The sequence below is a fragment of the Euleptes europaea genome, chromosome 9 (assembly GCF_029931775.1).
Source record: "Euleptes europaea isolate rEulEur1 chromosome 9, rEulEur1.hap1, whole genome shotgun sequence".
In the NCBI taxonomy this organism is placed as follows: Eukaryota; Metazoa; Chordata; class Lepidosauria; order Squamata; family Sphaerodactylidae; genus Euleptes; species Euleptes europaea.
In genome coordinates, this window is record NC_079320.1 from 25,111,846 (window position 1) to 25,256,024 (window position 144,179).

A 144,179-nucleotide genomic window follows, 5' to 3' on the forward strand; every position below is an offset into this window, starting at 1 on the left:
GAGATACCTTCAAGGGAAGTTCCACATACACTCTATTGTAGTAATCCAACTGTGAGGTTACAAAAGCATCAATTCACCTGCAAAGTCAGCACAGTCTAAAAGGGGGAACAACTCATACACCATATATGTGTCAAAAGGCACATCTTACAAACATCTCAACCTGCCTCTCCAGGAACAGAGCTGGATCATGAAGTATCTTAAGCTCTTTACAATACCTCATGCATGATATGTTACCCTCTTCATTGTAGTGGATATCATTCCACTAAGGAACTCTGTCTTCCCTACCAGTATCATCTCCATCTTGCCTGGGTTCAGTTTTCAGCATGTTTGCCCTCACCCACTAGACAACAACATCCAGACACTGGCCCAGGCCAGAGTCTGCAGTACTTGGAGGTTTTGTTAAAGAGGCATAGAGCTAGATGTCATCAGTATATTGGTGATATCCCATTCCCAAACTGTAGATTATCATATCAGGGATGCTTCTAGACAGAAGTGGCTTATTCTTCTGTGACAACTTTCTACAGCGATGGTGAGGGGGGAGAGACTAAAACAAATGCAGATCTGTATCTGAGATTCCAAATCCCCTCTTCCTATTGATCTGTAAGATCTTGTTGAAAGCTGCAGAAAGATCTAGTAGGGTTAACACAGAGGCATTACCTTTAAGATGTATATCACTAGAGTGCTATTAATGGGCCATCTATCTCTGGGGCCAGGACTGAAAAAAAGTTAAAGCAGGATATGTCAGTCAGGTATGCCAGAAGTTGTTCTGTCAATATATGTTCAGTTATCTTTCCCAGATAAGGGATATGTTAAACTAGTCTATAATTAGCCAGGATTCTTTTTTTTAAATCAAAGAAGGCCTCTTTAGTAAAGATAGAAAAACTCCTCTTGGTGCTTTTGGAAAACTCCCCCTCCCAAGGACGTGTTAACAATCCCGATCAACGGAACTGTCACCTTATCTTGGCGAGATATAATTAGCTGGGAAGAACATGGATCTAAGTGGCACAGTGGTGGCTTTCACCACAACCAGGAATTGTATCAACATCAGATGGGGGAACATGCTGAAATTACACAGGCAACTTGGATGAGCAAGTGCATCTAACACCTCTGGAAGTGAATCAGCTGTCATCTGGCATCTAAGTCAGAATAGATAAGAAAAGCTTCCTTTGGGAAAAAAAATCTAGCAGTATGTCACAGTGGGCCAAAGGAGCTAGCATTAAGTTTTAACAAGACTCTGACAGTTTTAAAAAGCTTTGAGGCATGAGAATCAGCAGAAGCAACTCCGTCCCTTCATCTGTATAGGCACTTGATGGATTCTCTTTTTTGTCACAGCAGAGTGGAACAGAACGATTGGAAGTGACTTTGGATCAGTTCTTCTGTATCCAATAGCTGAATTCCCAGAAGAGTTTGTCTGGGAACAAAACTGTTTTTTGAAATCCACACATTCACTCTTTACTCCTGGAAATGTAGGGTTGCTGTGATTTTTACTTTGTAGAATCCATGAAATTTGCAGCACGGCTATGTTGAGAGATGTTGTTGTTGTTTATTTTATATCTAACATTTCAAGGTATATATTTGTCTATTTTTAAAAAATATATGCCAGTTCCCTTCCTCTTTCTCAGCCTTCTCTGGAGCACAGTCCATAATAAACTGGCACACAATTACCTTTGGGTGCTTTGCAGATTGGACATGATCCAGCACAAGTTAGTTGCTTCATTGAAAGCAATAGAATGGGATATTCATATGTGGCCTGATCCTATCGTTGTTATTCAACAAATCCCACTTATATCAGTGAAACTTTCTTCTCAGTTCGAGTGCATATGACTGTAAGCCTTATAAGGATTTGTCTATATACATTAGGTTTCAGTGGGGGCTGATAATGCTATCCTTTGTACCCATGTTTAGGAGAAGCTTGGTTGCTCACAGTAGGATATATGTGCATTTAGTATTTGTTTACTTTATTTATGCCCTTTCTTTGTTCCCAGTAGGGGCCTAAAGCAGCTTACATCGTTTTCCTCTTCTCCATTTCATCCTTATGTGCATAGGACTAAGCTATCCAACTTAGATATATAGCAAAAACAAGATTGGCTGCGTAAGTGATTAAAAGCATGCCTTTCAGGTAGTGGCTTAGGGCCAGTTCACACATTACAAAAATAATCTAGGAAGTTGCACAAATCCCCCATGTATATCATCATGTTTTACATGTTTGTAAATCACATTGTGTACATGAAGCAATTTACATATGTGTATGATTGTCACATGTGTTGATCTACATGGGGGATTTGTGCAATTTCCGACATGGAAATGACTTTTCACATAGGGTTTTTGTAATGTGTGGGGCGGCTGTTATTCACAAAGCACTTAGTGTTTGGATAGAAAATATATTAATCACCAGGGGGTTAACAGTCTGTTGTAATGATTGAAGGAACCCAAAGCCTCTATTTTCTCTGCAGTAAGGTTATAAGTTCAAATGTTCACGTTAAGCTAAATTCATTTTAAAGGCGTTTGATGGGTTAACTTTCAGGACAAGAGCAAAGAGATGGAAGTAAGATACCTCTCCTGCCTGTTCAATGTAATTGATCTGATATAGACTGAAGCCAAACCCATTTTGTGACAAAAACACAAATGTAGCAGACATCACAACCATAAAACTAATGGAAATGTATGGTTGAAAAAATGTAAACATGCCCATCATGACAACTGAAGCACAGTTACTCCCTTCTAACTCTATTGCAGTCAAGGGCCTTAGAAAGGTGTAAGTCTGCTTAGGATGTCACTTTGGATGACACTGCCATTGAAGACTGCCCAGAAGCTACAGTTGGTGCAAAATGAAAACTAGGATCATGCATTCAGGAAAGCTGAGCTGGAAAAAATAGCCAAAAAAAACAAAACAAAAAAATGTACCAGTATTTTTATCTATTTTGGGGGCCCCCAAAATGGCATCTTAAACTGTAGCCAGCAATCCCCACAAAAACAGAAAGTAATCCACAGGGCTTTAAAGTTTAAACCTCACCCCCTTTGGCTCCCTTATAGCCTATGGGGTATCTTTCCGGGGGGGCTGTTTTTTTAAGGTAGAGGTTTTTAAGGTAAATTTGCAGCATAGCTGCTGGTGACTCTTCTTAAAAGAACCCCCATGTTTGGAAAAGATTGGGTTAGGAGGTCCAGTTTTATAGGTTCCCAAAGAGGGTGCCCCATTTATCCTTCATTGTTTCCAATGGAGAGGGTGGGGAACAGCCTTTTTTTCCTCCAGGGGAAAAGCTAAGAGCCATGCTCATGAGCAGCCACAGGCCAATGCCTCCCACCCCAAGAACCAACACAAGCCCAACAGGTCCAAACCAGAGCCCATCAATCCAGCAGAACCACAAGCCAATGTGGTGAAGCCTAACAGAACCCACGTCAAACCAAAGAATCACTGCACACACACACAAAAATTAAGCGGGGGAGGATGACGACCTTTGCTAGCCTAGATTAAACAAATGCAGTGAGCAGGTACCCACCAGAACCCAGGCCCACTCTGGAAGTGAAAGCCTAACAGAACCATTGTCAAACCACAGAATGCCAGCATTTTTAATATTTTGGGGAGTTTTAAAATATTTTTTTTCACAATCAAGGGCAAGAAGCCCTGCAGCAGCAATCTTAAATGCAGGTGGGGTGGTGGTGTAAATTTTTGCTATCCCAGCAGCACCAGCCCATTGCAGTGTGAAGATGCTCATGAGAACCCAGACAGACTCAGGCACTTCTGTCTACTGTATGTTTTCAGGTGCAGTGTTCCCCTCCACACATTATAGTGCCTACCACAAAGGCAAGTGGTGAATCAAAGAATCATAGAGTTGGAAGGGACCACCAGGGTCATCTAGTCCAACCTCCTGCACACTGCAGGAAATTCACAACTACCTCCCCCCCACACCCCCAGTGACCCCTACTCCATGGCCAGAAAATGGCCAAGATGCCCTCCCTCTCACGAGCTGCCTAAGGTCATAGAATCGGCATTGCTGACAGATGGCCATCTAGCCTCTGCTAAAAAACCTCCAGGGAAGGAGAGCTTACTACCTCCCGAGGAAGCCTGTTCCACTGAGGTGTGCACGAGAGAACTCATCTTTCATATAACATGTGAACTAGTCATCAGGTAACCAATTTCTAAGAACTACTGAAGGTATCAGCAGTACAGGAAGGGACTAAGAAAGCCTGTAGGGTTGTGCATATTGATATACCCGAACCATTCCTATTGGGAATGGGGGCAACCCCTTTAGGACCCCATAAAATTGGACCCTCTGATCAATCTTCACCAAACATCAGTGTTCATGCAAGGAGAGTCCCTTCAAGCTACCCTGAAAATTTGGGAACTCTACCTCCAAAAATGACCCCACAGGAGCTTCAAAAAGAATTTTCCATAGACTATAATGGGCCTGGATTTTTTCAGTAAACCGGGAAATAAGCTGAATACCCCTATTTACTGGTATGGGTATTCAGCTTATTTCAGGTTTACCAAAAAAATTGGCCCCAATAAACCTGAACCTGGAATTTACCAATATTTTTTGCACAATCCTAAAAGCCACTGCTCCATTTCCCATCACTGCTCCACCTATAGAGGTCAGCATGCAGCACAGGGATTTATTTATTTGAATTTTTTTAAGCCCAATTTTCTCCCAGCTAACTGGGACCCAGGGTAAGGAGCAACAATAAAATCAGCACAAACTAACATAATTCTAAAACCAATGGAATTGAAACAATTAGCTGGGGAAACGCTTTTTTAAAAGTCCAACAGAGAGTGCTGTGACTGTCATTCAAGACACCCTCAGACTAACCATCTTGAGAGAACAAATGCTTTTCTACGAGGGCAAAACACTGCTGGTGCAGTGTTTCTATTACTGCTGGTGCCACTGTGATATTTTAAAGCTAGTAGTGCACAAGAGAAACACCAAATTCCCTCTTCCAGTTTTTCAGCAAGAATAATATTTTATTTGATGGACTAATATCTTGGAATAGTCTATAAGAATTGGAAGCAAAACCTTTTACTCAAATTGAAATGATGGCTCTGAAAAACATGGTATATTATGTTACTGCACACTTCAAGTATTAGTGGCAAAGGTGCACAAAGTTGAATCAGAAGTTTATGGTACAATGAAGGGGGCGGCTTGTGAAGAAAACTTGGGGGAGGGGAAATCCCACTGAACTTACTGGTGCCCAGTTTGTCTCATCTTGCTCATTCCCACCCTCCTGCTGCTGCCATCTCCTCCTTCCCTTCTCCCACTGCTGCTGTCTCTCCATCAACCATCAGATGACATCTCCTTCATCCCAGGTAGACTTTCTTCACTGAAGGAAGTTCATTTTTCCTTCACAGGAAGAGGAAGGTACTCATAGGATCCAACCCAATGTCCATTGTTTCCCAAGCCCATTGTTCACCAAACAGCTGCCAGACAGTATGGTCTAATGGTTAAGAGCAGTGGACTCTTAATCTGGAGAACCAGGTTTGATTCCCCACTCCACCACATAAAGCCTACTGGGTGACCTTCGGCTCTCTCCAAACTCTCTCGGCCCCACCTACCTCACAAGGTTTCTGTTGTGGGGAGAGGAAGGGAAAGTGATTGCAAGCCACTATGAGACACCTTACAGGTAGAGAAAAGCAGGGTATAAATACCAACTTCTTCTTCTGACACAACCAAACTACTTGTGTTGGAAGCATATGTTTTGCCTATTCATATGTAAAATCAGAGGGACCTTTGTTCTTTTGCAGAAAATGGAGTGTGCAGATATCTGCCCTACCTTATCATCTTGCTACACTCTGCAGCATTTGCGCTTTTCTTTTTGCACAGTATCAATACCAGAAGTGAGGCAGCATGGAAGAAGAATGCTTAAAACAATGGAAAGTACTGAGATAGGTTGAGAGATAATAATTTCTCTAAAAAAAAGAAAAGATCCCCTCTCCCACCCCAGCTTCGTACATGAAGGGCCAGAGAAATGAATGAATCCAGATGGAAACCACTGTTGTGTCTAGAATAGTCCTTATGTACCCTTTGTTCCCATCTCATAGTAACTGGGGGAAGACCCAAAATCAACATTTCTTGGGGAAAACAACTCTGGTACTCTTCTGCTCTTTGCCCATGACACATTACAAGAGCTTTTTGAAGAATCTATTATTTTTACTTGGGCTCAGTACAGGGGATAGAGGAAGAGACTTATATATTTAAACATTTGTTTAAGGATCTATTAAAGAATTTCTGTCTTGCTTTTCTTCCCACTGGGGACTCCAAGCAGCTTACAAAGAAATATAAAAATACAGATGTATTCAAACAAAGAAAAAAATTAAATCCAACTCTTAGGCTGGACCAGAATCCCCTGGAGTGGTTCACTGATGGTCACAGGCTAGGAGGCAAGGCCTAAGAGCCAAGGGCAAAGACCCCTTTTGACTCTTATCCTTCAGCTCATGCTGAAGTTTTGCAAAACAGGCATATATAGGATGAACCTGACACCGCTGTGTCTCAAATCCAGGTCTCATAGTCTTTGCTATATAGTAAGTAAGCAAGAATGTTGATGGGTGATTGAGACAGATACATATGTCCTAGAATCACTTTCAAAAACATATCTACCATGAAACCTTTTGAAATAAATCAGGTTAAAAATGCAGAAAGATAGAAAAATAAATTGTGTGTGTGTGTATGTGTGTTGTGTGTGTGTGTGTGTTTGACCGTCAAGTCACAACTGACAGATGAAACCCTGTTCACTGATAGGACAACTGCAATGGATTTTTGTGTGATGAAAGTCTCTGATTCATTTATGAGATCTGAAGAAGTAGGGTTAAGAAAATGCTTCAGATTAATTTAAAAGGAAATACTTAGGTGAAATACCATTAGCCATTTTCCCCCTCTGGTGAAGAGTGTCAGTTGTGAATTTCCTGCAGTGTGCAGGGGGTTGGACTAGATGACCCTGGTGGTCCCTTCCAACTGAAACCTCATCAGTTCTCACTCAGCTTGTGGTTTTTGCAATGGACTGTGGATAGCTATAGACTAATTGCTAGTGTTTTCAAATGATTTTGGATGTCCATAGTGTCCATAGAGGAAACTCTTGGTGTTTCTAAAGAGGTTTGGATGAGATTAAGAGTTCTCCTTGTGTAGCTCATATATTGCGTGCTACCTTTGTCCTATGCTCTGACCTGGATGGCCCAAATTAGCCTGATTTCATAAGACATCAAAAGCTAAGCAGGGCCAGCCCTAGTTAGTAGTGACCACAAATGAACTCCAGGGTTGCTATGCAGCGACAGGCAACGTAAAACCACCTCTGTTTGGCTCATGCCTCGAAAGCCCTATAAGGTCACGGCTTTGACAGCCCTTTCCACCACCACCTTTGATCTGTAAGGAATCAGGCAAGCATACAAAAACAAATGTGAAAAGGGTCACTTCATATATTTAATCTTATTATACATTTCTTTCTAAATTACAAAGTCAACAAGTTGCAAGTATGGTTTGCTACAAAGCTTTCTGTACGAAATATCTTCTATAAGAAAATACATCTCATTAAACATTTCCTGTAAATAAATTATTTCAAATACTAGATCTTGCAGGAAAATAAGGGAAGGGCATGCAGAAGCCATCCGATAACTTTTAAACGAGTGGGACTTCTTACTTTGCCACTGCTGGATGCACCAAAGGACTCCGTCCTGTCATCTCACAGAGGCAAAAGGGTAAGGGATATATGGATACCATCCCTTTTCAGTTAAAGGTAAAATGTCTCATCAAAATGACACACTTAATAACCTTGTTCCTGCTTTCATTGCACTTGCATAAACCGGGCACAGCTCCTACATCAATCCGAAATAAGGCTCGGTGGGATGTGGTGTCGAACCTTTGCATTTTAAACTATAAATAATTTGTATAATCGTTTTTTTAAAAAAAGAAATGATGAAACAAAAACCTACGCTCTGAGCTGGTGTGCAGTATTACATGCAGATGCTCATACAGGAGCTCTCACAAAACCACCCTGAGAGGCTACCATTTTGGATGGAAGAGTGGCAGCTGTGTGGCTTAAAGGAGGGTTTGTCCCTTTCTACACTAGCCATTTTCTGCTCCAAATACCCACCCTCCCCGGAAGCGGCTTATCCCTCCCATTTGTATAGTTTCAAGGGTAGCTTCATTTCTGGACCTCTGCTGGAGAAAAGCAATTTTTTTTTGGGGGGGGGACAAATTCTAAGTGGAGGAAACAGCCTACAGAGAAAGGATGGAGCGATTCCTCTCGCCATTCCTCTGCTACGTCTTTCAGCCTTCTGAAGGTGGTTTTCATTTACAAAATATCTGTTTGGGCTTTGTTACAAGCTCTTGTAGGTTATCCGGGCTGTGTGACCGTGGTCTTGGTATTTTCTTTCCTGACGTTTCGCCAGCAGCTGTGGCAGGCATCTTCAGAGGAGTAACTCCTCTGAAGATGCCTGCCACAGCTGCTGGCGAAACGTCAGGAAAGGAAATACCAAGACCACGGTCACACAGCCCGGATAACCTACAAGAACCAATGAACTCTGACCGTGAAAGCCTTCGACAATATTTTGTTACAAGCATTTGTATATCTCCTTCATCTCTGGATGACGCAAGATATTCAGGACTTTAAGAGCAATGGAGGTGACTGGGTATTGGTACGTAGGTCAAAGTGTAGCACCAATTGTGTACATCCACTCTGCCCTGAACACTGTTTAACTTTTCTGGCTTTCTTTACATTCCATCAAGGAGTGTTAAGGCAGAGAGAAGAGGGTTGAAAATGGACAATATCCTCACCAAATTAGTTTCTAGGATTCCTGGAGAGGATGCCATGGCAACTGAACTGGCTCAGAACCAGTTTTCATTTGTAATGTAGAAATGCCCCAACTCTGTGGGCCCTCAATGGTATGATAACTCATTCTTGTTAATGCAAAATAAGGAAATATATATAGTGAGCTATTTTGGTTTCCAGGTTTGAGCCATAATTTGCAGGACAAACAAGCCATATTTGCACATAATGGGCACATAATTTGCACAAACAAGCCACAATTGGCAGAACACGTGGACATAAAGTAGAAACAGAAAACTTCGAAGAATGGGTTGTGGGAAGCATAGTGGCCACAGATCCCATTCATTTTCGACTCTTTTAGGATGGCTCATTTCAACATGGATTTAATCACACAGGGTGGCAGGAAAACCTGATCATCTGATCACCCTAGATATGGCACAAGGTAAAACAAAGAAAGGAACTGATACACACTTTCTTTCAGCCAGTCAACCATATTGCCTGGAGTAATCCTACCCCTCCATTTTTTTCCCAGCCTCTTCTGCTTACACAAATAACACATTTGAAAAATAAGTTGAGTATAGTAAGAGAAAATGCAGGGGTGCTAGGAGAGAAATAAATCAGATAGTGTAAGTCATTCATTTGTATCATTCCATTAATACTGCTGCGGTGATTGAGAAATCATTGATGTCCACTACAATCAATGGAAGCAGTTGATCCTATCCACACGATTAACATGAATTTGAAATAAGAACATGCTCTTTTGCCAGTCTGAGCTGTCATATTTCATCATGTGACGTCATTTATGAATAACTGATCATGTGTCCATGTTCATGATAGCTTGTGTAGGTTTTCTCAAGCACACTGATGCTTCCATTTTTAGTGCCTCCAAGTTGATGTGTGCTGAACAGCCCTCTTGGCACAGTCATTAAATAGTTTACAGGCAATCAACTAGGCTGTCTCCCTTTGAGGCAAAAGTCCACAAGAATTTACCAGGCAATTCTCCGCATCCTGGATTTCAAAACTAGCAGCTCAACACCCCATTCTACTCTGGAAGCATCCAGGAACAGCTTGGTTTATCTCTCAGCCCAAAATTTGCTAGCAGTAAACTGAGATGCATAGAAAACATTTGGTATGTTATATGAAGAGGTCACCCTTCTGATCAAAACACTCAATCAATCTGTGAAGCTAAGCAACATAGACTACTGTACTATCCCTGCCTATCTTCAAGGTTAACATCTTTCTTGGAAAAGATTGTTCATATCCCCCACCATCTACTCAGCAGCTTACAAAATTTAGCAATCCTTCTTTGGCAGGGCACTGTTTCTGATTGACATGACAGCCTTGAATTGTTAAGCAGGTAAAGTTAACAGGTTACGACATTCACAATAACTTTTTCCCTCCAGATATCTTTTGCTTGTTATGGAGTCCTCATTTAATATCCAAGAATGGGTTGATTGAAATGTCCATCAGCAAAGCACTGCTTTGTGTTGTACACCACATAGTACATATCATTTATTTTACAATCATATGGGGGAACCTACCCACCACTGATGCAGACAACTTGTTGAGAAGTCACAGGTCATACATCTAGCAGGGTCAATTTCAAACGTCATTGGCGTTGTGCTTTCCACAAAGATTTGGCACCACTGGCAGAATGACACTGAATAATTAAGACATCCCAGCTGCCTTGGCATTCCTCTCCAGGGCAGACTTGTCATTTAGTCTAAGATGATGCTTATTCCTGCCACAGTTGTCATTTCCGTCATTCTGCTCCTATTTGCTATCCTTATGTTCCACAATGCTGCAATGCACTCAGTACATAGGGTCCATGGCCTTGGTTGGTTACAGGATCTGCATCATCAGATCTTCTGGCACACGTGAAGTCTGGCTTTTGAAGAGTAGGTGGCATCTTTCCAGATTTTGCAAGACAGCCCTTTGGCACAGTCACATCGCTGGAAAATCTCCAAGCCGTGGGATCCTTTCTTGCGCTGTTTGGTGCACACCTCCCCCTGGTGCAAGACAGGCTTACAGATTTTGGTCCAGAAATGACGGGCACAGCAGAACCCCTCGGTGCAATCGGAGGACCTTAAGCAGGGGTCTCCTTCATGACCTAAAAATAAAAGAGGAAACCACAGTAATACCACAGATTTAAAAAAGCAATGGATTAAACAGATCTACCAAAAACACACACAACAACAACAACAACCCAGTGCCACAGCACAATCGTGAAAACAACTACAAGCATGTGTGTGTGTTAAGTGCTGTCAAGTCGCTTCCGACTCATGGTGACCCTATGAATGAAAGTCCTCCAAAATGTCCTGTCTTTGACAGCCTTGCTCAGATCTTGCAAATTGAAGGCTGTGGCTTCCTTTATTGAGTCAGTCCATCTCTTGTTGGATCTTCCTCTTTTCCTGCTGCCCTCAACTTTTCCTAGCATTCTGGTCTTTTCCAGTGACTCTTGTCGTCTCATGGAGTGACCAAAATACGATAGCCTCAGTTTAGTCATTTTAGCTTCTAGGGTCAGTTCAGGCTTGATTTGATCTATAACCCACTGATTTGTTTTTTTGGCAGTCCACGGAATCCGTAAGACTCTCCTCCAACACCACATTTCAAAGGAATCTATTTTCTTCCTATCAGCTTTCTTCACTGTCCAGCTTTCACACCCATACATAGTAATAGGGAATACGATGGCATGAATTAATCTAGTCTTGGTGGCCAGTGACACATCCTTACACTTCAAAAACTACAAGCATACCTCGGAGATATTCCGGGTTCAGATCCAGACCACCGCAATAAAGCAAGTCTTCAGTGTGAAATAGCATTATGTCTATAAAAATATACTGTAATAATAATGGGAAAGTTTGGAATATCATGAGGATTACCAAAATGTGACACAGAGACACAAAGTGAGCACATGCTGTTGGGAAAGTGATGTTGATAGACTTGCTTGAAAACGCAATATTTGCAAAGCACGATAAAATGAGGTATGCCTGTACCTGCCACCCATGAAAAATATATACCAAGGGAGGAGGGGGTTCCCTTTGGCCTCTCAAAAAGGCTATGTTGGAAATCATGGGATATGCATGTACAAAAGCCATGTCGGGTGGGGGCTGGATAAGGAGGAGGACTGGATGTAACTGAATGAAAATGCTTGCTGGATCCAACCCATTCCTTTCTATTTACCTCCCTTAAGCCAGAGTGGGTCATTTCAGCCAGGTTTTGGAATTCCCTATCCAGGAAGCCTTGACATCCCCCTCTGCTGCCATTCTAAAGACTGGTTCTCTTTCTGGAGAACCTTTTAAAAGCGCTCAACCCAGTTTTGTAATTTTATTGTATAGTGAGGAGGGGAAGGTGATTGTAAGCTGCTTTGAGACTCCTTAAAGTTAGAGAAAAGCGGTGTATAAAAGCCATCTCTTCTTCTACTACTACTTTATCTGCTACTTTACTTACTGCACTTACAAGTGTTTTTGATGCATTTGGAATACAATCTCTTATATTGCAAGCTGGTTTTAATATATTTATATTGAAGGTTTTGAAATATTTTAGACTAGGGCTGCCAGCTCTGAATTGGTAAGTACCTGGAGATTTTGGAAGTGGGGCCTGAGGAGGGTGGGGTTTGGGGAGCGGAGGGACTTTAGTGGGGTATAATGCCTTAGAATCCTCCTTCCAAAGTGGTCATTTTCTCCACGTGGTCATTTTCTCTCTGTCGCCTGAAGACCTGTTGTAATAGTGGATCTCCAGCCACCACCTGGAGGCTGGCAACCCTATTTTAGACTGCTGTGGACATTTGAAAAAAATTGCTTATGTCTGGTTTATACTATTGTTTCTAAGTCACCCTGAGCACTCTGGTTAAGAGTGGGACACAGACAGAAAGAAGGAATGAATTAACTGACTTTCTAAAAGCATTGTTATACACTTTGCAGAGAAACGCACTCTCTTTTCAGAAGACAATCATAGTACATGAGACTGATAATCCGGTCCTACCTTTGATGTGGGTCAACTTGGACTGCCCTTTCCCTAGATTTTGCCAGCCCAAGTCCTTGCTGGGATAATGATTATTTTTCTTGTTGCGGGGTACTTCCAGGGCTGGGATATGTGGCGTGAGAATGCTTTCGGTCACTGGTATGCAGATACCTAGGATGATAAGTAAAATAAGAAAAGATAGAAAGAACAGTGTGGTGGTGGGCATATTATCCACTAAGAAGGAGTCTGCTGAAAGGAAACAAACAGTTAGGAGACCATTCCATATTTGATTTCAATAAATCTTAATGCCAGGTTTAAGCTGGGCCAATGTTACTATTCCTGGGTTGTAAAGGGGAAGGGGAAATGAGACTGAGACAGATGTCTGCAGCCACCTAGTCAACAAGTGGCTGAAAAGAAGTTTGAACCGGGTACTTGCAGGCTCATAGCTCATAGTTATAGTACCATCCTAAGCACAGTGGTCTCAGGAAAATGTAACTCTGCTGAAGACTGCACAGTTAGATATGTAGTTCTCACTGAGGGGGTATTGTTTCTGGGTTGTACCATTTCAGACTGCAGGTGGGGACCTCACATTATTGAATGGTCCTCCACATAAAACAACCTCCCACCTTCACAGAAACTAAAAAGAAGCCTAGCCTTCTCCTTGACATGTAGTGGAATATATGTACAGAGTTAAATAGAGTGGTGAAGAATTACGTTGGGTCCAGCTAATTTTTTCACTCAATCTCACAGAATTCTCCTCCATACTACATCCCCTGTACCACATGGTTTTTGTCCATGCAGATCTTGTAATCCCCAACATAGCCCTTTGGGTGCTCAAAGGGCACCCTTCTTCTTTTTCACAAACAGAAAAGCTGATTGGATCCAACTGATTGAATCATGTGGGTCCTCCACGTGCAGGCTGTTCAACCAGTGCAGCCCAGATTCAGGTTTCTAACCTCACTGAGAAATAGGCATTATTAGGGTTGCCAGGTCCCTCTTTGCCACCGGCAGGAAGTTTTTGGGGCAGAGCCTGAGGAGGGTGAGGTTTGGGGAGGGGAGGGACTTCAATGCCGTAGAGTCCAGTTGCCAAAGCGGCCATTTTCTCCAGGCGAACTGATCTCTATCGGCTAGAGATCAGTTGTAATAGCAGGAGATCTCCAGCTAGTACCTGGAGGCTGGCAGCCCTAAGGCATTAGTCACTGTGAAATACCAACTAGTTTGGGAAATTCCTGGAGATTTGGGAGTAGAAGCTGAGGAGGGCGAGGTTTGGTGTGAGCAGCAGCTGGTGTGACATCATTTCTGGGGGACACCCATAAGTGATGTCAGTCCTCTCTAGGTTTTACCATAAAGTTTATGGCGATTCCTAGAGAGGCAAAAAAGTGATGCTGCCATGCCATCACCAACCGCTGTCATCCATGTCCCTGCCCTCCCCTATGTCTTCTGCTGGTTGCCAGGCCATGCCTATGAAGGCAGGAGAAGGCAGATGCAATTCCAGGAGATCTCCAGTCCCTACATGAAGGCTGGCATCCCTAACAGCAAGCAGCTTTATGATACACAAAAGGTTAATGACTGGCTCAGCATGAAATCCAGAATGGGAAGGCCTTAATCTCCACTTGTTCATTTTCAACCCAGCAAACGGTCACTGTTAAATCCTATTCACTAAATTAAGCAAAAGAACCCCCCCTCCTTTTTTTTGCTCTATGCTGCAGCAGCCTGAGTGTTGATTATTACATGTAAAATAAATGAACCATTTCAGATGTTTCTAGCAATTAGGGCTGCTACTTGTATATCAAATTTCAGCATTCTAGCTAGTGTGAAGAAAGCATAACCATTCACAAGTGTGCTTTATGTCCTCTCCCTCAACTGGTGAGACAGATGTACAAATGCTTTCCCTTGAGACTTTTTTTTTTAACCAATCAGGATGTCTGGGATTACATGCATGTCCATTTTAACTTTCTGGATTATGAGAAAGTATTTTGATGTATGCTTTATACTCGCCTTTTGAGTGAGTAATATAACACTCTCCCATCAGACGACTGCTTGGATTCCTAAAATATTTTCACCTGATCTCCCCTCCTGCAGCAGACCTACAACTCCTCCCAGCTATTCCTGGTAGGGTTGCACGCTCCAGGTTGGGAATTACCTAGAGATTTTGGGGGTGGAGCCTGAGGAGGGCAGGGTTTGGAGAGGGGAGGGACTTCAATGCCATAGAGTCCAATTGCCAAGGCAGCTGTTTTCTCCAGGGGAACTAATCTCTGTCACCTGGATATCAGTTGTAATAGTGAGAGATATCCAGCCTACAGGTGGAAACCAGGTGGAAACCCTAATTCCTGGTGTCCCTCATTCCCAGGAGCAGCATTTTGGATTGCAGTGGGAGAGGAGACACCAGGAAATTGTCCTTTGAAGAGAGACCTCTTCTGTTTCTGGAATATTTAGCTTGGGTCCAATCCTACAGGTGTAGCAGATTTCAACTTTCTGAGTGGTGTGGAATTACCTTAATAGTTTTGGAATACATTTTTAATTCTCTGTTTTGTAGGACAGTCACAAAGTTCCTATCCCGTTTTGAGGGAAAGACATATTGTCATGTTCCCTCATTTATGTAGTGATCAGGATGTCTCATACTTTCTTGTCACTATTGTGAGAGTCCCCCTGAATGAACCAGCCAGTGGGTAATGCCAAAATGTGTTGTTGTTGTTGTTTTTTAAAAAATGATATAATAAAATGCCTCTCCTCCTCTGATCTAGGTTTGATTAAGTTGATGCCTTGATTCCTCGTATTTTTCTTCTTCTGACTGGGCAATTCGGAATAAGTACTTAATGAAATGAAATGCCACTGAAATGCAGTTTGCCATTTATGTATGTGTGTTTTTTAAAGCAAGGCAGCAACTCACATACCATTGTTGCAACGGTTTCCAGGGCAGCACATGCCATCTCTGTGACAACGCCTCTTTTTCCTCCTACAAATCATGCAGGCAGAAGTAGCTTGATGGGGACTATGGCAGTATTTCCCCACTTCACATTCCTTGTCATTGGTGCAAGGGTAAGCCTAGAGGAAAAGAAAGGGGAAATGTTATTAGCTAATACCTTGCCAATTACAAAAAAAAAAAAGGAAAGGAAAGGGGGAAAAAGGTACAGTCAAGCGGATCTGTCAGACTTTTCAGATAGGAAATGTTTGACACTCCAAATCCTGGATTTAGTAGGCAGTTACTGCCTCTAACAGCACAATCCTATACACAGTTACAGCAATCTAAACCCATTGAAATGAATGCACTTAGACTGGAGTAATTCTGCATAGGATTGCATTGTTAGCACTGGTGAATTTTATTAAAAGGTAAAGTAAAGGTCCCCTGTGCAAGCACCGGGTCATTCCTGACCCATGGGGTGTCGTCACATCCCAACGCTTTCTAGGGAGACCTTGTTCTCGGGGTGGTTTGCCAGTGTCTTCCCCACTCATCTTCCCTTTACCCCCAGCAAGCTGGGTACTCCTTTTACTGACCTCGGAAGGATGGAAGGCTGAGTCAACCTTGAGCCGGCTACCTGAAACCGACTTCCGTTGGGATCGAACTCAGGTCGTGAGCAGAGCTTTTGACTGCAGTACTGCAGTTTACCACTCTGCACCACGGGGCTCTTGGTGAATTTTATTAGTGCTTATTAAATTACCCTTTCAATTGTTTAGCAAATATATGTTATAATCCTATTAATTCATTCAAGACTTTCACCACACACATTTTAAAATTATGAGTTAATCCTTATAATTTTAAACTGAAGAAGTTAGTAAAACACTCAGAAAGACCATTGCATGAAACAAAACATTTTCTGGGGGGAAATGTTGACATTTTGAAGCTATTTTCCCGAAAGGTCTATATTTAGTTGCCATTTTAAGTGCTTTTTTTGAAAGGGTTTTGTATACCAATAGCCTGAGGTTCAGAGGATATAAAATAAACATCAAAATATTATGCTGGTCATGCTCCAAAGAACGTGTTGTACATTCTTACATGCTGAATAGCTATCAGTCACAAGCAGCATATGTAAGATCATTGCATGAGGCAAAAACAAACGATATGGCGGTCCCAGCAAGAGGTTTTCAAGTTAAATGAGGAGCAGAGATGGTTTGGCATTGCCTGCCTCTGCAGTCTTCCTTCGTGGCCTCCCATCCATGTGCCGATTCTGCTTAACTTCCAGGATCTGATAAGATTGGGATATACCATGCTGCCTTCCCTCCCGAGAATTGTATAGGCCTTTTTACAAATTCACTCACAGTGTTCTGGGTCATGGCCTTGGACCACCTTTCATAAAGCATAATTTTGACAACATTTTTATTTGACTGTCTCAAGGGTTTCCAGCAGGTGACCTATGAGCTGCTGTTGTAGAATGTGCATCCCCTAAAAAACCCAGAAAAAACATCAAGAAAAGATCTGCTCAAGGCCTCTGGAAATCAAAACAGTCCCCCGCAAACCCCCCCCCCAGGATTGCTCTCTGTGCTGCTTAGCCGATAACTTCATTTCTGGTGCTCTTCCTACTCCATGTTCTTTGTGTTTTTTTGCAGGGATGGCGACAAAACAAAGCTAAACAATATGTCAGGATGGTGGGGGGTGTATCTTGGGTTATTTTTCCATTACTCAGAAATAACTCTCATTAAAAAAAAAAAAAAAGTTTGGTGACCTGAAATCTATGTGCTGCATTTCACCCCACTCCCCCCCCGCCCCCCAAGGAGCTCACAGTGACAAACATGATTTTCCCTTCCCCATTTTATCCTCACAACAACCCTGTGAGGTAGGCTGGACTAAGAGAGTATGACTGGTCTGTGAGCTTCATGATTCTGTTCAAGTAGGGATGGGGGTGGGGGTGGCGGCAGCAGAGAGATAAGAGATGAGGTCTATCACTGTGATCCAGCTACTCCACTGTTTTGTGTTCACTCCATTGATTATCTGAACACCTTGAATGACTTGTGGGATCCTTCCTAGAAAGTAAATTGAGAACAGGGAAAGCAAACGTTTCCTATGACAATTTAAAAGAATGTTTCCATCCATAGCTGGATGTTTAAAACAATGCTGAACACAAATAGACTTCTCTGTTAATAATCAGTTAAGCTCCAGAGTTTCTGCTCCTCGGAATCTGGAGATAGCAATGTCTTTTGCCTTTAAAAAAAGAAATCCTCTTAATATTCTCACATAAATCTTTCCTCCAGCTGAAGACCCATGGTTTGGCAAAACATTATAAAGTTGAAACACTTCTCTGAATTTATAGCAACCCCTTTGATCTCACAAACTTGGCACAAGAGAACCCTCTAGCTTGTGAGAATCCTGGTGGGGCGCTTCTTAGTTTTAGTAGAGCAGGAAACCCTACTGGGGTGTGTAGACAACGTTCGGAACAATCTTCTCAAAACGTACACAAGGAAGGGCTTTCATGTATTATCTAAACATTGTTGCTTTCCTCACTTTAATATTTGCAGCTTCTTTAAGATTCTCTTTTTGAGAGAAAGAGAGGAAAAGAAAGACTTCTGCTTTCCATTCCAGGCTTTTATCAGTATGCGCTGTTCTGTGGCCTTATCATTTCTTTTTACAGGGTGGAGTTTGGTCAATATTCCAACAATCTGCCTGGAGAGATTGAATATAAGGGAACCAGCTGTTCTTTGGTTCTGCCTTGAACTACTGGGAATAACTTCATCTCTGAGATACAGTTTTCCTGTGTCTTATGAAGTGTCTTGGTATTAGCATGCAGCAGAAGAAACCAGTCCATAAATCATGGTAAAGCCATCCAAATATATAAATCATACCAAAGTTATTCTTTCCCCCCACATAGCTATAAATTAGCGAGCTGCCCTGTTGTCCTCTACTGATCACGTAATCAATATTAATCTGTGTAAGCACAGGAAAAGAGGCTCTTCTTGAAACAAATCACAATTTGAATTAACAGCTGGATTTTGTACAAAGACATGCTGCGCAGAGTCCAGAAAATGGCAGCACCTGCCCAACAATCCTCTGATCCAGTGGTTTTTTAAGACTCCAATAACACAGAGAGAAGGGTCACAAGATGTGCAAATTTCTGTACACAGGTGGATTTGCTGCACTAGGTAAGGAGGTGTTCACAGTACCTGGCCACACTTTATAAGATCTTACACCTTGAAGGTAGTTTCAGAAGGTTGTTATGTTGGTCTGTTTGCCAGTAGGTCAGTACTGTTAGTCAACCAAATGGCTATATTTGAGTCCAGCAGCACCTTAGAGATGAATAAAGATTTTTGGTGTATGAGCTTTCAAGAGTCAAAGCTTCCTTCATGGTATCTGACAAAGGGAGGTTTGACTCTTGAAAGTACATAACCCCAAATCTTGTAAGTCTTTAAGGTGCTACTGGACTCGAATCTAGCTGCTACACCTTGAAAAAGCCCTAAAGCCCAAGCAAACCTTTCCAACACTACTGTGTTTTATTCACCACATGGCTTCAGTAGGTGAGGATAAATTAATGTGATGTTTGTGTGACTATGTAACTGTCCTGGAGCCTCAGGCTGAGGTGCCATTAAACAAGGAACCAATTAAATCATAGTACTATCATTTGCACAGAGAGTTGGCATGGCACAATGGCACAATGGTTAGAATCAGGACTGAAGCCTGAAAAAACTGGGTTCAAATTTCCATTCAGTCATGCAGGGGAGGGGAAAAATGACCACCCCCTGGCCTTCCCCAGCTGTGCTCCCTCAAAGGAGTCTGCCTGCCCCAGAGGGTTGCCAGGTCCCTCTTTGTCACTGGTGGGAGGTTTTGTGGAGCAGAGCCTGAGGAGAGTGGGGTTTGGGGAGGGACTTCAGTGCTATAGAGTCCAATTGCCAAAGCAGCCATTTTCTCTAGGGGAGCTGATCTCTATTGGCTGGAGATCAGTTGCACTAGCAGGAGATCTCCAGCTAGTACCTAGAGGTTGGCAACCCTACTGCCCCACCACCTGGCCCACTCCAGCCCTCCTCCCTTAAAGGAGGGACGGAGAGGCAACCTGCCTGTCCAGCAGGCCAGGCATAGCCTCCCCACTCACTGTGTGAGGCAAGGCCGGGGTTCATATGGCCCTTCTACAGATTCTCTTTGCTGGTACAGTCCAAATAGGGGATGGAGGCCTTCAACCTAACCCACCTCACAGACATGTTGTTGTGGAGGGAGAACTACGCAATAAGTCACTTTGGGTCTTCATTAGGGGGGAAAGCGGGATATAAATAAAATACATACAACAAACATAGAATTTCCTGCTCTGCCCCCGCCTCCCACTCCCATTCAGCCAACCATGTTTATCTCCTGTCAAGTCAAAAACTGTGCCATTTCAAGAATCTCTTGGGATTGATATTAATGCTTACTTGCTGAGATTTTGATTCCCCATGATTTTGGCCAGCCTCAGATCTCAAGTTTGCCTAAGTAGAGATGATAAACATTTGATCCATGAAAAGCCTTTCCTACCCCCAACACGTATTTACTGCACTGTCTTTCTGGCCAGAGGGATAAAATGTAGCATGATGTATGAATTCACCCTGAATCCACTTTTATGTGGATATGTCTTGTTTCACTAAAACTATTTATGGTTTGAAGTATGTTGCAAGCACTCTGTGTGTTAGAGCAAGGGAGAAAGGGCTACAACATCTGATTGTTTTAAAATAGAGTAAGATGCAAAGTAAAAGCTCTCAGGAAGTCTCTGGGGAGTGTTTCTCTCATTCTGTGCCATGGCATGTGGAGTTCTTGATTTTTTTTTCTGCAAGGAACACACAGTGTGCCAGCCAAGTCATAAAGAAGCCTGAATGTTCGACGTACAAAGAGCCTCCCAAAATAGTGCCTTCGTTGTAATACCAAGAGCTCTGAATGAATCATAAGTATGCTCAAGGGAGATTATAAAGTCAGAAGGAAAAGCCAGAAGTTTTGGATTCAACCAACAGTCAGCCTGCAGTAAAATTAACCAACCTATTTCCTATTTTCAGATACTAGCAATAACATCACTAGGATTTGTTGGAGAAGCTCTTCGTACAACTGAAAAGCTTTTATATTACCCAATCTTGTAACCCTCAACTATAGAACCTGCTTTCCCTCTCACAAATATCTTTTTACCCTCCAAAATTTGGTCTTCCACATATATTTCCAAAATGTGCATGCCATGTGACCTGAATGGAAAAGGAAAATCAGCTATTGAGAGCATTTTTGTAATGTCAAGTATATCCTGGGTACAATCGTAAGGGCGCTATCCTGGGAATAAGCCACATTGAGTAACATGAGACTTTCTTCTGAGTAGACCAGCTTAAAATTTCTCCTCAGGCCATCTATGTAATTCTAAAATTACATCATCACTCTCTTGCCATCCCATACTACTCTTTCACCGCCATTGTCAATTTTCATTTATAAAAGGTCACCTTTCTCAGAGAAGCAAAATGGGTTAGGGGCACTAACTATGGGTTGGGAAATACCTGGAGCCTGAGGAGGGCAGGGTTTGGGGAGGGTCTTCAGTGGGGTACAATGCCATAGAGTCCACCTTCCAAAGCGGCCATTTTCTCCAGGTAAATGATCTCTGTCCAGTGTCCACTGGAGATCAGTTGTAATTCCAGGATATCTCCAGCAACCACATGGAGGTTGGCATCCCTAAAAATGGATTGTAGGGCAGGAGTGACCATAAGGACTGATATCACTGACGAGTGTATTTGATCTCTGATCAGAAGATATGATTTGGAACCTGGTAGCATTTTAAATGTGCCTGTGGAGAGACCCAGCATGGTGCCGTGGCTAGAATGTTAGATTAAAGTTCGAATTTCCACTCTGCCATGGAAGCTCATTGGGTGGACCTGGTCCAGTCACACATTCTCAGTCTACTCTACCTCACAAGATTGTTGTTAGGATAAAATGGAAGAATGGGGAACCATGTAAGCAGCTTTGGTTCTCCGTTGAGGAGAAAGGCGGGATAAATGAATTAATAAAATAAGATGGATTCCTTGGATGAAGATGCCCAGAGCTTATGTACTATGTAACAGTAATGGGATTCTGGGATTTTGTTTGCTGCGATATCAGGATGTTGGGAATGGACAGTGAGAGGGAAGGCAGGAGGAAACAGTTTAGGGTTAAATGGGAAGGAAAGTCATCCTCATTTCAAAGCTCTTCTTCTCATTTCAGGGGTCTTTGGAAGAGGTGGGCCCAGAAATGTATTATTAAAGAAGTTCACTTACAGTTAACATGTTTAATATAAACCAAACCTGTGATTTAATTTTTTAAAATTTGCAACATGTGTTTCATTTACAATAATATAGGGTTTAAGTATCTTATATGTAAACATTGGTAAAAAAAATTAAGTTCATTTAAATTGTGGCTAAAAGTTGTAGGTATCTGTGGTCCTCTTTTCAGATAATTAAAGGTTTGATGAAGAGCCACTGGGTATTGTTTACGATGGAATTCAAAATCAATCCGTCTGTTGTGTGCAGCACTGGGATTCTGTGACCATACATTAGCCCAATGTCAATAATACCTCTGCTTCAAAGATCATACAAACCAATCCTACAACATATGGGCATATTTCAGAGACCTTAATATGCCTGAGGGAGGGAAGGCAGCATGGTGTAGCCCAAATTCATCAGAACTCAGAAGCTAAGAAGAGTCACTTCTTGGTTGTTGACCACCAAGAAATACTGTTGAGGAAGGCAATGGCAAAGCACCTCTGCTTCTCACTTGCCTTGAAATCCCCTTTCTGGAGTTGCCATGAGTTGGTTGCCACATGATGGGACATGCCTACGTAATATGCCTGAGGCGAGTACCATGCATACTTTGCCTCTATCAGGCAATCCAGTGAATGTGTATACTAGGGCTGCCAGGACCCTCCTGGCCACCGGCTGGGAATGCGGGGTTGAGTTGCCAGATCCAAGTTGGGAAACTCCTGGAGATGTGGGGATGGAGCCTGGGGAGGACAGGGACCTCAGTGGGGTGCAATGTCATAAAGTCCACCCTCCAGTGTATCCATTTTCTCCAGGGGAACTGATCTATGTGATTTGGAGATGAGCTATAATCCTTCAGGGGTGGGTCCTCAGGTCCCACCTCGAGGCTGGCATCCCTAGCATATACTGGTCTTTCAAAGTTCAAGGGGGAACGGAACAGGACTGGCAATTATGATTATCCAGATCTTTAGAGCATTTTATAGTTCCTTACCACTCCCAATGTCTAGTGGTATCAAAATTAGCAAATGTTCATGATTTTCATCGTTCATACAGATTGCTGAATTGGGCCTCCACATGCTCTTGTAGCTCATGTGGTACATCTTTGGGCAGTTCTGCTATTTCGGTTTAGTCTGTGAGATAGTCCATTTTCAGGTTATTCCTTCTGCATCTCTTTAGCAGGATCTAAATCCTATTGTGTTGATTTCAACATAACAGTTCGCCTAAAGCGATAAAAGAAAAGTAATACTGAATTAGCATCTTATTCATAAAAAAAAGAAGAGCAGGTGGTGCTTAAAGGACTCTGGAGACCTGAGTTAAAATGTTGATTAAGTAACAGGCGAGAATGAGTCTGATGATCTCAGCTTTGTCCCTAGTGGACATTTATTCCCCCCATAAGACAACGCTGTTTCTGATATACTGCAGCTATTTCCTGTTTTGGATATAGGGAAATAACATACTTCTGTTGTGGGTCAGTAACTGAAAGAAAACCGCTGTGGTTAGTTTAACTTTTATTAGCATTATGCGATAATTACTTGAATGCCTATATCTATCACTGTGACCTAATTCCAAAGGACAAGAAGAAAAGCCAAATGGAGATGGATTTATTCAGCAGGCGGCTGGAAATTAACAAACGCCATCAAACACTAAAGCTTGCATTATGCACACTATAAAAATGAATACTCATTGCTAGGTTGTCAACTTGCTTCCACCTCTAGAAGAAGAAAATAAAGGGCTATTGAGAAGCTTAACAGCCTTATGATGCAATGAAGTTGAGGGACTCAGTTCAAGTCAGTGTCATCCCACATTATAAGGGACTGTCTTTGCCCCTATGCCCATATAGATATAGTGGCTATCTATAAGGCCCAGTTGCTTATTTTTAAGGGGGAACGGGAATATATGGTTACAGTGAGGCTATCACCACTCAGCCATTTGATCCTTTCAAAATTTCACAACACATTATCCTTGGGTTCATCCCTAGGACCAGTGGACAGACATGGTCTGGGAATTCCATGCTTCCCAGCTGTGTATGGGTACAATTGGGATTGTGTACAAGTTCTCCAACCCAAAACAGCCTTGAGGAACCCTGCTTTCCCCAATGGGGCTAATTCAATATGTAAGGGATTAGGGTTTCCATCTCTGGGTTGGGAAATACCTGGAGATTTTTGGGGCAGAGCCTGAGGAGGGCAGGGTTTGGGGAGAGGAGGGACTTCAATGCCATAGTGTCCAACTGCCAAAGTGGCTGAGCTATGAGAGAATTGGTTAAAAACATCATCACTTTTCACACTGGGGAAGGATATCACCCCTTGTCTCTGTTTTGCTTTACTCAGAACAGTATCAGAACTGCTGAGTGCTTCAATCCTTTACACTCAGATTTAAAAACTGTTGACTAGGAAAGTACACCATATTCACCATCAAATGATGCAGCTTTAATTTAAAAACAAAGACCTTCTGAGAACCAGGCTTGTGTAGTGGTCAGAGGATTGGAAAAGGATTTGTGAGGGGGACAGGTCTCCCACTATAGTGGGAAACCACCCACCACCAGGCTTCTACTGCTCTGGATTCCCACTGCTGCTTGGTGAGAGAAAAAATAATGAAAAAAGCAGCATCGCAGTGATACTCTAAGAATTCCTAGAGCATCATTGCAACATCATCCATGTCTCACCCACAAAAGCTCCCAGGGGTTGCCAGTAGACAGTTGGAAATCTTCAGTCTGGGAGACCCTAGGTTCAAATCTCTACTTCGCCATAGAAGCTCATGGGGTTGTAAAGTTGCCAGCTCTGGGTTGGAAAATCCAGGAGTGATTGTTTTCCATGAGGTAGACAGAAGGCAGGCCCCTGTATGTTTTCCTCCATGGGTCAAACAGCAGCTGAGGGGAATAAACTATGGTTATGAAAATGGTGTAGGGAAAGGGTTAAATTCCACAGCCCCAATTCAAATCTCCCCAGCTGCTTTGAAGGAAACTGACATGTAGACCCATTCACAGCCTCATGTTGGTCCCGATCTTTCTTGCATTGTCAGTGGCTGTCGAAGTGATTCATGTTGGCAGAAGAATTACCACCACTGCATGGTCACAGGGGGCTAGACAGCAACAGTATGCAATGTTTTGACAGCCATGATAAATGTCCCCTGTGACAAGAAGACTTTATCACTCGATTTGATGTCCCGTCTGAGAGCCTCACCAAAGACCACTTGACAGACAAAGATTGTTAATGCACTTTGTTCCCCATCCAGCTTTTTCAAAAGAATCTCACTTGACTTTCATGTTTGCTCTCTCCTTCCCACCCTCTGTCTGCTAGTTTGCTTTTTAGTTTCATCTCTGCCTAGCTATTTATCATCTGTCCCAGACTTAAATCCTTCTGGCTTTTTCAGCAGTCTGTTTACTGCTATGGTGAACGATGGCTTTCCAAAAACTACAACAATAATGAAACCACAAAATACTTCTGGTAGGTCTTTATATCTTTTGGGGAAAGCTGAGTGAATTCCCTACACTGAAAGGATGTAGGTGATAGTCTAAGTCCCATATGAAGTCCATCACATGTGAGAAACATGTAAGCAACTAGAAGATACTGTTTATAGCCCCAGTGTCAGACTTGAAGAAGGACTTAGCTGTCTTGGACAAGGAGGAGTACTTCGCTGTCATGCTAAATGCCAACTGGGCAAGATCCCAGCCAAACTGGGACCTCTGTTGTGTTCTGTTACCTATCATGTGTCCAATACTTCAAACACTTGTCACATGAAAGAGGGCAAATACTAGCAGAGGGCAAGATTAAACGGCCTTAAGTTACAGGAGGGTAGATTTTGGAAGAACATTAGGAGAAACCTCTGGTAACAGTGGCTTGACAATCTGACAAGAATAGGGCTGCCAACAGACCGAGAGAAAAACTCCTGTCCCTTTTAAAGAGACTTAATATATGGAAATGGGTAGCTGAAGCTTTTCATGGGATGGAGATAAATAACATCACCTGGTAAATAATAGCTGGCTAACAATACATTCCTAAAGAGAGTTACTCCAGTCTAAGCCCATTGAAATGACGAAGATGCATCCATCCCCTAAGGGATCAATGGCCACATCCGCAGAAGAGAACAGGCAGTTCCAATGGGGATGGGGGCAGAGGAATCCCTGAAGGTTAGCTACTGGGCAGAAGCAATAGTGGAAGGTGACACTGGCGGAGGATCTTTCGTAGTCAATGGCAGTGCCACTACGGTTAACCCTGGTTAGTACTGTGCAAAAGAAGGCATTGGTAAACCACTTCTGACCAACCTTTACCTTGAAAACCCTATGATGAGACAATCCAAAATGAAAAAAGATATAGTGCTGGAAGATGGGACCCCCAGGTCAGATGGCACTCAATCTGCTACTGGGGTAGAGCAGAGGACAAGTACGAGTAGTGCTGTTCTTAATGATGCGATTGGACTAAAGCCGAAAGGACGTTCAGTGGTTGACATGAATAGATGCAAAAGGAAAGTCCGAAGCTGTTCAACGCATATAATAGGAACATGGAATGTGAGAAGCATGAATCAGGGTAAGCTTGAAATTGTTAAACAGGAAATGGAACATATGGACATTTCAGTCCTGGGGGTAAGTGAATTAAAGTGGACTGGATTAGGAAATTTTCAATCAGAAAATTACACAGTGTTTTATTCAGGGAATGACAAAAAGAGAAGAAACAGAGTTGCTTTAATAGTGAGGCAAGATGTAGCAAAGGCAGTCAGGAGCTATAATGCAAAGTCTGACCGAATAATATCAACCAGACTTCAGGGAAAGCCTATCAACATAAGCATCATTCAAGTTTATGCCCCAACTACATATGCTGATGAGGAAGAAATTGAAAGTTTTTATGCCAGTGTTCAGGAAGAAATTGATCACACACCTAAACAAGATATGCTGATAATCATAGGTGATTGGAATGCAAAAGTAGGAAACAAAGCAGAATCAAATGTTGTTGGCAGATTTGGGCTAGGAGCATGGAATGAAGCAGGAGAACGCCTCGTAGAATTCTGTGAAGACAACAATCTGTTCATTGCAAACACATGTTTCAGGCAACCAAATAGACAATTGTATACATGAACATCACCAGACGGCCAGTATAGAAATCAAATAGATTATATAATTGGAAGCAAAAGATGGAGAAGCTCTATTCTCTCGGCTAAAACAAGATCAGGAACCGACTGCGGTACAGAACTATTGGTGGAAACTAGAGATATTATCAAGGAAGAATGTGCAAAGACTATTCCTGTAGCCAAAAGAAATGAAAAACCATGCTGGATGTCTGAGGAAACTTAAAATTGCCAAAGATAGACGAGAAGCAAAAGTAGAAGGTGACAGAAACAGAATCAAAAGTCTAAGTGCAACGTTCCAGCGACTCGCACCTAGAGACAAAGAGACCTATTATAATAACCAGTGTAAAGAAATAGAAGAGAACAACAAAAAAGGAAGAACAAGAGATCTGTTCCACAAGATCCAAGAAATCAAAGTGAAATTTAAAGCACGGTTAGGCATGCTGAAAGATCAGCATGGAAATACATTAACTGAACAGGACAAAATAAAGAAAAGGTGGGAACAATACACTGCAGAACTATACAGAATAGATGAAATGATAAAAGATTCTTTCCAAGAAGAATCTTTTGAAGAAGAACCTACAGTTTTAGAAAGTGAAGTGAAAGCTGCATTGAGAGCAATTGGGAGAAACAAATCACCAGGAGCAGATGGGATATCAATAGAGCTATTCCAAGCTACAGAAACAGAGTCCATCAAATTCTTGACAAGAATATGCCAACAGATATGAAAAACAAAACAATGGCCAACAGACTGGAAACGATCCATTTACATTCCAATTCCCAAGAAAGGAAACATCAAAGATTGCAGCAACTATCGGACCATCACATTACTTTCTCATGCAAGTAAAGTGATGCTCAAAATCTTACAGCAAAGGCTGTTACCATATATGGAATGAGAAATGCCTGATGTTCAAGCTGGTTTCAGAAAAGGAAGAGGCACTAGAGATCATATTGCAAATATACGCTGGTTACTGGAGCATACAAGAGAATTTCAGAAGAAAATCAGCTTTTGTTTCATAGATTATAGCAAAGCTTTTGACTATGTGGATCATGAAAAGCTATAGCTGGTTTTAAAGGAAATGGGTGTGCCACTACATCTGATCGTTTTGATGCGCAACCTGTACTCTAGACAAGAGGCCACAGTTAGAACAGAATATGGAGAAACGGAATGGTTTCCAATTGGCAAAGGTGTCAGACAAGGATGTATTTTATCTCCCTATCTCTTCAATCTATATGCAGAACATATAATTAGGAAAGCTGGATTAGATTTAGATGAAGGTGGAGTGAAAATTGGAGGGAGGAACATTAATAATTTGAGATATGCCGATGACACTACATTATTGGCAGAAAATAGTGAAGATTTGAAATGACTACTGCTGAAAGTAAAAAGAGAAAGTGCCAAAGCAGGACTACAGCTGAACATCAAGAAAACAAAAGTAATGACTACAGGAGAATTACACAACTTTAAGGTTGACGATGAGGAAACTGAAATTGTTGAAGAATTTCTATTCCTTGGCTCCACAGGAGAATTACACAACTTTAAGGTTGACAATGAGGAAACTGAAATTGTTGAAGAATTTCTATTCCTTGGCTCCACCATCAACCAAAAGGGAGACTGCAGCCAAGAAATCAGAAGGAGATTGACACTGGGAAGGGCAGCCATGAAGGAGCTAGAAAATATTTTGAAGTGTAAGGATGTGTCACTGGCCACCAAGACTAGATTAATTCATGCCATCGTATTCCCTATTACTATGTATGGGTGTGAAAGCTGGACAGTGAAGAAAGCTGATAGGAAGAAAATAGATTCCTTTGAAATGTGGTGTTGGAGGAGAGTGTTACGGATTCCGTAGACTGCCAAAAAAAAAAGAAAATCCGTGGGTTATCGATCAAATCAAGCCTGAACTGACCCTACAAGCTAATATGACTAAACTGAGGCTATCGTATTTTGGTCACGTCATGAGACTGTCACTGGAAAAGACAGTCATGCTAGGAAAAGTTGAGGGCAGCAGAAAAAGAGGAAGACCCAACAAGAGATGGACTGACTCAATAAAGGAAGCCACAGCCTTCAATTTGCAAGATCTGAGCAAGGCTGTCAAAGATAGGACATTTTGGAGGACTTTCATTCATAGGGTCGCCATGAGTCGGAAGCGACTTGATGGCACTTTAACAGACACGCACACACCAGGTTGTTCTTTCACCTCAGTTTACAAAGTCATGTGTAAATTAGTTGTGTCACTACTCTAGAGCAGGGGTCATATATAAAGAAAAAAATATCTATATAATATATGGAGGGGCATCATTTTGTCCTCTTGCCCCCCTTAAAAAAATGTAACTGCATATTATACCTATTATGATCCATCCACCTTGGCTCTCAATCCCTTTTCAGGTGTCATTTAAAGTGTTAGTTTTAAAGGGTTAAATAGTTTGAGCCAAGATAACTGAATAACTGCTTTCTCCGAGGTGTTGAGACTGGCTGGTTAAGCCCTGTTTTACATACCTCAAGAGGCGACAGGTTAACATTATCTTTTACATCTCTCTTATCAAAAAATCTTTGGCTTGGGCGAGAACAAAAGCATGGTATTAAGTTCAGGAGTTGTTAATGAAGAGTAAATAAGTGCAAAAATTAGCCCTTGGACAGCAGTGATTTACTGACACATCAGTCTCTGCATCTGGGAACATTTAGCTCTCCTGGTAATGGAATCCATGTCATTCATTAAGGAACAATCAATTATCTCCATTAATGAGGAGCCCAAGCATTCAACAAGCTTCTTTCACAGGAATACAGTGGGCCACAAGGATGCTTTATAGGATTGTGTTGGTACTGTTTGTACTGTTCCAGTCTGTCATTAACAAACCAACACTTCATTTCCCAACACTTTGAAGGCTTTTCTCTGACACTTTTATTTACTTTGGAAGAGATGATGAGGGAGGCAAGTAGAAGAATGGAATCATAATTACGCAACACACTGTGGTCCTGTTTCACTACACATTAGGAGCTCACAAAATGAATTCCAGCTTAGAGAGCCAATCTGATATGCGTTTATGTGTGTGAGTGTAGTGTATATATGTGATGGGTTGCACCGTCTCTCTCACAGGAAGAAGGCCATAGCATGGGGAAAACCACTGGCTAGAGAAGAATCAGACTCTGGGAGCTTGCTTCCCCTCACCCGGCCTGAAAAGAGTGGACTGTGCTTCAAGTGCCAGTTACCCAAAGTGAAACACAGAGGGGCCTCTATAGGGTTGCCAACTTCCAGGTACTAGCTGGAGATCTCCTGCTATTACAACTGATCTCCAGCCAGTAGAGATCAGTTCACCTGGAGAAAATGGCCGCTTTGGCACTTGGACTCTATGGCATTGAAGTCCCTCCCCAAACCCCGCCCTCCTCAGGCTCCACGCCAAAAACCTCCCGCTGGTGCCGAAGAGGGACCTGGCAACCCTAGGCCTCTGGCAGCAGCCCAGGGTTGCCAGATCTGGGTTGGGAATTTCACAGATATTTAAGGGGGGCAGGGATGGGCAGAATTTGGAGTGGGAGCTCAGCAGAGATGTGATGCCATACAGTCTGCCCTCTAAAGCTGCTATTTTGTCCAGGACAACTGATCTCTGCTGTCTGAAACTCCAGGCACCATCTGGAAGATGGCAACCCTACTACACTGGAGAAGAGACTGTGCCCCCTGAAGTCCTCGTAGGGTCATTAAATTGGCCAACCTGTATCATAAAACATGGAATCATGTGCAGCTGATCCCTTCTTTGTGACTGGGCAGTTGGACACAACCTTTAAATGTCCAACATTGGATAGAATACATTGCCTGCTTTTGTGCCTTTGTAGTAAACAGCACCTATTTGACAAGTGATTGTAAGACCTGAAATCAAGATTATATGGAATTGTGGGCAGACACCCAAGGTACGTAGAGACACCTAAATGGTAACTCAAAAAACTCAAACTACTTTCCCCCCACGATGTGCCTTTTAGATATTGGAAATGACAGCAGATGAGTTCAGTGGTACTGTGAAAAAACCATCTAATCATGCAAGAAAGCACAAATCAGATGCATCCAAATTTGCTTGACTACCTCTGAACATCACACTGAAGAATTAGCTCCTTACTCATAAACAGCAAGCAGGATATGAACCTAACTAGTACGTGCTGGAGTGTAACTAATTTCAATGGCCATTTTCTTCATTTTATTATTTCAGGTTTTTTGGGGTTTTTTAGTATTATTACCCATCCTTCGGATTCTGGGTGGTGAGGTTTAGCCATGTAACTAAATGAAACATATTAAAATGTGCAAATGCAGAAAGGTTTGCCTGTAGCAACTTAATAAGACAATATGAACCCCACGGCAATGGTTCCCCCCACATCATGCTCTGCTCCTGACATCTTAGTCTTTCCCCCACTCTGTTTCACAATGGCCTTTTGATCTGTTTTAACATCCTGGCTCTCTTGAAACAATATTGTTTGAACATTTCATTCAGAACCTCATCTTTCCTCTTGGATTTCTTGGAAACCAATCTACACTAAGTCATTAAAAAAAACCCAACAACAACGCAAAACATGCTAACTCCTCTGGGCTTGGCACAACATCTGACTAGTCTTTTTCTTTGTAGAATAAATATCCATTAAGGATTTGCTCCTTTTTCACACTGGTCACCCTTATTGTCAAGTGGGTGGCCCAATTGTCATTCATCCCATTGTGCACATTTTCCACTCCTGAAACAAAGCTGCTTGTCAGAACTCAGCAATGCTGCTGTTATCCTTTATCCAGCGAAACGTTATTGTAATTGATTTCATTCAAATGTAATAAATGCTGAAGCAGCAGGGAAACAATAACTGCGGTCATATTGTACCAACTCCCTTAATTTCTTTTTTTGAAAACATGCAACAACTTCTCTAATACAACACAAAGCATACCTGATATTACAACCAGCAATGTTTCAAATTAGGCATGTGCTGCTAGGCCCTGTGTGAGCTCTGCTGGCTGAAACAGCCCCACTCCAGGGTGGCTTTGTGACTTATCTCCTGCTTCGAGGGTGTACTCAGCACTAGATGGCTATATATCTTTATTTAAATGGTATTTTAATTGTATTTTTGCATATAGTAATTAGGATTGCCAGGTCCCTCTTCGCCACTGGCAGGAGGTTTTGGGGGTGGAGCCTGAGGAAGGCAGGGTTTGGGGAGGGGAGGGACTTCAATGCCACAGAGTCCAATTGCCAAAGCGACCATTTTCTCCAGGTGAACTGATCTCTATTAGCTGGAGATCAGTTGTAATAGCAGGAGATCTCCAACCAGTACCTGGAAGTTGGCAACCCTAATGTATTCCAAGCCAACTGAAGTTTGCTATTTAAACATTCACTCTCTATCTCTACACACACATATACACACACAGGCATGCATGATCCATGCTGGAGATTTTATCAATCACAAAATCACAGTTAAAGGAAGGACACTGCCAGCGATATGGTGATATTACTTTTGGTGTAACCAGGGTTGCACATGCTACAGAATAATCACATACTTCTCTTATGGTGGCCATACCATTAACAGGTTATCAATTAGGGTTGCCAACATCCAGGTACTAGCTGGAGATTTCCTGCTATTACAACTGATCTCCGGCCAATAGAGATCAGTTCGCCTGGATAAAATCGCCACTTTGCCAACTGGACTCTATGGCATTGAATTTCCTCCCCTCCCCAAACCCCACCCTCCTCAGGCTCCGGCCCAAAAACCTCCTGTCAGTGGCGAAGAAGGACCTAGCAACCCTACTATCAATACTAGTATTAATCAAAGAGATTATAGATAGGCCTGTACATGTCAAAAAGTTCCACAGGGGTGGAGGGTGGAAGCCTCAGTGAGGTTAATGCAATGCTAATGTACATTAAAACGGTTGGAGCATGCTACTCAGCATGCTCTACATCACTCTAAGTGTGCACAAGTGTTATCTTCTTGAATGGGATGTCTCTCTCTTTGTCTTAACCAGGAAGCTGCCCTCTGACCTCTCCTTTCTTTCTTTGTCCTTTGTTCTCCCCATTCTCCACATGGCTTTTCAAAGAGTCACACATCTCTACAGGTCTTTCCTGGAGGAACAATGTCTCATACTTCCAGACACACGCTGGATCAGCTGGCCACTCTCGATAGGGAAAGGACTCTTAAGACTATGCTTCCCTCTCTCCTTTCAGCTTCAACCTGAATGTGAACTGAGTATACTTGAATAAATGTAAGCTTTACTATTTTGCAATATACTTCTCGGGATATTTAGTTACTGCTCTCAATATCACATTTCTATGATTGGACAACCTCTGCTATATTAATCAAATAGCCCAATAAAAATATGCCCCTCCATTTTTCAGTATTAAACAGACAAGCATATTCACACCCTCCAGACCTAGACAGTAAAGATGAAGGATGATGGTCATTAATAAAATCATTTAAATGAATAGGATCAGCAAAATTACTGAGCTGGAACCCACTAGGCTTATCTAAATTTGCAGGCAAGAATGTTATTTCAATGCAATTATAATCCTGACTGATGCCATCTTGGAGGTGGAGAAGAGTTAGTATCAAATTCCAGACTCTTTCCAAACCTACCTCCAATGAATAATTACCCTGCATCATGAAAGGTCATAAAAGTTGATGCAACTGATTATTAAATCCTTGCCAATTCTGAATATTGTCAAGGAACATAAACCCCAGAGAAACACGCACTTCTCACTTGCAGCGCCCCAGGCTTAAGTGCAGTTGATAGCTTCCTTCCCAACTCAACTAATTCCAAATTTTACACCCTTGGGATGGTGGAATGAAAGGGAATGGCTGCTACGAAGTCAAGACTTCCTAATACAGGAAGCTGCTGCTGGGAAACACACCCATAAATCCTTCTTCAGCACTGAGTGTCAGATATCATGATTCATTAGCAACAATTTGCTGCATTCTATAATGTCTGCCTTACTTTGTCCGTGTTACACGTTGAATGAAATACTGATTTCTTTGAAGTCAGTGGCAGAATTCACGTGAACTTTGTTGATACTTTTATTAATGTATTTAAAGGGGTTTTTTTACCCTCCTTTCCATTAAAACATCCCAGGCAGCTCACAGTCACAAAATATAAGACAATACAAATACCTCTCATAAAACCTGAATTTAAGACAAGAGGCAGCCATATAAATAAACTATAATTAAAACAGTAGTAAAAACACTGTAATAAAACACAGCAAACCCTCAATAAAAATGCAATAAAACTGCAGGAGTTGCAAAACTGTAGCAATTCTCTTAGCACCTTCCCCTCCATCATAGCAACAGCAAACTGTAACTAGTCAAATACAGCATAAAAGCATCAACCAGAATTTACTGGAATGTCACCATCTAGCACTGAAATGATAGCAAGGATTGTTGCTAGATGCTCCTGGTGAAGGCTATTCCAGTATCATGGTGACACCACCACCAAGAAGGCCCTCTCCTGCGTGACCACCCACCTTCATTGAGCAGGCAGGAGCAGCCAGAGTAAAGCCTCTGTCCAAACTATTTCTAAAGAGGCAGTACTATATAGGAGCAGGTGGTCTATCATGAGTTCCCTTCAGATTGGGGAGAGGGATGGGATTACAGTTCTCTCCTCATCTCTTTTGTTTCTTTTAAGGTCTAATAAAAACTTGGGGAGAAGTAAAGTTTAATTAGCAAAATCACATGGAGGGGAGTTAACCCCAATTTCTTATTCAAATCAGTCCTGTGTGGCTTCTGTTCACAGGGGTAAGCAGCTTGGAATGGAGCCGTAAATATTCCCTCTCACACTGTTTTGTTTTTTGCAATTACAACCCAAGTGTCTACATTCAGCAAAATGAAAGCAGAATGTTAAATGGCTCACAGAACTATCAGTGTGGTGTAGTGGTTCAAATGTTAGATTAGTATCTGTGAGTCCTGGGTTCAGTTTCCCCAGTCTTGCCATGAAGAGTGTTAGGTGGGGTTGCTAGGTCCCTCTTCTCCACCAGCAGATGGTTTTTGGGGTGAAGCCTGAGGAGGGTGGGGTTTGGGGAGGGGAGGGACTTCAATGCCATAGAGTCCAATTGCCAAAGTGGCCATTTTCTCCAGGTGAACTGATCTCTATTGGCTGGAGATCAGTTGTAATAGCAGGAGATTTCCAGCTATTACCTGGAGGCTGGCAAGTGGCAACCCTAGTGTTAGGTGACCTAGAGCCAGCCACCTTCTCTCAACCTAACCTAACTCACAATAGGGACAACACATATTTACCATGCATATAAAGCTTCAGTGCACACAAATGCATACCCTGAAAAATCCAGGGATCTGTTTGTGCAAAACAAAACTGTACACATATGATATATATGCACATCACCCCTATTCAACACAGCGACCAGGCACATCAAGAGGATTGTGGGCAATGCTTGTTCCCGCTCTGTACAGTCGGTAGCTCCTGGATGGATGGAAAGGTCTATGCATTCCAGGGAAAGTTATGCATTCCCCTTTACAAAAGTGTGTCCCTGGTGGAAGACTACAACCCTACATTTAGAACGCAATCGATTCCAACAAATAAATGCCTGCTTGACATTTTCACTTTTGCTGGACAGTGTTTTATTCCCATGCACTCACTGAAATGCACACATTAATGGAGGAATGCACAGTGATGTCTTTATCAGTTATATCAAATGTACTTTAAGAACGTCTTTGGAAATGCTCGAAACAAGAGCAATGAACAATGATTTTAATGAGAATGCATTAGGCTCACTTTTCTTTTTTGCTTGTTTCTGAATAACGGTAATGCTATTCACAGTTATTGGATACAGAAACTCGGGGAAATAATGTAGTGTACAAGCATTTCTGCTCTCTGTCCAGTTGGGAAAGAAATGATGTCAATGAATGGAAATGACCAACAAAGGACCTCCCCATGCCAAAATGTAAACTATGATATTAACTTACTTTGAACTGGAAAAGGCTAAGATGTCACGATCCATTCCTAATGAGACCAGTCCCATTGGCTTCCATGGGATAGTTAATGGGTTTGCAATGATTTACATTAAAGGCTATTCACATGAATAACAGATTACACAGTGGGCCCTGAAACTATTGCCTAGTGCTAATGCCAAATACAGCAAGGCTGACTTACTTGAAAGTGGCAGATAACAATGACTCAAGAAGTCTGAAAATATGCAGTTCAGAAGCTCATTGAGGGCTAGATTCAAATCAATCAATTTTAATAATTTTAAATAACTGTTGACTGGATTGACCGGTTATGTTTTTATTCTGTTTTTCTAATTTGCTAATGGGAATTTTAAAAAATTAATGTACTTTATAATTAAAGTTGAACACATGAAACTGCCTTATACCAGATCAGATCATGTGTCTATCAAGGCCAGTGTTGTCTTCTATGCCTAGCAGCAGTTCTCCAAGGTATCAGGTAGAGATCTTTTACATCAGCCTTTTAGATAGAGATAGCAGAGGCTGGCACCTTCTGCACACAAAGCAGCTTTTAACCAGTGAATCATAGCTCCTCTCCTGAAGTTCACTATACATTGTCCTAGGAGAGGGTATTCTTTAGCACCTATGCAGGAAAACCATTAAATCCTTTAGAACAGCATATCAGGCAGTATCTTCTTACAGAAATTAATGATTGAAAGTATAAACCAGGACAATAGTTTCTGGTAGATGCAGTGGGAGAGAGAGCTGTTGACTTCATGCCCCACTTGTAGACTTATTAGAAGCATCTGACTGGCGTTTATGGGAGACAGGATGCTGGACTGGATGGACCTTTGGTTTAAGTAAGTACTCAAGTGAAAGAAAGGACAATTGTATTGTGGTTTGGATGCAGAGACTGCCTTGAATTGCATCACAGCAACAGTCTGTCCAAGCCTTTATCATCTACTCTGCATGGCAGTTGACTCTGGGTGCTTTCTGAGTCCTCTGCTTAGGATCTGTATAAGTGGTGATGTTAGGGATTGAATAATTGCAAAGTACATTTTATGAGCCACTGAGCTACAGCCCTTCCCCCTTGTGGTCTATACTTGAATAGAGTCATGCAATGTTTTCTTCTATCATGAAGTTATGTCTTGCAGACAACTTGTAGGGGAGCTCCACCTTTCATCTTCCTTATGGCTGATATCTGGTAGCCCTGTGACCTGAGAACAGTTCTAGATAAGAAAATTTCATACCACATAGAAAACCAGGAAGAATGATCTTTGACTGCTACCTTTCTCTTTGGGATTGCTCTGCAAATATCCAGAACTGGTTTTTGCTGACCGGCATAGGGAAGAAGAGGGGGGCTCACTTGTATTTTAGACTCTGCAATCCTATCCATGTTTACCAAGATGAAAGTCCCATTGAGTTAAATGGGATTTACTCCCAGATAAGAGTGTTGAGGATTGCATCCAAAATCAGCAATGGAATACATTCTCCCATCCCTGTTCTACATATTAAATGCAGATTATTTGATTTCACTGTAGTCCACAGACCATATTCTCCTTAGTTATCTCCTGGGGACTCCAATAGGACTTACTTCCAAGTAAACTGTGATGAGGATCACAGCCTTAGGAGAATTTTCATTTCATTTCCTCTCCTCCGTTCTGAGCCATTTTCTATGTATTTTTTCTTTTTACGAGCTACCAAATTACATATGACCAAATGTACCTATTTAGTGAAAATGGGTTCCATTAGTTTGTAACTTTAGCCAAACATTGTTTTCTTTTGAAGGAAGATAATGGAGAACAGGTGGGGATGTTTAGCATCAGGCTGCTGTTTCTAGAATTACATATCTTCTGGGACTCACCAGCGATCTCTGAAAGCTGTCAGGAGTGCTCAAGAACAAGTATGATCCAGAGCACATTTTGTACATAAAAAACCCTTTTTTGAAAATTTAAGTAGGTGAGACGGGAGAAAACTAGTTGGCTGGCAAAAGGATTTTAAAGTGTCCTTGTTAAAGGTCAGGACTTCCTTCTGGACCCCACATTAACTGAAACTGGCCCCAGTTCCCCAGGAGAAGCATCGCGTTCCCAACATCCTTTCAAAGGCACACTCTGAGCTATTCCTGTTTGAATTTTCAAACATTAGCAACATTCATACAACCTCTTTGCAGCTAGGTTCATTCATGAGGAACAAAAAGAAGTGTCTTTGTTCATGTCCTGGTAAAATGTCTGCCCAGTTCAAAAGTAGCTGCTCACAAAACTATCTCCCTGAATGGTTACTTTAAAATAGGGTTGCAAACCTCCAGGTAGTAGCTGGAGATCTCCTGCTATTACAACTGATCTCCAGGTGACAGAGATCAGTTCACCTAGAGAAAATGGCTGCTTTGGTAGGTGTACTCTATGGCTTCATACCTCATTTAAGTCCTTTCCCTCCCTAATCCCCACCTTCCTAGGCTCCACCCGCAAAATCTCCAGGTATTTCCCAACCCAGAGCTGGCAACCTGATGTATTATGACTTAGCATGATCTAGCAAAACGTATCACTATGGCCTGCAATCCAAATATGTAGCTGATTATTTCAAATCAAGATGGGAGCACTCTTCCACACCACTGAAATTCCTATGCACATCTCCTGTCTGTCAATTCCCCTTCTAAGTCTTTGTCGTTTCTTCACATTCCACCCTCTAGCCTTCTCTTCCCTTTTGGCCTAGCCTCTGCTTGTTTTTCTTGTCTGGCTACTTTCTAGAGTTTCCTTCTCCTTCTGTCCTCTTGCTCTTCTTCCTTTTCTTGCCTTTCTACTTTTCTGATGCTTCTCTGGGACCTGAGCAATTCAGCCAATGACAGCCAGCAACCATTTTGCCTGCTTCTCTCCTCTATGTTATCAGGGCAACTCAGCCAGTTGCTATCAGAACCAGCCTGCTCAAAGGCATTCCATTTACATATTTAAAAATCTTTTTAAAAATCCTTATAGTCCTTATAGGCAGATACAATGTAAGTTGTTTGCAAAGGCAGTTCCTAGGACAGCATGTTCACCACCTTCTTAGTCGTCAGTGGCCACACCCACATAAGCATTTCCATCTTTATAGAGTATTCCAGCTTCCAGAGGTCATTCAGTGATGACTCTAATTCACTTTGTTCCAAGAGAAAGCAGAAAGAGTTCAATCCAAATTCCCAGTAATTAGGGTCGCCTGGAGATCTTCTGGAATTACAACTGATCTCCAGAAAACAAAGATCAGTTCCCCTGGAGAAAATGGCTGCCTTGGAGGGTGGTCACTATGGCATTATACCCTGCTGAGGTCGATTCCTTCCCCAAACCTTGCCTCCCAAGGCTCTATCCCCAAATCTCCAGGAATTTCCCAACCCAGAACTGGCAACCCTACATCTCATAATGATCTGGGATCTAGGTTGATCTCAGTGGGAAAGTTTATTTATTTTATACCTTGCTTTTCTCCCCAGAGGGAACCCAAAGTGGCTTACAACATTATCCTCCCCTCTTTCATTTTAACCTCACAACATGGCAAATGCGAATTTGAACCTGGGTCTCCCAGATCCTAGTTGAACACTCTAACCACTGCATGTGCTTAACTCTCCCACTGAAATAACAAAATGGAAAGTGCTAAATTTAACTGGATTTTGAACTACGCCATCAATAGTGGGCTCCTCTTATCTATGAGAAAATAAGAACTGTTTCCTTCCTTTCACCATCGTTATCATCTTCTTCATGGTTATCTTTATCATCTTCTTCTAGAGAGAAGTTTTTTTTTAATTTAGTCTTATGCACCTGGATTACATTGTCTGTTGATCAGCATGTATCTTAGCAGATATCGACTTATTCCAGAGTTGGAATGCACAATATGCAGAGACATAATTCCACTGACCAATTTCATTTTTTAGGTTTTAAGGGACTGATTTCTGCAGATGAATTAATTCATTTCTCTTCCCTGTTTGTGGCCAACCCTTGGGGTCCCCCCCAATTGATCAGTTTAATTTAGGCTTGAAATGTTGTGCATAAACATTCTGATTCAAGTCACACTGTACCATGGGGTTTTTAGTTGTAAAGTTATTTTCTTCTTGCAGTGGAACAGAAGAGAGCTGCAGTGTAAACATTCAAACTATGAAATGACTCTCCTAGGTGTGAAAGGATAATCTTACAGGATGTGAGATTACAACAGTTGTCTGATGTGAAAGAGTTATAGCATCAGGAGAATCCAGATACTAAAACAATGTAGAATTCTGTTACTGTGGTAATGACAAAACACAAAACTAACAAAAACTTTTTGAATACAGCAACTTGGAAAACCAAGTCGCTATCTAGTAAGGCTTCCTAAATTTTAAGAATATGAAAAACTGGCAGAACTGCAACATCTACCCAACTGATGCATTTGGGTGAAAATTGTATCTCCAAATCTTTTTTGAATAGAAGCCACTATTTTATCAGAGAAATCGGCTGCCAGTTCTGTTGTGGATTCTGAAGTAAGAGTTTTAATTGTCATTTTCTACCTTCCCACTGAGTCTCCCTCTGATTCCTGTCCTGTTATTTACAATGCACTTTTTTTTTTGCTGTCAAATCGCAGCCGACTTATGGAGACCTCCAATGGTTTTCAAGGCAAGTGACATCCAGAGTTGATTTGCCATTGCCTGCCTCTCTGTAGCAACCCTGGACTTCCTTGGTAGTCTCCCATCCAAGCACTAGCCAGGGTTAACCCTGCTGAGCTTCCAAGATCTGACAAGATTGGGCTAGCCTGAGCCATCCAGGTCAGGGCGTGCTGTCCAATACAAAATATGGCAGCCAGCATTCCAGAGCTGGCAGGAATATAAGAAGCAGAACAGACAATGTCCCTTGGATGCTTTTCGCTGCTGTAGCAGCCAGAGGAGGATCTACTGTGAAACTAATGAAGCTTAAGCTTCAGGGCCCCTAATCCAGGAGGGGCCCCCTGAAGCAACTTTTTTTAATGAGTGAATTTCTCAACAAAATCGATGGAGTTTTTAAGTGATAGAATCATAAGCCAATGGGTTGAAGTACTTAATATTGACTTTAGATTATGCTCTAATACCCATTTCATATGGCCTCAAAATGTCCCTGTCATTGGTCAAATTTCACAATTTTCTCGGGGGCTTGCTGTGCTCCAACCCCCAGCTGTAAGGGCTCACTGAGCTCCCCAGGATCTATTCACAGCCTACATTTTGGCAGCTGAATTGTCAGATCCTTTGTTGGTGCGTGGCTTAATAGTTCTGTAGTTTTATTTCATCACTGGACTCCACTCCACCACCCCATCAAGGACTCCACCCCACCACCCTGTTCACCACCATTTGAGCCTTGAGGTCCTTGCAAGGGCAGCAAGGCCCTTTGGACCTTGTTGGATGTTGCCCTATTGTTGCCAGTTGCGAAGGGCCCCCCATAATAGTTCAAGCTTCAGGGCCCCAAAAATGTAGGTCCGCCACTGGTAGCAGCAGTTCTTCCCTGTGATGTAGCAACAGTTCCTCCCTGTGCAAAACAAGTGGTACAACCCATCACTTGCAATGCAGTGGTGAAAGACTGCTATCAGGCCATAAGGACACATATATACAAAAATATATATCAATTTTATAGCAGTTTAACTGACATGGGTTAATCTCCACTGGTTGGGGTTGCCAACCTCCAGGTGGTAGCTGGAGATATCCTGGGATTACAACTGATCTCCGGGCAACAGAGATCAGTTCATCTGGAGAAAATGGCTGCTTTGGAAAGTGGACACTATGGAATTATACCCCATGGAAGTCCCTCCTCTCCCCTAAACCCCTCCCTCCACAGCCTCCACCTCCCAAATCTCCTGGTATTTCTCAACCTGGAGCTAGCAGTCTTACCACTGGAACTTGTAATTTCACAGTGCATAGAAAGCTCCCCAGGAAGAGGGTTAGGGATGAATAGGGCTGCCTGCATCTTCCCCAGTTCAATCCACACAACACTTGTATAGAGTACCACAATGCCACATTTGGCTGTGGTGCCTGTTGCCGGGAGGGGCCATGGCTGAGTGGTAGAGCATCTGCTTGGCATGCAGAAGATCCCAGGTTCAATCCCCGGCATCTCCAGTTAAAGGGACCTGGCAAGTAGGTGATGTGAAAGACCTCCTGCCTGAGACCCTGGAGAGCAGCTGCCAGTCTGAGTATACAATACTGACTTTGATGGACCAAGGGTCTGATTCAGTATAAGGCAGCTTCATGTGTCCATGTGTACCATGTATTATAGGAGCTTTATGCTAGTGAGATGTCCTGGGTCAATTTGTAAAGCTAGCACAAAGTCAAATATTGTGATGTTGTGCTGATGCAGTAGTTGTTGTATTCCATTATAAACATGGCAATGCTGGTTCAACATCTCCTCTGATGTACCCATTTTCATGAAAAGCTATAACTTAATCTTGCAGTAATGGACAGAACTAACACTTGATATTTACTAGAACATCAATGGAGTCCTTATTCGTTTTAAATGATAAGATCCACTAGGCGTAGTAAGATAAACAAAATGGGCTTATTTATGTTACCCTGAGTATATGATAAGGAATTGATTATCTTGAATGGCAGAATAGGAATAGATGCATGTGGTGACTATACCATTATTTCTCAAAATGAATATAGTTTAATTGATTATTTTTAGTCTGTTTTAATTTGGTCTCAGTGGTTAGAAGATTATGGGCTGAGTCTTTTTTTCATGACTGATCATTAGAGTTGTGCATATCGATAAACCCATACCAAAAATAAACCCAAAAAAGGCCTTTTTGACTTCTTTCAGGTTTAATTTATGCCAAATACTAAAACTGGGAATCAAGCCTAACCCAAATAGCTGATAATTGAAAAAGCTGAATGGGTATTTGGCTTTTTTCGGCTTCAGCTTTCCCCAGGCTCTTCCCTATGGGGATTTTTTAATGAGCTTGGGGGGGGCATTTTTCGAGGTAGAGACATCAAATTCTCAGTGTAGCTGCAAAGGACTCTCCTTGCAGGAACCCCAACGTTTTGTAAAGTTTAGGACATGGGGACCAATTCTATGGACCCCCGAAGGGGGTTGCCCCCATTCTCCTTGGGAAAGCATGGGAAAGTTTGCAATGCTTTTCTATAGGGGAGGGGGTCGACCCCCTGTGGACCACATAAAATTGGACCCCCATCCCCATCCCAAACAGTTCCAAACTTATTAAAAAAATATACATCACCCTCTAAAGGATCAATCTATTTGCCTTTATGGATTTAGAAATGGCATTTGAATCAGTCCCAAGAAATAGACTATGACAGAAACTTAGCAGAATGTCAATGAGTTTTTTTAATGGTTTTTAAAATAAAGACACACATTTAGGCCATTTCCCCCCAGTTTATAGCCCCACATCCTTTTATGAGGACATTTTTCTATGTTGGTGTTATAAACTGCAAAGCCACAATTTGAACAAATGTTTGAGTGTTGGTAAATAAGAACCCTGAAGTTTAAGATGCAGACCATTACATTATCCCAACGGGATCATGAATGCCTGGAGTGATTATAGCTCTTCAGCCTACATCCTCTATAAAGTTTTTGTCCAGATAGTTTTGTTAAACATTCCACATGATCAATGATTATAAAACAGCCAAAAGACAACTAGCATAGACATTGCTTCTCTTTTCTCACATTGCCCATAGCTCAGCAAGTACTAGCCATAGGCAGGGCTAGGAAAATTATTCCAAGTTTAGAAACCAGCACAAATACGTGCCTTACTATGTCGAATTACAAGGACATTTGGCAAAAATCTTACATCAATCATTCTCCAGCTGTGTTCTGGGACATACCTAACCTGCCATCAGAAGGAGTGAAGTGTGCCTTTCGGAAACTATATCCCCTCCAATATCTCATGGAGAGAAATAGCCCTTGTTCTCCCTGCACAGAGTTGCCAATTCCAACTGATCTCCGGCCAATATAGTTGCTATAGTCGCTATTACAACTGATCTCCAGTCGATAGAGATCAGTTCATCTGGAGAAAATGGCCGCTTTGGCTATTGGACTCTATAGCATTGAAGTCCTTCCTCTCCCCAAACCCCGCTCTCCTCAGGCTCTGCCCCAAAAACGTCCCACTGGTGGTGACGAGGGACCTGGCAACACTAAGAATCACTGTCCTAACACAGTTATCAGTGTGTCAAAATATGCTTCAGCAGCCTCAGTGTGGGAAAAGCAACATTGCATGGTGTCTTAGGGCCATACTAAACAATATGGCATCCCTAGGGACACCCAGGGATGCTACTGCCATTTTACCACTGGAATTCCCTCACTTTACAAATGCTGTGGGGGACCAGTCCTGCTTGGGTTTGCGCCACAGGGAGAGGAGGGGCTCCTGTCTCCCACACATATACACTCTGCTTTCAAGAGCCCAAACCTCTACATTCTGGTCCCAAGCAGGATCAGATCCCATGGCATTTGTAAAGTGAGGGAACTCCAGTGGCAAAATGGCAACAACATCCCCAGGGCATCTAGCTTGGCTTTTAGTATACATACACATGCATGTACACACATTCGCACTAGAGATGGATCCATTCCTCATTCTCAAATTTAACTTGTACAACCTCCAGATGTTGGAGGCAGCGATCCAGGCACCTGAACTACATGGTACCCTCTGTGTATGCAGTTACCAATCCAACAGGGAAATTGGTCTGCAAAAACTAGCCACGGTGGCCAACTACTGAAGTTACTTCTTACAGCACTTTGATTTTTAGTCAACAATTTCAGAAAAGTGAAATCCCAAAAATGAAATCCAGGTAACACAATTTGTTAAGACCAACAGAAACAACACAACATATTGTGCAACCTTTTGAGTTCTTCATAAGGCTGGATTTAAAAAAAAAAAAGATGGGTCTTTCTTTCAGGTCTTGGTGCTGAGGCCTCGTTGGCAGCATCATATGAAGGCTGCTTAGCTAATTTCAGTGGGTGCATGGTCAGGTTACCTGGTATCAGAGTGCACTTGCCACACCATATCACCACTGAACTCAGAAAAGTGTCCTACGCAAGATTGATACAAAGGGGCCTCCATATCATGGCCTGAAAGTCATGTTTCTCTTCCTCCATCTGATGAGTCCTGAAGTCAAAAGGTATCACAATGTGTTGTGTTATTTTGGTTGGTCTTGAACAAAAGCTGCCACATAGATTTTGCTTTTTGGATTTTGCTATGGACCATCACAGTGATCAACTTTTTTGCCTATTAGGAAAGTGCTTTCCAAAAGACATTCTGCAGAGTCTATTCCTGATATCTTTTAATCTAGAATGGTTCTTCAAGACAAGAAGGGTGAAGAGTTATGAGGGAGGGTACTGAAATGATAAAGGGTTGTCAACAAACCTGGAGGGGAAAAAATGTCCTGTCCCTTCAGAAGCTTAATGGGATGTTATTTAACAGGTAATATTATCCCACAAAAAGCTTCAGCTGCCCATTTCCACACATTCAGTCTCTATTAAAAGGAGATGACATTTTTCTCTAGGTCAGCTGGTAACCATAGATATGAACAGCTGAGGTCAATTCAGGCAAAGTTAAGAACTCTTGAGTCCAGTTGACCAATAGGCAACAACATGCTTAAATTTCCCATTGACATCGGTGGGATTTGAAGGTTTTTTACTTTAGAACACCCATTGTTATTAATCATTTCCACAACTGCAAACAAATAGACTCTGCTTTTGTTTCTTGCAGAGATGCCAAGAAGTTAGATAGATTCACATTGGAAACAAAGGCCTTTTTATGATAAAAATAGTATTTATGACCCACTAAAAGAGGAAAGGAAAGACAAGTAAAAGGAAAATGGTGTGCTTGATTTGAAGAAAACTGCTATCTGTGCTGAATATATTTCAATCTGAGCTTGATCCGTTTTTGAAAGGAATGAAATCTTCCATTTCAAAAAGATGTCTTTCCAAAGAAATCTGTGCTGAATTATATTGTTCTCAACCAGCTGACAGAATTCCCCCCACCCCTTGCACCACAATTTTGCCAAGGCTCCAATACGCATTCACAAACAAATTGGGCTTGGGTTTGGGGGAGGGGTGAAGTATTTTCTTTTTCTTTTTGTCCATGCGGTATGCCAAATATCACCTTGAGGCGACTGCTCATTGCAAAGCCTAGCTCAGAATTTGACATGGCCCAACTAGACCTCTCGGCAAGCAAAAATCTGGATCCAATTTTCAAATGAAAGACCATCTCATTAAACATTTTTCTTTTGTAAAGTCTATGGCATGGCTTTGTCAGTGTTGGGGGTACAGATTCTTTTTCAACCATGGGAATTATTATTTATTTAGATGTTGGTTTTAGATCAACATTGTTGATGGAAAATGTTTGCAGGCTGGAGGGGACCATTTGTGACTTGAAACCTGACTGATTTCTCAAGACAAGCAAAACAACTGGTCAGCGAGCACGAAATTTTCAGCTTACATAAATACAGTTTGCAGCTTCAAGAATGATGAAGCCTTAAGCTGAGGAGGCACTAAATGACGGGAACGATTCTGGTTTTTAAACTTTGCTTGTAACTTGGGGCTATAAACTGTATTGTGCTTGTGGCTTCACTGGGGCTGATTAACACGGTCCAAAATTGTTCCACACAATCAGCAAGAAGTGATTTTAAATGAGTTTGCGATGTAGCTACACAATTTAGGATGCTTCTGGATAGAAGGCATTTGGTAGAAAGTCTTTCAGTTGGGTTTGAGTTCGTCATGACGATTTATATACTTTAGATTCAGCAAAGAAGGCCCACACAGAGATTTCTTTTGAGGAGTGTCCGCAGGAAACTATATGTGCAAATTTTACATGCATATACTTGTGCACTGAAAAACCACCTTGGACACAAGTCATCCTATATCTCTTCCCCTATTGCACTACAAACTGTGGATACGTTCATCCAGACTGCAGTCATAGAAACATAAAGTTGGAAGGGACCACCTGGGTCACCTAGTCCAACCCCCTGTACAATGCAAGAAATTCACAACTACTTCCCCCACACATACATCCAGTGACCCCTACTCCAAGCCCAGAAGATGGCAGTGGGGAAGAGCATGCAGCAGTATGCCTCTCCCACCACTCTCTTATGGGCTTGATCCCACACATCTGCTCCACTAACAGTGATGCTTAGCTCCAGCACAAGGCATCTTCTCCTGATGCAAGAGGCTTTCACAATCCAAGCAATACCATTTATTAGTAGCAACCCAATGACATGCAGCAGTGTCCAGGCTTCTGAGCTCACATGAACTCTTTGTCAGGCCAGAGGGGGGGAAGCAGATTTTTCAGGTCAGTTTTACTTCTGGAGCACCACAGTTGTAAACAACTTTCCTGTGTCTGTAAAAATGCTATCAAGTCACAAGCCAGTAGGGTTTTCAAGGTAAGAGATTAACATGGGTGGTTTGCCATTGCCTACTCTGCATAACGATCTGGACTTCCTTGGTGGTCTCCCATCCAAGTATAATCCTGGGTCAACCCTGCTTAGCTTCTGAGATCAGACAAGATCAGGCTAGCCTGGGACATCCAGGTCAGGGCCAGCTTGCCTACTTTGAGTGAAAGAATCTCTCACCTCCAGAAAAAACAGCTCGCACTGGAGGAAGGTGTTACCATTCGTGGAAGAGAACTGTGGGTTCCAACTCTCCGTTGTGTATAATGACATTTTTTCGTCATTTCAGAGCCTTTGCTTGTTGGAGACAGACAAGATTTTCAGCAAATGTGAAACTGCACAGAACCCCAGGCAATGTCCAGCCTTTGTTATAAATAGTCAGAGAAAAGCATTGATTTGCAAAAGCATACAGGCTGAAGGAAAACAACATCCATTTATTATCAAGGAGATATAAGGATGAGAGCAACTAGTTTCAAGACAAGGTAGCTCACACAGTCTATAATTCTAACCAACAAACACAACTAGCCAGACTGACTACCCACTAGGGATGCCAACCTCCAGGTGGGGCCTGGGGATCTCCTGGAAGTACAGCTCATCTCTAGACTACAGAGATCAGTTCCCCTGGACAGCGTGGATGCTTTGGAGAAAGGACTTTACAGCATTGTACCCCACTAGGGTCCCTGTCCTCCCCAGGCTCTATCCCCAAATCTTCAGGAATTTCTCAATCTGGAGCTGGCAACCTTACACGCCCCAAGAGACTCAGCCAATGCATACAAATATCAGAGCAGGGGAAAAGATTGTTACATTATAATGCATACAATAAATACAGCACAGAAAAACTGCAAGATCTAATCTAAGATGAAATTTTCCACAGCCTAAGCAACCACAAAGGCTGACACTGCACAACCTTTATACAAATAAACAACACCTGTTTCAGCTGTACCTACTGGGAAAGCCAGCATCGTGTAGTGGTTAAGAGCAGTGGTTTGGAGTGGTGGACTCTGATCTGGAGAACCAGGTTTGATTCTCCACTCTTCCACATGAGCAGCGGAGGCTAATCTGGTAAACTGGCTTTATTTCCCCTCTCCTACACACAAAGCAGAATCAAATGTTTTGGCTACAGGAATAGTCTTTGCACATTCTTCCTTGATAAACAAAGTAGAATCAAATGTTGTTGGCAGATTTGGGCTAGGAGCACGGAGTGAAGTAGGAGAACGCCTCTTAGAATTCTGTGAAGACAACAATCTGTTCATTGCAAACACATGTTTCAGGCAACCAAATAGACGATTGTATACATGGACATCACCAGATGGCCAGTATAGAAATCAAATAGATTACATAATTGGAAGCAAAAGATGGAGAAGCTCTATTCTCTAGGCCAAAACAAGACCAGGAGCTGAATGCAGTACAAATCATGAATTGTTAATATCGAAAATCAAGATAAAGCTTAAGAAAAACACCAAAACATTCATAGCACCAAAATACAATCTAAGCAATATTCCTGAAGAGTTTAAAGACCAAGTAAGAAACAGATTCGCATTACTGAGTTCAAATGAATGTAAACCTGAAGAACTATGGGGGGAAACTAGAGATATTATCAAGGAAGAATGTGCAAAGACTATTCCTGTAGCCAAAAGAAATGAAAAACCTCGATGGATGTCTGAGGAAACTCTTAAAATTGCCAAAGATAGACAAGAAGCAAAAGTAGAAGGTGACAGAAACAGAATCAAAAGTCTAAGTGCAACGTTCCAGCGACTCGCACCTAGAGACAAAGAGACCTATTATAATATCCAGTGTAAAGAAATAGAAGAGAACAACAAAAAAGGAAGAACAAGAGATCTGTTCCACAAGATCCAAGAAATCAAAGGGAAATTTAAAGCACGGTTAGGCATGCTGAATGATCAGCATGGAAATACATTAACTGAACAGGACAAAATAAAGAAAAGGTGGGAACAGTGGACTGAAGAACTATACAGAAGAGATGAAAGGATAACAGATTCTTTCCAAGAAGAATCTTTTGAAGAAGAACCTACAGTTTTAGAAAGTGAAGTGAAAGCTGCACTGAGAGCAATTGGGAGAAACAAATAACCAGGAGCAGATGGGATATCAATAGAGCTATTCCAAGCCACAGAAACGGAGTCCATCAAAATCTTGACAAGAATATGCCAACAGATATGAAAAACAAAACAATGGCCCACAGACTGGAAATGATCCATTTACATTCCAATTCCCAAGAAAGGAGACATTACTGGAGCATACGAGAGAATTTCAGATGAAAATCAGCTTGTGTTTCATAGATTACAGCAAAGCTTTTGACTGTGTGGATCACGAAAAGCTATGGCTGGTTTTTTAAAAAATGGGTGTGCCTCTACATCTGATCGTTTTGATGCGCAACCTGTACTCTAGACAAGAGGCCACAGTTAGAACAGAATATGGAGAAACGGAATGGTTTCCAATTGGCAAAGGTGTCAGGCAAGGATGTATTTTATCTCCCTATCTCTTCAATCTATATGCAGAACATATAATTAGGAAAGCTGGATTAGATTTAGATGAAGGTGGAGTGAAAATTGGAGGGAGAAACATTAATAATTTGAGATATGCCGATGACACTACATTATTGGCAGAAAATAGTGAAGATTTGAAACGACTACTGCTGAAAGTTAAAAGAGAAAGTGCCAAAGCAGGACTACAGCTGAACATCAAGAAAACACAAGTACTGACTACAGGAGAATTACACAACTTTAAGGTTGACAATGAGGAAATTGAAATTGTTCAAGACTTTCTATTCCTTGGCTCCACCATCAACCAAAAGGGAGACTGCAGCCAAGAAATCAGAAGGAGATTGAGACTAGGAACGGCAACCATGAAGGAGCTAGAAAATATTTTGAAGTGTAAGGATGTGTCACTGGCCACCAAGACTAGATTAATTCATGCCATCGTATTCCCTATTACTATGTATGGGTGTGAAAGCTGGACAGTGAAGAAAGCTGATAGGAAGAAAATAGATTCCTTTGAAATGTGGTGTTGGAGGAGAGTGTTACAGTAGGGCTGTCAATTCGGTTCGGTCCGAACTGAAAATCAACCGAATTTCCCCTGATTCGGTGATTTTCAGTTCGGACGGATCCGAACTCAAATCTGGCGGGCAACCGGGGGGGCCGAATTCAGCGAGTTCGGGAGTTCACGAATAAATTCGGCCAATTCGGCCCCCCCTTCAGGGCAGCCCGCTGAAAGGCGCGGGCTGCCCTTTAAACTGATCTGCGCCTCCCAGCTGGGAGGCTCAGATGAGTTTAAAGGGCAGCCCGCCTCCCTTCAGCGGGCTCCCCTGAAGGGAGGCGGGCTATCCTTTAAACTCATCTGTGCCTCCCGGCCGGGAGGCACAGATGAGTTTAAAGGACAACCCCCCCCCCTTCACGGGAGCCCGCTGAAGGGAGGCGGGCTGTCCTTTAAACTCATCTGTGCCTCCCGGCCGGGAGACACAGATGAGTTTAAAGGACAACCCCCCCCCTTCACGGGAGCCCGCTGAAGGGAGGCGGGCTGTCCTTTAAACTCATCTGTGCCTCCCGGCCGGGAGGCACAGATGAGTTTAAAGGACAACCCCCCCCCTTCACGGGAGCCCGCTGAAGGGAGGCGGGCTGTCCTTTAAACTCATCTGTGCCTCCCGGCCGGGAGGCACAGATGAGTTTAAAGGACAACCCCCCCCTTCACGGCAGCCCGCTGAAGGGAGGCGGGCTGTCCTTTAAACTCATCTGTGCCTCCCGGCCGGGAGGCACAGATGAGTTTAAAGGACAACCCCCCCCCTTCACGGCAGCCCACTGAAGGGAGGCGGGCTGTCCTTTAAACTCATCTGTGCCTCCCGGCCGGGAGGCACAGATGAGTTTAAAGGACAACCCCCCCCTTCACGGGAGCCCGCTGAAGGGAGGCGGGCTGTCCTTTAAACTCATCTGTGCCTCCCGGCCGGGAGGCACAGATGAGTTTAAAGGACAACCCCCCCCTTCACGGCAGCCCGCTGAAGGGAGGCGGGCTGTCCTTTAAACTCATCTGTGCCTCCCGGCCGGGAGGCACAGATGAGTTTAAAAAACAACCCCCCCCCTTCACGGCAGCCCACTGAAGGGAGGCGGGCTGTCCTTTAAACTCATCTGTGCCTCCCGGCCGGGAGGCACAGATGAGTTTAAAGGACAACCCCCCCCTTCACGGGAGCCCGCTGAAGGGAGGCGGGCTGTCCTTTAAACTCATCTGTGCCTCCCGGCCGGGAGGCACAGATGAGTTTAAAGGACAACCCCCCCCCCCTTCACGGCAGCCCGCTGAAGGGAGGCGGGCTGTCCTTTAAACTCATCTGTGCCTCCCGGCCGGGAGGCACAGATGAGTTTAAAAAACAACCCCCCCCCTTCACGGCAGCCCACTGAAGGGAGGCGGGCTGTCCTTTAAACTCATCTGTGCCTCCCGGCCGGGAGGCACAGATGAGTTTAAAGGACAACCCCCCCCCTTCACGGCAGCCCGCTGAAGGGAGGCGGGCTGTCCTTTAAACTCATCTGTGCCTCCCGGCCGGGAGGCACAGATGAGTTTAAAGGACAACCCCCCCCCTTCACGGCAGCCCACTGAAGGGAGGCGGGCTGTCCTTTAAACTCATCTGTGCCTCCCGGCCGGGAGGCACAGATGAGTTTAAAGGACAACCCCCCCCCTTCACGGGAGCCTGCTGAAGGGAGGCGGGCTGTCCTTTAAACTCATCTGTGCCTCCAGGCCGGGAGGCACAGATGAGTTTAAAGGACAACCCCCCCCCTTCACGGGAGCCCGCTGAAGGGAGGCGGGCTGTCCTTTAAACTCATCTGTGCCTCCCGGCCGGGAGGCACAGATGAGTTTAAAGGACAACCCCCCCCCCTTCACGGCAGCCCGCTGAAGGGAGGCGGGCTGTCCTTTAAACTCATCTGTGCCTCCCGGCCGGGAGGCACAGATGAGTTTAAAGGACAACCCCCCCCTTCACGGCAGCCCGCTGAAGGGAGGCGGGCTGTCCTTTAAACTCATCTGTGCCTCCCGGCCGGGAGGCGCAGATGAGTTTAAAGGGCAGCCGCGCCTCTCCAGCGGGCTCCGCTGCAGAGGCGCGGCTGTCATTTAAAGTCATCTGAGCCTCCCGCCCGGGAGGCTCAGATGAGTTTAAATGACAGCCCGCGCCTCTCCAGCGGAGCCCGCTGAAGGGGGGCGGGCTGCCCTTTAAACTCATCTGCGCCTCCCAGCTGGGAGGCTCAGATCAGTTTAAAGGGCCCCCGCGCGCCTTCAGGGAATCCCTGAAGGCGCGCTTCGGCCGAATTTTTCCCCGAACTCCGGATCCCCCCGAATTACCGGGGATCCGAAGCGGGGGAGTTCGGACTTCGGACCGTACCGACCCCACAAGGGTCAAATTCGGCCGAATCCGAACTGTACCGAATTTTTTTTTTTTGACAGCCCTATGTTACGGATACTGTGGACTGCCAAAAAACCAAATCAGTGGGTTATAGATCAAATCAAGCCTGAACTGACCCTAGAAGCTAAAATGACTAAACTGAGGCTATCGTATTTTGGTCACGTCATGAGATGACAAGAATCACTGGAAAAGACAGTCATGCTAGGAAACGTTGAGGGCAGTAGGAAAAGAGGAAGACCCAACAAGAGATGGACTGACTCAATAAAGGAAGCCACAGCCTTCAGTTTGCAAGATCTGAGCAAGGCTGTCAAAGGACATTTTGGAGGACTTTCATTCATAGGGTTGCCATGAGTCGGAAGCGACTTGACGGCACTTAACACACACACACACGTCACGAAGCCAGCTGGGTGACCTTGGGCAAGTTACAGCTCTGATAGAGCTCTCTCAGCCTTGCCTACCTCACAGGGTGTCTGTTGTGGGGAGGGAAAGGGAAGTGATTGTAAGCCGGTTTGAGTCTCTCTTAAGTGGAAGAGAAAGTCGGCATATAAAAACCAACTCTTCTTGTTTTTGCTTTGTTTTGTTACTGAAACTGTAGTATGTATAAAGGGTGATTTGAGGGGGGGGGGAAGCGGAGAGACTTACCACTTCTTCACATTCCCTCAGAGAAATGGTTAGAGTGAACCAGCATGATTATACAGTACTATCTAAGAGTCAAGATATTAATTTGGTTGCGATAACATGTGTAGCTATGCGTTGCACCTCAAATGCAGCTGAAACGCAATTGACACAACAGCCTTGCTGAAGCTATACAGGTCATTGCCTGGATGGGAGACATCCTGCAAAACCTAGGCACACTGCCTCAAGCTCCACAGAAGAGAGAAAGGATGCCAATCTAACAAAGACATAAGACAAACAATAGCCCAAATGCCGCTTCCGCAGGACTGCTGAAAAGTTGGGACAAGGGAGACAAAATTGCAGGGTCCTGGTTTTGGGCAAGGTAATGATGGTTTGCAGCTATGAATTCTGCAGTCTTCTTATGTAGCAGGGAGAGGAGAGAGACATACGTACCCTACAGTGAATACCAAATATTTGCCTATGGTGCTAGCAGTGGAATATCATTTTTTTTTCATAAGATGTTCAGGTTGTGTCTATGTAGAGTGAAGGAGGACCCAGTGGGCATTGTGGTGACTATTGGCACCCCTTTCATTAGTGGGTAATGAAAAAGCTGTGTCTGCCCATTCGTTCCTTAGTTCAGAATACCTGGGGACAGAAGCCTTTCCCTTTGCTCACCTTTTCCTTTCCAGTTTCCAGCTGTTCTAGCCTTGATTTTCCCTGTTAGTTTTGGCATGTGCGCCCCCTAGCTGTGATATGATAGCATACAGGTGCTAGAAAACGGCTCAACCCCGTGAGGTTTGCCCAGGAATTCAGGTTGCCAACTCTGTCTTGGGAAATTCTTGGAATTTAGGGGGTAGATCCTGTGGAGGGCAGCTTTTGGGGAGGGGAGGGACCTCAGCGGGGTATACTGCCATAAAATCCACCGTCCAAAGCAGCGGTTTTCTCCAGGGGAACTGATCTCTATCATCTAGAGATCACTTGTGATTCGGGGACATCTCCATGTGCCACCTGACGGTTGGCAACCATACCAGGAACAAGCTAGTCAGTGTAATTTAAAGGGGGTGGGGTGCCAACACTTCCTGTGTGTATCCTTAAATTCACAATAAGATTTGGGAGACTCCAACTTTTCCCTGTAGGCACTCGATAGTAAATTTTATCAGGTAAATTCTGAAAGGTAGCAAGTGCCTGCTGCAAGTTCTCAGAATATACCGAAAGACAGTGCTTTGTTTGCTTGCATGCTTTAAAAAAGGTGCCTGTATTCCTACGTAAGGTTGCACTGATTTCCACCAATTGCCACCTCAGGACTTGGGAAGAGCCTTCCAAAAAGATGCTGGTACTAAGTATGGGTGAGTAACACCCCCCTCCCCCAAAAAAAGCCCTGCAAAAAGGAATATGGACACTGTCACAAGTTAGCCTGTGTAGTATTTACAAAGTTAAAATATTAATAAAACTTAATGGGGTGTTTTAAAATAGGGTCATTTCACTAGCTAAAATGGCCAAAATATTCTTAATCAAAACTGTTTTTTTTTATTTCTCCATTGTGAGGCTTTACAATGTTCATTACCATTAATATTTTATAGAACTTAAAACAAATGGCACAATCCAGCCAAACTAAAGAATCTTAAATCCCATTAAATGGAAGAAGTTTAAATGTGTACCAAATAGGATCTGGGTTTTTAATGCTGAGTTTTTGAGATAGGTTAGGCTGAGTGTTTATAACTGGCCCAAGGTCACCCCCCATCAGCACCATGGCACACTGGAGCCTTGAACCTGAGTCTCTCAGATCCTAGTTGGTAGCTCTAACCACTGCACAACACTAACTTGCATGGGGTAGCAAGCAGAAGACTGGGTGACTCATGCAAGTTGTGCAGTATCATATTGACCCTGACGAGTCCTCCCTCAAAGGCCCTGCTCCTCCTCCAGCGTTTTGTTGGCAGAAACCAAGCTTTGACACCTAGCAGCCCTGTTGTGGTTGCCTATCAACTACCACAGTGGCCAGAATATGCATTGATTTCTTCAAGTGCTGCTTCTATCATTTAGGGGATTTTTAAGCACCCATTTTTATTTTTACATTTCAGATTTTTCTGCAAACCTGGGGATTGTCTCAGGTTTATAGAAAGATCTATCTCATCTGTTCATGGCTCCAGCCTCCATACACAAGTATCCACAGATGAGGCCACAAGAAGAATTAGATACACTGATGTTCTAGAGGCAAGATGTATCCTTTTAGTTCTAGAGAGCCTGCAGAGGAAGCAGAACTCTGAATGATAATGTTAAGAACTGTAGGAACAAAATTTTAACAAGTCCCAAAAAGAGGGGGGGAACTGGAATATAGTTTTTTGTGGGTCATATAATAGGAACTATTGCTGGTAAGAAGGAAAAGCTGGAGAAAAGTCAGTCAGCAAATTCAATAACAACTGCAGCTTAAAAAGAAAGCAAAAAATCCTGAGTTGGGGTGGGGAAGAGATGAGGTGGTAAAAATGAGATGGAAATAGTCATTTGTCCCAATGAAGAGACAGAAGCATCTGCATTCTGCAAATGGAAAGAGATTTCCATAATGAATCCCCCTCATGTCAAAACAGAAAGATCCAGCATTGGTGGAAAAATGTGGCATTTTGTTCCATTCAGTACTCATCTGACACTTCTAAGATTGGTGAAATAATGTAGTAGGAAAAGATCCATATTTAGAAACAAACACCATTGTCGCCAAAATGCAAAATTACTTAGAACTGGTTCACACATATGTGTTCTTCACTTGACAACTGCAATATCACGTAACGATTTGTATGCGCAAATGCACACAGCCCTAATACCAGGCAAACAGGCTTTTCCTATTGCCTTGTCAGAAGCACAGTGCTTTTCACTGGAGTTCAGTAATCAAGCCTAAAGAAAGCAGTGAACATACATGCATTTATAATCTAGCTGTCAGTTACACAAAAGAAATTGTTCAAAGTAGTTGTTCCAATACACTGATGGATGGTCGAGGGTTTACCAAATTTGTTGTCGATATACACACACTCATACATTAACTCCAGAGAGCCAGTGTGGCGTAGCGGTTAAGGTGTCATACCAGGACTTGGGACAGGTTCAAATCCCCACTCGCACCATGGACTAGGGTTGCCAACTGCCAGGTAGTAGCAGGAGATATCCTGCTAATTCAACTGATCTCCAGCCAATAGAGATCAGATCACCTGGAGAAAAATGGCCGCTTTGGCAATTGAACTCTATGGCATTGAAGTCCCTCCCCTCCCCAAACGCCGCCCTCCTCAGGCTCTGCCCCCAAAATCTCCCGCCCGTGGGGAAGAGGGACCTGGCAACCCTACCATGGAAACTTGCTGGGTGACCTTGGGCCAGTCACACACTCTCAACCCTGACCCTGGCTAGTATTTGGATGGGAGACCTCCAAGGAATATCAGGGTCATGATGCAGAGGCAGGCAATGACAAACTACCTCGAAAAGTCTCTTGCCTTGAAGACCCTACGGGACTCACCAAAAGTCAGCTAATGCTTGATAGCAAAAAAAAAAAAAAAAGGTTAATTCTAAAACCTGATTCTGTTAGGGCTGTTGATTCGGTTCGGCCCGAACTGAAAATCAGCCGAATTTCCCTTGATTCGGTGGTTTTTAGTTCGGGATGAACCGAACTCAAAAATGGCAGGAAAAGGGGGGGGCGAATTCAGCAAGTTCGGGAGTTCACGAATAAATCCGGCAAATTCGGCCGTCAGTAAGCAGCATTCTCCTCCCCCGGCCAATCGGTGGCCAAGCTGGGTCTTCTTCTAGCCAGTCAGTCAGGATTGAGTACTGGAGGAATCAGCTGATGTGTGGCCCGGCCGGGGAGAGAGAGAGAGAGGGAAATCCTTGTGAGTGTGTGTGGGGGGGTGCTTGTGCACATTCGCTCCTTTCCGTGGCTGCAGGGGGCGCATTTTTGGGGTACAGACCCCAAACTTTCAGGGGATATTCAGACAAGCCTTCTTAAGAGACCCCCCAAGTTTTGTAAACATTGGGTCAGGTGGTCCCGAGATATGGGCTCCCCCCTTTTTCCTCTCCCCCCTTTTCCATTTCCGTGGCTGCAGGGGGCGCTTTTTTGGGGGGTGCAGCCCCCAAACTTCAGACAATCCTTCTTAAGAGACCACCCAAGTTTTGTAAAGATGGGTTCAGTGGGGGCAGAAATATCGGCCTCCCCCCTTTTCTCTTTCCATGGCTGCAGGGGGCGCATTTGGGTCAGGGCCCCCCGAGATATGGGCTTTCCCCTTTTCCCTATTGGGATGAATGGATCACCCTCGAGAGATGCATACATATGGATCTCATATTGGATACAAATGGAATCATATTGGATTACCCAGCCTCCCAGCCCCTCCTGATGGAACAGAAGACAGCCACAGTAAGACCCCTTTGGGGGCTTTAATCTGTAATTTTTCTTTTCTGTGTGTGTGTGGGGGGGAAAGCAGAGTCTGTGTGTGTGTGGGGAGGGAGCAGTTTCTGTGGGTGGGGGGGAAGCCAAAGGGGGCTTTTGCCGGTTCTGCCTGGGGTGTGTGTTCCCCCTCCAGTCTCTCTCTCCCTGGTTTGAGGGGGGGCTTCATTTTTATGTCTTCAGGTTTTCCCTCATTCATAAGATCAGTTAGGTTATTTTGATGCTTGCTCAAAACTGGTTTTCAAATGGTGACTTAAAGAATGCATCTGCCTGGTCCCAAGTCCAATGCAAAAGGAGAAATCCCACCCCCTCCTGCTCATTATGCATAGCTAGCTGCCTCTGTCCCTTTCCATGGTTTGCAAACTCCCAGGTGTCAGGTGTTGCTTTGCACTGTTGCAAAGGTGTTGCATTGCGTGCTTGTGTTGCTTTGCAGTTGTATTGTTTTGCAAAATTCTTCACACCTGCCCCGCCCTTTGCATGTTTGCAAAGGTGTTGCTTTGCAGTTGTGTTGCTTTGCAAAGTTCTTAGCACCTGCCCCGCCCTTGCTCTCATGAGCTGTTTGTCGGGGCTGGGAGCTTTGTGCGTGGGTGGCAAGCTCTGCTCAGAGATGCACATTAAGGGTGGGGGGACCCCTTTCGGGGCCCATATCTCAGCCCCCCCCCGACCCAATCTTTACAAAACTTGGGGGGTCTGGCAAGAAGGGTCCTTTGAAGCTCCTCTGAAAGTTTGGGACCTCTACCCCCAAAAATGCCCCCCAGAGCCACGAAAAGGCGCGGTTGTGTTTTTAATGGCTTTATTCGGCCGAATTTTTTTCCCGAACTTTGAATTCCCGCCGAATTACACAGACCCGAAGCGGGGGAGTTCGGACTTCGGCATATGCCGAATCTAAATGGGCCGAATTCAGCCGAATCCGAACTATACCGAATTTTTTTTAATTCAACAGCCCTAGATTCTGTGAATGCCAAATGATACTTTTCTCAGATTCTAGAGGAGTAAGCATAGTGTCTGTTGTGGCGAATGAAAAAGGAGTGTGATGGCACCTTAAAGGCTACTGCATTCATTGTGGCATCAGGTTTCATGGACTAATGGTAGGGTTGTCAACCTCCAGGTGGTGGCTGGAGATATCCCACTATTACAACTGATCTCTGGCGACAGAGATAAGTTCACCTGGAGAAAGTGGCCACATTGGAAGGTGGACTCTATGGCATTATACCCCATTGAAATCCTTCCCTCCCCGAACTCCACCCTCCTCAGGCTCCACCCCCAAGATCTCCAGGTATTTCTCAACCCTAACTAATGGTCACATTGTAAGATGCACAAGGTTATGGTGCAAGATCTTTTGACCACAGAAAGCATGTCTGTTGTGGACTTTGTGGTTCTGCCTACCCTGATAACATGGAGCAAAATATAACTATAACATGCAGTGCCAGCTGGTATGCTAAGCAGCCATTTTGCTTGTGATGTAGGGCTTAGAAGACCTGGGTTCAAATCCTCACTCTGCCAGTTTTCAGCTAGGGTGGGTGGTAGGCTTTAAGCTTTTCCAATGTGTGTTTAAAGTGCTGTCAAGTCGCAGCTGATTTATGGCGACCCCAGCAAGGGGTTTTCAAGGCAAGTGATTAAGCAGAGGTGGTTTGCCATTGCCTTCCTCTGCAGAATCTTCCTCGGAGGTTGACCCTGCTTTTAGCTTCTGAGATCTGACGAGATGGGGCTATACCATGCTGACTTCCCTCACAAACCTTTCCTGTATTGCACTTTTATTTCTTCCTCCACAGAGCAACGGGGGAGGGAGTGATTTGCATTGGGAAAACAGCAAAGAGGGGGGCTTTAAAGTCCCCTTTCTCAGTTGGGTTAGGCCATTTATGCAGGGTCAGTTTTGATGCTGGCTCAAAGCTCTTTTTAAAAATGTTACCTTTAAAATGCCTATTCACGGTCCCAATGCAAAACGAGAAATTCCACACACCCCCACTCACCTGCTCCTTCGCTCCTTCATTTGCATAGCCATCGGCAATGGTCGTTTGCATAGCTAAGCCGCATCTGTGATTTTTCATGGCTCCTTCAGTAAATGCTTTGGTGCTAGGCAAATACAAAAAGGTGGTGGTAAAGGGGCTCTTAAGAAATGCAAAGCTGGTATTCGCCGGTCAGCGTGCAAAACTCAAAAAAATATGTGGAGCACTTCAACCTGGAATGCGCTGCTAATTACCAATCATAAATGGATTATCAGGATTACCAGGCCCCCCTTGGCCACTGGCAGGGGATGGGGAAGTAGGGTTCCAGATCTAGGTTGGGAAACTCCTGGAGGTTTGGGAATGGAGTCTGGGGAGGAAGGGGATATCAGTTGGATGCAATGCCATAGAGTCCACCCTCCAAAGCAGCCGTTTTCTCCAGGGGAACTGATCTCTGTAGTCTGGAGATGAGCTGAAATTCCAGGGGATCCCCAGGTCCATAAATTGCATTGATGTGGATCAGCATATTGTCGTGATTTACTTTTACATTTTTAAAAAAATATATATAGGAAATCTAATAATGGATATCCTGCTATCTTGTCCAGTATGGCCTTCCAGCAGAAAATCCAAGTGGTTTTCAGAAAATGTAGAAAAATAAACCAAACAACTGCCATTTTGCTACCATTTAATAGTATTTTAAAATCTGAGACACCCACATCATTCTGCCTAATGGTATGTGTCGGCCTGTTTTGCAAAACTAATCTTAAACCAGTAGAGGACAGATTTTAAAATGTATTATGCTTTAGAAGTTTAATTGGATAATAAGTGAATTTTAATGAGTATTTTATGTTTGCTTCTTAATTCATTGTTATCACAAGCTCTTGGGATATGGATTTTTATAAATAAATATATTTGACCTCCTTTCCCTGACATGAATATTTAACTTGGTCTGAAAAGATAATTATGAAGCAATTCTCAGTGATTATCCACTGGAAACATTTAAATACCGGTAGTTATCATGTTACCTTTCAAGTCACAGAGAACTGAACAAGCTCAAAGCAATACGGAAGATCTGCACAAACAGCAGGAGGTCAGTTGGCATGTTAAACCAGCTGACATGTTCTACTTAGGGTTGCCAACCTTCAGGTACTAGCAGGAGATCTCCTGCCATCACAACTGATCTCCACCTGATAGAGATCAGTTTACCTGGAGATAATGGCATTGAAGTCCCTCCCCTCCCCAAACCCCGCCCTCCTCAGGCTCCACCGCAAAAATCTCCAGGTATTTCCCAACCCGGAGCTGGCAACCCTGCTCATCAAAGGGTTTTTGAACATCTTTTTAAAGAGTTTGTGACACTGTTATTGTCTGTCATGCCAGGGGACTGTTCCTCACACGTGAGCCCATTCTCTCAAGTTCTCTTTCAAGGGGTCTCTTTGAGCAACTGTGAGTATCAGACCTCTCGTGGGCCTGTCCTTTTTGGAAGCCCTTCGGAGCAGATCTCAGGAGATAACAACAGTTAACATGGGAGAGATGGTTGTAGCATTTTGGTTTCTCTGTGAAATATTTGTGTCAATAAACCCTGGAAGGGAAAATGCCGTGGGGCTGGAACTCTGCAGCTGGGAGGTTGAGGGGATGGAGAGAGATTCTAGTGGGAATGGCGATTACTTTTTTTTTTTTCAAGAAAAAAATTAACATATGTATTAATCATGGTTCCAGCTGGAAGGGGAAGAGTAGAAGAGAAAACCATTTCTTAAATTATTAAATACGTTTATTCAATCATAACTTGTAACAGGAAACTGCAGCTGTGGGAGTGAATGAAAAGAATGAATATTTTTTTCAGACCATATGCAAGCACTTGCTTTCACCCAGCTCAGAAAGCCAGACCTTTCTGATTCAACATCAAAGTGGACAAAGGCCTCCTTCAAATCCATAGTAACCTTTTATTAGCATTTTTCAACTTCCTGTGTGTTTGCTCCTAGCAGCTTTAACTCAAAAAACATGAAACAATAGTCCTGGGAGGGGACCTCGACCATTCAGGCCAGCATCCTTGCTCAAGGCAGGAGCCCAGCTTCACCCCCCTCCCCCGCCTCCCCCAATCAACTCACATAATCTGGACCACCGACCGACATGAGCAAAGTCAGGAATGAACTTGATGTGGCACATCAAATGCCCACAAAGATGAGATGGGGAAATCAAACTCGTGTATCAGACTGCATATTACTGGGACATGGCAAAAATTTACCAGGATTGCTAACTATTGTGACATGGGTAAAAATCCTTACTAGCTTAGAATCACAGAATAATGCATTGGAAGGGTCCATACAAGCCATCTAGCCCAACCCTCTGCTCAATTCAGGATCAGCCTAGAGCTTCCCTGACAAGTGTCAGTCCAGCAGCTGCCTAAAGATTACCAGAGAGGAGAAGCTCACCACTTCCCTAGGCAGTTGATTCCACTGCTGAACTACTCTTACTGTAAAAAATTTTTTCCTAATGTCTAGCTGGTACCTTTCTGCCCATAATTTATACTCATTTTCCTATCCTCTGCTGCCAACAGGAACATCTCCCTGCCTTCCTCTAAGTGACAGCCCTTCAAATACTTAAAGACTTCATACATGCAGGCTCAATTCGCAGCTTTCTGGGATGGGATGCACATGAGTGGAGGTCTACCAGACAAGCTACTTGAATGAAGGAAGGATTGGTGGTTTCTACCAGTTCCAGAATTTGGGGCGCCCTCGGCAGAGAATGACTAGGGGCCCCCTCCCCTGCTCTGCCCACCACCAGGCCACCTGTTTGCATTTCCCTTTCTGCCCATCCACCCTCATGCCCCCTGACCTGTGCCCCTTATCTGCTTGCAAGCCCTGCCACCACCTCCATGCTCACAGCCACCGTTGCCACCAGCCGACCTCTCCCTGACAATGCAAGGCAGTGTGCGCAACTGGAAGCGCCCCCTCCCTGACTGCCAGAAACACTGTGCTCCACCAGTATGCCTTCCCTGGTGGCACTTGGCAATATGTTCAGCTGGGGGTGAAGGTGGCACTGGAGACGTTTTCGCAAGCACCAAGGGAAAGGGAGCATGGGTGGGTGGCTTTTGTCTTTTATATAGTGTTATGGTTGCCAACTCCAGCCTGGGAAATTTCTGGAAATTTTAGGGAATTGCCCTTCGAAGGTAGATTTTGGGGAGGTGTGGGAACTCAGTGGGGATGTGACACCATAGAATGTACCCCCAAAACTGTTGTTTCCTCCAGGAAAAATGATCTCTTTTGTCTGGAGATTATTTGTAATTTCGGGAGAACTCCTGGCCCCACATTGAGATTAGTAACCCTATACAGGTTAGCGTTACATTCCCTGGTGCTTATGATACAAGGTTGGTTCAAAATAGCATTTCCCTTACCCTGGACATTGAATCTTACCACAGTTTCCTGTAAAGTTCCTCAGGTCTTTTGCCTAAGGAGGAACCACCAAATGCATTTCAAATTTTGCTTTAGTTAATTTTGTGGTGACAGCTCTAACAAGATCCTTTTCAAAGCAAAGCATAATGTTTCCAAAATGAATGCTGCTGTGCTGTGTGCTCCCCTCTCCTCTGAGCAGTGAGAAGTTCTGGGGTAGCACTACTGGGTTTTGTTTCCTTTGCAAGAGACAGCAGTGTGACTTATGGATGATATTTGTTTTATGTGCATGTATACAAAAAGGCACTTTTGCAATGCAGCAGATCTGCTATCCTCTCTCGGATCTCCAGAGAAAGACCCTGGCCTTCACCCAAACCCTTTAACCAAATCACAGCTCACTAGCTCTGTCTTTCTCTCTCTCTCCTCTCTCTCTCTCTGTTCCAAAACTGGGAACTGCTGTTTCTTCAAACACACGTGCGTACACACCTGGCTCCCCTTCAGCTGGTGGGGAGTTATCTTCTCCAAACTCAGATGGGAAAATCATTCCAGCACAGAGAGATATTGCTCATCAATCAGGAAACCATCTCTAACAATTAGATCCCATTAATGAAACCTTGGCCAAGCAACCTGGGCTATTAGCCTACCAAGAGAATAGTCAGCCAAACAAACATTACAGTAAGAACCCTGAATGAATACTTCGGGGGAAGTTCAGAGAACAACCTTTGTGCACTCGTGATATTTATTCCTGTGTGTTGCCAGTTCTGCTTTAGGGCCTGAATTTTCAGCCATTATATATAGAGACCTCAAAGAGAGTAGGGCAGAAGAATGGGATTCCCCCCCCTTCAATTCTCCTAATTCCCTCTCTAAAAAATAAGTCTAAATCTTTATTCAGCAACATAGGGTTGCATAGGGTTGCCAGCTCCAGGCTGGGAAATACCTGGAGATGTTAGGGGCGGAGCCTGAGAAGGGCAGGGTTTGGGAAAGGGAGGGACTTCAATGCCATAGAGTCCAATTGCCAAAGCAGCCATTTTCTCCAGGTGAAATGAACTCTTTCGGCTGGAGATCAGTTGTAATAGCAAGAGATCTCCAGCTAGTACCTGGAAGTTAACAACCCAAGGGTTGCAAGGTATCCCCTGGCAAGTAGTGGTGAGGCAGAGAGGACTTATTGGCAGTGGAGGAGGCCTAGCCTAGCATCTCAGCAAGGTCATTGGTGATATGGTAACATAACTTCCAGCACGAGGGATGTCACTGTGTTGCCAGATATGTGGAGATGCTTTGGTATTTGGGGAAAGCCTCTATGGTAGAAGCCCAAATACCAGAGTGCCCCATGTTGTGGGCAACATGATGATGTCACTTACAAAATGCACTGGAAATGATGTTGCCACATCACTGGTGACCTCACTGAGATGCCAGGCTAGGCCTCCCCTGCTGGCCAGCTAATTGTTGGCGGGGGGGACAGGGCGGGTGATCTCCTGCCCCTGGTGGGAACCAGGTCAACCTGGTAGAGCATTTGCTTGGAATGCAGAAGGCCCCAGGTTCAATCCCTGGCATCTCTAGTTAAAGGGACTAGGCAGGTGGGTGATGTGAAAGACCCCAGCCTGAGACCCTGGAGAGCCGCTGCTGGCCTGAGTAGACCAATACTGACTTTGATGGACCTTGATGGTCTGATTCAGTATAAGGCAGCTTTATCTCATCCAATTCTCCCCATTGCTACAGCTGCTGTTCCAAATGGCTTTTGTCCATACATGTCCCATGACCTCCAGCCTAGCATTTGGGTGATCAAAAAAGTAGAAAGGTTGGTTGGATCCAAACTTCTAGATCGGGGGGGGGGGGGTGTTATAATTTACATTAATGTGTGGGATCTTTTCTCACAGGGTAGAGAAAGGACCAGAATTATATGTAGCCTTGGCATCACTAAAACATTGCTAGACATCTGTGGTTCTCTATGTCCTTTCTTGTTTTTGCACTTCCCCTTTTCCACCTTCTAGTTTTAAACTATTTTAGGTAATCAACAATGGCCATTTTAAATTGTCCCTGGAAATCCTCAGTCTACCAAAATGATGATTGTTTAAGTAACGGAAGAAAGTATTTAAAAGCACTGGGGTGGAGCCAGTGTTGTGGTAGACTAGGATCTGGGAGATCCAGGTTCAAATCTCTACCTGCTAAGAAGCCCACTGGGTGATTTTGGACCAATCTTTTTCTCTCAGCCTTACCTACCTCACAGGGTGGGTGCGAAGATTCAGTAACGGAGGAGTGGAGGACACTGTATACTTGCTGCAGGAAGAGTGGGACAATATGTATCAATAAACATATTCTTCCATTCTGACGCAAGTGAGACCTGTCCTGCTCCTGGCTACCACTGCAAGCTCCCCTTCCAAAAGTGATTTCAGTGGATGAAGGAGCAACCTCCCATTCCGTCACACATTATGTTTGGTTTGCTCTCTTTCTGGAGAGACTTGACTTTGCACATCTTCATTGATGGATGCAAAAAAAGCTCTGTGTTCATATTTTTCTGATAACGACAGTGCCTTGAAGTACATGCGTACCAAATTTCAGCTGTCTGACATTTGGGGAAGCGCTCTAAAATTGTAGATACCCACTGGCTGTTTATGCTTTGTAATTAGCAGTGCATTCCAGGCTGAAGTGCCCCGCGTATATTTTTTAAATTTCTTCACACTGAACCGTCATTCCAGACGTCACTGAGAAACCGGCGCATACCTGCTTCGCATATCTTAAGAGCCCCTTTAACGCGGCCTTTTGTATTTGCTCCTCTCCCACATCGAAGCATTCACTGAAGGAAGCATGCAGAATCCCAGCCATGGCATAGCCATGCAAATGACTATTGCTAATTGCTATGCAAACAAAGGAATAAAAGAGCAGGCGAGTGTGTGTGGGGGGGGTAGAATTTGTTTGACTTTCTCCTCTTGCATTAGGACCGTGAATACTCAGATTTAAAAAATCAGCATTGAGCAAGGACCAGAATCAACCCTGCATAAATGGCCACTGAGTCAGCCAGTAAGTGAGGCCCAAATGTCTTTCTATAGATGACATTCCTCTGACAGCTTCCCATGGAAACAATACCCCTGAACACTACATTTCATGGCCAACGTCCTGCCCTTCCTGTCCTGCAGCTACAATGCTGATTGCTGAAAGGTGAGCCAAGGAGATGCTATGCGACAAAAGAAGGGAAATCAAAACCAGATATTTGGCCATGGCCTGCGTCTTGTATTCAAAAGACCTGACTCATCCTGAATTAGGGAATCCCACCTCACACACTGCTTCCACCACAAGCACCATATTCCTGGTCAATGGGAAACCACTTAGATGCTTCTCTGGAGAACAACACGGTGCCGGAGCTTCTGGAAGGCTAAAATCAAAACAGACACGCTGAGCTGCCTGTCTGAATTGGCACCACCGTTCCAGCTGCAGAACACATGAGGCACTAGTTTGTCTTTTTAACATCAGCAAGGCCAGTAAGGGATTCATTAAAGGGGGGGGGGAGGAAGCCGCAACTCTGCTTGTAACATCCTTGCATCCCTGTCCAGTTTTATATAGAAAGCATTAGATCAGGGTAGGAATAAAGGATTATGGGTTGCTGGCTAAAGGAATGCTTCACGCAGATGAAATGCATCCTACACAGCAGTTGTCTTTCAGACCAGCGACGTACCAGTGATCCGTACAGCTACTGAACTATAGCTTCAGTTCTCCAACCAGCAGTTGGCTGTTGGCAACCATCCAGGTTGAACAGATAAAGGGCTGGAGTTTTGTTTGTTTCATTGTCTGTTTGTTCGATTTTTATCCTGCTCTTCCCAAACGAGTCAGTCTCAGAGGGGCTAACAATATTCCATGTCATATAACCAATATATCTCTAAAACCAGAAATTAACAACACAGAAAGGATAGCTGGAGTCCACATGAACATATGAAGCTGCCTTCTACTGAATCAGACCCTTGGTCCATCAAAGTCAGTATTGTCTACTCAGACCAGCAGCGGTTCTCCAGGGTCTCAGGCAGAAGTCTTTCACATCACCTACTTGCCTAGTCCATTTAATTGGAGATGCCGGGGATTGAACCTGGGACCTTCTGCATGCCAAGCAGATGCTCTACCACTGAGCCACAGCCCCTCCCTCTCCATTCCATAGCACACCACAGACAGACACGGGTGAAAAATGCTTTGCTGTTTTCTACTAACAGACTCCCTGCCTAGCCATTTGGTGAAGATGGAACAGTTGCAGCAAGCTGCCGTGAGATCAGATGGATTTGTGAAAATTCCCCCTAGCCCAAATGACCTGGTTAACAAGTGTCATTGGTAGGGTTTTTGTAACCTCCTTTCAGTTGTCGTTTTATAGTGAGAATTACAAGGATGATGGGAAAAAGACAAGGCAAGGCAAGAAAAGATGGGCAGATGTTGGGCTGCTCTTGAATGTTGCAGGTACAGCAAAAACTTAAGTGTTTCCACTTAGAAGGCTGACAATCGATTATACATTATTTATATGCCAATTTTCAGACAAATAGTGTTCATCTCTCCATATCCTTTTCAAGTGAGGCCTCCAGAACGGCACACAATACTCCAGGTGTGGCCTGACCAATGCAATGTACAGCAGGACTATGACATCTTGGAATTCAGATGTTATGTCTCTATTGATACGCTCCATGATTGCATAAGCCTTTTTTGCTGCTGCATCACACTGGCTTTACCTTACAGTCCACCCATGCTCTTGTTCACACCCATTGCTACCCAGAATTGTATCCCCAATCCAGTAAGTATGTTTCTCATTTTTTGTTACCCAGATGTCATTTCTTGAAACGCTAACAAGAAAACCTTAAACACAATTGCAGTCTCATTAAACATCAGCTTTACAAGAGATCCAGTTTACAACCCTTCCACAACAGGTTCTCATAGCAACTTCCAGAGTAACAGCTAAGGGTATTTCATACAGGTCGTCTGCAGGGTTACATCAAGTGCTGAGCTGATGCTTTGACTTTCTGCATGCAATTTGGAATACTTGAACACAGACCCCTGCACATGTCATTCATTTGCCTACCCATGGGCATGTGCTGGGAGTTAGAAGGCAGCTGCCAAGAATGCCAAAGATGGTCATTAAAAGCAGCTTAATTGCAGCACAGGATAATTTAATTGAGTCAATGTTAAAAGTACAGGAGCCCTAGATCTATCTGACAGCCCTAAACGAAGATGGGGAAGCATACAATGATATACATGAGAGCCATTCAAGATTCAGAATAAAAAGAGTTGACTACCCTGATGCATGAGGCTTCAGGGGCTTTCCTAGGGTTGCCATGTTTCTCTGCCACCAGCAGGAGGATTCTAGGGCAGAACCTGAGGAGGGTGGGGTTTGAGGAGGGAGGGACTTCAATGCCATAGAGTCTAATTGTCAAAGTGGCCATTTTCTCCAGCTGAACGGATGTCTATTGGCTGGAGATCAGTTGTAATAGCAGGAGAGCTGTAGCTAGTACCTGGAGGTTGGCAACCCTAGGCTTACCCCAGAAAATCTCAAAAAGGACATTGCAGAAAAAAAGGACAGAAGAAGGCAACTAGGGGGTTGCTGAACCTTTCTTATTAGGAAAGGCTGATTTCAGTTTAGAAGAGGCGACTAAGGGAAGACATGATAGGTTTATAAAATTATCCATGGGGTGGAAACAGTTGACAAAGAACTTTTTCTCTCTCTCCCAAAATACTAGAACTTGAGCGTATCCAGTGAAGCTGACAGGCAGTAGATTCAAGACAGACAAAAGAAATACTTCTTTACACAACGAGTGATTAAAATATGGAATTCGCAGCCAGAAGATGTAGTGATGACCACAGGCATAGACAGCTTTAAAAGGAGATTAGATAGTAGGGCTGTCAATTCGGTTCGGCCCGAACTGAAAATCAGCCAAATTTCCCCTGATTCGGTGGTTTTTAGTTGGGGAGGAACCGAACTCAAAACTGGCGGGCAACCGGGGGGGCCGAATTCAGCGAATTTGGGAGTTGGTGAATAAATTCGGCAAATTTGGCCGTCAGTAAGCAGCATAACCGTCAGTTAGCAGCATTCTCCTCCCCCGGCCAATCGGTGGGCAAGCTGGGTCTTCTTCTGGCCAATCAGTCAGGATTGAGTACTGGAGGAATCAGCTGATGTGCGGCCCGGCCAGGGAGAGAGCGAGAGCGAGCGAAATCCTCGTGTGTGTGTGTGTGGGGGGGTGCTTGTGCACATTCGCTCCTTTCTGTGGCTGCAGGGGGCGTATTTTTTGGGGTACAGACACAAAACTTTCACTGGAACTTCAGATGAAGCTTCTTAAGATACCCCCCAAGTTTTGTAAACATTGGGTCAGGGGGTCCCGAGATATGGGCTCCCCCCTTTTTCTTTCCATGGCTGCAGGGGGCGCATTTTTGGGGGTACAGATCCCAAACTTTGAGCGGAGTTTCAGACCAGTGTTCATAAGATACCCCCCAAGTTTTGTAAACATTGGGTTAGGGGGTCTCAAGATATGGGCTCTCCCCCTTTTCCCTCCCCCCTTTTTCCATTTATGTGGCTGCAGGGAGCGCTTTTTTGGGGATATAGCCCCCAAACTTTTAGCATAGCTTCAGTCAATTATTCTTAAGATACTACCCAAGTTTTGTAAAGATGGGTTCAGTGGGGGCAGAAATATCGCCTCCCCCCCTTTTCTCTTTCCATGGCTGCAGGGGGCGCATTTTTGGGGGGCGCAGATCCCAAACTTTGAGCGGAGTTTCAGACCAGTGTTGTTAAGATACCCCCCAAGTTTTGTGAACATTGGGTCAGGGGGTCCCGAGATATGGGCTTTCCCCTTTCCCCTTTCCCCTTTTGGGATGAATGGATCAGCCGATCCTGTGCATCTTCTCCAAAGAAAACCTCCCGTGCCTAATTGGAATCATCTTGGATTACAAGTCCTCTTCAGCCCCTCTTGATGGAACAGAAGACAGCCACAGTAAGACCCCTTTGGGGGCTTTAATCTATAATTTTTCTCCTGTGTATGTGTGTGTGTGGGGGGGAAAGCAGAGTCTGTGTGTGTGTGGGGAGGGAGCAGTTTCTGTGGGTGGGGGGGAAGCCAAAGGGGGCTTTCGTCGGTTCTGCCTGGGGTGTGTGTTCCCCCTCGAGTCTCTCGCTCCCTGGTTTGAGGGGGGAGGTTTCAGTTGTGTGTCTTCTGGTTTTTCCCTGTTGCAAAGGTGTTGTTTTACAAGTTGAGTTGCTTTGCAAACTGTTGTCGGGGCTGGGAGCTTTGAGCGTGGGCGGCAAGCTCTGCTGAGAGATGCACATTAAGGGTGGGGGGGACCCCTTTCAGGGCCCATATCTCAGCCCCCCCCTGACCCAATCTTTACAAAACTTGGGGAGTCTTTCAATATACGTCCTTTGAAGCTCTGCTGAAAGTTTGGGACCTCTAAGCCCAAAAATGCTCCCCCCCCAGAGCCGCGGAAAGGCGCGATTGTGTTTTTAATGGCTTTATTTGGCCGAATTTTTTTTTTGAACTTTGAATTCCCGCCGAATTGAACAGATCCAAAGTGGGGGAGTTCGGACTTCGGCACGTACCGAACCCACAAGGGCCAAATTCGGCCGAATCCGAACTGTACCGAATTTTTTTTTTGACAGCCCTATTAGATTAATGAAGGATAGATCTATCAGTAGCTACTAGCCATGGTGACTAAAGGGAACCTCCTTATTCAGAAACAGTAAGCCTCAGAATAACACTTAGGGTTGCCAGGTCCCTCTTCTCAACTGGCGACTACCTGGCAGTTGGCAACCCTAATAACACTGCCAGGAGGCAACATCAGGGGAAGGTCTCAGCCTCTGTGCCCCATAGGAACTGGCTTGCCACTGTGTGAGACAGGATGCTAGACTAGATGGACTACCGGTTTGATCCAACAGGGCTCTTCTTACGTTCCCCTTTAAGCTTGAGGTTTTTTTGGGGAAAAACCTCCTTTGCTCCGGTCCAATGAGGAAATGGTGCTATTGGCCACTACACCACGCTGGAAGATCACCCAAAGTCCAAGTCTGCTACTCTCTCCACTATACCACACTGGTATTGCTTTACCTGTACAGGCACCATTCAGGGAGGGCAGAGGGCTAAGCTAGTACCTTCTTTTTAGTGACCAAAATTGACAATTTACAGAGGTCCTTTTATTTATTATTGTTAGGGTAATAGCAGTTGTTGACTTTGAACTCTCATTTCATTTGAAGCCTCTGAAGGGGTACAGCCTAGCAGACTTTCTCACCACATTTGCTGTGTTGTGTGAGAACTAAGTTTGACTTTTTGGCCAACCCACACACTGAGAAGCTATTACTGTAAACATTGAAATGGCTTTGTAGACCTGGTATGCATGCCAAAAGCACAGCAAATCCTTTGACTTAAAAAAGGATGACCGACCTGTATGGTAACACTTCTGTGTTACTCTGGGTTATAAAAAAAAGACACAAAGTGCTCTAACTTAGTCTTGAAAATACATGAGCAAACACTTTTCAACTGTGTAGGGAATGTCCCTCTCAACCTTCCCGCCTAATCTGAAAGGGCAAATCTGCTCTGTACTTTCTTGTTCAAAGAGGAATGGGAAATGTTTGAGGCAAAAACGAGTTATCAGAAATGTAACCCTAGGCAAATCTTACAGAAGAAGTTCAAAAGAGAAGCTGAAATAAAATGGAATTCAGCTGAGGGAGGCAATTTCTCCAATCTTCTGGCATCAGGGAGCCCAGAGATAAATATGTGTATAATACTTATTCAGCTGGAAAAACTCACTGCAGTAACAGCCAATTCCAGTTGTCCTATAAGTTATATTTACTTGGTCAGTCGTACTTTTAAACCTACAGATCCAATTGAGACTAAAGTTCATTTGCAATTTGCTGCAGCTGCTGTGGTAGGGACCCCCTTGGAAAAAAATATATAATTTCAAGAGGATTCTTTGGTTAAAAAGCCATTTCCTTACGAGGGAAGTTCTGGAAGACAGCAAAAGAGGGGGAGAACAAGCCCAAAGTTTTTACAAGCACTCCTAAAAAGCATTTTGGAAGCACTGTATTAATTCAGACAATAGCAAAAACATTTTTACTGAGTTAAGAAGCATAGTCCTTCCAATGAAACTTTTAATACAGAGTGAATTTTTAACCTAACTTTTGACAGACAGCTGTTGTGCTTCAGTGAACACATTACTCTTAACAAGATGCATATGAGGCAACAAAATATCACTAGGTTCTGCTTTGGGAACCATAGAAAGAGGGCTGGTGTCCAGTTTTACTTTGTTGCTCCTTCTGGGGACAATAGGAGTCACTTCGGGGGGGGGGGGACACAACCCACAGATTCTGAACAAACACAAGCCCTAAATATAGTACAGCATAGACTCTCTCAGAATAGCACTGGTCTGGTTAAATTATTTCTCTGCGAATAATATTGTCACAAGTGGAGTCCCTGGATTCATCATGAAAAGATCCTGATCTTCATTATTTTATTTGTTATTGGCATGTGTTCCTCAAAAACCTTGGATGGAAAAGTGTCCCACCCATAAGTGGATAGTAAACTGTTATATGTCATTTGTGATTCAGAACTGGGAGTTTCCTATTAGTTGCATCAGTCATGTGATAGGACATCTGCTTGCTGACTGGCTAAAATTTTTCCAGCACACTAAATAAACATTTGTGCCAAAAGGGAAAGGGGAGGGGTTTGCAAGACATCTGGGATTTCTATACACCTGAATGCTTCTTTCCATATGTTCACACTTAACTAAGAATATTATCCTACAAACAGTAATATAATGAAACCAGCCAGTTTATTTGTAGATGAATTTATGAATTGAATATTGCCTAAACAGCTAATTTTGGGTTTATTTTCATTTTGGGTGTATTGATATACACACCCCTAGTGCAAGATATTAGGGTGGAAAGGCAGGTGGATGCCAAAGCTAGCCTGCAAATAATGAAATATCAATTCATAAATTCATCCACAAATAGACTGGCTGATTTCATTATATTACTGTTTGTAGGATAATATTCTTAGTTAAATGTGAACATATGGAAAGAAGCATTCAGGTGTATAGAAATCCCAGATGTCTTGCAAACCCCTCCCCTTTCCCTTTCCCTTTTGGCACAAACGTTTTCCTGTTTTATTTATACCCCACTTTTCTCCTTGATGGCAACCCAAAATGCAGAGTTGTCAACCTCCAGGTGGGGCCTGGAGATCTCCTGAAATTACAACTGATCTCCAGGGATCAGCTCACCTGGAGAAAATGGCTGCTTTGGAGGGTGGGTTGTATGCCATTAGATCCTGATGAAGTCCCTCCTCAGGCTCCACCACCAAAATCTCCAGGTATTTCCCAACCCGCAGCTGGCAACCCTACCAAAATGGCTTACATCATTCTTTTCTATTCCATTTCATCCTGACAACAACCATGTGAGGTAGGTTAGACTGAGAGTTTGTGACTGGCACAAAGTCACCTAGCAAACTAACATGGCAGAGTGGGGATTCAAATCTGGGTCTCCCAGATCCTAGTCCAGCACTCCAACCACAACACCATGCTGACATCCTTTTGCACCAGCAGCAGTACATATATAACAATGTAGGAAGCACAAGTAGGTTTTTAGTCTACATTTCACCATCTGGTTCCTAGCAATTGTATAGGCAAGCTTTTTGTTTCACAGACATGATGACCGGCAAATTATACTCTGTGCTAATTACCTTTGCTTGGCAATTTTCAGTGGAGCTTCCTTCCAAAGTGAAGTTGCATCCATACATCATTGGCCATTGCACTATAGCCATCTTTTGCAAATGGATTGTCCTGTCAAATTTCAAATGCCTTTATTGGCATAGTACAATCTGCAGGGATTGTCCTGTCCTCAAAGGAAAATCTAATCACAGAAAATTGCTGTAGCACAAATGTTAGCACCATATCCAGTAATGTGGGAGGGGATGTGGCAAAGTAGTAGATAGGGTTGCCAGGTCCCTCTTCAGCACTGGCGGGAGATTTTTGGGGAGGAGCCTGAGGAGGGCGGGGTTGGGGTAGGAGAGGGACTTCAATGCCATAGAGTTCAATTGCCAAAGCAGCCATTTTCTCCAGGTGAACTGATCTCTATCGGCTGGAGATCAGTTGTAATAGTCCTGTCCTAGAAGCCGACCTAGAGGGTCCTGATACTCTATGGTATATGAATTTTTAAAATTTGGTTTTTTACAATAAACTGAAAGTTAAATTCCAAATAAATTAAGCGAAATAGGTGAGAGGATGTATGGCAATTGGAGTACCAAAGCCTAACTGGATTGGAGCCACTTTTATATCTAACTCAAGAGCTGCTAGTTTGTATGTCTGCACCAAGGCAAAGTTCGGGATCTTTTCATAGCCCAGCAACAGCTAAGCCAGCCACAGACATAGCAATGGATAAGTAGGATAAAAAAATGCAAGATCTCTTGGCCAGACAGACTGAGACCTTTACCAAACTTATGGAAAAACAAATGACACAGCAAACGGAGCTGCTGGTTGGAAAAATGGACAATGTTACAAAAGAAGTTGAGATGAAGACCCAGATGACTACACTACAAACGGATATGAAGGCAATGGATGACCCTTAAGAAAATGACTGAAGAACATAAAGAAGTCAAGAAAAAGGTGGAAATGCATGATAAGCAAATGGATAAATTGCAATTACAAGAGGAATCCACGAAAGACCAATTGGCAATGATGGATGTGAAAGTCAGAGAGCCCAATTTACGCATACGAAATCTGCCTGAAGATTGTGGAGCCACCAGAGAATCACTGATAAAAGAGCTGGCTGGGATGTTCCACCTAAATGAACAGGACCTGGACAATGCTGTGAATAGAATTTACAGGATGCCCTTGCCTCCGAATTTAAAAAGCAAAAGCAAGAGATGTGATGATATCCTTTTATGATATCAGAATGAAAGATGCAACATCACTACAAAGATCCAATAATTTTGGAAGGTAATCCACTAATCTTGTTAAAGGACATCCCAAGACATTTGATGACAAAACAGGCATTGTTCAAGGATTTTACATCAACTTTGAGAAAGAGTGGAATCAAATATAGGTGGTTGTTACCACAAGGTCTAACTTTTACTTATAAGGAAGTGAAAGTTACCATAACAACCAAAGAAGATGTTGGGAAATTTATGAGAAAGTACAAAAAAGAACTATTAGGATCTGCACCGGAACAAAACAACGACTCTAGAAATTTTTTAACAATTGTAGAATGTTTTATAAAGAATTAGAAGATAATTGCAAAGAGGATTACGGAGACAAATTAGAAGTAGAAGAAGGAAGAGGGGAAGTCACAGCAAAATTAGGTAGTAGTACAATACATAGTAGGTTAAACATAGGTTTAGAAGGGATTACATGATAATGTTAATTGAATGTATGGATATGTATAAGATTTTTTTTTTAAAGAGGTCAGTTGTAATAGCAAGCGATCTCCACCTAGTACCTGGAGGTTGGCAATCCTAGTGGTAGAACATCTGCTTGGCATACAGAAAGCCCAGGGTCCAGGCCCTGCCATCTCCAGTTAAAAGGAATGATGTAGTAAGTGACATGAAAGACCTCTGCCTAAGACCCTGAACAGCCACTGCCAGTCTGAGTAGACAATACTGACATTGAGAGACCAATGGCTTCAGTATAAGGCAGCTTCATGTGTAGGTTGTCAGCTCTGGGTTGGGAAATACCTGGAAATTTGGGGATGGAGCCTGAGGAAGGTCAGAGGAGGGGAGGTACTTCAATTGGGTATAATGCCAGAGTCCACCTTCCAAATTGGCCATTTTCTCCAGGTAAACTGTTTTCTGTTGCCTGGAGATCTCTTGGAATAGCTGGAGATCTCCAGCCACCACCTGGAGATTGGCAACCCTAATCATGTGCTTGTGTGATCTGTGTATGCAGCCTAACAGCCCTTCTGCCTTATGTACCAGCCTTCCATATATTTTCACAACTGATTTGAATAGCTCTGATGCAAAATATGAATTGGGGGGGAGGGGGTCATAAAATCTTCTATTTGCCACTGGGACTTTGCAATCTAAAAGGGGAGTTCCACTGTAAAGGGGGACTCATTATCCTGCCAATCCTTCACTCTTTTCCTTGCATTACTGGTCTGAATTACAAGACCATCCAATCAAACTTCATCCCATCTTATTAGATTTTGTACATGGCTCAACCAAGTAGGAAAGGCTCTGATCATGACTACAGGCTGGTGCTTATTACAGAAGAGATAATAAAAGACACTGAGGCTGTTTCCCCTTTCAAGTTAGCTTATTAAAAATGCAATAAATCAAAGGTGGCTCCATATGAGAAGGTGCCATCACTGGTGCCTGTTTTTTCTAACAGAGCAGGGAGGAAGGAAGAGACAACAGTGACACACAAAAAGTAAGCAAGCATACATTTTTTTGTATGGTCTGGGCTTGAAGTCGGATGTACATTAAAAAATGCTCATTGGCTCACCTCTGTGATGGTGGAGAAGGAGCTTCTGGTTTCCCTCCCACCCTGCTTTTGCTTCTCCCCCCTCTGAGTGCTGAATGAGCCATCACCTTTTAAAATAACGTCCTCCAGTGTACATGCACCTGTGGCCCAACACGTATTTGGCTTATCACATAGTTATACCCAAAATCAGAATCAAAAATGAGAAGAAGAGTTGGTTTTTATATGCCGACTTTCTCTACACTACTTAAGGGAGACTCAAACTGGCTTACAATCACCTTCCCTTCCCCTCCCCAAACAGACACCCTGTGAGGTAGGTGAGGCTGAGAGAGCTTTTAATAGAACTGTGGCTAGCCCAAGGCCACCCAGCTGGCTTCATGTGTAGGAGCATGGAAACAAATCCAGTTCACCAGATTAGCCTCCGCCGCTCATGTGGAGGAGTGGGGAATCAAACCAGGTTCTCCAGATCAGACTCCACCACTCCAAACCACTGCTCTTAACCACTACACCATGCTGGCTTTCACACTGAGGTAAACTAGTCGGTCCAGCAGGCCAGCTGGGCCTCTATGCCCAGAGTTTACTTGTAGCTGCTTCCACGTTTAGACCTGCCAGTTTAGGACCCCAGGGCCTTCTATACATAGGCACACATTAGCTATTAAATTACACATTGAAAGAAATGGGTAGCTATGAACAACAGAACTGTGAATCACTGGCACCATCTGTATCTGACAAAGGGAGCTTTGACTCTCAACAGCTGTTACCCCAAAACATCTTGTTGGTCTCTAAGGCACTACTGGACTCAAATCTAGCTGCACTGCCACCAGAGGAATCTTCAAAGCATAGTTCACCAGGGCTGAATCTCAGAAACTTGTTGGAGTACTAGAACAGGAACAAATAAAGTAACAAATCAGAATTCCTTCTGAGCATGTGCAGAATGCATTCCCATGCTCCTGAAGAAGTACAGGCTGCTGCAGCAAATCTTGAATTAGGAACAGAGCTTTGGACAAAGCATGTGGTTTCTACGTAGCCTTGGAGCCTTGGGTTTTCACGGTTGAGAGAATCAAAGGCAACAATAGGATGAGCTAAGCATCTCTTCCTGCTCTGGGGTTGAATCTCAGTGTCCCCTGATTCAATACCACTCTGTGCCTATAACAGCTGTGTGACAACCAGAAATGTTGACAGTGAAGCTTTTCCCAGTAGGTAAATAGTGAGAGGAGAAAAAAATCCTGTCCTTTTCATGGCTGCAGACAAGACCGTCAAGTTGCAGCCAACATACTGCAACCCCATAGGGTTTTCAAGGCAAGAGACATCCAGAGGTGGTTTGCTTTTGCCTATCTATGCATAACAATGCTGGACCTCCTTGGTGGTCTGCCATCCAAGTACTAACCAGGGCCAAACCTGCTTAGCTTCTGAGATCTGACAAGACCAGGCTAGCCTGTAGCAACCCTAAATCAGTATCAGAAATGAGATCACACAGTAAACTATTTCGTCCAGCAGGCCAATACAGGAAGAAACAGAAGTTGAGAGAGTTTATGGGTAACATATGACAATGAGAATTATCTGAAGCTAGGGTTGCCACTTTTAAATTGATCCTTCTAGCTGTCCCTTCAGTATCAGTTTGATGTGCAGTAAATACCAAATAATGTCATTTACCTCCATGAAAAGCATCAACTACCCATTTCCACACATTAAGCATCTATAAAAGGGACAGGGCAGTTTTGTTCCTCCAGGCCAGCTGGCCAAAGTTTCACTGTTTGCTTTAAATGGGGGTGCCCTGAGTTCAAATCCTGGCTCAACAGGGTAGCCAAAGAGCCTGTCTTTACTTTTTAAGGTTAATGGAGCAGTAGGAGATTACCCTGACCTGGATGGCCCAAGATAGCTCAATTTTGTCAGACCTTGGAAGCTAAGCAAGATTGGCCCTGGCTACTACTTGAATGAGAGACCACTAAGGAATACCAGGGTTGCTGTGTAGAGGAAGGCACTGGCAACCCACCTCTGAATGTCTCTTGCCTTGGAAGCCCCACGAGGTCACCATAAGTCGGCTAAACCTTGACAGCATTTTCTACCACCAGGAGGTTGTGTCCCTGCTGAATATCCCAACCGGTCCTTCTTTAATCTTTTACTAACCCATTTCCTCCACCTGATTAAAAACCTGGGTGAATGGAAGGAATGGGCAGTTGTTATTAAAGCAACTCAGGCTGCTGCTGAATCATCCCGATCCCCATTTTTATGAGGCTGTTTAACACTGCAAAAGTCACAATTAAAAATGGCTGCATGCAATGTCGACCAGGGCGTCGTGTACAAACTCAGTAGGAAGCCTGGGTTTCTTGCGACAGACTGTGTAGAATGGCCCACCCACAGACATGTAAGAGGAGATGATGAGATGATGGAATTAGATGATGGAATGCAGTGTGGATTGTGCCTCATCCTTGCTTTATCAATAGCAGATCACACACACACAATTGCACACAAGCTACATCTACTAAAGAAAGATTTGGCAGGCACACAGATTCATCAGCCTAACTCAACATACATTGTCTAATATTCTTTTGATTTTTAATCATGTGAACCAGAATCAATTGCCGTGGGTGGAGGGGGTATCAGCCATCGCTCAGGGATGCTCTGGCTTTGGATTTTCTGTGTTGAGCATGAAATTGGACTGGATGGGCTGTCCTGCTTCGCCTCTTTGATTCTATGAAAGGTAGCCCATTAATCTATAATGGGCTACCTTTCATAGCTTTCTAACAGCAAGCCAGACTTTAATCAATATGTTTTCTGCTGTTCGGCTCTCATCTGTATCCAAAGTCATTCTCTCTCATTGTAAAGGAGGCAATCTGTAACATCGTAATTCAACTAAATAAACAAACTCTTATAAAGCCTAAAGAAACACAAAAAGCAAAGAGAAGTAGACAGACCTGCTCTTTCAACAAACAAGTTCTTGTGTTCCCCAAACAATGTCTTACAGTCTAAACAAGTTGAGGAAGGCCACTAATCTAATAAAGGTCCATTTAAAACAAAATTATTAAAATGTCATGTACTGTTTGGGAGGCTAGAAGGCATGATGCTTAAACGCAGCCATTTCCAGCTTTGAAGCCAGGAAGATCAGCAGAAGAGGGGACAGCTGCACAGAAACATTAAAGTTGTACCAATTTCAAGGGGGATCAACTGGAGTAACGGAAGAATGATCACTTCACTTGTCCTTAATATACTGGCTGTAATACAAGACTGCAAGTTCAGAGGCTTCTTGTGGCTGATTGTGCATTTCCTATGGGCATGTGTCCCCAAGGATTTTCTACTGCCACCAGCAACTTTTTTTTTTAACTTCTGATCCTTAGAGCTGTCATTTTCCTGGCAATAAACCCCACTGACTTCAGAGGAGTTACCTATTTTCAAGTAAGCAGTATAGATAAAGATGTACATTGTCTTAGCAAGAGATAATGAAACCAATATGATCAAGGTCGGTATAGTAAAGTGGCAGGTCTGAGTCGATCACAAAATAAAGATGGCCATTCATAGACAATGGATTTACAGAAAAGGTATGGCTGTATAAATTAACCTCCCCAAGGCTTGATGAGGACTTAACATGCCTTAAGTGTAGGGTTGCCAGGTCCCTCTTCACCACTGGCAGGAGGTTTTTGGGGCAGAGCCTGATGAGGGCGGGGTTTAGGGAAGGAAGGACTTCAATGCCATAGAGTCCAATGGCCAAAGCGGTCATTTTCTCCAGGTGAACTGATTGCTATCGGCTGGTGATCAGTTGTAATAGCAGAAGATCTCCTGCCACCACCTGGAGGTTGGCAACCCTAGTTAAGTGGCATGGAATATTGAGGGCAGTTAGAAATCAGTTGCAGGGGGGAGGGAGATAGGCAAATTGGCCTGTTCAGACTCTAAGAGTTTATAGTTTGTGAGGGAGGGGGGCGAATTTACAAATTGTTAATCCTCCCGCATGCAGCTTGTTTCCTCTAATACCATGTTTCCTGAATGAGTTCTTGTCAGTAAGGCACTGAAATGGAGCCATCTACAGACAAGGAAGGAGTTTCTGCATTCTCAGAGGTCTCTCCGGGTATTCATCAAAATATGACTTTGTAAATTAAAAGAAAACTCCAAGGAACAGCCTGATGAGGACTGAACATGTTCTAGCAAGCAATAAGGGCAATCGTGCATCACTTGAAGTGGGAATGGAAACACAAGAATGGGGAAATTGACTTAATCAACCCCCCTAAGAGAATATAGTATGTTGGAAAGGGAGATTTTGGTTGGGGCAAATTGAATTTCCCAATTAACATTGGTTCCTCCAATTCCTCATGGGTCCTCATCTTGTAGGGACCTCTTGTTGAACCTTGATCTACATTCCACATGGGAAGATCTTTCAGTTGCCACGTTTTGCTATGGGTCAATTTATACAAATAGTTAATTGGGGGAGTTGTTCAGTTTCAGGCTGCAGATTAATTACTAATGCTCTTTCTCTGCAAAAAATTTAAAAATTCTCTGACCGGGCCCGTTGATTCAATAGTTAGAAGAGATATTTGACATTATTGCAAGCATCATAACACAAAGCATCACATGTAGTAATTCTATATATTACAGCTGGCTTACAAAAATGGTTATTCCTTAAAGGCAAGACCCTAGTAACAAGTGAGCTTTCAAGCATTGCCCCAGAAATCCATGAGATCACCCATACTGTACAATGTATCTTTTCACCAGACCCTTTTACAGATGTAGTCAATGATACCCCAGCTATGGATTTGTGGAAATGGAAATGCTGATAAGTAAAAAGAAGTAAAAGCAACATTGGAAAATACTGCTCCTATCACAGCTTCTACTACCAACTGATAATTAGGTGATGTCAACATTATGTAGGTCATCTACAGAACATACATGTGATGTGCCTCATAGTCAATCTACATAAAGTACAGAAAACAGGGATGGGAGAACATTAGAAATGGACATGAGTAATGGTCTTGAAACAACAGAGTATTAGATGAACACATGGATACATGAAGTTGGGTCAGACCATCAGCCTATCAAGCTCAGTATTATCCACTCTGACTGGCAGTGCCTCTCCAGGGACTCAAACACAGATCTTTCATATAGATCTGCTAGGTGACCCAATGCAAGCAGAAGTAAGGTGAGGCTGGGATGGAATCTGAAGAAATCCCTTCGTTGTAAAGGGATTATGAAGCAAGAAATGCAAGGAAGAACAGAAAGGAAACATTCTTGGACAGAGGGATCTCAGGCAGGTGCCAGTCAGAGCAGGCAACACCAGACGAGATGGACCAGTCAGTTCAGTACAACACAGCTTCCTATGTCCATAAGTCATTTGATAAATATAAAGATCATTCCAACCACACGGGGCAGCATGGTGTAAGGCATGGAGATGGAAATGGGAGAAGGGAGAGGATCGCCAATGATATTATGGCAGCATAAGCACACTCTCCTACTTCACCATCTGTTTAAGCCTTTGAGGTGCCACAGAAATCTCCCAGAAATCTCTGCCATATATTCATTAGAATAACACCAAGATTTGGCAATTCATCAAAATATATCTTCCACTACCTTATCATCAAACAATCACTGTAGAGAATCACAATAGATGGCGACAATATAATCGACTGGTACATTGCTCAGGACCACATTCTAGCATTACCTGTCCTCACTCGTTCAGGGTTATATAATATTGCTCTCCCTCATCCTGTAACCATCCCTGCCATCCCCAAAGAAGTGTGTCCTGCCTTCACAGAATGACAATGGTAAATGCAAGGTTTCTGAAACTTTTCTTGCCCAAGAGTGTTACCAGGTCATTTCTGTTACCCATTAAAGGAGCTGAGTTTTGGAAGAGGGCAGATTTCGTAGCATCAGCTTAAAATACTGTCGGCTATTCAATCTATGCCCTGACCTAGATAGCCCAGGCTAGCCTGATCTTGTCAGAACTTGGAAGCTAAGCAGAGTCAGCCCTGGCAGGAATTTGGATGGGAGACCTCCAAGGAATACCAGGGTCCTGGTGTGGAGGCAGGCAATGGCAAACCACCTCTGAACATCTCTAGCCTTGAAAATCCTACGGGTCACCATAAATCAGCTGTGACTTGACAGCAAAAAAAAATTTTAATCTATGCAGAAAGTTCCCCTTTCTCCAAATGATGGGTTTAAGATTAATGGAAGAAGAAAGTTGTTAATGTCAGGCAATTGCTATACAGTTTTTACCCTCCTCCTTTGGACAATGCATCCATCACAGCAAATGGTTACATTTATCCTTTTATTAAGAAGTTGCTGTGAAGTAGGTCAACAAGCCATTGGCCAGGGGTTTTAAAGATTCCTTCTCTCTTTTGAAAGACGTCTGTTAAGAATCAACCTTGGTATTATTTGCCCTTTCAATGTGGAACCTTTGGCTTCACCAAGTGCCAGGACATTGCCCACAGCGTCGGGTTGAGTCCCACAGATCTTTTCCACTAACAGCCTCTTGCATCACAGGACAGCTCCTTGCGCTTGGAGGAAGGCGCCACCATCAATGGAACATATATGTGGGATGCAACCCAAAGTGTGATGGAGTCTGACTATATGCGAGGTGGGGATATTCCTTCAGCGGGGGGAAAACCCCAAATCCATACCTTCCTGTGCATAATGTTTAGAACATAGTACTCATCTGTCACTCTGGCAGAGAACACAAGACTACATAAAGAGGCTAGGTCAACTTAATCTAACCAATGTGCCTGTTCCAGAGGGGTAGTCATGCTAGTCTATTGCAGCAAAATTAGACAGGAGTCCAGAAGAACCAGCAAGACTAACAGTATTTTTCCCCTGCAGATGGAACTCTAGAATAAATTCTGTTAGTTTCTGAGTCTCCTGCTCTGTCTCCTTCAAGTTTTCTACTTAGCCAGAAGGGAGAGAAAACAAGGAAGAAACACTACTGACAAACAGACTGCAACACTTCCTTCATTCCCCTTCCCTGACCTTAATCTGGGTCGGAGCAGCAGGGAGAGCAGGGTTTGGGCTCCGAGACTTCGGTTGTTGGTCCCCAAGCACAGAGCTAGCATTGATAGGCTTATTAGCCTCTGCCGGGACAGCAACAACTGCCTCCCTAATCTGAAACATAAACTTTGCACATCTGTTTGGAAGGAAGTCCCATTGATTTCCAGCGAGCTTACTTCCAAGTAAGTGTGCTTGGAAGTCAGTCCTCGCTTTTAATTGACTGCCAGCATTGTGGTTTTACTCTGAGCTTTGCATTTTGGCGCCTTCTCGTCAAACTGGAAGGGCTTCCGCCACACAGCACATAGCAAGATGATTCAACGTGATCGCTTGGCTTCTTATAGCAGCCATCACTTCTGTGTTATCACTACTATGCCCAGTTTGTGTGTGTGTGTGTCATGGCAGGAGGGGCTGTGGCTCAGTGGTGGAGCCTATGCTTGGCATGCAGAAGGTCCCAGGTTCAATCCCCGGCATCTCCAGTTAAAGGGACTAGGCAAGTAGGTGATGTGAAAGACCTCTGCCTGAGACCCTGGAGAGCCTCTGCCGGCCTGAGCAGACAGTAGTGACTTTGATGGACCAAGGGCCTGATTCCGTATAAGGCAACTGCATGTGTTCATGTGGAGAGAGAGAGAGAGAGAGAGAGAGAGAGAGAGAGAGAGAGAGAGAGAGAGAGAAGAGAGAGAGAGAGAGAGAGAGAGAGAATGCCAGTGTTGTGTAGTGGTTAGAGCATCAGACTAGGATCTGAAAGACCCAGGTTTGAATTCCTACTCCGCCATCGAAGTTCACTGAGTGACCTCAGCCAAGCACTTAGCCTAGCCTGTGTCACAGGCTTGTTGTTGTGAGGATAAAAAGGAGAAGAAAATATTGGTGTTGTGTGCCCAGGCAAGCCCGATCTCGTCGGATCTCAGAAGCTAAGTAGGGTTGGCCCTGACCAGTATCTGGAAGGGAGACCACCAAGGAATACCAGGGTTGTGATGTGGAGGCAGGCAATGGCAAACCACCTCTGAACGTCTCTTGCCTTGAAAACCCCATAAATCGCCATAAATCAGCTGTGACTTGATGACCCAAAAAAAGCTCCTTTGGGTCCCCACTGAGGAAAAAATTAGGGTAGTATAGTATAGCTATCCATTTCCTGTGCTAAGTAAGGGCTGTGTGGACTGAGCAAGACGCCTTTCCTTTACAATTGCTAAGTTAGTGACCACGTAGAGCAGTGTTTCTCAACCCTAGGGGTTCCGCGAGAAATAGTGATGAATAGTCTAACCATATGTAAATCATATGTAATCATATGTAGGGGGTTCCCTGAGGCACAAACATTATTTCAAGGGTTCCGCAAGGGTAAAAAGGTTGAGAAACGCTGAGAGTCCAGAATGAAGGAGCTTCCCTGTCTAGAAGTCACACTCCTGAGCACTGGATGCTGGGGTCAACAGGGGGCAGGAGTCCCCCCATCTTCCCGTTTCCCAGAAGCACCTGGCTTGCTGCTGCTGGGAAGAGAATACTGGACTAAAAGTGAATCTTGGGGCGAAAACGCACGGGAGGTTTTGCCTTGGATTTGCCGCTCCTTAAATGCTTTGAGAATGCAGATGGGGGAAACGTGTATCTAAAGAGCGGCAAATCCAAGGCAAAACCTCCCACGCGTGGGTCTGATCCTGCAGTCCTTGTATCCTCAGAAGACCCGCTGGCCTATAGGGCTCACCTGCAGAGAACGCCACCTAGGTGATGCTTAGCCGTCTGTTGAGCATCTGAGCAACAAGTGGAAAGGAAAGGAGGGGATGAGAGAGAGCGAGAGAGCTTTGCGTCCTACCTCGCCTTGCCGGTGGTAGTGCTTCAGCGCCTTGCCGCCCTGCCCCAGGATCTTGCCCTTCTTGCCGCCCCCCAGAGCCGCCAGTCCGAGGTGGAGCGGCGCCGAGCGGTTGGTGGCCTGGGTGGGCGCCTCGCCCATGAGGGTGGCCTTGATGGAGTTCACCTTGGCGCCGTCCAGCGGGGAGCTCTCCGCCACCAGCAGCGCGGCCAGGAGGAGGAGCGGGCGGGCGGAGAAGCCCTTCCAGCCCCGCATGATCGCCTCCCCTCTCCCCCCGGGCCGAAGGGCTGCTGCGGGGCGGCGGGGCTTCCCCGGGCCGGCGTCGAAGGAGGGAGCGAGGCCCGGCGAGCCCAGCTCCAGGGAGCCTCCCCCGGCGCAGGGCGCTTGGCGGCCGGGCCGGGGGGTCCCGAGGGCCGCGGGGACGGCCGAGACGGCGGCTCCGTCCGGGAAGCGCTGCTGGAGCCCGGCAGGGACCCTCCCCACCCGTCCGGGGTCGTCCCGGATCGGCCCCTGCCTCCTCCGAGGGGCAAACGCAAACCAGATGCCCCTCCGCGCAAGGGCTGCTCTGGCGAGCTCCGCCGCTTGCTTGCTTCTTTCTTTCTTTCTTTCTTTCTTTCTTTCCTTCTTTCCTTCTTTCCTTCTTTCCTTCTTTCCTTCTTTCCTTCCTTCTTTCTTTCTTTCCTTCTTTCTTTCTTTCCTTCCGCGATCCCTTCTTCCCGCCCCCTTCGGTTAGCTGGTCCCGGACATCCCGACCCAAAGGCAAGCCGCAAGCCCAGGCGGACGAGCCGGCACCCCTCCGCCGCCTCTGTCGCTCAGTCCGTCCGTCCGTCGGCTGCCCGTCCGCGGCCGCCTCGCTCGACTCCGCTCTCCTCCTGCCCCCCTCCGCTTTTATATCTCCCCCCGGCGGAGTTCGCTTTCCTCCGCCCCCCGAAGCCGCGCAGCGACAGGGAGGGAAGCTGACTCATTCCCTCGCCCACTCCCCACTTCTCCTCCCAGTTCCCCACCCGACGGCCTTCCCAGCTGGGAGACAAGCGGGAGCCCCGCCATCCGCTCCGGAACCGGGGGCTGTCCTGGAAAAAAGGCGCCTCTGAGCATGCCGAGAGCGCCTCTCCCCGTTCTTTAGTTCTTCCCATGCGTCTGGGAGTGCCATTAGGATTGTTAATAACGATTATAATCTGTTGTTGTTGCTGACGGAGGAAGAGGGGGAAATGCAAGACAGTTACAAAACTCATTTTCTGTTAAATGTGTGTGTATGTGTTAAGGGCCGTGTGTTAAGCTTCTGACTCATGGCGACCCTATGAATCAAAGTCCTCCAAAATGTCCTATCTTTGACAATTTTGCTCAGGTCTTGCAAATTGGGGGCTGTGGCTTTCCTTATTGAGTCAGTCCATCTCTTGTTGGGTCTTCCTCTTTTCTTCCAAATAGACAAGGCCAAAACATCCTTAAGACAGACGTTGGTCAAGCAGGCCCTGGACTCCCATTTCTTGCCCCTTTCAAGGCCGGCTGCTGTAAGGAGATTCCACGCTGAAGGGTCCAGGATGCTGGTGTTAAAATTCAGAAATTAAAGTCCAGAGACCAAGGAGGGAGAGGGGCGCGCGGAGGTCTCATCTGGACGACTAGACTTGGGCACACACAAATACCCCCCCACGTCGTTTTTTTCAGCCTGCAAGCAGAGCTCCGTGTAACTCTGAAAGCTGGCGAGCTTTTTACCCTTCGGTTTTGGTCAACAAACGATCGTGGGTTTCCTCTGCTTCGCGTCCTGAAGCTCTTTCGGTCTCTCGCACCCTTACAAGCTCACCGCTTCTGGGTTTGCGCCGGGATGCTAAACGCAAAATGGACTTTGGAGCCGATGGAAACCGGCTTCTTCCATTTCGACTGCAACCAGAGGGCCTTCTGACCCAACAGAGGATGCAGGTCTAGCCGGGGCGGCCTGAAAAGAGCCTTCCTCGAAGTGCTTTGGTGCTTCCAGCTCACCGATTTCGACTGCGCTAAATATAAAAAGATCGGAGTTCAGGCCAGATCGGAGAAGCTGCTGGTTGTCACCTAAGCTGACTTGTTGGAAACCCACTTCGCTTGTAAGACGCAGGAACCTCGGCCGAGAGGTGCCTTGGCTACTCCGAAATGAAGGCTCGTCTGGAAATCAGGTCCTCTTTATGTTGGATCTGTGAGAGGAAAAGGTACCTATTTTATGCATGGGAGGTTTTGCCTTGGATTTGTCGCTCTCTAGTCGCACATTTTCCCCATTCAAATTCTCAAAACTCTGTATGGGGGCTTATTGGCCACTTATGCATGGGAGGTTTTGCCTTGGAATTGCCGCTCAAGAGATGCACATTTTCCCCATCCGAATTCTCAGAACTCAACAATAAGCCCCCAAGCAGAGTTTTGAGAATTCAGATGGGGAAAATGTGCATCTAGACAGCAGCAAATCCAAAGCAAAACCTCCCATACATAAGTGGCCAATAAGCCCCCATACAGAGTTTTGAGAATTTGGATGGGGGAAATGTGCATCTAGAGAGCGGCAAATCCGAGGCAAAATTTCCCATGCATAAATGGACGTAGTCTGTAGATGCTCAGAGGCACGCTCTTCTTCACATGTGTCCGGGGTTGGAAAAAGCCCTGAGGTTCCTCGCAGGTAACCTCCAGAGTACTCCCCAGTCAGCGCAACGTGCTTCTTTTCTTACTGGCATGTCTGGCTAAAAACGTCACCCATGTCATCGGTATGCAACCCAGACCTTTACTCTTTTATTTGAGTAAATCTCATGTTACACGGAAACCCCAACTTTATCCAAGTAGCGGTCCCTGGCTTCGTCTGCAAAGTGAACACGGGTCGGCTGTTTCTTACAAATAGATATACATGCGGGTTGTTGGTGCCTGCAACGTAACCTGTGAACAGGGCTACCGCGACAGGTCATTGGTCCACTCAAGTCAGAATTGTCTACTCTGACTGGCAGCAGCGCTCCAGGGTCCCAAGCAGAAGTCTTTCACATCACCCGCTTACTGGATCCTTTAAACCGGAGGTGCCCAGAACTGAGTCGGGGACCTTCTGCACGTTAGACTCTCTACCACTGAGCCACAGCCCCTCCCCTGACAAAAACAAAACTGTCTCGCTGAACATAACAGGACTTATTCCCAAGTACGTATAGAGGCTAAAAGTGGCTGCAAGTTGCAGCCTGCAACGGTAGAGAATAACGTGTTCGTCTTTAAGGAGCCGCCAGACTCCTGCTTATTTTTGCTACAACCCACTGACCGCGCCAGTCTATGCAGAAACCACTCCAGTCTGAGCGTGCTGCAATCCATAGACTTACTGGAGTAACTCTCCATAGACTAGAGCGAGAGTCCAGCAGCACCTCCAAGACTAACAAAATCTCTGGCAGGCTGTATGAACTTTGGTGAGCCGCAGCTCACCTCTTCAGAACTGTGGCTCAGGAAAGCTCCTACCCTGCCTGAAATTTTGTTAGTCTTTAAGGTGCTACTACCGGACTCTTGCTCTTTTCTACTGCTGGCGACAGACTAAGGTGGGGGCCACCCATCGTTCTCTATCACCATGCGTGCTCCCTAGAGAGCCAGCGTGGTGTATTGGTTAAGAGCGGTGGTTTGGAGCGGTGGAGTCTGAGCTGGAGACCCGGGTTTGATTCCCCACTCCTTCACATGAGTGGCGGAGGCTAATCTGGTGAACTGGATTTGTTTCCCCGCTCTTCTAAGGTCAAGGTCAAGGTCCCCTGTGAAAGCACCAGGTCATTCCTGACCCATGGGGTGACGTCACATCCCAACGTTAACTAGGCAGACTTTTCACAGTGGGTAGCCATGTTAGTCTGTCTGCAGAAAAGAGCAAGAGTCCAGTAGCACCTTAAAGACTTTTCTGGCAGGGTATGAGCTTTCGTGAGTCACAGCTCACTTCAGATCTGAAGAAGTGAGCTGTGACTCACGAAAGCTCATACCCTGCCAAAAAATATTTTTGTTAGTCTTTAAGGGGCTACTGGACACTTGCTCTTTTAGGCAGACTTTGTTTGCGGGGTGGTTTGCCAGTGCCTTCCCCAGTCATCTTCCCCTTACCCCCAGCAAGCTGGGTAATCTTCTAGTAGAGAAAGGCTCTTCTAGAGAAAGGCATCGTCCTCCTTCAGAGGTTTGCGAAGCACAGGTGTGGCGCCGCTTTGGGTGTGGCGCGCCGCACCCACCCTGATCGGATTGCCCGAATCTCGCGCCGATCGCGGGTCGCCTAAGGGGGCAATCTCCTCTCTTGGATCGCTTGGCTGTCTGGCCTGACTGCAGCAGCATCTCCACCTCAACCATCCGTTAACAGAGGAATGTGACTCGCAGTGCAATCCTAGGCAGAGTCACGCCAGCCTAAGCCCGTGCAAATCGATAGACGTCTTTCTGTTGGAATAAATTGGCGCGGCGCGGCGCCGTCAATCGGAGGCCATTTATTCATGGAAGGTTTTGCATTGGATTTGCCACTCTTTAGATGCACTTCCCCCCCCCCCCATCCATATTCTCAAAACTCAACAATAAGCCGCCATGCAGAGTTTTGAGAATTCAGATGGGGAAAATGGGCATCTATAGAGTGACAAATCCAATGCAAAACCTTCCATGAATAAATGGCCCGAGTCTCCCCCCTGGAACTTTCTGTATCCGTTTCCACCTCCCCAGCCCCTTGGGTTATATGTTTCTGCTTAAGATGCTGTTCCCCTTCGGTGCTGGGGAGGGGGAAGAGTCGGGAAGAGGGGCGGGAAGCCGACACCCTCGCCTTCTTCCTCCTGCGCGCAGGCGACAAGACGGGGGGGGGGGGGAACGGCCGTGTCTTGTCCTTCGGGGGAACCGATTCCCTTCGGAGTCGCTCCCTGGATTCCCTTGGTCGGGCTGGCAGATCGCGCAAGAACGTTTCGAGGCCCGGTCGCCCAGATCTCAGGGCGGGATCCTCCTTCCCAGTTCCTTGGACTGCGAAAATTGAGCAGCAGCTGCCGCACGAAAAGAACCGGGGTGGAGCGGGCAGCCTACCTAGCCTCCTGTCCGAGGGATAGTCCCAACAGCATCTTCTCCTAGGGTTAGGGAGGAGGAGCAGGGCGGCCACTTGGAAAGGCTGCCTGGGGAAACCCCAGACTGGCTGCTCACAGGACAGCCAGAGGCCCTGGATTTCCGGGTAGTGACCTAAAACCTGAGGAGGTCCAGGGCTGGCTCCAGATTTTCTCTCAGATGTGCTGCTCGTAGGGTGGCTCAGAAACTAAATAATCTGTGTTGTATGCAGAAAGCCCCAGATCTACATTCAAAAAGATCACGTAGAAAGTGATGGGAAAGTTAAATTGTGCAACTCCCTGCCCCAGGATGTGGGGATGGCTGCCAACTTGGAAGGCTTTAAGAGGGGAGTGGACATGTTCATGGAGGAGAGGGCTATTCATGGCTACTAGTCAAAATGGATAGTAGTCGTGATGCATACCTATTCTCTCCAAGATCAGAGAAGCATGCCCATTATATTAGGTGCTGTGAAACAGAGGCAGGATGCTGCTGCAGTCGTCTTGTTTGTAGGCTTCCTAGAGGCACCTGGTTGGCCACTGTGTGAACATACTGCTGGACTTGATGGACCTTGGTCTGATCCAGCATGGCTTTTCTTATGTTCTTAAGACCTCCACCTGAGATGCTGGAGAGCAGCTGCCACATAGAATACCCAACGGTGATCCTGACAGTGCCGTCACTGAAGATACAATGGCTTGATGTACTCATTTGCTTGGGGAATAATTCCTTTTCATCCCAATGGAATTTCTGAGGAGGGGTGTTCAGTTCCAGCACGTATCACTCTGGTCTTGTTCCATCTACCCTGGCTTCTGATATCCAGCCTCAATTAAAGGTATTGACCTTTAAAGCCCTGCACCGCCTGGAACCAACATACCATAAGGATCGTCTTCTCCCATATGAACCTACCAGCGGTCTCCAGCTCTCCTTGGAGGCCCTGCTTCAGTGACCCCTGCCATCTGAGGCTAGACAGGTGGCCACCTGAGAAAGGGCCTTCTCCGTTGTGGCACCAAAATGTGGAAACTCCCTCCTCAGGGATATTCATTAGTCTCCCTCTATTGGTGTCTTTTGCCAGCAGGTGAAGACTTTTTGTTTTGTTTGGCAATCATGTTTATTTGTTTTTAGCTCTCTTTCTGGTGTTATTTATGTGAATCATAGAATCAATCATAGAATCATAGAGTTGGAAGGGACCACCAGGGTCATCTAGTCCAACACCCTGCACAATGCAGGAAATTCACCACTACCTCCCCCTCCCACACCCCCAGTGACCCCTACTCCATGCCCAGAAGATGGCCAAGATGCCCTCCCTCTCATGAACTGCCTAAAGTCATAGAATCAGCATTGCTGACAGATGGCCAAATAGCCTCTGCTTAAAAACATCCAGGGAAGGAGCACTTACCACCTCCCGAAGAAGTCTGTACCACTGAGGAACCACTCTAACTTTGTTTTAATTGCATTTTATATTTTAAACTGAATTTTAAATTGTTTAAACATTTTAATGTTTTAATGTTCACTGCATTATAGACCCTGATTGGGTAGAAAGGCAGTATAAAAATGTTTTAAATACAAATAAACAAATGTAAATAATAATAATAAGAAGAGTTGGTTTTTATATGCTGACTCTCTCTACCACTTAAGGAAGAATCAAACCAGCTTACAATCACCTTCCCTTCCCCTCCCCACAACAGGCACCTTGTGAGGCAGGTGGGGCTCAGAGAGCTGTGACTAGCCCAAGGTCACACAGTTGGCTTCATGTGGAGGAGTGGGGAAACCAACCTGGTTCACCAGATTAGCATCCGCCATTCATGTGAAGGAGAAGGGAATCAAACCCAGTTCTCCAGATCAGAGTCCACCGCTCCAAACCACTGCTGTTAACCACTATGCCACACTGGCTCTCCAGCATTTACTTGTTTCATTTTATCTCACTTTCCCATCAATGTTGGGTTCCCAAGGGGTCAGAGGAATAATAAAAAAAGACAATTAAAATTCAATAAAATATTTGAGGGGGGATATTCAGCTAGTTTGGATCAAGGCACATCAAAAAGAACCAGGATATTTCCTGTGATAATGGAGGGGGAATGGCCCAGCATGATGTAGTGGTTAGAGGGTCAGACTAGGATATGGGAGACCCCAGGTTCAAAGGCCCACTCTGCCATGGAAGCCAACTGGGTGACCTTGGGCCAGTCCCACACTCTCAGTCTAACCTACCTCATAAGACTGTTGTGAGGATAAAATGGAGGAGAGGAGAACTATGTATGCTGCTTTGGGTTCCCACTGGGGATACAGGCAGGGTATAAATGAAGCAAATAAAAAAATAAAATTGATGGCACAGCAAATTAAGCTCCACTGAAGTCATTGGAAAGTTAAGGATAGAATGTAACCAGAAACCTCCTTGGTAGTAAGTTCTGTTGAAGTCAATGGAATTTCCAAGGAAATAGGTTTAGGAATGCTGCTAATCTCCATCTGATTTGAACACTTCAGCACCAACCACATGGGTTGTATTAGAGCTGATTTACGCACAAGTCAGCCTAATGCTGAGAAAGATATACACACACCTACATTACAATAGTTTAAATTTCACACAAGGGACTTTCAAGCAAACTGGGTTTTAAAAAAACAACAACACCCCAAACACTAAGATTTCCAAACATTCGTCTAAGAGAAGGCTGAGATGAATCTGAGTTCTTTTGATACAAAACGGGAAATACCCACAGACGGGCTATGAAATTGATGGGCTTCTTCCAGCAGGAAGGGAGAGGAATATGAGAGCTAAGGTAGAAAAAATTCCTTCTCAAACTTTTCAGCAAGACAAACTTCCAAGTCATCCTGCTGTGTTTGGAAGAGAGCGGAAGGGACTCCGACTGACAGAAAATGTTCACCCTGAGAGTGGGGGAAAATGTGATTTCTCTCAAGGGGGTTGTGGGGGGAAAGCATTTCACTGAAGAGAGTGATACAGTCGGGAAAGAAACTTTGCTGGCTTACAATTCATTTCCTCGTAGGTCGTTTACACCTGGATTACCCGTTGGTGCGGAATGAAAATGAGAAGAGCAAATGGCAGTCCCACTCCCGATTTGATGGGGACAAGTGTAAATGTGTTCTGCATTAGTCATTGTGAATTAACGGGGCGGGGGGGAATCTAAACACATAGCCTAATAGGTTCATTAAATCGGTCTAACAAAATGAAATGTAGCCCTAAGCCAATGGAGGGCAAAAGTACCTTGACACCCATTGACTGAAGAATGCTTGCTTCTTTCTCAGCAAGACTCTTACTCAGCCTAACCTGCTTCCCCCTTATGTGGAAAACAGCTAAAAGAGGGACAAAGTAATCCTGAGCATGCTTATGCAGAAAGATTCCACTGAAATCAATGGGGTTTACTCCCAAGTAAGAATTGCTGCCAAGTTACAACAGTTAGGTGGGCCAATGGTTTGACCCAGTATAAGGCAGTCATGTATGATTATGTGACAGGGGCCTAGAATGCAGAGCCAGATCCCTGGGAGGGCTACGGATATATCCCTAGCAGAAGGAAAGAAGCAACCTAAAGAAACTCCAACTGATTTGGTCTTGGGAGAGCAACTGAAGCAGAATTAACATTTGCAAAGAAGAACCCCCAAATTCTACATTTACCTCAGTTGTTAGAAGCACCAGTCTGCTCTCTGCTATGTATCATTTGCCTAAGTTAACTGGTGCAGAGGGGATCTAGTAATATTGATTGGGAATGATCTGGGAGGGTAAAATTCTTAAAATAATAATAATAAAAATAACCTTTTGCCTTTCATATTAGGCTTCCTTATACTGAATCAGACCATGGGCCCATCTAGCCACTGTGACTGGAAGCAGTGCTCAGGGGTTACAGGCAGAAAGGGGGAAGTGCAGTGTAGTGGTTGGAGCGCTGGCCTAGGACCAGGAAGAACTGGGTCCATATCCCCGCTTGCCATGAAACTTATAGAGTGACCTTGGGCAAGTCATTCTCTTTCCCTTGAAAACAGCTTCTGTAATCATATGAACAATACCTCCTCAAAACAATATGCATATCACACAGTCCCAAAGGTCAAAATTTGCATGTTATCACATGCCTTCTCACAGATCACTTTTACCCTTCATATCTGCAGCAGTCTAGCCCATTCAGACATTATTGAATTGCATTTCAATCAAGATTCATAGATAAACCATACTGAAAAGAAGTTTTTTATCTAATCAGATTGTTGACTAGAAAACTATTTGGGATCCAGTCAGTCCTCCGGGTATAGCCATGTCTAATCTTCTCAGCTGCAAAAGAATTCTACTTTTTTGTTTTACCATATTTTTGCAAGGCCAACACCTGGTAGTGTCCCCTGGAAGAACTGAATGACAATGGCTGTTGGATACAAGGATTCATCAGGTTAACCTTGATGTGGTAATACCAGAATTACCAACCGATAGTCAGACTTTTGGAGGGAGGGAGGTTGCATTGTCATATCTCCCAGGATTTGGAACTGAAGTCTGGCCTGCCTCTTCTTGACAGGTTGTCTTCTTCTGAAGGTACAAGCCTGCCCTTTCACTTCGTGATCTGAAGATGTGCATTCAGTGCATGTGAGTTGTATTAGAATTAGAAGTTGCTTGTATTAGAATAATTTTCATTTGTATTGTTACAGGGACAAATTAAAGCAATATTAAATGAAGCAAGTTGGCCCAAACAGAAACATAATACTTGGGGGGGGGGCACTTTTGAAGAAGAAAGTTTTAAATACTAATAAGGTGAGATATCCATCAAATATTTAGAAAGCAGAATTATAACATAGTGGTATAGTTATACATGATGAAAAGCCGACCAATGAATATTTGTGAATACACTTTCAGATGAGAGTTACTACATTGGGTTGGATGTTATAAACTAGGGTTGCCAGATCTGAGTTGGGAAATACCTGGAGATTTGGGGAGTGGAGCCAGGAGAGGGTAGGGTTTGAGGAGGGGAGGGACCTCAGCAGGGTATAATACCATAGAGTCCAGAGTCAAAAGCAGCCATTTCCTCCAGGGAAACTGATCTTGGTTGGAGGTCAATTGTTAATAGCAGGAGATCTCCAGGTGCCATCTGGAGGTTATAAACTCATTCGAATAGAGAGTTGGGATAGAACAGAACTTTCCTGCCTCCTCCCTCCTACTGCAGTCGGCTCATCTCCATGAAATGCTGCTCCCATGGTACATAAGGGGGAAGGGGTCTGCAGCTGTAAGGCACATAGTACAGAGCATTGCAGGATGTGCAATACCACCCTTGATTGGTTTTAAAAGAACGGGCTCTTTAAGAGATGCACTAATACATACAGATCTCAATGTAGCACCTCCCTCCACAGGGGCTGTTGGACATCATCGCTGTGGATCATGCGCAGTCTGCCGGTTCTCCCTCCCAGTAAAGAGTTTCACAAGGGAAGACACTGGCTTCACATACGTACTGCGTCAATTTACAAATTGCTCCTCTGCAAATGTTATTTATTTAGTCATTTGTATGTGCAAATTAATTTATGTTGGAAAAACCACACGCCCCCTTAAATTAAGAATTGGGGAGCACAGGTCCAGAATAAAAAATCAAGTATTAGAAGCGCCCCTAGTGGAGCATTAGTTGAAGTGCAAACATACAGATAGTGACTTTCAGTTCTTTGCAGTTTGGCAAGCAACACCTAAGAAGTTCCAGAGATCTAACATAGAACGAATTTTAAGTCAGCAGGAAGCACGCTTTGTGCAACTCTTTGACTGCATATCCCCTAAGGGGTTAAATATGGCCAATGATCTTACCTCCTTCTTGTAAATTAACACCTGCACCTGGGATCGATCCTAATGAGTAATGCAGTAAGCATTTAAGTATACTGCCTGTATGGAATTAATTGACTGGAAACAAGAAAGGATTCTTGTCAGGTTGACACCACACAAGTCACTGTGTATGAAAATTCATTTATGATTGTAAGTATAATTGTAATTGTATTATATATGTGTAAAATAATTAATATTGCAATGCTTAGAATGTTAATTTATAGTTCTATTTAAATAATTTATCAACAGACCAGCATTCTGATATTACAAACAAATGCTGAGGATACAAGGGACGTTCTGAGAGAGGATCCAGACGTCATAAATATATGTCCTTCAGGGTAGCTGAAGAAATATTGAAACAGGCAAAGATACCGGAATCCTGTTCTACCCAACTGGACTCAAGGACATTCATGGACAATATATGCATAATTCATGAAAGAAAGACACCACAAGTCAATTGCTAATTTCTGTTGAATTTGATTTTTTATGAATTTTGCCTTGTTGTATATATAAAACTGTACATTTAATTTTGTTGATTGAAAAGGTGCTATGAAGCAATAGTGCAATCTGAGGAAATTATATTTATAAATATTGATATAAGTGAATCATTAGCCTACATCTGTGATTTTTGAATAAAACCTCCAGGTACTAGCTGGAGATCTCCTGCTTTTACAACTGATCTCCAGCCAATAGGGATCAGTTCACCTGGAGAAAATGGCCACTTTGGCAATTGGACTCTATGGTATTGAAGTTCCTCCCCTCCCCAAACCCCACCCTCCTCAGGCTCCACCCCAAAAACCTCCCACCAGTGGCAAAGAGAGACCTGGCAACCCTTTGTTGCTGGTTACGGCCTAGAAGGGCTCAGACCAGGCCTTGCTTTATGTTCTAATAAAGTTCTGTTCTGTTTTGGTACCGGGTGCTGTGGAGTTATTACACTATCCTTGAACGGGAGAAAATAAAATTACTTCTGAGAAACATCAAGCTACCTGTGATGGATAAAGAGTGGTTGTGGACACTGACCAAACACTGCGACTGCGGAGCTTAATGATCATGTGAAGGGTCTTTCCAATAAAAAAACTAGGTTTTCCATAACTCATTGAGAAGGGACAGGGCTAAATTATCCTAGATCCATTATATCCCACTCAGTATATGCTATAGGACTGAGACCCTGACTTCTGAGAAGCGTGAGAAGTAGAATGCATTTACCACCTCTGTTCACCTGTCTTGGTGCATCCAGTAGGTATGTACAATCTTCTGCAACCGGACGTAAATTATACAGTGGATTAAGTGGAGTCCTTGAGCCTTAAAATTCTTTTTCCTCTAGAAACTATTTCCTGCCCTGGAGGGCGAATTCCTCTGAATAACATTGGACCATCTGTAAAAAATGACTTTTCAAAGTATTGCTTTCTAAGTATTTCTGAAGGAGCGATGGCATTCTGAATTTCCAGGACTGTAGAGAGATTAGATCAGAATGAACGCTGACAATATTGCCTTCTACCCAGAAACAGCTGAAAACGTTACTAGTAAATCTTAGCCAGATGCAAACTGCAGCAGTGAGAAGCAAAGACGGAAAAAGAAAAGCTCAGAGGGGAGCCTCAGAAACCACTGGGTATGCCACAGGACAATAGTCAAAGTCAACATTGAGAGGCTGTGATAGAGAGTTGGACCAGGAAGACCAAGCTTCAAATTTCTGCTCAACTCTGAAGATCACCGTGTGACTTTAAGCCAATCCTCTGTCTCTTAGCTTAACCTACTAAAAAGGTTGTTGTCATGATAAAACATGATAGCCCCTGTCTTTCTTTTTGGAAGAAGGGTAGCTTGTGTGTGTGTGTGTGGGAAATAAGTACATGGGTTTCCATAGGTTACCACTCCAATATATCATTAATTAATGGATCATTATGGGCAGCGATACCATATTTACTTGAAAGGAACATGACGCTCAATGTAAAAATTATTATTGGACATAACTGTAATGTATGCAAACATAAAAGGGTGGGATATAAATCTAATGAAATAAAAATTAAAAAAATGACCCCCCCTTTTGTGATGGCATAATTGTGAAAAAAAATAGTCTTGCATTTGAGTAAATATTGTTCTTCTCTCAGACACAGCACAGGCATTGAGTAGTAAGAGACAGTAACCCGAGGACTAGGGCCTGCATCAAGCCAGATGCCAATTCTGCTCCCATGTCCACTCAGGCAACACTATGAGAGGACCTAATAATGCCAGCCATCTGGGTTCATATACATATTCTTCCTCCAACACAATGTATATGCTCATCTGTTAAGAAGCCCTTCATTTATCTATATATACAAATAGGTCAGCATTTACCCTGAAGAATAAATGGATTTAGCACAAAAATAGCAATTTTCAGAAATGTACGGGGAGAATATTTCAGACTACCAGAGACTGTTGACCTGATGTACTTGTTGTTGACCAACACAGGCATTTAAAAGAGATCCAGCAAAATAATTATAATTGGATTATAATTTATCAATACGTTTAATTGTATTAGCTAGGAGTTAAACAGAGCTGACAGCTTCCTCTGCCATGACAAGTATTAAATTGATTTTTCCTTGAGTAAATTTTGCATTACATTCAGTGGGGGACATTCAAAAATATTATTCTCTAGGCCCCTTCGGGCCCCGGAACAGCCGGCGCCAGTTTCTGTCGGGCAGCCAGACCTAGTTGGCGGATGCCATTTCCGGTCGCTGGGTCGTGGCTTCCGGTTTCTCTCTGCCGGGCGCATGGTGGCGGGGCGATGCGGCCACTGACGGAGGAGGAGACGTGTGCGCTCTTCGAGAAGCTCACCAGATACGTGGGCGAGAACCTGCAGCTGATGGTGGACTGGCCCAACGGCGCTTACTGCTTCTGCCTGCACAAGAACCGTGTCTATTACCTCAGCGAGAAGATCCTGAAGCTGGCCACCAACATCCCCCAGGAGAACCTGGTGGCCATAGGCACCTGCTTTGGCAAGTTTACCAAAACCCAGACGTTCCGGCTCCTTGGATTATCTTGCCCCCTATGCTAAGTACAAAGTGTGGGTAAAGCCTGGTGTGGAATAGTCCTTCCTTTATGGGAACCACATACTGAAATCTGGCTTGGGGCGATTTACAGAGAGCACAGCCCAGTACCAGGGAGTGGTGTTGTATTCCATGGCTGATGTCCCCTTGGGCTTTGGAGTGGCCGCCAAGTCCACTCAGGAGTGCCGGAAGGTGGACGTGATGGCCATTGTTGTTTCATCAAGCAGACATCAGGGAGTACATATGCCACGAGGAGACACTGACTTAACTGAAGGGGCAGGAGGCTTCAAGGACTTCTTGCCTGGGATGGGAACCAGAGGATCTGACTGGAACTGCCAACTGGTCTCTCTCCATCTTTCCATGCATACCTTGGCTGGCCTGGCTGTGCAATGTCTGGGACGGGGGTGGGGTGGGGAGACAGGCCACAGATATGTCTGTCTGGTGTTATTCAGTGCAGTAAGAACTGTGTCTGTTTGTAGGCAAGCAAATTGCCGCCAGTCTGACTTCTACAAAGTAAAACTCTGTTTTAAATTTAAAAAATATTATTCTCTATATGCAGTATGAATTGGTACAGTCCATTGCACCATTTTAGGACTCTACCACCTTATACTGATTTATGCATAGTTCCAATCTAATTTCACCTGCCTTATCCTTAGAAACTCAAATCATTCAAATGTAGCCATTCCTTATTCATACAGGTAGGAGTTCATGATCAGATCCTAGGCCCCTTAAATAAACGAAATCTGTTTTTAATTCTGTGGGAAAGTTGGAGACACTGACGGAATGAAAGACATTATGGAAAATAAAGGTCTATTGTTTGATAATACTAAGGGTTTTTTTTCCAATTCACCTATACAGCTGCAATGAATTTTTGCCACCCTATGCAGCAATCCTTATAAACCAAAGATAGTAAGAGCATCCCTTTTAGTATTCTCCTGCAGAATTTTTTTTGGCAGTTTATTTAATTACTTACTGAAAAATATTGGTATCATTAAGCCATTCCCCGGTTGTCCATAATAATAATGGATTAAGCAAAGAGAACGAATAGAGAACAGAAATGTATATGAGCACATAGTAAGAGCCCTGCTGGATCAGAGCAATAGTCTACCTAGTCTCGCATCCTGTTTCCCACAGTGGTCAACCAGATGCTCTTGGAAGGCCTCTGAAAATCAGAGCTGGATTTTATGTACAAACTCAGTAAACTACAGTTTAGGGCCTCAGATTATGAGGGGGCCTCTAAACACAAGAAAATTACTGATAATGACTAAATTACCATTTCTGGTATTGCTATGGGGCCTCTTAAACTTGACATAGTTTAGGGCTTCAGCATGTCTTAATCTGTCCCTGGGTTCCGTTCAAACATCATGGCGAGTAGCTATGGATGGACATATCTCCTGCTTTACCTAACACTTTCACGATGGTCTAGAGAGTACATTCAGATATCAGAGCTAATGAAAGGCACATCTTCATAGTGTCCTTCTACTGTTCATCATAAATTATTATCACAATCCACAAACTATTTAAACTGGCATACTAACAAGGAAGTTTGCTGGCAAACCAGTCCGGTAGGAGGTCACTTCAATCCTAACTCGGAAGCATTTATTTCAGCAAGGCTTGCCTGCAAGTGGATAACCTGTGTTTGTCCTACTGAAGTGAGAAGGGATGAGCTGGCCTGGATAATGAGGCAAGCAAGCAAGACAATAGATGCAGTAACTTTTAGATTAAATGAGGCAGCCATTGACCTTAGTAAAGCACATTAGATCTCCTGCCCAGGTTCTTAAAGAGTCAGGCAGTGATTTGGACCCTCAAGAGAATAATATTATTGGAACAGCTAACTCCCCCCATACTTTCATGCATTTCGCACACTTCTTCTAGTTCAGCTTTCTGTGTTTTCTTGCTTATTGCTCTTCACAGTTCTCACAACAAAATAAAATGAATGCTACATCAGGGAAGGCTGAGTGAATTGCCTGTAGGGAAATGACCCATATGAACAGGGAGAAAGGGACCAATTTACATCAGTCTAGAAAGACGTGGTTTAGGAGCAAATTGAAGTGTTACCAGAAGTTTGGGGAGCGGTTTTTTTTTAAGTCCAAATGAGGAAAACAGAAGGAAGCATAAACTTTGAAAAGTTAAATAAATTTTAAATACCCTAATAACAGTGTAGGTCAAGAGGGAATGTTGGTGTAACCAGCTATAAACATAAAAATGAACAATAAGAACATTTTAAAACAATGTACAAGTAGGAAAGCTGCCAGACTGCCAGTGATATTAGAAGCACTACAATGAGATCCTATGCACAGTTTCTCTCTAGTTGAAGCAGGAGTTACTCTTCATAGTCTGCACTGCAAAACACTGAAGAAAAGCTAAATGAGTTATTTGTGTTAGAATTCATACAGAGCACCCATATTCACAGAACTGGTAGCCTCTATTTATGTGCTAAGCACTGCTCTAATTTCAGAGGTAATAAGGAGACAGTGCCAAATTTTAAAATCAACAGTTTGTGATTCCATTCAATCAGAATCTTGATTTCAGCAGTTGCAGAAAATACTGCTTTTGATGGCTTCGCTCCACCCCAAGTCAACAAGGTAGAGAGCCTAAGTGAGAATTTCAGCGGCAACCCAGAAAACAGTGAACCAACATCAGAATAATTTTAGCGAATGCTTTCTTGAACAATGCTCCTAGAATGTTTGGTAGACAGGCAAAACAGAGTGCAGGACAAGGCAAGGAGCCAGACAAGGGGGGTGGAGTGGATCCTTAAAAGAGGGGGAAATGTATGCCCCCCCCAAAAAGAAACAAGAGCTTCCTGATTTAATATCCCCCCACCCCAAGTGTATGTTCTGTTATTTCTTACTGCATCTTTCTTCAGCATGCTTTATAGCACACTGCATCATGCCAAACTACTTACTTCAGGTGGTTTTATAGCAGCTGATTCAGGAGCTAGGTGCACACTGCTTCTAGGCAGTAGCCAGTTGCTATTTTCCTCTCAAGGACTCAGCAGCCTCAAAGACAGGCAGGATAAAGATACGTGTTTTGTTACTTGATTGTACCTGTATAACTTTTACCCTGGAGCTTCCAATTATGTCTTGTAAATAAATAATTCCCAGTTAAGCATGGGTTACATCTGCTGTTATCACAATACAGTGGGTTGTATCCAACCAGTGGTGAAAAAGGGTTAACCCTAGCCTTTAGTTGCAGCCCTAAGAGCCCAGACTAGCCCCATCTTGTCAGAGCTTGGAAGCTAAGCAGGGACGGTACTTGGATGGGAGATCATCAAGGAAGACTGGGGCTGCTATGCAGAGGAAGTCAATGGCAAACCACATCTGCTCATCTCTTGCCTTGGAAACCCCATGAGGTGGAACCTCATGGGGTTACCATGAGTTGGTTGCAACTCAGCAGCACACTTTACGTTAACCCTTTTACCACCAAAATGACTAGGCTGAGGATCATGGGGCCTGTGTGGATAGTTTGGGAACTGTAGTGAGCTGGAGAGAAAAAGCTGTCTGGATCCAACCCGATATGTTCTGCTCACAAAGACAAGCATCCTCCTCTTTTCATCCTGCCGTTTGAAATAGCATCCGATGGGAATTCACTGTCTTGTGCTTTTAATTTCATTTCAGAGTTTCTAAACTCTAAATTTACTTTCAAAGGTTTAATTAGCCAGCTCCTCTCTATTGTGTGCATGTACCAGCTCCAAAAGGCTGGGAAACAAAAATAAAGAATGTGTGGGTTTTGGCATTGAGATTAGCCATGCTTTAGTAATCGACAGTGCCAAACTGTTTCTTATTAATGGATCATGCAAGCCCTCTGCAGTCACTTCACCCCATCCCCCCAGTCTGCCACTTTCCCAACATATCAATAGCAAATGTTCTGTGAAATGCAACTTTTTCTGATGGAGCCCACCCTGACTTTTATGATGTGATCTTAAGCCTCCATCAAACGTTAGTATCAGATGGAGTAGAGCCTTTCTGTTGTTGCTAAAGGGGGGGGGGGATCTATTTTAAAAAAACAAAGACATATCTTAGAATATATAGTTTAACAAAAGTATTCTGCAGAAGGCCATCTGCATGCCCTTTTAGACTGAATTAATGGTGGGCTTGTCGCAAACAAACACAGAGTGACATGATTGAGGAGCTTGGTGACTGATTCTTCCATCAATGCAGCTGTTTGCCATAGATGGCATGTTGTCTCCACACAGGGGCAGGTCCATAATGAAGTAAAGTGAGGCACTAGACTCGGGTAGATGATTGTGAGGGGGTGGCAGCCTCTGTCATTTACCCTTGCCTTGCTACCTGGAGCTGGAGCAGGGAGAGGTCTTTCCATCCTCATCCCCTTAAGTGTCTTTAAAAACCATGTGGTATGCTGCATATGCACAGCTGGGTGTCTTCATCTTCCTAAGGGGGGGTCTGTGGCTCAGCAGTAGAGCAAGCAGAAGGTCCCTGGTTCAACCCCTGGCATCTCCAGTTAAAAGGATGAAGTAGTAAGTGGTGGGAAAGGCCTCTGCCTAAGACACTGCTAGTCTGAGTAGACAATACTGACCTTGATGGACCGATGGTCTGATTCAGTATTAGGCAGTTTCTTTTGTGTGTGTGTGTGTGTGTGTGTTCCCTTCCTCTCTCCACAACAGACACCTTGTAAAGTAAGTGGGGCTGAGGGAGTTCAGTGAGAACTGTGACTGACCCAAGGTCACCCAGCTGGCTTCATGTGAAGGAGTGGGGAAACCAACCCGGTTTGCCAGATTAGAGTCCATTGCTCATGGGGAGGAGTGGGGTATCAAACCCAGTTCTCCAGATTAGAGTCCACCGCTCTTAACCACTACACCATGCTGCTTCTGTTTTATGAATAGTTTTTACACTACTTCTGTCTAATGGCTATCAATCTATATATATTGAGACAGAGACAGAAATAGACATTAATTGTAAGTCGCCTCAAGCAGGACTCTGAAGATGCAGCATAGAAATGTTCTAAATAAATAAATAAAATTGTTTTAAAATTAGAAATTATGGCTATTTAATTTCATACTATCTGGGCTTCTTGTATCGATAGCTTGTGAAGGTGAGTAGATGAGTATAGTTTATTTTGAGAACTCCTACAAAAACTGACCAAGAGTGATGCTTGGGGAAACAAAAGTGAATACCATAGAATCAATAGAGGCTAGAATTATCAGTGTTCATGGATTCACAGAGTCATTTTATGAGAGCTCTATTGGACCAACCTCAAGTCTCTGAAAAGTCATCACCTATAATACTAGCTGTCATAGGTTGCTTTTTAATGTACCCCATCACTTCCTTGCATTTCCCCTTCACATTACCATTAGTTAGTAGTCAGCAGTTCATAAATTCGAGAGATTAACCCTGGACCAAAGCCTGTGCTTTAGGGGTCACTGCCATGAATTGAATGGTAGGATCGAGATCTCTCTCTCTCTCTCTCTCTCTCTCTCTCTCTCTCTCTCTCTCTCTCTCTCTCTCTCTCTCTCTCTCTCTCTCTCCCTCCCTCTCCCTCTCCCTCTCCCTCTCCCTCTCTCCCTCCCTCCCTCCCTCCCTCTCTCCCTCTCTCCCTCTCCCTCTCTCCCCCTCTCCCTCTCCCTCCCTCCCTCCCTCCCCCCTTTAGGGGTCACTGCCATGAATTGAATGGCAGGATCTCTCTCTCTCTCTCTCTCTCTCTCTCTCTCTCTCTCTCTCTCTCTCTCTCTCTCTCTCTCTCTCTCTCTCTCTCTGGATCTGATGTGGGGTTGTGGTTCTGCCTCTGTGTAGAAATGTCTACCTGTAAACAATGCAAATACTGCAAACATGCCATGAGTCATCAGTGCTCTCTCCTTTACAGCACAAGCAAAGCACTACACCGGAACTTTTTACCACTTGGGGAAGCGGGGCACATGTAACTGTTTTTACAAATGGAAAAAATAGCTATGAGAACTTTGAAAATACTCTTATATCTCCTTGCACCATCAAATACATATACATCTCAATGTGGAAATTTTCATGATCCTAAAAGAAACATAGAAGACCCCTAGGCGCAGAGTGGTAAGCTGCAGTACTGCAGTCCAAGCTCTGCTCACCACCTGAGTTTGATCCCGGTGGAAGTCGGTTTCAGGTAGCCGACTTAAGGTTGTCTCAGCTTTCCATCCTTCCAAAGTCAGTAAAATGAGTACCCAGCTTGCTGGGGGTAAAGTGTAGATGACTGGGGAAGACAGTGGCAAACGACCTGCAAACAGTCTGCCTAGAAAATGTGGGGATGTGACGTCACCCCATGGGTCAGTAATGACCCAGTGTTTGCACAGGGGACTATCTTTACCTAAAAGAAATATACGACATTTATTTTCCTCTTACAGTTTCATCAAGGCCAGATTATAGTGTAAATATGAACACCCTAATACACAATGGCATGATGGCTATGAATAATTCCATGCTCCAGGCATAAATTATCTATTTGTTTTTGTATTCAGCCTTTCCTCCAGGCACCTCAGAGTGGCATACATCATTGTCACCCATTGTTGCCTCCACAACAACAACCCTTTGAGGTAGGATAGGCCAAGATAATCTAGCCAAAGGTCACATGGTGAACTTCTTGGTTGAGATGGGATTGGAACCTGATTCTCCTCACTCATCTAACCCTCTACCTAAGAATACAAGAGTTGTTTTGCAGCAGCGAAAAGATCTAGAAGGTGTGTAAGCCTTAGTCATTTCCTTTCACTGGTACAGACAACTAGGAAATGCATCCGGGTGGAATTAGCTGCTGACATCCAACTGAAAAACCAATTAGGAATGCCTGCCTTCTACTAAAGATGCAAACCACTTCCTTGAAATATGTTCATCGAAATGTTTATGACAAGTGAGGAGAAACGTTTCCAAGGTATAGCATCCAAGTGGATGTCAATGACCGTAGCTAATCATACTGGCAGCTTTTAAGGAAAACAGTGAATCAGTAAAAAATATTTTATTAGTCAAGGCTAATGATTTTGTTAGGGGTAATCTCAAGGAAATTTTGTGCCCTGACATTCTGAATCAGAGACTTGCATAGTTAAACAGCCCTCCTTCACAGGACCCCCAACAACTTCCTTCTGCATAGTGAAATGATGTTGAATATCTTCATTAACAATTTGGCCAATGTCTCCAGTCTCGAGGATATAATTTAATATAACTCCTTGGGATGAGTTCATTCAGGAATCCTTTGGGGAGGACTATTGTGGTGGCCAGGAATGTTGAGGTCATTGCCTTTAAGAGGGAGTAAGCCTAAGCAGGTCTACTCAGAAGTAAATTTCATGTTCTTCAATGGGGCTTTTTCCCAGGAATGTGTCCATAGAATTGCGCTGCTTTAGTGTAGTCCTGTGCTGAATTATTCCATTGGAATTATCTGGAGTAACTCTGCATAGTATTGTGCCATAAGACTCATGAGGAGGTGGGTGTTACCACCCAAGAGGAAGTGACTGCTCTAGGAAGAGAAGAGACTTCCCCATAATGAGGTTTCAAGTAGAACTTTCCAGGCACTTGAGGGACCAACAAAATCATCCTGGGAGTCTGACATTATAACTTGTTGGCCATATTTTACATGGATGATGGGCTGCGAACTACATTGTTTAAACGGGCCTGTTTATTTAATTCTAATCTCACTTTATCTTCAGGAGCTCAAAATGGTTTACACGGACAAAATGGTGGTGGAAAGTGCCTTCAAGTCACAACTGTCTTATGGTGATCCCACAGGGTTTTCAAGGCAAGAGACAAACAGAAATGGTTTGCCATTGTCTGCCTCTGTGTAGTGACCCTGGACTTCCTCGGTAGTCTCCCATCCAGGTACTAACCAGGGCCAACCCTGCTCAGCTTCCAAGATCTGAAGAGATTGGGTTAGCCTGGGTCAAGGACAAAACAGTGTAGTAAACTATAGCATGAAATAACAGCAACATTTAATTCGAAGCGTGTGGGGTTTTTTTTCTAAATGCTCAAATTATTCCCATAGAATTATCAGATCCCATTCCATAATTTAATAGTTTTGTTAAATGAGATGTTTTACAGATACCCTGTGAGATACTCTGTGAGAAAGGTTGCTACTTTTTGTAAAATTTTGGTCCTCCTCAAAATTTCTCTGCATTTCCAAATTCTCATTGAATTTAGGATTGCTTGAACAACAGCTGGTTCAGATTGGGACTTGATCACCAGTCGTGGTCAAGTGGCTGATTTTTCGATGATCAGTTCAACTGCTTGCAACTTGTTTGTGGCTGATTAAAGGATTGCTGTACTCTTTCCTTCACAGCATAATACAGCATGCCTGGCTTTCACACATGCACATTATTACACAGTTTAATGGAGCTCTCTGCTCCCCTCAGTACTGCATACCACTTTGTTCCACAGTCAAAACATGGCATTATATCAATCACCAAGCACATAAATAAACTTCAGGGAAAATAATTCCATTTGCTTTTACTATCTGTATTCCTTATTGATGGCAATAGCTACTAATCTGTTTGGATCAGGATGGTTTCATGTACACGTATTTTGGCAAAGCATCATGGCAGCTGTAGTTCATCCCCCCCCCTCACACACACACATTTGTTTTTCGTGTCTTAAAAAATAAAGTTAAAATGCACCCTCAATGTGCTGGATAAAAAAAATCTGCAGTACAATCCCTGTAAAGGAAGAGAGAGTGTTTTAGAAAAGTCTGTCCTTCCACAAGGCAGCCAATTGTATCAAGAACAAGGACTGCTCTTGCTGCCTGCCTTTACACGTTTAAGCAGATGAACACTAGCAAGCACCACTTATATGCAACTGCAAACCAGTTTGCAAGTTGTTCAAGCCATTTGCTGCTGAAACAAACAAATCTGGGAAATAGCTCCCCTTGATTGAACCAGGTAAACGCGACTGTCAAATGAGTTTGCTGCAAAATTCATGGCATCCCTAACTGCATAGCACTTGAAGTGGCTTTGGGTGGCACCCCTGAGAGGTGCAAAACAATATATACCCTCTGATATATTTTGCTAGTCTTATTAAACCTCTTTTCGCTTCCCTCAAAATCTCTCAATTGTCTTGCCAGAGGAAGAACCTACAAATGCAATTTGAATTTACCTCTGTGTAGAAGTTTGGTGGAAGCAATTCTATGTAGAATATTTCCCCCCAAAGTTAGCTGTGTCATGTACTGCTGTGTCTTTTTTGGCAGGTTATTACACAATGACGTGGACCATTCATGTTATCAACTTCAAGATAGAGTCTGCCGTTCTCCCTCAATTACAACTAATTTCCAGGCTACAGAGATCAGTTCCCCTGGAGGAAATGACAACTTTGGAGAGCAGAGTATGGAGTAGATACCATGTATACAGTATACCAATGAGTATAGGAGAAACATAAGTCCTAGAGAGGCATCACTCTGGTATCACTGTCTGATGTCAATCACAGAGGAATTCCACCCTCCCCAGGTACCACCTCAAATCTCCAGGAATGTTATAGCTGGAGTTAGCAACCATAAATAAAAACCTGGGAAGTGTTACAAACTCTTAAAAGCTAGGTAAAATATTAAAGACAATTCCAATCATGTAGACAGCTAGAGCTATGATCTGGGAGGGCTGCAGTTCAAACCTTACTTCTACTCAACAGTTTAACAGGAGGCCTTAGGCAAATCATTTTCTCTCAATGTTAGGTCCTCCCCTCATCGGCAATACTGGGACAGCAATACCAGCCTACATTGCAGGGCCGTTGTGAAGACTAGTTCATGCGTACAAAGGACTTTGAACTCTGAAAGAGCTACACAGATAGATAGATAGATAGATAGATAGATAGATAGATAGATAGATAGATAGATAGATAGATTAGATAGATAGATAGATAGATAGATAGATAATTTATTTACAGCCCTCAGCCAGATAAAACAAGATAAAACATGAAACATGGACTAATAAATTCTTACAAACAAAGAATTGCAGTCTGAGTCTTATAACGCTTAAAAAGAAAATTACAACCGAGACGAAGAGCTACACATATGCCAAGTATTATTGTGCCATCAGAATGTGTTCATGTAAAAATAATTCTGAAGATATTTTTGTCAATAGTCAGGCGGTCATTCGTGAAGTCATCATGTGTACTCTCTACAAAAAATCATTTTTTTCCTGCTAGGAACATCTGAAGATGTTCCATTCTACCATGTTAATTACTTGCTAGTATATCACAACGCTTCCTAAGAGGCATCGATCAACAACATATGCTTGGACTGCTGGGGAAAGTTTCTATCCCAAGCCAAATTCCAAACACTCCTGACCATAAAGTTAGAAAGAGGAAACAATCTGATATTATTTAGATCATGTTCAGGCAACTCATTCATCTCTACCGGCTGCCGCACAAATACACTGTGGCCATATAGCATGCATGCATAATTAAAACGAACTTTTAAACCAAAAGGGGAGAATCTACCTGGCAGAGATCTGCCATCCATCTTGGAATGAAACACATTATCTTCTGTGTTTTTCAAGTCTCCTGGTTTTGCCACACGCACAAAAAGCTCCTGTACCAGAAAAAGTACAATCAATATCCTAAAATATCACACAAGGGATTCTGTGGGTCACACTAGATCTAGTAACAGGGTTGCCAACTCTGGGTAGAGGAAATTTGCAGAGATTTGGGGGCAGAGGCTGGGGATGGCAACGTTTGGGGAGGGGAGGGAGCCAGCATGGTGTAGTGGTTAAGAGCGGTGGTTTGGAGCGGTAGAGTCTGATCTGGAGAACCCAGTTTGATTCCCCACTCCTCCACGAGTGGCAGAGGCTAACCTGGTGAACTGGATTTGTTTCCCCACTCCTACGCATGAAGCTAGATGGGTGATATTGGGCTAGTCATGCTCTCTCTGCCCCACCTACCTCACAGGGTGTCTATTGTGGGGAGGGGAAGGGAAGCTGATTGCAAGCTGGTTTGATTCTTCCTTAAGTGGTAGAGAAAGTCAACATATAAAAACCAAACTCTTCTTCTTCTCAGCAGGGATGTGACACCACAGAGTCCAAACTCAGAAGCTTCAGTTTTCTCCAGGTGAGTTGATCTCCGGGGTCTGGAGGTCAGTCATGATTCTGGGAGAACTCCAGGCCCCGTCTTGGGGTTGGTAACCCTATCTGGTAATAGCACATGTGTTTACACACAGTAGAGCCCCATGGTGCAAAATGGTAAGCTGAGTACTTCAGTCGAAGCTCTGCTCACAACCTGAGTTCGATCCCAACGGAAGTCTGTTTCAGGCAGCTGGATCAAGGCTGGCTCAGCCTTCCATCTTTCCAAGGTTGGTAAAATAAGTAACCAGCTTGCTGGGGGCAAAGCGTAGAAGACTGGGGAAGGCAATGGCAAACCAGCCCGTAAATACAGTCTGCCTAGTAAACGTCAGGATGCGACGTCACCTCATGGGTCAGTAATAACTGGTGCTTGCACAGGGGACTACCTTTACCTTTTACCTTTTTAAACACAGAAGTGCCCCAACCATGTGGGAAAAGGAGCACAATGTTAAAAGAAAAAAGGATTTGTATATAAGGAATTATGAATCTTTCCCATTCCTGCGGCTTCCCTCCCTATATCTCCCTCTTCCTGAGTGTCATTTGCACTGCTAAAAGCATTTCCATTTCGTAACTTAGCTGAGGAGGAAAGTATTTAGCGAGAAAAGCTGTGGGGACTGAGGCCTGTCCCACGCATGCAGCTAAATGAGGTGGTAGAATTCTGAGGTGGCACAAGAGCCAGACCACGTCAGGTCGCCGATGAAGCCGTTCCCTGCAAATAAAACACAGCTCTGAAGCAGAAAGCTTCTAGCCTAGCCCATTTTGCAAAATATGGTACACACTTACATGTAAGGAAACTTCACATTGAACAAGGATCTGGGACCCAGGTTCGAATCCCCACTCTGCCATGGAACCTTGCTGGGTGACCTTCAGCCAGTCACACACTAGCAGCCTAACCTACCTCAGGGTTGTTGTGAGGGGGGGGGGGAAATAGAAGAAAGGATGGGTAAAGAAATAAATAAATCCTTTCCTTACAGTTCATTCTATCACTTCAACACTCCGCCTCTTCATTATCTCTTCATTCTGCTGCATGCCTAAAACAAAGTCACATGTGAACTGGATGTGGCAAGAACAGTAGATCCTATCTAACTGTGCTCAGGAGGTCAAAGTTTGTGCCTCAGAATGATGAATCTCTCTTCAGGAACATGGCAGACAGATAGACCATTTGTGCAGGGTCGATTTTGATGCTCGCTCAAAGCTCCTTTTTTAAATCCGACCTCTAAAATGACTATTCATGGTCCCGATGCAAGAGGAGAATGTCAAACAAATTCCACCCCCCACTCGCCTGCTCCTTCATTCCTTCGTTTGCTTAGCCATTAGCAATCCTCGTTTGCATAGCTAAGCCGTGGCTGTGATTCTTCATGCTTCCGTCAGTGAATGCTTCGAAGCGGGGGTGGAGCAAATACAAAAGGTCGCGTTAAAGGGGCTCTTAAGAAAAGCGAAGCAGGTATGTGCTGGCTTCGCAGTGATGTCTGGAATGACGGTTCAGCATGAATAAAAAAAATAGCGCAGGGCACTTCAGCCTGGCACGCGCTGCTAATCACCATAATGTTTCAGTTTTTCCTCAAGACCCATGAGGACTAGAAGCTTGGTTTTTCAATGGTAGCTGAGATATATATATTTTTAGTTGAAGTAGAGACAAACCAAAGTCTTGGACATTACACAAAACAGCCTCTTGAACCAACACAGACAAATTCAATGTATTATATACTCCATATCAAATGTTACATATACATACAATCTACTTCTGGAGAAAATAAAGATTTATGTCTTCCAGTTGAGATCTATTTTGTCCATAACTATGGGGAATCATTATTACAGCACCTCCCTAAAACACTTGGTTGCTCTGTTCTGCTGTCCCAAATCAATTGTAATTCTTTTCTGCTGTTATTGCTGGCCAGTGTGGTTTTCACTCAATTTTAGACACATTGAATTTATTCTGCTCTGGCTTCAGTGTGCAACAACAGCATATGACTAAATCTCTGTACCTTCCCCCTAAAATAAACAATCTGTAGATGAGTCGTCCAATATGATAATAATCACCATGGCGTGTGGCTGTGTGTTGAGTATTTGTTTTCCATGTACATTTCCTTTAAATGTCAAATATTACATTTCCAGTACAAAACGTTATTCCACAGGCTTTGGATTCCCATGATAACCAGGACTAACTTCTTGTCATGGAAGGCACCATATTGGCAACTTTGAACACATTTCCTTTTTGTCCTCTGCTATCAACCAGAGACTGGGATCGAAACTGCATTTGTTACTTTGGGAGGATCTATGGTTTTTAGTACAGTTCCTGCTTTGCTTGCATAAGATCCTAGGATCATTCTTCATCATTTCCAATTCAAGGATCTTGGGTAACAAGTGTTGAGAAAGACCTGATTTTGCCTGGGATTCTACCACTTGCTGAAGACAATACTGAAGTAGACGAACCAAAGGTTTCATTTGGTACAAGAGAGTCTTATATATGTCTACATTCTGCTGTTCATTGTGTCACACACACATTAGTTTTTCAAGTATATAATCAAGAAAAGGAATAGCGTCCATGATCTGAATGGGCATAAGTGGGATTGGGAAGTCTACTGCCCTACTGAGGCCACAAATGAGTCAGTGCGAAGGGCTAAAAGAAGATTAGAAAGCCACCAAGCATCCATCTGTCAATACAGCCCCCTGAAGCAGAAAGCAGCTACGAAGTGATAAGGAAGGCAAGAAATCCCTGCCTGATACTGGTATCCCATAATTCATACTGAATTCCTAAACACTAACCCTCACTTCCCTTGCGGCCTTGTCTCCTGACTTTTTTACATTTTCTCAACTTCTGCCCTTGCCAGCACTCTTGACGTGTAGACTTCCTCGTGATCTCAGTTCTTGGTTTATGACCTGGCACAATCTCAACCTTCTGGTGTTCTAGCAACTAATCCCCAGGCTTACTTTGCGATCTCAGCTCCAACCTTACAATTTTATATAGTCTCCACTTCTGATCATCTGTGTTGCTGTTGTTTTTTTAGCCTTGCCCATTGCTCCCGGTTCCCCATCCTGTCCTCTGCCTAGCCGCTGCCCAGAACCTCATCCCTGACAGATGCCCAGTTGGCGACCTTTACCCAGATTTCATCAGGGGTCGGCTGCGACTTGAAGGCACTTTACACACACACATATATAGTGCTGCTGCTGCCAACCAATTGGGAACTACTCTTATTGGGAAATGAGGTTTCCCCCAGTGGTGTATCATACAAAAATAGCTGCAATGCAGAAAAGGTTCCGGCCAGCACAAGAACTCCACTGATACACTTTAAAATGCTCCTGCTGTGTTTCAAGCCAAACGTCCCCTTTTCAAGCGAAGTCCTTAAAACATTTTAAAAAACATTTCTACAGTTGTTCCTTTTCTTCTGTATGTCCTTAGGGTGACCTCTTTTTTCAATCTGGGGAGCTCTGTAAGAGATTCAGCTTGACAAAATGGAGAGAGAATAAACAAGGGAGTTCTCTCTCTACTTCCCTGCTAAAAGTCTATGGGAACTGATATCTAAATGCACCGAAACCTCCCTTAAGCCATATAACTCATTTATACTCTAAGTAGGCCATTTAAATAGAAAGGGCTGACTTAATGGTTCAACACTCTCCATTTCTAACAAAGTTAATTCCTCCTCCTACGGCTGCCTGTCTCCACAGCGAATGCAATCAGAGATATATTTATTGGCAAGGGAGAGACGGCAATCCATTACAGAACAGATAAAGTCGGCTCACTGACCACTACCCCTACAGATCACAGCCAAGGGAGAAAACCACAGGAATCTTTATTTGTTTGTTTACTAGAAGCCAGATTAATTGTACATGCACATACGGTCTCCCTTTACGGGCCAATATCCACACATGTGTGAATGAAGAGCCATAAATATGTCAGCAGTGTGGGGCTCCCAGTCCCACTTTTGCATAGAATTTTGTGAATGCCTCCAGAAATAGGTACAAATTTCCCATTCTAGCTTTTTTTTCCCCCTGACTGGAGAAACCGAGCTTGAGTAGCCCTTGCGTCAAAATCTCTTACAGTCATTCGCTCTGCTGCCTGTGTGATTTTGGCACTCTCTCCTTCTAGTTGTTAGAACATCTTTTTGCAATTTCCTTATTTAAAGTTGCTTTTAAGATTTGCATTGAGTGACACAGGCAGGGTATAAGAACTCCCAGATTCCCACTCTGGCCCAATGACTTAGAAACTGGGCTCATGTATAGACATATCCAGCAATGTCAGATCCCCGTTTATATCGGTGTTGCTAAGCCAGTACTTCCCCACAGCCCAGTTGTCTTGTCCCACCATCATTTGTCACTCTGTGATCGCACGTTCTACTTGATGAGACACAGGAGTCATAAAATGTGGTGCAAAACTATTGTTAAGCTTATTGAAAAGTAAGAGAGGGGATTGGAGTCCCTTGGGAAACACAGAATCTCAAGGATGGATTTTGCGTTTTAACTATGGCAGTGCATTGTGCCCCTACCGCTTCCCCATATCTATACAGTTGGGTGGTGGTGGACGAATGATCATCCAGTGTCAGTGTTTCAAAAGAATGTACCATAGCGGCAATTTTATGCACTGCTGTAGCGCTCTTTTCTGCATGGATTTTTATATTCCTTCCAGACACTAGGGATATTTTCTGAGATCACATTTATTTTATAGCAAATGGAAGAGAAGCTTTTTATAGTATTGCAAAAATGTAATTTGGCAATGGCAGGCAAAGCTTTTGGGACATCTTTACAATCCTGTTGTAGCATCTGGCCCCAACACATGACATCCCAGCATATCCTCAGAGACGGTAACAAAAGTAGGTCCATAACCTTACAGATATACTTTATATTACATGATTGGTTGGAATGGGTGATCTGGTAGTATTAATGACTGATGCTTGATCTTAGTGAGAAGGCTGGACTAGATGATCTCCAAGATCCCATAGTTTATGACTGTGATATATCTGTGAGCTGATACAGTTGAGTCCCAATGTCCCTGTCCACCATCATTCTCTCAGCTAATTATACAAGACAGACATTTCTTTAAAACCTCAGCAATTCCATGGCTATGCTTTAACACTCCACAGTAGGATTCTTCCATTGCTAACTACTTATTGACCCTAGATCTTTTGATTTAATTTCAACCCGCTGGTTCTGGTCCGACCTTCTGGGGCAACAGAAAACAACTTGGCACCAACCTCTATATGACAGCCCTTCAAGTACTTGAAGATGGTTATCGTGTCCCCTCTCAGTCTTCTCCTCTGCAGGCTAAACGTACCCAACTCCTTCAACCTTTCCTCATAGGACTTGGTCTTTATACCCCTCATATACCTCCCCCTTTAGCATCCAGATACTGTCATACATGATATGGACACTTCTCACGGGCACTTGATCTCATGGATGCCTTGATACTTCTTCCCTCTTTAAAAAAAGGTGAATAATCACTACAATTTTCCCTTCCCTTCACCCTTTATGAGCTTCTGGGTTTGGGAAGCCTTAAATCAACTCCAGTTTGCTGTGATATGATCTGAATGCAAGCTCATTGGAAAATTGGATTTGGATTGTTAAACTTTCCCAAACGTTCCCCAGAAATCAGTGGTAGAGGTCAGACCCCCGACCTTAAGCACTAAACTTGTACCTAGCAAGGTTTCAATAAATTGAAACATCTGGTTGTGAATTTACAGTGAATAGATCTGCTCTATGGGCTTGGCCTAAAGTGGCAGGCCTAGGGGGTAACAACAACCTATGACAAAGGAATGTGTGGGGTTTTTGTTTGTTTTTTACAAATGTAGATATCCTCTAAATGGGCCTTGTGCCAAGAAATTTCTCTGGCCCATTAGGGACTGAAGGAGGTAACTCCCACCCAACCGAAGGTACAGAGGTTCAAGAAAACACAATTTAGATATGGAAGAGACAGGAGAGGCACACCTACTGCTGGGAATTGGCTGAAGTGTTTTGGAGATTAGAATCTCTCTGGGGGATAGGGTTGCCAGGTCCCTGTTCACCACCAGTGGGAGGTTTTTGGGGTTGAGCCTGAGGAGGGCGGGGTTTGGGGAGGAGATGGACTTCAATGCTATGCAGCCCAATTGCCAAAGCGGCCATTTTCGCCAGGTGAACTGGTCTCTATTGGCTGGAGATCAGTTGTAATAGCAGGAGATTTCCTGCTAGTACCTGGAGGCTGGCAACACTTCTGGGGGATCTGATATGAGCCTTGTGCCAAATAATTTCTCTGGCCCATTAGGGACTGAAGGAGGTAACTCCCACCCAACTGAAGGTAAGGAGGTCCAAGAAAACACAGTTTAGATGTGGAAGAGACAGGAGATGTGTACCTACTGCTGGAAATTGGCTGAAGCATTTTGGGGATTAGGATATCTCTGGGGATCTGATATGGTGTAGTACATCTGCTGCCCTATAGAAATGGTTAATTGCCTCTATCTCTCTTCTACTTCTGAGTTTCGAAATAAAGCACATACTACAAAGACACCATAAGTCTCCAGCGCTCTCTCTTCTGAACAGAACCAACCCAGCTACACACTACCTCTGGAACTTCTCACCACTTAGGAAAGAATGCACATAATAATATATTTAGTTATATTTGCAAGAAAGCACTATTTTGTGTTGAGAGATTCCTACAGCTAGGCATTTCCTAATTATTATTATTATTATTATTATATTTTTTAGGTTTTTTCTCCTTCCAACCTCCTGTCCCCTTCAAATCAAGCCTGAACTGACCCTAGAAGCTAAAATGACTAAACTGAGGCTATCGTACTTTGGTCACATTATAAGAAAACAAGAGGCACTGGAAAAGACAACCATGCTAGGAAAAGTTGAAGGTAGGAGGAAAAGAGGAAGACCCAAGAGATGGATTGATAGGCTTACCAGGTCCTGTAGCTCCATCGGCGGGAGCTTTCCTGCAGTGTGCGGCGTGTCCACGCACCTGGTGCAATGCACCCGCGTGCCTGGTGCAGTGCGCCCTCGTGTCCCACGTGACGTGCCTACGTCATTTCCGGGTTTACTCGGAAGCAAAGCAGATGCTTAAGAGATGCTGGACAAAGAATAAATTGGGCCTGCCCAGGTCAGTCTTGCCTTGAGGTAGTTTGGAAACAGATCTGGTTTATACCAGATATGTGGTGTACGTTAGTTGGAAGTTAGATCCGAACGGAAAGAAAACAACAAGCAATAGAAGGGCTTTTCCACACACGCGACTTACTCCTGATTTTCTGGGCAATCAATCTGCAAGCACTGGAATTGGCTTAGGGATGGTTCTTCTGCATGCCTGCCCTCCTTCTGCATTTTCACATTTGTGCAGTCAATCAGTTCTTCCCCCACATGTGCCTTAAATAATCAGGAGTTTTAAGGGAAGGTGCTGTTATCATTGGTGGCATCACATGCTTGTATCAATATATATCGATATAGCTTTGTGATGATAAATTTAGCAGGTTTTCTGAATTCCCAGCTTGCTTGCTTGCTTTTTTATATGTTTTATTTTGTTTCTCCAAAAACATCTAAACAGATATACTACAAGTTTACAAAGTCAACATAGCAACACACAATACAAAAACCTTTAGTTTAAAAACAAATGTAAGTCTCTAGATTTACTTTTGTTCTTAAATGAAAGCTGGGAATTCAGAGAACCTTCTAAACCTTTCACTCCAATGCTATATCCATATTTCGACATTTAAGTGCCTTTTAAAAAACAAATCGAAAAGGAAAGCACGTCCTCAGGGCAGGTGGGGAGAAAAGGGAGTGGTTTGAAAATGACTGTCCATGTCCAATCATCGAAAAGTGGGCTGGAGATTGGTGGGAGTGGCAGAGATATTACGGCACGAGGAAAAAAGAAGAGTTGGTTTTTATACTCTGCTTTTCTCTACCTTTAAGGAATCTCAAAGTGGCTTACAATCACCTTCCCTTCCCCTCCTCACAACAGACACCTTGTGAGGTAGGTGGGGCTGAGAGAGTTCAGAGAAAACGGTGACTAGCCCAAGGTCACCCAGCAGGCTGCATGTGGAGGAGTGGGGAATTGAACCCAGTTCTCCAGATTAGAGTCCACCGCTCTTAATCACTACATCACGTTGGCTCTCAAAAGTGACTCAAAAGCCCAAAGACCAAAGGGGGTGAGGGCGGAATGCTTCGTAACCCTTTCTCCTGCAGTGTTTTGGGTCTCTCTGTTTATACTCATTGCAGTGAATTTTTTCCCCTGCTAAACCCCCCCCCCAAGTTGTTTCCCTTCTCCCTCATGGATGAAAACAGAAAAGAATCTGGATGTGGCGCCATAAACCCCTCCTGCTCACCTTACCTGCTCTGTGCCATTGGGAGTGGGGGTGGGGATGGGGCTTAGCACCTCTCCGCACAATCCGTGCCACTTTCATTTGCTAGGAGAATTTTAAAAATAATTTATTTCCAAAAGAAGGGGGTGAAGAAAAAAAATAAACGGCCCCAAGCCAGTCCTTCCTCTGCAGTCTGCTGCCCCTGCAGCTGTACTTTGTAAAGAAAAACCAACCTTTTATTTGGGGGAGGGTGAACGACATGCAACTGCTCCTATGTAGTTTGACCCTCAAGTGTCTGGGTTTCTTCAGAACAGATTTCATGCAATTGTCTTCCATGGCAGGAGGACTATTTGGGAAAAAATTCTTCTGTTTTTCCTAAAAAAGCTCTAACCACACTCTCTGCCACACATGCTTGAGTTCCGAAAAGAGAACATAAACTCCTGAAGCTTGAGCAATGGATATAGCTCTGGGGCTTTGATCTTTCCGCGTCTTTATTTGCATTAAATTGTCTGGAGTCCTTTTCAAAAGCATTCACCCTTTGTTTCTCCTTACTGACCTGTCAAACATAATTTCAGCAAAGGGAGCAGCTAATGTTTCTTGAATAATTATATATTCAAGGTTTTTTGTTTCGTTTTTGTTTTTAACCACCCCATTGGGCTTGCTTGTTACGGGCTTGGTAGTGGCTTTTATCTGTTATGCCACATATGGGATGACGAAGAGTCATTCTACAGTAGGAGACATTACGTCTAGGTCTTTTTGTTTTGTTTTTTAACATAAGAGTCCTCTTCTTACCATTCTACAATTCAAAAAAGAGCTTCAAAACATGTGGGAAATGAAATCCAGACCTCACATGAGCACTGGACAATACACTGGCTAAACCATGGAACCGGAGATTAACTATCGAGTCCTTAGCTGGTTTCCTTCAAGGCGTAAAAGTCACATGCTTGACATTGCCATCCTACCAGTTACACCTTTCAAAGCCCATCGACTTCAACAGACTTGTGTGTGTGTGTGTGTGTGTAAAGTGTCGTCAAGTCACAGCCAACTTATGGCGACCCCTTATGGGGTTTTCAAGGCAAGAGACTAACAGAGGTGGTTTGCCAGTGCCTTCCTCTGCATATCAGCCTTGGTATTCCTTGGTGGTCTCCCGTCCAAATACTAACCAGGGCTGACCCCGCTTAACTTCCGAGATCTGACGAGATCTGGCTATACCATGCTGCCTTAGAAAGGTGTAATTTTGTTTAGGATTGCTTTGGATATACCACAAGCTTTCCTTCAGTGGCCATTTTGTGTGCACCAGCCCATCTGTCTCAAGAATAACAAGTGAGCATCCTACAGAGATCTCAGTTCTATTTTCTGTTTTGTGCTTTTGTGGGCTGGGAACGGATTGTTATCTTTGAAGTCTCACAAAGGATGGCATTTTAATTTGCACCACACCCACCAAAACTTGGTGTATATGTTTCTCATTTGCCTGCCATCTTAAATCAGGGTTCTAATGATAAGTAAAACACAAAGGATAAGCTATACAACACATTGCTATGTAATGTAGCTTGTCCACCTTTTGTCTCTGGTCCTTATAGCAAAAGATGACTCCACAATGATTGTCGCCAAATACTTTCGTATTGGGTGGGGAATTACTTTTTAATTTATTTCCTGTTTCTGGAGGGAAGCAGGGAATTCTGAACCTTTGCTGAACTGATAAAGAGCCGTAAGTAAGGCCAAAGACAATTTTTTTAAAAGCTGAAAGTGTTTTGAGAGAGGGAATACAGAACACACGTGTTTTCTTCTCTCTCGCAGTTGAATCTTGACCAGTGGTGTTTACATGCTTCTGAGACAACACAAGAATCTGTTTATCTGAGGCAAAAGTGGGACATGTGAACACACTTCAAGCAATTGAAATCTATGGCACTGAAGTCCCTCCCCTCCCCAAATCCCACCCTCCTCAGGCTCCACCCCAAAAACCTCCCACTAGTGGCAAAGAGGGACCTGGCAACCCTAGTTATTGGCCATGGATTGAGTTACCAATTCTAGATTGGGAAATTCCCAGAGATTTGGAGGTGCAGCCTTGGGAGGGCAGGTTTGGGAATGGGGGGGCATCAGTGGGGTATAATGCCATAGACTCCACCCTCCAAAGTAGCCACTTCCTCCAGGGTAACTGCTCTTTGTAGTTTGGAGATCAATTGTAATTCCAGGAGATTTCCACCTGGAGATTCTCACCTGAAGGTTGGCAACCCTAGCCACAAAAGGGGAAAAGAAAGGTACTTTCTATTTGCTTGTCTTTTTCTTTTCTTTTTCAGGATTAATAACAGCATGGAGGGCACACAGTCCGGCATGCTTCTCTAGGTGGCATCCAACCTTTTGGAGTGGGGCCCAATGTGAACAATGAAACAAAACAAAATGAAAATGTGGGAAGAGCAACAAACATACAAAAACTGACTTCTCCGATTTCAGGTTGAATGTAATAAACTTGGCTCATAAACTGGGCTTTATCATTTAGTTGGAAACTATCTTTTTCCATTCTCCTTAGCTAGAAACAAGAACCTCACCATAAGAATTTATAGCTAACTTGAAGTGAGGTTTTTGGCGGAACTTGGTATGGAACTCATTTCTGCAGGAGCCGAGAAGGACCATGGATTTTACTATCCATTAAATTTAACTACTACAAATAAAACTTTAAAATATCGACAGTTCCAGCCCCCTAACACATAATTTGTGAGTGAAGTAGAAAATGGATGTCCCTGATTTTATGTAATATGTTGGAGGATTGCAAAATACTATTATGATAGAGGGGGATGTCATAAGACAGAAACCCAGATGCCTTTGTGATTTGAGCCAATTTCCTCATCCTAGGGCAGGCAGACCTCCACTTTGCCCCTTATCCAGTTTGTGAGGTCCCCTAAACACCCCACAAGGAGAATTTCAGTGAGCTGCAGCCAGAGGGAGAAGGGAAGGAAGTCTGGTTTCTTGACTTTGTACTCTTTGTAGTCTTGTTGCTTGTAGTTTGTGGGTAGATCTGATGGTGGATTCCCAAAATCTGGTAGAAGGAAAACTTTCTTTGCCTACCAGATTAGTCATTGTGAATTTGTTAATTGCCTCAGAAATAGTATCCATCATAGAAACTGACTCTTTTTTGTCCTTGATTTGTGGGAATATGAACTCCATTTTTAAATTGGAGTAACAATTATACTTGAAGTATGTGGTCTTTTAAAATAAATTGTAATTAGTAAAACTAGTTTAATTAGTAAAAAAAAATTTCATTTTGGCAATCTTCCCTTTTGATAAGGAGTTGAATAATGATACTAGTTAATTTTTTGGCTACCAGGGAGCTTTTTTACAACAGATTATAATAAGTATACATACAGCTGAACTTTTCATGATACAAGATATATTTCCACTAAACCTGCTTTCCCTCCTCATTGAAATTACAATAACCAAATCCACATAGTACGTTTCAACAAGATAAGATCACCTTGGGGAGAATTTATCATGTGAATTTCATGTATTGAATAATTCCTTTGAATATGAGAGCTGGACTTAGAGCTGATATTGTATCGAAATAAAACTTAGAGCTGGATCTTTACATACCAGAGTGCATTACTGAAAGCACAGCGTCAGTGTTGTCTGTTAAGTTTTAGATTGCCCCATGCTAAGGTGTAGAAATGATATATGTATCGAGTTTAAAACCAAAGGGATAAGATTAGCCTATGGTGACTTTGGGCTGGCTGACAAGTGATGGGTTTTGTGTGGAGGAGTCTTTAAATCACTTTATTAGACAACTGATACTGCAACGTGAACAACACATGAATGGCTTTACCATATTTATTTAGTTAGTTTTGATAGTTCAATCATTCTACAGAAGCAGAACCATCAGTGGGAATATGAGGCAATTTAATTATTGATGTGCCTATTCAGCAATTGTCTTAGGTACATGGAAAGATGATTGTATGTGTGGAAGACCTGTTCCCATGAGTACATATTGTATGGGATTCTACTGTGCACTGGAAAATGTTGGATCCATAAATTTACTTCACCAGACCTAAGACCATACAAAATACAGCTGCACAGGGAAAGTTGGTTGACATACAGATATGAGTTCAAATTACGGGTGCTGAAGGCGCAAGCAACCCATTCAGCATGATGCTCAATTTAGATGCAATCATGCATTCTTTCTATCCCTCCTGGCTGAGAGCAATGCATATCCTAGTAGACAATGTGGATACAACTCTGCTTGGATAAGGAGTCAAATGAGTTGATCAACAGTGTTGTTTGGTCACACACTAAGTTATTCTACTAAATAATTATTCTACTCTCTTTTTCAACAATCTATACAGAATCCCTTAGTACAATAATTGCAACAGCAATCTCCATTCTTCTAACACTTCATATTTGGCTTGCAATTTTTTGAGGGGCGGTTATACACTTTTTGTGTGTGAAAAATATATGCTGTGGTTTAGCATTTGTACATCTAATGCTTCTTTGGGGACTTTGGTATTTGAACTATATAGATCTTTTTTGCAAATATGATCCTGAACAGCAAAACATTTGTGGAACTGTTTTTAATTAGAACATTCATCACAACAGCTTAAAGCCAAAGCTTCTAATTTACGATACTGTTTATTAACTTTGCAACACTGAACTTGTAGTCTTTAAGTACACAATGCATTTCTGGAATGCAGATATCCAAACACTGAAATAAAACTTCAGAAATATCACTACTTCTAGAGCTTTCAAAGAGCTTCTCAAACGGCAAACGTAGACAACATTCAGATGGCCAGCCATCATTTGAGGGGTCTTCCACTGGTGGAATGAGGAGAAAAAGGCACCTCAACTTTATCATACAGAAAAATTTTCTCAAGCATTTTACAGTCAAATGATTTGGAGCTAAAGCAGATTAGGGCTGGGAGAAGAATGAAAATTCATTCCTTGAGACTCATTGGGTGAGGCATGATGATGTCATGGGTAGGGGTCCACAATATCATGGGGTAGGGCCTGGTGATACAAAATGAACAGTATGAACAGTAGTACATACCACTAGGTATGTACCACATGGTATCAGTGTGTGGTGACAAACACATACTTTAAAGAATTGGGCTGCTTACCAGGCTGAAAAATAAAAACCTGTAAATTAACTGTGTGTAAAATTTAAAATGATGGTGAGTTTTTAATGCCAATTATTGCCTTCTTCCTCCAAGTTGCACAATTTACACAGCCTACCTCCAATTTACATCAACAGGCATGCACAGAAGTCTTTGAAGAAGCCGTATATATCTGTAACATGGCACGTCAACTACTATCCAGGGAAAAGTGAGTTGCTCATGATCACTCTACGAGTCCTTTGTTGATTTCGTTATTATTTTGCCCACATTCTTTTTTCAAGGGGAATTGCAGGGCATAAAGCTATAGGTTAGGATTCAGTACTGTGTTGGAAAAACTGGCAATGGGTGTCAAAATATCAATTCATCAGTGCCTTAATTACTAACATGGAAAATCTCTAAATTACACCTGTCAGCTAATCACTTCCTCAAACCTAGAAATTTTCCCAAAACAATAGGCAGGGTAGAATTTTGTAGTTACTGTGCAGTGAGGGGAAAGCTCTCTGCACACATACAGAGTATTTGCAGTCTTGGCCCTGAGATAATTGATTATTCTTGGCACAGATTTATTTAGATCCTCCAAAGACCTTATTTTTCTGTTGTGAGAGGGGATGGAGATAAGATTGCCTAGATATTATGCCCCCTGCCTTGCTGTAGTAATGTAGTTCTTCTGGAGTTAAAACCTGCCCCTTAAATCCTTAAACCCCAATCCCAGATTTTTGGGTGGGACAGGAAGGTCAAAAATGGAGCTCGACAGTGTTGATTCATTGATGAGTAAAAGATATTATGACTATACTCAAAGGCAAGCATTCTTTTACACAGACAAGTTATAGCATGGTGGGTTGCAATTACTGATTTAAAACAAATACTAGTCTGAGTGAAACTGGGCATTCATGTTTCTGCTCCTCGCACCCACCCTCCCATATCCCACTTTCTGCTGTTGCTAATTTGCCACTGAAAACAGGGGAAGCAAACCCAAATCCAGTTTTCCAGACATGACAGCCCCATGAGGTGATTGAACGCTCAGAAAGTGAGACTGGGAGGGAGTATGCTGGCCCCACCTCCTGCCTCCAAATGATCACCTGGTCGTCTGCAGGGGCAACCAGACAGAGGAAACGGCCCACAAACTCTCTCTCCCCCTGACCAGCCGCACTGGTTTTGGAACATTGCTGATCGTGGTGAATATGCGTGGTTACTTTCTCCATGTGGTCACCCTTGCAGATGACTAGGCAATTGCACAGAGGATGGGGGCCGGGCCAGTGTGTTCACTCCTGTTCTTCTTTCCCGTGTGTTTAATTAAAATGTGGGCCAGTCATGCATTGGTCTCTAGTCTACACACCTTGCTTCCTTCTTCCCTTTCCCACTTTGCCACTGCTGTTCCTCACAGCTATGGGATCTTCCTGAGCGAAATGAGCTAAAGGGTCCCAAAAGGTGGAGCAGCTTTCTTAAGCTTCCTAGTGAAGACTTTCCATTCCAATGAATTACCCCAAAGCTCAACCCAAGCATGAAAGGTATGCCTGCCCGTTACAGACATATGTCTGTCCATTATAGAACCACCATCTTCATCCACATTTGCTAAGCAGTTAGCAAACAACTAGTACAGGTTTCAGTAAGATACAATTACTTACTGATTGACACAAAAATGAAAATGGGCCTGATGCTTTGTTCTTTTTTTTCCCCAAAAGAGGGGGGAAAGGGGATAACTCATTGACGTCATAGCAATTTGCCTCAGGAGGAAATCTGAAAAGGGGTTTAGGAGCTGGCTCATTATAACTAGGAAAGGTGCCACTGACATTCACAAAGGAACAGGGACGGGCTCCGGCAAATAAAACACAGCCTTTGGTGCTCTGGATCTGTTTTGTTTTATTCATGCTTTGAAACTATTATTACACAACTACAGAGATCTACTGCAGTGAATTCCCAGGTCTGATTTAACAAGGAGCTTATGTGCTTGTTGTGGTGATACTATGACTGCCACCAGGCCTGTGAGAGCAATCTGAAGTCCAGCATTTCCTGGCTAGGATGTTCCTCCCATTAACCCCTTAAAACAGTGCTGTACTTACCAAGATGATTATGTTTTTGTTCATATTCTTGGGGGAAGGGGAAATCCCAGCTTTTAGCCTACTGCAACTGCAAGTTGTATTACTTGTAACATCAGGACTCCAAGTAAAAACTTTATCTGTGTGTGTAAAGTGCCGTCAAGTCGCAGCCGACTAATGGCGACCCCTTATGGGGTTTTCAAGGCAAGAGACTAACAGAGGTGGTTTGCCAGTGCCTTCCTCTGCAAAACGTTATCTACAGCCCAACAATTATACTTTGCATCCTTTGCATCTTATAATTCTCTGTGACCTGTGTAGAAAGGTTGTGTGGCATGTTCAGGTGTGTTCAAACTGGTGGTGGAAAGTGCTATTGGGTTGCAGCTGACTTATGGTGACCCAGTAAGGTTTTCAAGGTAAGAGATTTCACAGGTGGTTTGCCATTGCCCGCCTCTGCATAGCAACTGTAGACTTCCTTGGTAATCTTGCATCCAAGTACTAACCAGAGCCAACCTGCTTAACTTCTAAGACGTGATCAGATTGGGCGTGCCTGCAGAACTACCGTAGTACAAAAGTATACCCCTCCAATGATTAGTGTTGCCAACCTCCAGGTACTGCAACAACTGTTACAAATAGTGCTGTAGTGTAACGAGTACAGGCAAAAGAAACAGCACAAGCTCCAATTTCAAAAGAGGACAATATACATATATTTTTTATTAACACAATCAATGATCAAAACGCTCGCACCTCCAGGTACTAGCTGGAGATCTCCTGCTATTACAATGGATCGCCAGATGATAGAGATCAGTTCACCTGGAAAAAATGGCTGCTCTGGCAATTGAACTCTATGGAAGTCCCTCCCCTCCCCAAATCTCACCCTCTTCAGGTGGCAAAGAGGGACCTGGCAACCCTACCAATGATGGGGGGTATTTATTTTTACTCAGGAGTAAAAGAGTTACCTGCAAGAAAGGGGCTGAATAGAGGCTTAGTATCAGGGTCTTAAGGTAGTTGGCTGGCATCCCAAATCCCTTCCCTCCCAGCATGGCGGCAGGTAGGGACTTGCAAACAACACAGAACAGCAACAGAGACTGATTAGGGATCAATGGTAGATCTTCAGCTTTCTGAGAAGGACAATCTCCAGTAGTGGCATGCTGATTAAAAAAAAAAAAAAAAAGCAAGCATAGCATGAAGAGAATGCTCATGACATATAGCTTAGCTGAAGTCAGATCCTGGCTTTGCAACTGAAATACTAAAAATGCTTGCAAGAGAGCCACTCAGCCATCAGATTTGGCTCTTGCCCCATACTTCAGAGGGATAGAGTGTTGATCTAAGAGCAGGGGGACCTGAGTTCCAATGTCCTCTCTGCCATGACATGGTAATCTCATTCTTGGTCAACGTAACCTACTTTGCAAGGTCGTCATAAGGATAAAATGGAGGATGGGGTAAACCATATATATGCTACCCTAAGCTGCTTGGAGGAAGGGCAAGACAAAAATGATAAGCAAGAGTCAGACTATATGGAATGTGCTGCCACTATAAAGAGTGAGTTCTCACCCAGAACTCCTTCAAACTATGCCGTGGGGGCCCAGTTCTGGTCAGGATGACTGAAGCGTGGGGCAAAGATAGTATCCAGCATTTTCTCAACCCAAAATGGAGCTGGGATCAAGAAATGCCCCTGGTACAGTTTCAGGTCAGAAAACCAGCATGTAGAGAGGTAAAATCCCCCTCCCCCGCCACTGCAGCAGTCTTGACAGAATCAGGGCCCCATGGTGCAGTTCAAAGGAGTTTCTGGGTGGAAACTCTTTTAAATGGTGGCACATCACTGGGGGGACCCCAGGGACAGTATCTCATCTTGGGGGGGGGGGCAGGGTGCTGCAAAACTTTTCAGTTTAATTTTGGGTTAGATTATTCTACAAGGCATGCTTTTCAGTATGCCAGAATTGGGGGTAGGGTTGCCAACTTCCAGTTAGCAGTTGATGATCTCCTGCTATTTCAACTGTTCTCCAGCTGATAGCGATCAGTTCGCTTGGAGAAAATGGCTGCTTTGGCAATTGGACTCTATAGAATTGAAGTCCCTCCCCTCCCCAAACTCCACCCTCATCAGGCTCCGCCCCAAAAACCTCCCTCCGGTCGCAAAGAGGGACCTGGCAACCCTAATGGGGGGTCCCCTTTTAAAATATTTGAAGGGGGGACAGATTTTTGGATTCCAGAATTCTGGCACCCAGAAAAGCATGTCCTGAAAAGCTCCCTATGGGTCTGCCTGTCCAGTGCCCTGACTCCTGGATGCAAACCGTGGCTGGCTGTGGTTTCACATGTCCCTGAAAGCCTTCACAAGTCTCTGGAAGCTTCTGAAGCCTTGTGAATCAGCACTTATGTAAATTTTTAAAATTTGTGGTGAATTTCTCATTGGGGTGCATTCAAAATGTAACCCTCCCCATTTACTGTCTGAAATGGTACAGTCCATTTTGTCATCTCAGAACTCTTCTACCTCATTCTGCTCCATGTGTAGACCAGGTGTATTAATTATGAAAAGGCAACTTTTGGTAAAATTACCAAACTAGGGGTAGATGGGGTGAGGTTTCTTGTTGGGGGCTGGCCAGTCAGCAAATTGCACAGCCAGTTTCTGTTTCAAATGTTTTGTCACACTTTCTCAGTCTAACCTACCTTACACGGTTGTCGTGAGGATAAAATGGTGAAGAGAAGAATGATGTGATCTACTTTGGGTCTCCATCAGGGAGATAGGTAGGGTATAAATGAATGAAATAAATAAAATAAATACATATTTTATTTGAAGGCAGTGAAAGCACTTCCTATTCCATGTGTCATCATGCCAAGTGTCATTTTCACAATTCATGAACAATCTTGACAAAATGAAACAAAAAGCCAGTTCTGAATTTTCATTCTCTTTATGTAATCAGCAGTATACACACAGATCCATTAAGAAAAGGTGTGATTAATTTTACTGGTAAGTGCCCCAAATTAAATAATAAACATTTACACATATTAAATATTTTTAAATAATTCTTGTATGCACTGGCCGATATGCACCCCCTGTCCATTTCCCAGGAAGGGAGAAGAAAGCTTAGAGCATTTTCCCTGCAGTTATCCCAAGGTCATTTAGAAGACAGTTGCGCTGGCCTGTGGTTAGGAACAAATGATTTAATATTGGGCTACAATACCCTGGCAGAAGTGGTAGGAATCACAGAATGAAAGTGTGGTACAAACGAAATTCCATTCCTGTCTCCTGGAGGGAACAGAGATTCCATCCTCCTGGAGTCTGCTCCCGTTTATATTCCCCCCACCTAGCTTAGAAAATCCCATTAGAATGTGCATTCCACATTCCATGGAGATATCAAAGTGATATTAATACATTCTTTTCATCGCTTGGGGAGGGAGGAATAGATTAGAGAGGAACAGTCTTATTTATTGCCTTTCACAAAGGAGAGGCAAGGTAATAATGGGGATAGAACATAAGGAATGTATCTGAAAATATGGGTACACTCTTGGAAGAGGCTGCAGGTACAGCCAGCTAGCTTCTCACTGGATCTTTGAGCAGCTGGCATCAAATCACAAGTTGTTGGTGCCCCATAGGTCACGGTGGTGGATCGAACAAGGGATGCATGTTTCCAAAGCACAGAGTATAATTAAAAGGGGGGAAGGGGGGAAGCCATACTTGCTTTATTCATCTACTGCAGATTACATACCCCTCCGACCCCACAAAAGATCCCATCCCTGAGTCATGAGTTGGGGAAGCTCTGTTTTATTTTGCAAATGACACAACTGGACCATAGCATGGTATTGGGTTTACAGCCTGGCATGAATCTCTCTGGGCCCCAGTAAAGTGTATCCGTCTCCCACATCTACAGTTGCCAACTTTGGGTTGGGTTATTCCCAGACACCCTTCCTAGGCTCTGTCCTCAAATGTCCAGGAGTATTGATTCTATGGCAAAGTTGATTCTATGGCATTTTACCCCACTGAGGTCCCTGTCCTCCCCAGGCTCCATCCCCAGATCTCCAGGAGTTTTCCAACCTGGATCTGGCAACCCTCCCCATCCCCATCCCCCGCTGGTGGTTGGGGGAGACCTGGAAACCCTACCCATGGCTGAAATGTAGGCCCCAAATAAGCTGCAATGCTGCTGTCAAGTCACTGCTGACGTTCTTGGCAAGAGACGAACAGAAGTGGTTTGCCACTGCCTGCCTCTGTGTAGTATCCTGGGCTTCTTTGGTGGTTTCACATCAAACTACAAACCAGGGCTGACCCTGCTTAGCTTCTGATATCTGACTATATCAGGCTAGCCTGGGCCATCCAGGCCCATAATAGGGAGGAACAAATGAATTAATCTGGTAATTCCCATTGCCTTGCCCTGCAGTGAAATATATGCAGGAACAAATGAATTAACCATTAAGGATAAGGGGACGATTGTAGTATTACATGATTGCAAGGCAGCTCTATGTGGGTGCCCAGAAGAGCCCATGTGGCTAGGTTGCCAGCTGCGGGTTTGGAAATACCTGGAGATTTTGTGGGTGGCACCTGAGGGTGGGGTTTGGGGAGGGGAGTAATTTCAATGGGGTATAATGCCATAGAGTCCTCCTTCCAAAGCAGACATTTTCTCCAGGTGAACTGATCTCTGTCACCTGGAGATCAGTTGTAATAGCAGGAGATCTCCAGCCACCATCTGGAGGCTGACAACCCTATGGGTGGTGTAGTGGTTAAGAGCGGCAAACTGCAATCTGGAAAACTGGGTTTGATTCCTTACTCCTTCACATGAAGCCTACTAGGTAGGGTTGCCAAGTCCCTCTTCGCCACCAGCAGAAGGTTTTTGGGGTGGAGCCTGAGGAGGGCAGGGTTTGGGGAGGTGAGAGACTTCAATGCCATAAAGTCCAATTGCCAAAGTGGCCACTTTCTCCAGGTGAACTGATCTGTATCGGCAGATCAGTTGTAATAGCAGGAGATCTCCAGCTACTACCGTGAGGTTGGCAACCCTACTACTAGGTAACCAGCTTGGTCCAGTCACAGTTCTCTCAGAGCTCTCTCAGCCCCACCTACCTCACAAGGTGCCTTTTGGGGGGAGAGGAAGGGCATGTGATTATAAGCCGCTTTGAGACTCCTTAAGGTAAAGAAAAGTGGAGTATAAAAACCTACTCTTCTTCGTCTTCTTAAAAAGGGGGTGAGGGTGTGTACGGAATCATGACTAGGGTTGCCAGGTCCCTCTTCGCTACTGGTGGGAGGTTTTTGGGACGGAGCCTGAGGAGGGCGGGGATCAGTTATAATAGTGGGAGATCTCCAGCTGGCACCTGGAGGTTGGCAACCCTAATCATGACAGTGGCATGATAACAGCAGGTGGAGAAGGTATGGAAGATGCAATGTGCGCCTGGTGTGAAAGGGGGAAAACTCCTAATGATGGTGAACATACCGAGATTACCATGTGCTGTATGGAATCTTTGTTGCAAGAGAGAACTGAGAAACAATCCTAGCAGCAACACGACCACAATGGAAAATCTCCCTGATGTGGAATCAGCCACAGTCTGTATTCTTTCTGGTATAAAGCAATTAAATTCTACCAGAAAACTCCAGTAACAGTGGTTAGAATTCTGCAACCCAAAATTATTTTTAATATGCATTTAAAAAGTCTTCAGACATTTTAATGAAGTGGTGTATGACAATGCTTTTATCCTTACAGGAGTGAGAATGTTGAACATAATTGTAAAACAGAAGGGTAATTAGTGGCTGTAACTGGTTGTGTTGGGGAGAATTGGTGGCTAGAAAAGTATCTTGTCCTTTTGTTCTGAATATCTTTCATTAGTCCATCACTCCAGCAATGTGTCTTCTGTTAAGAAAGAACTCTATTCAAGAATTCTGTAAATGATTTTCCCCTTGTAAGCAAAAAGTTCTGTACCACTTAAAGGGCATTTCCCCCTGTTCTGGATTTCTTCATTTTATGAAGCAATTGCCCTGAAATTTAATTCAAATATCTGTCAGTCAGGCAAAAAATAGACATTAAAATATGTGCCCCCGTTTAATCTAATTATTCCTCCTTGGTGGAACTAAACTCCTGCTCTATAATTCATGTTTTAAAAAAAATTTAAGCAACATGTTGAGTCTAAGCAAACTAACATGGACTAGTGTGTTCATGTTCATACATTTTCGTATTGCCCCACCATTTTGGTGACCACAAAAACGGTTATGCTGGGGATTGTGAGACCTGCATGGGCAAAAACCTTGTGGAACAGGAGCTATCTAGGAAGGTAAATTGAGATGGGCTGCATCAAAAGGAGAATTGTGTCTAGATCAAGCGAAGTAATACTACCACGGTATTCTGCATTGGTCAGACCTCACTTGGAAGACTGTGTCCAGTTTTGGGCTCCACAATTTAAGAAGGATGTTGACAAGTTGGAGCGTGTCCAGAGGAGAGCGACCAGAATGGTCAGAGGTCTGGAATCTATGCCCTATGAGGAGAGACTTAAGGAGCTGGGTTTGTTTAGACTGGAGAAGAGAAGGTTGAGGGGTGACATGATAGCCATGTTTAAATATTTGAAGGGATGCCATGTTAATGAGGAAACTAGCTTGTTCTCGGTTGCTTCAGAGACTAGGACACAGAGTAATGGATTTAAACTAAGAGAAAAATGATTCCGCCTAAACATTAGGAAGAACTTTCTGATGGTGAGGGCGGTTTGATGGTGGAATGCGCTGCTTCGGGGGGGGGTGGAGTCCCCGTCTTTGGAGGTCTTAAAGCAGAGGTTGGATGGCCATCTGTTGGGAGAGCTTTGATTGTGGGATCCTGCATGGCAAGGGGTTGGACTTGATGGCCCTTGTGGTCTCTTCCAACCTTGTGTGATTTTGTGATTTTGAGAGATTGAATGAAAATGCTGGCTGGATCCAATTCGCAGTTAATCACACAGAGCCAGCGTGGTTAAGAGCGGTGGACTCTAATCTGGAGAACCGGGTTTGATTCCCGACTCCTCCACATGAAGCCTGGTGGGTGACCTTGGGCTAGTCACAGTTTTCTTACAACTTACTCAGTCCCACCTACTTCAGACAGTGCCCGTTCTGGGGGTGGGGGAGGGAAGGAATTTGTAAGCTGCTTCGAGACTCCTTTTGGTAGAGAAAAGTATGGTATAAAAACCAACTCTTCTCCTTTTAAGTATATGTATGGCAATGTTAAATGTGACAGTAGCTTTTGGTTCTTGTAGGTTATCCGGGCTGTGTAACCGTGGTCTTGGTATTTTCTTTCCTGACGTTTCGCCAGCAGCTGTGGCAGGCATCTTCAGAGGAGTAACACTAGCTGTGTAAGAATCCCAGTTTGAATATAATGCTGGCTGAGATTTTTTTTAAGTCACCTGTGGCACTTTGTACTAAGACAATGTCTTGTTTAAACTGGGCTATTAATCATGTAAATTCATGCCATAGTATTCCTTATTACTATGTATGGGTATGAATTTAGCTGGACAATGAAGAAAGCTGACAGGAAGAAAGTAAATTCCTTTGAAATGTGGTGTTGAAGGAGAGTGTTACAGATCCTGTGGACCGCCAAAAAAACAAATAAGTGGGTTCTAGAAATTAAGCCTGAACTGTTCCTAGATGCTAAAATGACTAAACTGAGGTTGTCGTACTTTGGTCACATTATGAGAAGACAAGAGTCATGCTAGGACAATCATGCTAGGAAAAGTTGAAGCCAGCAGGAAAAGAGGGCCCTCAGTTTGCAAGACCTGAACAAGGATGTTAATGATAGGAAATTTTGGAGGACATTTATTCATAGGGTCGCCATGAGTCGGAAGTGACTTGAGGGCCCTTAACACACACACATTACTCATGTAAAGGAGCTATGCATGCCATATAGCTGCTTTGCACAGGCAGCAGCATAGTTTACTAAATATTGTCTATATGCAAAGTCCTTTAGGAAAGAATGTTTGCTGTACCAGCCTTACATTTAAATCGAGCCTACAAAACAAACAGTTATAGAGTAGCAGCTTCCTAGACCAGCATCACATCTAAACCAAGCGCTCCATCCATGTGTATCATTAGAACCAAGGGTGCTGCAAACATTTTGTCTGATGAGTGAGCATACCGTGTTCTCCAGTCACAATCAGCCATCAGCCTCTGTTCTGTTTGCCTGTCCACTGTCCACTGTCTGCCTTAAAGAGCTGTCAGCTTTTCAGCTGCACTGTAGCTGTGGTGGTGGAAGCTGGTTTCCTTGAGGTGATGGAGTTTCATATCCTTGCCTTGTGGAGGGTTTGCAGATGAAAGGTAGGTGAGACGCTTCTACCCAGGGCCATGGATAGTTGGGTCAGGTAATTAAATGATATGAAGGTGGAGCTACATCTCCCATAAGACCATCCCAAACTGTGTATGTGAAAAATAATATTGCTAACCCAAACTTAAATAAACACCAAATGGTAAGGCTTTCATCAAAATACAGTGTCTTTACCTATAACAACTCGCTGACTTATTTGCTTACTACCTATTTATACAATTGGCTGCGGAGTGGCATGCAGTGACAACAGGTCTGTGGGGAAGGAGAAGTTGGATTCCCATTAGGTTGTGGGTGAAGGTGTATGCAAGAAACACTGCTGATTGCACTTTACTGTACTGTTGGAATACATTACAAGTAACCCAGGCTCAAACTGTTCATGAGCTGCTGAACTGATGGATGAAAAACCGGCTCCCTGTTTGCAACTGGCGGACAGGCTGTGACCTGAACCAGTGGGAATTCTAGCACCCCTAATTAGAATGCACATGCGACAGGCACCCAGGTTATGAAACCCTGGTGTCCTAATGTTGCATGCACACGGTCTGTTGGCCTCTCCTCTGTGTAATCAGTGTGATGTCAGCCATGTAGAACCTTTTATTTGCTTAGCATCACTTTGAAACTGGCCCTATGGATATGGATCAACATTTATTTATTTAGCATATTTAAATGCCGCATCACCAAGAGAGCTGTTCAAGGAAAAGCACAGCACTTTCAGTAAAAACAAAGACATTAAAACAATAACTGATAATAAAACAAACCCAATCAGTAATAAAAAGTAATTAAATCCAGAAGCAGTCCAGCAACCAATATTAAAATGACACAAGGGACTTGACTGTGGAAGCAGTACAGTTCATAAAAGCCGAGTTAAAGTTATCATAGGCAGGCCAGGCAGGAAACGTAAAATAAAACCATAACATCCATAATAAAGTGCTAAAATGACCAACTAAATGATGGGAGAACTGTTAAATTGACAGTTAAACCAGTCTACATCTGCTATCACACACCAACACAGTAGTGTCTCTAACTTTCTTTTAACATGATGAGTTGGATCCACCTGGCTTTTCTACTGGTGGAAAAGAAGAAGAAAAAGAGTTGGTTTTTCTATGCTGACTTACTCTACCACTTAAGGAAGAATCAAACCGGCATACAATCACCTTCCCCCCACCACCACAACAGACACCCTGTGAGGTAGGTGGAGCTGAGAGAGCTCTAAGAGAGCTGTAACTTGCCCAAGGTCACCCAGCTGGCTTCGAGTGTAGGAGTGAGGAAACCAATCCGGTTCACCAGATTAGCCGTCACCGCTCATGTGGAAGAGTGGGGAATCAAATCCGGTTCTCCAGATTAGAGTCTACCACCACTCTTAACCACTACATTATGCTTTAGGCTATGCTGAGGATCATGGGAACTAAATCGATAAAAACCATGTGGGACAGTGAACTGAGGAGGAGAACTGGGTAAATTTTCACGGGAAAAAATGGCTGGATCCAACCTGATGTGATTGATCCATTAGTACTTGACTAGTAGCCCTGAGAAAATGTGATATTTTCCTATGAATCATCTGGTAGATAGTATGCTATCCTGATCCTGTGAATAGACATGTTCTACTGATACACTTTGTCAGGTGATCAGCATCTTTGCTACAGAAAAATAAGTCCCACACAATCCTTCTATAGGTGATTATCACCTCTGTGCCCCTGCTTCTGTTGTAGGTGATCCACAATCACAGTGTCCAATATATTTAGTGCTGAACAGCAACAACAGAGAAGAAAAGATGTGCTTTAACCATTTTTCTGGTAAAAATCCCACCCCAACCATTTACTATTGACCTACTATCTTTTCTCCTACTGGAACTAATAGTAGTGTGCAGAGGTTTTATCAGAAAAATTGTGTTGGTGAATTTTACTACCACCACCACCCTATCATAGCTCTAATGTAAATCATCCCATCCCCAGCTGATTTTTAACTTTTCAAAATATATCAGGAGATCAATCACAGATCCCCCATGCCTTGCTAATTGCATCCTAATCTGTTGAAAGTGACCACATCTTTGAAGCCACACCTTGCTAGACTCACTACTTGTGAGTACACCTGAACACATGAAGCTGCCTTATACCGAATCAGACCCTTGGTCCATCAAAGTCAGTATTGTCTACTCAGATGGGCAGCAGCTCTCCAGGGTCTCAGGCTGAGGTCTTTCACATCAACTACTTGCCTAGTCCCTTTAACTGGAGATGCCGGGGATTGAACCTGGGACCTTCTGCATGCCAAGCAGACACTCTACAAACTGAGCCACAGCTGGAGAGTATATTGTGAGTGTATTCTCTTCTACTGTAGACAGCAGCAAGCTTCATATTTTTAAGAACAAAGAATGTTAACCTTTTGAGAAAAAGTGAGCATATATTATATCAGTGACGCTATATGCCAGGAGAAAATTAATTAAAAACTGCAGTATGTCTTGTGGCACAGGGTACAATCCATAGGCACGACATCAATTCCTATGTGCATTAGTAAATTTAGGGTAGAGATTTTCCTAATGGGGCCATTTAATTTTTTACTACTTTTCTAAATATCTGGAGATAACAATACAACAAATGAAAACATGGGATGCTCTTTATATTCAGGTGTTGGAAAGAGCAGACACTGTTGGTACATGCTCCCAGTTTACTGGGTTGCTTGGATCATTGATGTCAAAGGTCATCATTTGAAAAACAACTACATGAAACACATGTTGTTTTTTCCACACTTGCACAGTTAGTGGCATTCATCATGTTGGAAGCAAGTGCTGAGAACTTACTGGACTGAATTTCAGTTCCCAGGCAGCAGTGTGAGAACATGCAAAGTATTAGCATGCCAAATCCTAAACTTTCCAATTTTTACTTCTGGCTCATAATAGTTCATCCCAAAGCCAGGACGCCCTACCACAGATTATCCTCCCTGCTGCCTGTCCAATTCTTTCCCAGAATTATATGGAGAGCTGTAATGGAGGGCTTCAAAAGTGGCAGAGTCCTCATCTTTAAGGCCTGGGAAATGGGGTTTCTGAAATCTCTTTGCTTGATTGGCTGAGCCAGGAGGCTCTCGAAATTCCACAGAGGCATTTAAGTAGGGTTGCCGGGCCCCTCTTCGCCACCAGCGAGAGATTTTTGGGGTGGAGCCTGAGGAGGGTGGGGTTTGGGGAGGGGAGGGACTTCAGTGCCATAGAGTCCAATTGCCAAAGCAGCCATTTTCTCCAGGTGAACTGATCTCTATCGCCTGGAGATCAGTTGTAATAGTGGAAGATCTCCAGCTGGTACCTGGAGGTTGGCAACCCTACATTTAAGGATTCCTCCACAACATCAGTGTCTGCTACCACTACCCTCAGTTCACTTGGGTAAGTTTTTTTGGAAATGGGAGAACAGTAGGAATTTTAAAGGCAATCACTCTTGAAGAAGTCTCAGGAAGTCCCTAAGCTTTCTCTTATGAGTTTTCAGGAGGGGGGGAGGCCAGAAAATGTGAAGTAATTATGAGGCAAGCCATAGAAAGGAGAAAAAGGATTTCAGATGATTAATGGATCTGAGGAAATCACTTAGATATTTTTTAGATACAAGGTCTAAGGCAGGGGTGTCAAACTCATTAGTTACAAGGGCCGGATATGACATAAATGTCACTTGGTTGGGCTGGGCCATGCCTCGCCAGCCCAGATCAGGACTGGGGGAGGTGGCTGGCTCAGGTGGTTTGCGGGACAGATAAGAGCTCTCAAAGGGCCAGATCCGGCCCCCGGGCCATATCTTTGACACCCCTGGTCTAAGGGAAATGTACACAAACCTCTATACAGGCAGTACTATAATCAATAGGAATTCATACTAATATTGGACTAGTTAAGCAGATGAATACAATGGAGTTATACATATGCCCAAATTTACTGGAAAAATACAGGGGAAAAGAATTCCAAACATTATTGTTTGATATGATATGATATTCTGTATCTCATATTAGGTTATTTGAAGATTTTTGTTAAAAGGAGGCAGATAGGTTTGATGGTAATTTGCTAGGTGATGCTGCAGCCTGACTTTTAAATCTAGCAAAATACTAGAAACAAATATGGCTACCAATGGCAGAAAATTAGAAATATAAACTACGGCATACTATACTGACGAGAAAATGGACATATTTCAAAATTAACTCATGACACTTTTATGGACAAATGGCAGGAATTGGTTGTTGTTGTTTGGGAATAGTATTAAACCAGAGGAAAGGGTTAGCAAAAGTGCTTGTCTTGGTTGAAGTACGTGAGTGTGATACCGAGAACTGTTTTCCTTTTACTTTGTTTGTTTAGATCTTTTTTGTATTAAAATTCAATGAATATAGAAATTGAAAACATCATTTACTTTAGCCACAGGGGAGCTGCATTTCTGTGAACTGCTCTGACTCAGCTGGGATATTGTTTAATTAATCAAACTATGCAGCCTGCACAAATTGTGCAGGTCCCAAGTTCCCAACTATGAAGTCAGCAGCTAGGGATACTGATTCTGTGCACAAAACTACATGATCATCCATGTGGTTGGATTAGATACATGTGACATCACCCCGGCCACATAGGAGCTGCTCATGGAGAAGCATCTCCTATGCAACTAGGTTAACATTTAACTTGATGAGAAATGTGTCAGAAATTTAAAGTTCTTCCTTGACACATTAGTTTTCGTCAAATGACTTAACAACTGAAACCAAATGTTGGCATGATTCATTTGCTAAATAATTTTAGCAAATTTCCAAAGACCTCCTTCCCACAAGTTTTTTTTTTTTTGAAACGTTAATTATAATAGATACAATATGGCATTTAAAGATGGAAAGAAGTTGCACGTGTTTGGATGGACAGATATACGAATAGTGATGGCCTTCAAGGTGGTGTAGGGTTGCCAGGTCCCTCTTCACCACCGGCGGGAGGTTTTGGGGGCGAAGCCTGAGGAAGTTGGGGTTTGGGGAGGGGGAGGGACTTCAATGCCATAGAGTTCAATTGCCAAAGCGGCCATTTTCTCCAGGTGAACTGATGTCTGTCAGCTGGAGATCAGTTGTAATAGCAGGAGATCTCTAGCAAGTACCTAGAGGTTGGCAACTGTGATGGCCAGAATTTTTGATGAATAGAGTAGGAGTTTTGGGCAGGAAGAACTTGATCTTGCCCTTCTGCCTTCTTTGATGTCCCTGTTACTCTGGATCCACCCATTCATCTGTGTTCTATTCACATTGGACCCCAAATGCTCCAAAATTCATGTAATGACACCCTGTCTCCAGACCTAGAGACTAGGGACTTAAATTTCACAACCTACAAACTTCATATATACATACACCCAGTGTACACTTGGCCTATTATGAGGGGTTTATAGGCTTGAAGGAACCACACCATAGGCAAGAACAAAACAGTCACTAGAGAGCTGGGGGCTTCAGAAAGCATAACAGTTACAAAGTAGGTTTCTTGTTTGGCTGATTCAGATAACATGGAACAGAAATTTTTTAATTTTTAACAGTTTTTGACAGGAACAGCCACCAAACCCTCCCTGTCTTCAAAATACCTAAAGTCTCCAATGGACTTCCTGCCTAACCTGCAGACCTCCTAACCTTCCATCAAAATCCAGCCAACGCCTCCTTTTTAAACATTCCAATCCATCATTTGAAAGTGATTGAGGCTTTTGGAGGGAAGATTTTGAAACTTTCCATCCCAGCCCCCCCAGGAAGTAAGGCAGGTTCATTTGCCACAGAACCCTTACCATGTCCTCACCAACTACCTTTTCTTCAAAGCCCGCAGAGGCCAAGGAGGTGGAGGAATAAGAAGGGAAGACAAGAAGGGATACAGCTCCTTTCTTTTAGCTCATTATTTCCATCATACTGGTGATCAGATCATGATATAATGACAGATGAGTTGAGGAACAGCTCTTATATAAAGTTTTATATAACACAACGCATAGTTAAATTGTGGAACTCCCTGCCCCAGGATGTGGTAATGGCTGCCAGCTTGGAGGGCTTTAAGAGGGGAGTGGACATATTCATGGAGGAGAGGGGTATTCATGGTTGTTAGTTAGAATGGATACTAGTCATGCCGCATACCTATTCTCTCTAGTATCAGAGGAGCATGCCTATTATTTTGGGTGCGGTGGAACACAGGCAGGATGGTGCTGCTGCAGTCGTCTTGTTTGTGGCTTCCTAGAGGCACCTGGTTGGCCACTGTGTGAACAGACTGCTGGACTTGATGGGCCTTGGTCTGATCCAGCAGGGCCTTTCTTATGTTCTTATGTTCTAACATGTCCACTCCCTAAGCCTTCCAGGTTGGCAGCCATCACCACATACTGGGACAAGGAGTTCCACAATGTAACAGTTCTGTTGTGCTGGTAGGAAGAAGGAATATTATTTTCATATAAACATAGGGAATGTGGACAAAGAGAGGATGTCCCTTGCACTCTTCTGAGGCAACCCACGACTTTAAACAATTTGATATTGTATAATTCATACATGCTGTGAACTGGTCCAGTATTGAGCAGATCTAAGACAGCTTTGTTTGTTCACGTTGATATTTATTACCGCACTGTTCTCCCCAATGGGGACTTAAAGTGGCTTGCAACAATATTCTCCCCCCCCATTTTATACTCACAATAAAACCCTATGAGGTAGGCTAGGCTGAGAAAGAGTGACTAGCCCTGTGAACCTTAGTGGCAGAATGGGGATTTGAACTTACCGTAGGTCTCCCAGACCCCAGTCTAACACTCTAACTACTATACCACACTGGCTTCTCTGGTATGAACTTATGATAAATATATGCTGGATTTTGGACTAGCAGAGAATTTTTAAAAGTTTTAAATATTTTTTGGCAAAAGAGTCACTGTGGAAATGTGAGAAATGAAGTGGACTTGATGGGCCTTGGTCTGATCCAGCAGGGCCTTTCTTATGTTCTCTGGCATATATTGTGTCTTGAGAGCCAGCATGGTATAGTGGTTAGGAGTAGAGGACTCTAATCAGGAGAACCGGGTTTGATTCCCCACTCCTCCACATGAAGTCTGCTGGGTGGTGTTGGGCCAGTCACAGTTATCTCCAAACTCTCTCAGCCCCACCTACCTCACAAGGTGCCTGTTGTGGGGAGGGGAAGGGAAGGTGATTGCAAGCCGCTTTTTAGACTCCTTAATGGTAGAGAAAAGGAGGGTATAAAAACCAACACTTCTTCTTCTTCTTCCTCTCTTTCCTTACCCTTCCCCAAACACAATTTACCTGCTGCAAAGGAAGCAGTCAGCAACAACAGTAGGAGGAGGAAGCACTCAGCTAGTAGAGAAGGGAAGAGTCTTCCTACCCCTTCCCTCCTTCTTCCTGTCCTCCTCCCTCGTTTTTCAGATGTTGCTTCGGGATTGTTGTGGTGAAATTTCCAAAGCATAAGGCACTCAGAGAGAACTGGATTCAAACTCCTGGTCTAACATAAAGGTAAGCTTGTTGGGCTTAGCCCAGTCATGTTCTTTCTGATTCACCTATTCACCCAGGGTTGTATTAAATGACTCTAGTGTTTGTCATTCTGAGTTGTTGGCATGATATAAATGGTAATAAATCAATTACATAGTGTTCTCTGTTTTTTTAAAAAAGAAGTGTATTTTTAATGAGGCAGTCATTGGTAGATGGAATATTATCCATTCTAAAGTACATTTTAAAGGGATAAAGTTTTCATTACAGTGTCTGCCAGCCTTTCAAAACCACTGATTTTAGTAATGAGTTTACAAGTTTGTTTCAGAACGCTTTAGAAAATTTTATGGTCAGCCCAACACTAAGTTGAGACTTTCAAGCTTAGGACATCTGCTCTGAGTGGCTCTCCTCCACCCACCCACCCCAGGCTATTTATGTTACTAGCAAGAATATTAGTTGGTAAAGAAACACACAGGGCATACAGGATTTCTGTGATTTTACTGCTCTTGATGCAGCAAACTGAATACAGCTGGGACAGCGTCAGCGTCTATCCCTTGCAGTAAAAACAAAATTGTCTGTTAAGTGCAGACTTTGGAAGGGTGCGCTTTCCAAAAGAGAGGCCCCCGGATCATATGCACAAATACCTATGCATCTTCACACCTCTGTTGGCATGCTCCTTTTCCAAAACTGCAGCTGCAACATTGACTCCTACAAATGGTTTTCCAGCTGATGTCGATTTGTAGTCTACAGTAATGAAACGCAAAAAAGCATGTAGCTTCAGGAATCTTTTGTATTAAGGGGGGTGGAACTGGCAAAGAAAAAGAACTTTGATTCGAACCATTTGAAATTTGAGTGTTGTCAGAAGGGGGAAAATAACAGTTTGATTTGTACTTTGACGTAAAATTGAATAAGGGGGTGCATGTGGAGTCAGAAGTACGTTTTACACAGCGATTCTGTGAAAATCTTGATTTTAACAGGCTTTCTGTACATTCATGTTTGTGCACAGAAACATACTTGCACATAAAGTCTGGTACATGCAAGAGTTCCTTCCCTCCCTCTCCTTCATTGGCTTCCACATCATTTAAATAAAAGGAGCTCATCTATACACACACATGTCTTTTGTGTGCTTCTAACAGTGCCATCCTAAGCAGAGTCAATGGACTAGTATGTATGTGTGTTTAAAGTGCCGTCAAGTGGCTGTTTGCCATTGCCTGCCTCTGCAGAGTCTTCTTTGGTGGTCTCCCTCCCAAGTACCAACCCTGCTTAGCTTCTGAGATTGGGCTACACCATGCCGCCTTCCCTGCCGTTAATGGGTTTAGAAGGGTGTAATTTTGCTTAGGACTGCCATGTTAATCTGCTTTGAAGAACACAACAGATTATATTCAGCAACCCAGCATGCACTCATTATCAAAGGGCTCTTCAGCATAAACTAGGCATAACCCAACAGACTGCATGGGTCCGCATTAGCAGGGAGCCTGCAACACAGGCGTTACAGCTTACATGGGTTGGGACATGAGTGCCTGTCCCAACTCACTGTGACAAAGAAGAAACAGAGTATCTTACCTTTACAATGGTCCGTTGCTTCATTAGATTCTGGAGGAGGAGGAGGGACTTCCGGCTTCCCTCCAGTGCAGTTTTTGCCAGTGGAAACAGCCATCAGGGGGGCTGTTTGTTTCTCTGGTTCCACATGTCCTAAGAAACATCCATTATTTGTTTGTTTGTTTTAAACATTCCTATGGCTCCCTTCCACCCAAATAGGGCACCCAAGGCGGCAAACATCCAAACATTAAACATTTAAAATATTAAAACTGCATTTAAAGTGTATATGTTAAATATTTAACAATACAGTCAAAACATACAGACATACAAGCATCACACACTCCGCCAAGAGATGTTTGCTGGGTGTATGCCAAATGAAACAAAAATGTCTTCACCTGCTGGTGGAAGACAAGGACAAGGGGAGAAAGACAAGTCTACCTGGGAAGAAAATTCCAAAGTTTAGGCACCATGACCAGGAAGGTTCTTTATTGAGACGCTTGGAGCAGTGGACTCTGAGCTGGAGAACCAGGTTTTATTCCCCACTCGTCCACGTGAGCGGTGGAGGCTAATCTGGTGAACTGGATTTGTTTCCCCACTCTTACACACAAAGCCAGCTTGGGCTGATCACAGCTCTCTCAGCCCCACCTACCTCAGAGGGTGTCTGTTGTGGGGAGGAGAAGGGAAAGTGCTTGTAAGCCGGTTTGATTCTTCCTTAAGTGCTAGAGAAAGTCAGCATATAAAAACCAACTCTTCTTCTTCTACCCATCTATCCTCAGGTGGCAAGGGCACCCAAAGCAAGGCCTCTGAAGATGATAGGTAGGTTCATATGCAAGAGGGGTACAGCATTTAAAGGGCCTTGAATATATTTCAAGATTGGGTTTGGATTGTGGCTTACTGAGAAAGGATTTGAGTGTTGAACCCATTCACAATCTAGTCCCCATGGTAATTTCAAAGATCACCTTGTAACAAAGAGAAAATGGCCTTAGGAAGATAGTCGTATGAACAGTATATTCTGGTCTTGTGATCTTTGACTATGATTTTAAAGTATTTAAAATTCGGACTGTCACAAAAATTAACATTAACCCTTCGCTGAACCCCTTTGCTGCTATTTAAAAGAATTTTGGAGAGTTCTTGCCCCATTGTAACACTACAGAATTTAAATTCACTTTCATTTGTGTGCAGCAAATACTGACACCCAGTGGGAGGTTGGCTAAATGACTGCATACCCTTCAACAGTTTTCAGACAAAAATAGGGATACCTTGGTAACACCCCTACTCTCATTGCCCAACTCCCCCCATACTGCACATTGCCTATGGCTCTACTCCATCACCTGAATCTTTACCTTTTTGCTTCAGAATCACCTGTCCTCCAGTGATCTAAAGGCATAAAGGAAGAAAGAAAGATGGATTGTTAAAACATGCTTTTCAGATAATAAGGTATCACAGCCCAAAATATACATCAGCTTCTCTGTTGTATGAAATGGCAGGATATACATTGCACAGTGCTGTAGTGTTATACATCGTCAGGCTGCGCATGGTGTAATGTGTAGTGCCGTAGTGTGTAGTGCCGTAGATGTGTGCCGTAGTCATACATCTCTAAGTTGATGGTTAACAAGATGCATCAATCCCCGTTCAGAGATTTAATTTTAGGGGATTGAGCAGACCAACAACATGAGCAATTCCAAAGGTACATGCAGAATCAAAAAGGTTGGGTATCCCTG

General features: G+C 43.8%; 1 protein-coding gene and 1 pseudogene across 1 annotated transcript; one reads left to right on the forward strand and one right to left on the reverse strand.

Moving 5' to 3' along the window:
* Positions 1-10,304: 10,304 nt before the first annotated feature.
* DKK2 (dickkopf WNT signaling pathway inhibitor 2) lies at positions 10,305-85,317 on the reverse strand. Its single transcript, XM_056855020.1, has 4 exons — positions 85,066-85,317; positions 15,606-15,756; positions 12,733-12,882; positions 10,305-10,858 (listed from the first exon to the last, which is right to left on the reverse strand). The coding sequence occupies exons 1-4, from the start codon at positions 85,315-85,317 to the stop codon at positions 10,608-10,610; spliced, it is 804 nt and encodes a 267-aa protein (XP_056710998.1). The 3' UTR covers positions 10,305-10,607.
* Positions 85,318-98,609: 13,292 nt separating this feature from the next.
* LOC130482971 (60S ribosome subunit biogenesis protein NIP7 homolog) lies at positions 98,610-99,214 on the forward strand (annotated as a pseudogene).
* The last annotated feature ends 44,965 nt before the right edge of the window (positions 99,215-144,179 follow it).

Bases quoted from the DNA above. Each gene is read 5' to 3' on its own strand.
- DKK2 (XM_056855020.1), bottom strand. From the start codon at position 85,317: ATGCGGGGCTGGAAGGGCTTCTCCGCCCGCCCGCTCCTCCTCCTGGCC. The intron at 15,757-85,065 runs GTAGGACGCAAA...CTTTTCCTCTAG, and splicing joins ACTACCACCGGCAAGGCGAG to GCTTACCCTTGCACCAATGA. The intron at 10,859-12,732 runs GTAGGACCGGAT...TTTTATTTTTAG, and splicing joins CAAGTTGACCCACATCAAAG to GTCATGAAGGAGACCCCTGC.